At 56.9% G+C, this 114,351-nt stretch overlaps 5 protein-coding genes across 6 annotated transcripts; 4 read left to right on the top strand and 1 right to left on the bottom strand.

Moving 5' to 3' along the window:
• The first annotated feature begins 2,026 nt into the window (after positions 1-2,026).
• Positions 2,027-17,204, top strand: LOC118695520 (cAMP-dependent protein kinase inhibitor beta-like). 2 transcript variants are annotated; one of them, XM_054517200.1, is made up of 5 exons: positions 2,027-2,467; positions 13,966-14,059; positions 14,121-14,169; positions 16,031-16,182; positions 16,713-17,204. In XM_054517200.1, the coding sequence occupies exons 4-5, from the start codon at positions 16,038-16,040 to the stop codon at positions 16,793-16,795; spliced, it is 228 nt and encodes a 75-aa protein (XP_054373175.1). In that variant the 5' UTR covers positions 2,027-2,467; positions 13,966-14,059; positions 14,121-14,169; positions 16,031-16,037; the 3' UTR covers positions 16,796-17,204. The 2 variants fall into 2 exon arrangements, with proteins under 2 accessions (XP_054373175.1, XP_036253015.1); XM_036397122.1 differs by adding an exon at positions 15,671-15,775 and having other exon boundaries at positions 13,966-14,169.
• A 6,014-nt stretch (positions 17,205-23,218) lies between these two features.
• Positions 23,219-27,373, top strand: FABP3 (fatty acid binding protein 3). Its single transcript, XM_036397238.2, has 4 exons — positions 23,219-23,374; positions 24,159-24,331; positions 26,803-26,904; positions 27,080-27,373. The coding sequence occupies exons 1-4, from the start codon at positions 23,302-23,304 to the stop codon at positions 27,131-27,133; spliced, it is 402 nt and encodes a 133-aa protein (XP_036253131.1). The 5' UTR covers positions 23,219-23,301; the 3' UTR covers positions 27,134-27,373.
• A 778-nt stretch (positions 27,374-28,151) lies between these two features.
• Positions 28,152-47,822, bottom strand: ZCCHC17 (zinc finger CCHC-type containing 17). Its single transcript, XM_036397143.1, has 8 exons — positions 47,706-47,822; positions 47,454-47,562; positions 46,325-46,382; positions 42,316-42,416; positions 42,144-42,235; positions 39,613-39,713; positions 36,753-36,901; positions 28,152-28,834 (listed from the first exon to the last, which is right to left on the bottom strand). Exons 2-8 carry the CDS (start codon positions 47,493-47,495, stop codon positions 28,670-28,672), a joined length of 708 nt encoding a protein of 235 aa, XP_036253036.1. The 5' UTR covers positions 47,496-47,562; positions 47,706-47,822; the 3' UTR covers positions 28,152-28,669.
• A 277-nt stretch (positions 47,823-48,099) lies between these two features.
• SNRNP40 (small nuclear ribonucleoprotein U5 subunit 40) lies at positions 48,100-64,985 on the top strand. Its single transcript, XM_036397142.1, has 10 exons — positions 48,100-48,333; positions 49,408-49,537; positions 50,576-50,669; positions 52,524-52,689; positions 54,277-54,399; positions 56,379-56,499; positions 57,957-58,039; positions 58,433-58,494; positions 61,583-61,686; positions 64,589-64,985. The coding sequence occupies exons 1-10, from the start codon at positions 48,100-48,102 to the stop codon at positions 64,636-64,638; spliced, it is 1,167 nt and encodes a 388-aa protein (XP_036253035.1). The 3' UTR covers positions 64,639-64,985.
• An 8,404-nt stretch (positions 64,986-73,389) lies between these two features.
• NKAIN1 (sodium/potassium transporting ATPase interacting 1) lies at positions 73,390-113,131 on the top strand. The gene is made up of 7 exons (XM_036397221.2): positions 73,390-73,776; positions 100,199-100,336; positions 100,842-100,922; positions 103,082-103,279; positions 104,101-104,161; positions 107,784-107,865; positions 111,437-113,131. The coding sequence occupies exons 1-7, from the start codon at positions 73,723-73,725 to the stop codon at positions 111,444-111,446; spliced, it is 624 nt and encodes a 207-aa protein (XP_036253114.1). The 5' UTR covers positions 73,390-73,722; the 3' UTR covers positions 111,447-113,131.
• The last annotated feature ends 1,220 nt before the right edge of the window (positions 113,132-114,351 follow it).

The raw sequence follows: 114,351 nt of genomic DNA, 5'->3' as shown, positions 1-114,351 counted from the left end.
CCAGATGCTGTCCTGGATCCCTGGGGTTTGTACCCAATTCTGGGAGCTCCAGCTGGGGCTCTGGGCTGCTGCTGCTCTGCATGCCCTGGATGCAGGAGGGTTGGGAGAGGTTATTCCATGCCAGCACCGCCCTGGCAGGATATGGAGGCACTCACACACCTCTGGTGTGCCTCAGTTTCCCCAGGTCCCCCAGCCCAGCCGTCCCAAAGGATCACACTGGGGCGAATTGTTCAGCCTCGGAGGAATGGATGCTCTGCCCTTCAGCTGTCCCAGGGCGGAGCATCCGCCGGGCCCGCTCGGGAGCTGGGGAGAGGGAGAACTCTCCAAGGTGCTCCGAAGCACAGCGGGCTCTCCTCCCGTCCCTTCCCATTCCCATGCCCGCAGCATCCCCCGCTGCCTCCCAGCCGTCCCCTCGGCCCGCCACAGCGGTGTCACATCCGATCGGGTGCCAGGCAGGATAAACATCGCCGCTGCTCGGCCCGACGCTGCTCCAGCGAGGGGAGACAGTCAAGGAGAAAGCGGAGCGTGAGCAGCTAAAAATAGCGGCTGGCGAAGGCTCCGCTCCCCGCTGGCCGCGCTGGAGCTGCCGCCGCCCGTCCCCGCCGTGAGCGGCCACCGCCACCCGTGTGTCCCCCACGTCCCCGCCGTGAGCGGCCACCGCCACCCGTGTGTCCCTCCCCGGGCACGGCACCGCCACCCGTGTGTCCCTCCCCGGGCACGGCACCGCCACCCGTGTGTCCCCACGTCCCCGGGCACGGCACCGCCACCCGTGTGTCCCCACGTCCCCGGGCACGGCACCGCAGCCCCTGCCGAGGTTTTGGGGTTCGGGGGCACCAGAGGCGAGCCCCGGCCGTGTTCTGGTGGCTCCTGTCCGTGTCGCTGTCCCCTGGTCCGCTGGTGGCTGCGGGGCTCGGGGAAGCATCGCCCGTCCGGGGCGGCAGCCCCGCTCCAGGGGAAGGGACGGGATGGAAACCGCGCTCCGGGCGCTGAGCATCGCCCGTGGCCATCGGCGGCCAGCGGAGCTTGGCCAGAGCCGGGAATTTGGGATCACGGCCCAGCCGGGAATTTGGGATCACGGCCCAGCCCCGCTCCTGCAGGGATGGGGAGCAGGGACCTCATCACCCGCGGAGTCCCTCCCAAAGCACACCCCGCTGCCCCAGCCCTGGGGACAGCCACCTTCGGGGCCGGGAGGGACATCATTTTGGAGCCTCTCAGCCACCCCACGCGTTTCCCCGTGGCAGGGATGCCGATGGAAGCTTTGGGAGGTGGTCGCTGCTCCTGGCTGGAATTCCAGACCGTTTGAATTCCCGCTCTGCCTCCCGCACCTCCTGCCCTGACCCAGCTCGGGGTGGGGCTGAGAGCCCCCATCTCACACCCTCAGCGTTGGCCGTGTCCCCCCCTCAAGGTGACACCGGTGCCAGGCCAGGAGCAGCTGGCGGCATCAGCTCCGTGCCCGGGCTGTGCCCGGCGGGGCCGTGCCGTGATCCGCTGGATTTCCAGCCGCAGTTCAGGGTCTCCCAGCCCCCCGCTCCCTCCCCCACCCACCACACGGGTGCAGCCACGGATTTTTTAATTCTTTTTTTCCCCCAAAGATTGGGAGCCTGGCATTGATTTTGGCCGCACCAAACGGAGCTGTGTGGGTTGGGGTCAAATTGTCCTGGTGGGGGAGCAGAGCCCCCTCCACCCACCCCCCTGGGGGCTCTGCAGCCGGGGAGCCGAATCCAGAGGAAATCGGAGGGAAAATTTCCCATTTCCCCGAGCAGGGCTGGCGGCCACGCCGCGGGCTGGGGGTCCGGGGGGGGGCAGAGTCCCCCGGAGCTGGGGACCCGGGGGATGTCACAGCCCTCCCTCCCTCCCTCCCTCCCTCCCTGCCGTGTGCCAGCGCGGGGGGACGCGGGGACACGGCAGCCCGGGGGGGGCCGAGGGGCGGCCCCGGCGGCGGGGGGAGCGGGGGGGGCGGCGGGCGGGGCCGCGCTGGGTCCCCCCCGCGCCGAGCGGGGGCCGGGCCGGGCGGGAGCGGCGGCGCTGGGCGGGCGGCGGCGGCGGCGGCTCGGCCCCGGGTGCCCCAGGGCCGCCTGGAGCCGGAGGCTTCCCCGCGGCTCCTGCCGAGCGCGGAGCATCCTTCCCCCGGCGGCCGGGCTGGCACCGGCACCGGCACCGGCACCACCACCGGCACCGGCTCCGATATCACCACCGGCACCGGCACCGGCATCACCATCGGAACCGGCACCGGCACCACCATCGGAACCGGCTCCGGCATCACCACCGGCTCCGGCATCACCACCGGCATCACCACCGGCTCCGGCATCACCATCGGCACCGGCACCAGAATCAGCATCAACAGCGGCACCGGCATCGCCCCCGGCACCGACATCTCCATCGCCCCCGGCACCGGCGGCAGCATCACCTTCGGTGTCACCGTCACCACCGGCCTCGGCACCGGCCCCGGGATCGCCGCCGGCACCAGGTGAGCGGCTGGTGGCTGCTGGGTGCAGGTGACGCGGTGGCACCGGGGCCCTGGGCCATCGCGGAGGGTGTCCTGAGCTCACCAGAGCGAGGGACCAGGTGCCCACCCCGGGGACTGGTGCCCACCCCGGGCACCTCCCTGGAAGGTGCAGAGGCCGGAGGGTCAGGGGTGGTGGTGGTGGCCTCGGGGACCGATGGGTTTTGTGGTATCTCTCGAGGGCTTGGGGTGTCTGTGCCACCCTCCAGGGCCAGGGGGCTCGGGGGAGGATTTGGGGGAGCAGTGCTGAGGCACCAGGCAAGGCTCGTCTGTCCCAGGGTGGGCACTCAGATCAGCCCCCATGGTGGCACCTCTGTCGCAGCCTGGCACCCACCCCTGCATGTCCTGGGCCACCGCTGCCCCTCCACCTTCCCCCTGCCCTGCCCTCTCAGCCGCCGCTTCTACCCAACCCCCAGCTCCGGCCCTCGGCCTCCCGGCTTGGAGCTTCCCAGGGGATTTGGGCCCGGGGCAGAGCCCCCCGGGGCAGAGCCCCCGAGCAGGGACACGGGCCCGCTCCTGTGGTGCTTCCTGCCGGGAGCAAAGGGCTTCCCCAGGGACAGCCCCTCCTCCCCGCCTTGGGGCATCGCTTTGGCACATGGCCCCTGCAGATGCTTGGATCGGGTCCCTTGGGTCCCCGGAGCTGGCTGCTGTCCCCTGGCTGGGTGGCAGTGCCACCGAGGAGGTGGCAGAGGCAGGATGTCCCCTGCTCACCCCGAATGCTCCCAGCCCACGACCTTGGGGTGTCCACCCCAGTCCTCGCTGTCACAAAGGGACCCAGCCCTGCCGCTGTCCCCTGGCCTCACCCTCCAGCTCAGCACCAATTCCGCCCAGGCAGGAGATGGGGGAGGGTAAAGGTGGAGGCAGAGCTCGATGCTCACTTTGAATTGAGGGAATCCCAGCGGTTCTGCCCGGGCTGGGAGGCTGGAGGCAGACTGGGAGTGCTCTGGGGCTGCTCTGGGGCTGCTCTGGGGGTTTGGCTGTGGGGACACCTTGGGGTTCAGCTCCTGGGGCGGCTGCAGGAGCTCTGCTGGCTGCTCCAGACCTTGGGGGACCTGGCACCATGAACAGGATGGGGACCCCGGCCCTGCTCTGCCCTTGGCTCCTGGAACAGCAATTCCAGCTCCTGGAATGGGCAATTCCAGCTCCTTTGGCTCCTGGAATGGCAATTCCAGCTCCTGGAATGGGCAATTCCAGCTCCCTTGGCTCCTGGAATGGCAATTCCAGCTCCTGGAAAGGGCAATTCCAGCTCCTGGAATGGCAGTTCCAGATCCTGGAATGGACAAATCCAGCTCCCTTGGCTCCTAGAACAGCAATTCCAGCTCCTGGAATGCACAATTCCAGCTCCTAGAACAGCAATTCCAGCTCTCTTGGCTCCTGGAATGGACAATTCCAGCTCCTGGCTCAGCCCTGGCCCACTGGGACTGGCTCTGCTCCATCACAGATTTCCAGCCATGCCTCTGATCCCAGAGCACCTGCACGGATTTCTCCCCTCCTTGGCTGTTGGTCCCCTCCCTGCCAGCTCCCAGGGCTGGGTTTTTGTCACAGGGTGGCGGTGGCAGCTGGAGGCTCCTGGTGGCGCTCCCCCCTCGGTGCAGGGACACATCTCGATCACCTCCTTGCACGGCCTCACCACCGGCTGGGAGCTGCTGCCTCAGAGCTGGGGGTCCTGGAAGTTTCCCAGCTCCCCTGGGCTGGGCTGCAGTGCCAAGGATCCAAAGGCACCCAGGGGCTGGGGAAGCAATTCCCAGGGCTCCCTGGAGAGCCAGAGCTCCCAGGGAAGCTCCAGCTGCCTCTGCTCCCTGGAATTCTGGCTGTCTGCACTTATCCCGGTGCTCCAGCAGGGCTGGGAGCCTCCTCCAACCCCAGCTGGACCAGGGTCCTCCCCAGGGTCCTCCCCAGGTGCCACCAGGGGCAGATGGAGCAGAAGGAGCTCCTGCAGGGAGAGGAGGCTCCCGTGGTGCCCGAGCTCTGGTGCCACCCAGGCCGTGGCACTCCCGGCATGGCACAGCCTGGGACAGGCTTGGTGGCACCCAGCTGGCTCCCTGGGACAGCCCACAGCTCCCTGGGTTTCCCCTGGCACCCATCCCGGTGCCACCCACGGCTCCACAGCCACAGAACCGAGGGTGTCCCCATTCCAACCCTGGATGCTCCACCCGGGGCTGGGGCTGAAAACCCTCTGTGGGGAGGGAGCCTGAGCCTGGCCAGGAATGGAACTGCTGTGCATGTGGGTGACACCTTTATTATGCTAAATTACCTGGTTGGATTATGCAAAATTACAGTTTGTGGTGTGTCAGAGCAGGGAGCTGAGGGTTCTGCTGGGAGCTCCATTACCCAGGGCTCAATCACCTTAATTACCCTCATTAGATCCCTTCCTTCCCCACAGAGATGCAGGGCTGCTGTTGATTTCCCTGAGTCCCAGAGCAGGGCTGGGTTATCCAGGTTATCCAGGCTGGGTTAGCCAGGCTGAGTTATCCAGGTTATCCAGGCTGGGTTAGCCAGGCTGAGTTATCCAGGTTATCCAGGCTGGGTTAGCCAGGCTGGGTTAGCCAGATTAACCAGGCTGGGTTAGCCAGGCTGGGTTATCCAGGTTATCCAGATTAACTAGGCTGGGTTGTCCAGGCTGGGTTATCCAGGTTATCCAGGTTATCCAGGCTGGGTTGTCCAGGCTGGGTTATCCAGATTAACCAGGCTGGGTTGTCCAAGCTGGGTTATCTAGGTTAACCAGGCTGGGTTAGCCAGGCTGGGTTAGCCATGTTATACAGGCTGGGTTATCCAGGCTAGGTTAATCAGGTTATCCAGGCTGAGTTACCCAGGTTATCCAGGCTGGGTTATCCAGGTTAACCAGGCTGGGTTGTTCAGGCTGGGTTAGCCAGGCTGGGTTATCTAGGTTAACCAGGCTGGGTTACCCATGTTAACCAGGCTGGGTTTTCCAGGCTGGGTTACCCATGTTATACAGGCTGGGTTATCCAGGCTAGGTTAATCAGGTTATCCAGGCTGGGTTACCCATGTTAACCAGGCTGGGTTATCCATGTTAACCAGGCTGGGTTATCCAGGCTGGGTTACCCATGCTAACCAGGCTGGGTTATCCATGTTAACCAGGCTGGGTTGTCCAGGCTGGGTTATCCAGGCTGGGTTGTCCAGGCTCCAGGTCCATCTCATGGGGCTGGGGTGGCTCCCACCCCCCTGATGCCAAAGGGGCCGTGGTGTTTCCCCCTTGGACTCAAAAAGGAGCCGGATGCAGCCGATGGCACTGAGGAATGTGGGGAAGGGAAGCTCACCCAGAAGCTTTGTACGGTCTCTGATTGGCACCCAAGCTCCCCAGTAGGAATTCCTGTGCTCCTCCCACCACTCCAGCTGATTACCTTTAATCAGTTAATTAAAGGGAATTAACTGATGGGGGTGGAGGATGGAATAGGAATAGCTCTGGAACAGGTCATGGCCTACAGGCTGGAGAACACCTGGCTGGGCGTGGCTGGAGCAGCTTCCATTCCTTCCTTCCATTCCTTCCTTCCTTCCTTCCTTCCTTCCTTTCTTCCTTCCTTCCTTCCTTCCTTCCTTCCTTCCTTCCTTCCTTCCTTCCGCCACTTCCGCCACTTCCGCCACTTCCGCCACTTCCTTCCGCCACTTCCTTCCGCCACTTCCTTCCGCCACTTCCTTCCTTCCGCCACTTCCTCCCTCCCTCCCTCCCTCAGTGCCTCCTGGCAGAGGGACCTCACCCCTCACAGCCCCCCAGACCCTGCTCCATGTGCTGGGAGAAGCCAGAAATCCTCGTTCCTTGCACAAAGAGATGGAAACGTCCCCCAGGGGAGAGCAGCAGTGATGTGTGCTGGGCTGGGGGCCTCAGAGGATGGGGAACAGGAGCTGGGATTTGGCCATTCCCTCTCCGGGCAGCACAGCTGAGGTTCTCCAGGTTTTCCATGGAGGTTTGGGATGCAGGATGGAGCTGCAGTGTCAGCCATGGCCTCGTGCCTCTGAGCCTTTGGTGCTTTGCTCTCTAATCAGAGCAGCTCAGGGCTGGATCCAGGTGCTCCTGAGGGAATCACACATCCAGGTTTGCCAGGTGCTTTCAGCTTCTTTCCAGGATGCCCCTTGTGCTGCTCCCAGGGGAGAAACACCTCGGTTTTATCCCAGTGTGGGCTGGTGGGAGATGCTGAGCTCAGCAGGGCTGTGCCAGGATTAAACTGCTGAGTCCTCTGAGCGCTGCTCCCTGGCCCAGCCCAGGCCTGCAGGATCCAGAGGGGATTTTCTCGGGGGTCACTGCCCTGTGGGGGAGCCAAGCCCTGGTGGGGATGAGGTGTGAGCACCCCCAGGTCTGGAAGCACCTGGATTGTGCTGGTGTTCACCGGGGTTTTCTGACTAGGGAAGAGACGAGGATCTGACTCCATGTTTCAGAAGGCTGATTTATTATTTTATGATATATATTACATTAAAACTATACTAAAAGAATAGAAGAAAAGGTTTCATCAGAAGACTGGCTAAGAATAGAATACAAAGGAATGATAACAAAGTTTTGTGGCTCAGCTCTCTGTCCGAGCCAGCTCCCTGTGATTGGCCATTAATTAAAAACAACCACATGAGCCCAATCCCAGGTGCACCTGTTGCATTCCACAGCAGCAGATAACCATTGGGTACATTTTGTTCCTGAGGCCTCTCAGCTTTTCAGGAGGAAAAATCCTAAGGAAAGGATTTTCCATAAAATATGTCTGCGACACCTGGATTTGGGTTGGCAGAATTTGGGTTTGCTTAGGAAAATTTAGGGTTGGGATGTCCAGGAGCACAAGAGCTGGGTTTGCTCCCACACTGGAGCAGGGCTTGCTCTGGTTTGTGTTTCCAGCACTAAAATCCCAAGGGACAGTTTATACAAACAGCCTGAAATCCCTTCTGGACAGACTCAGCTTGGCTTTTGGGCACAGCTGAACTCTGCCATCATCCCCGTGGGTGACAGAGAAACAGCAGCGCCTCTGCTGCTGCCGGCGGCTCCATCCTGGCAGCAAACCCCTCCTCCCTGCACCCCGCCCTGCTGGGAGCCGGCAACCGCAGGGATGGAGATTACCGGTGTCCCATTTCAGAGCCCTTCCTTCTCCTTGCCTTCTACAGGAATTTAGGTCTCAGTATGCCACAAGCCCAGCTGAGCCCCTGAGGAGAAGGGTTTGTGCTCTGCCTAGGCTGTATTAGCTGGGACACAGCTCAGGTTTTGTGTGGAAATAAAAATTCCGAGTCCTACAGCTGGAAAAAAAAAAACCCTAAATAATAAGTCATAGAATCCCTGGTTGGAAAGGACCTTAAACCCCACCCAGTGCCACCCCTGCCATGGCAGGGCCACCTCCCACTGTGCCAGGGTCTGCCAGCCCCAGTGTCCAGCCTGGCCTTGGGCACTGCCAGAGCTCCAGGGGCAGCCACAGCTGCTCTGGGCACCCTGGCAGAGCCCAAACCTCTCCAACCAGGCCTTGCCAGGCTACAAACCCCTGTGGCAAATGGCACTGGGGGCACCTGGAACCATCCAGGAAATCATTCTTTCCTTTCCTTTCTCCATTTGCTGCAATGGTTTTTGGTGCTGCTTTCCATCCTGGATTGAGGAATGGGAATGCCAGAGTGGTTTGGGTGGGAAGGGATCTTCAATGCCAGCTCATTGCAGCCCAGGGCCACCTCCCACTGTGCCAGGTGCTGCCAGCCCCAATGTCCAGCCTGGCCTTGGGCACTGCCAGGGCTCCAGGGGCAGCCACAGCTGCTCTGGGCAGTGAAACCCTGAATTGTGCAAAAGGAAGTAGAGGATGAAGGCTGATCTTTAAAAGGATCCCTGGGATCTGGGAGATGTCTGGGTGGAATAATTCAGGATTTGGGCGTGAGCAGGGGTGGGACTGAGCCTAAAGCTGGTCCTGCCCATCTGCAGAGCAGCAATAGGGACCAGGCAGGAAGGAGGGATGGGATGTGAGGGTGATGGAGAGGACAAAGAGACCCTTCAGCATCTCCCAAATCCATGGGTGGGACAATCCAAGCACAAACAGGAGTGGTGGAGAAGAGGCAAAGCCAATCCAGCTGTGAGGATGAGTGTGCAAGAGCAGGAGGAAGGTCAGAGCTCAAGGCAGGACACAACAGGAGGGGGCTTAGAGGGTGATGGGGATTCCTCTGGAAGTGGAATTATCCCAATGAGGGGGATCTGCTGCTCCATGGAGAGGGAAGGAGTAGGAGCCACTTGTCCAAAGCCTTTGGAACGGGGGGGGTTTGCTGGGAAGGGAATCCTGGGGAAGAGCCAACCCTGAGGGTACCAGGATGTGCCAGAGCTTTGGGGAGCTGCCAGTGTCACCCCTGCCTAGGAATCCCACTGGAACAATTCCTCAGAGCTTTGGGAAAGAGCCAGGGAGGAGAAGAGCCAGAGGAAAACTGGGGGAAAACCAGTGGGAGACCTTGCTGGTGCTCCAACAGGATGCAGGTTCACTTGGATCCCTGACACTTCACTCCAGACCATCGCTCCCAAAGTGCCCAGCAAGATCCAAGCTGGCCCAAATTCCTGCCTGGCCCACCTGGAATCCTGGGGATTTAGGGCTGAAAATGCCAGGCCATGGTTGGAGAGGTTCTGCTGCCCAGGGCAGGCAGGGGGGTGCCAGCATCCCATGGGGATGGGTCTGGAAGCTGCAGCCCTGCCAGGAGGGACCATCATCCTCTCCAGACACTCCCTCATGTGGAGCAAAACCTGTTCCAAAAGTCATTCTGCACCTCCACGTTCAATATTCCTGCACCAGCCCTCATTCCTGCAGCTTTTCCCCCTTTCAGGAGTTCAGGCCAGTGTTTCTGTCCTTCCCCCTCCCTGGGACCCTGGAGCTGTCCCTGGCAGGTGACACAGCCCGTTCCCACCTGGCTCAGCATCCCCAGGGCTCCTGCAGCCACTTCCCTGGAGAGGAGCTGAACCTGCTGCCTCCCCGGGGAGCTCCAGGCTCTCCAGATTTTATCCTGTGTTTAATTATTGCCATCTGCTGCTCCCAGCTCCGGGGCTGCCTGCTGCCTCTCAGGCTCTGGTTAAGCCAAGCCCATTGGATTTCCCTCCTGTGTGGACTCCTGGCTCATTTTCCTGGTGATGCTCCCATTCCCTTCTGACCTGGGGCATCTCTTTCCTTCCCATTCCACTCAATTTTACAGTTTCATCTTGCTAAATCCTTCCCATTTTTCATCGTGTTCATCAGCACTGAGTGGATGAACTGGTTGGATTTTTGATGGTTTGTTGCTGGTTGATTTTTGATGGTTTGTTCCAGGCTGCAGCATTCCCAGCACAGATCCCATAAAACGTTGAATGAAATGAGCAGGAGGAACCCCCAGAGAGAGGAAACCAAGATCATTAAATGCCCCAAACCCCCTTCCAGAGGAGCTCATGGCCCACTAACAACTCAGAAGCTGAAGAAGAAGCAAATCCTTGTGGTTCAATGAATCCTCAAGATTCCTGTAACACCTCCCAGGCCCTAAATTCCTGGAGCATTCCTGGTTTGTTGTCTCTGGTGAGGGGAGAGTTCAGCTGCTACCCCAGCACACATCATAGGAGTGTCCCTGGTGGTCCCCATGCTCCAGGTGCAGTTTGGGGTCCCTGCCACCCCCAGCAACCCCAAGAAGTTGTGTCAGAGGGGATCATGGATGTGTGTGACCCTGACCTGGGTTCCTTGGACTGCTCCAGCCCCAGGTGGGTCCTGTGGTGCTGTTTGAGGGTCCCAGGACGAGGGAAGAGATGAGAATCTCGACTCCATGTTTCAGAAGGCTGATTTATTATTTTATGATATATATTATATGAACAGAAAATGATATATTCAAACTCTACTAAAAGAGTAGAAGAAAGGATTTCATCAGAAGGCAGGAAAGGAAAGGAAAGGAAAGGAAAGGAAAGGAAAGGAAAGGAAAGGAAAGGAAAGGAAAGGAAAGGAAAGGAAAGGAAAGGAAAGGAAAGGAAAGGAAAGGAAAGGAAAGGAAAGGAATGATAATAAAATCTTGTGACTGCTCACAGCCTCGACACAGGTGGCTGTCATTGGTCATCAAGTAAAACCAATTTCACATGCTGGGTAAACAATTCTCCAGATCACATTCCAAAGCAGCAAAACGTGGAGAAGCTGGAGCTTCTCAGCTTCTCAGGAGAAAAGATCCTGGCAAAGGGATTTTTCATAAAACATGTCTGTGACAGGTCTCACCTTCCTCTGCCCCTTCAGCACCCTCCTCCCCTCCTGCAGGGCTCTGCTGTTCCCAGGGAACCTGACCAAGGAGCTCATCCATGCCTGGCCATCTCCTCCCTCCACCTCTCCCAGCACCTTCCCTGCCCATCTCCAGTGGGATTAAGGTTTATTTCTGCCCTTCCCTCCTCGATCCCATTAGGGGCATTAAAGCAGGAGCCAGTGGCCCCGAGGAGCTTCCATGTGACTCCGGAAGCTTTTTTAGGCTGAGACCCCACTAAGCCACCAAAAGTGTCCCTGCTTAGAGGGGGAAATCCTCCCTCACCAGGTCTATCCAGTGGGATTTGCCCCATTTGGGTTGGAATTGCCTGTGGGACCTGTACAGCTGTGCTGTGAGGGCCCAATGAAGGAGGAATGATGAGGAGGACTCTATTGGTATCAGAAGGCTAATTAATTACTTCATTATACTATATTATTCTATACTATATTACACTGTGTTATTCTATACTATATTACACTATATTACCCATCTAAACTGAGTCTGCCAAGCACCCAACCCTGCTCACCCTGCACAGAATCCCGTGACTGTCCCCCAACAGTCCTGACACACACACACACACCTGGCCCTGACAGGCCAAGGGAACCAAACCCCATCACTGTGGGTGAACAATCTCCACATTGCATTCTGCTTTGGCACAAACACAGAACAGCAAATGAGATAAGAATACTCTTGGGGAGAATTGTGCCTTGCTTTTCTCTGTGAGGAGAAATGTGGGGCTGCAGACCTGGAGGTCGTGGCATGGGGCAGGTGTTGGTGGCCTGGCCAATGTCCCCGGGTGCAGGGACAGCTCCATGGGCTCCTGGGACAGCAGTGCTGTACCCCAGGGAGCTCAGGGTGGTGGTGACAACCCCGGGTTTGTGTCCCCAGCCAGCCCCAGGGTCCTGGTCCCCGGTGGGGCTTTTCAGAGCGGGGTCTGATCCCATCCCCATGGCCGGGACCCGCGGGAGGGGCACGGGCAGGACCCGGCCGGCCCGGGCTGGGCACTCCCGGGTTGGGCACTCCCGGGGCTGGGCACTCCCGGGGCTGGGCATTCCCAGGGCTGGGCACTCCCGGGCTGGGCACTCCGGGGCTGGGCATTCCCAGGGCTGGGCACTCCCGGGCTGGGCACTCCCGGCTCCCGGCGCTGCTGCGGCTGCCGGGGCAGCTCGGATCCGGCCGGGGGCCGGGCTGGGGCAGGGATTGTGTGTGTGAGTGTGAGCGTGAACGAGTGTGAGTGTGCATGTGAGAGTGTGTGTGTGTGTGTGTGTGAGTGTGTGTGTGAGTGTGAGTGTGTGTGTGAGTGTGAGTGTGTGTGTGAGTGTGAGAGTGTGTGTGTGTGTGTGTGTGCGTGAGTGTGAGAGTGTGTGTGTGTGTGTGAGTGTGTGAGTGTGAGAGTGTGTGTGTGTGTGTGTGTGCGTGAGTGTGAGAGTGTGTGTGTGTGTGTGAGTGTGTGAGTGTGAGAGTGTGTGTGTGTGACCATGTCTGAGTGTGTGTCTGCATGTGTGTGTGTGCGCACATGAGTGTGAGTGTGAACGAGTGTGTGAAAGTGTGTGAGTGAACATGTGTGTGTGTGTGCACATGTGTGTGAGCGTGTCTGTGAATGTGTATGTGTGTGTGTGAGTTTGCATGAGAGTGTGTGAATGTATGTGTGTGCACGTGTGTGTGTGTGTGTGTGTGTGTGAACACATGACTGTGTGTGTGCACATGTGTGTGCGTGTGAATGTGTGTGTAAATGTGTGTGAGCATACACGTGTGGGCGTGTGTGTGTGTGTGTGTGTGTGTGAGTGTGAACATGGCATCAGGGATCCGTAGGGATCCACAGGGAATCCCCTCATCCTCCAGCCTGGACGCCCGAGATCAGAGTCCGGCCATTCCCTCAGCCCCTCCCCTGTCCCCAGGTGCCACATCCCGCGGCTGCTCGGTCCCTCCCCTGTCCCCAAGTGCCACATCCCGCGGCTGCTCGGTCGCTCCTGGTGGCTCCTGCCCAGCCCTTTCCGTGCAGGATTTCTCCCTCAAACCCACGGAGCCCCTGCAATGCGTGTGCTCTGTGCTCACACACACGGTGTGTGAACCCAAACACCCGGGGACACGGCGGGACACCCCGGGGGTGGCACACGGGTCCCCGTGCCAGGCTCGGGCTGCCCCGGGTGCTGCTGTGGCATGGGCGGGGCCAGGGGAGGGCCGGGACCTTGAGCACGAGGGGGTGGGACAAACTCTGGGACAAGGAGGTGACACGGCTGTGGCACTGGGAGCCCGGAGGTGCCACAGGTGCGGGCACAGTGACAGGGAGTGCCACACAGTGCGTGTCACACTGCACAGACTGCCAGTGTCACACAGGTGTGACAGGGAATGTCACACATGCACACACCTGTATGGGCACATCGAACAGCCCAGCAGAGGTGACATACACAGACACACACATCTGTGACACTGCACACATACGTGACAATTCACACACACGTGACAATGCACACGTGGCAGTGTACACACATGCGAAAATGTGACAATTCACACCTGTGACAATGCACACACCTGTGACAATTCATACATGTGACCCTGCACACACGTGACAATTCACACACATGACAATTCACACACATGTGACAATGCACATGTGACAGTGTACACACATGTGAAAATGTGACAATTCACACCTGTGACAATGCACACACCTGTGACACTGCACACACCTGTGACAACTCACACCTGTGACAACTCACACCTGTGACAATGCACACATGTGACAATGCACACACCTGTGACACTGCACACACCTGTGACAACTCACACCTGTGACAATGCACACCTGTGGCACTGCTCACACCTGTGACAACTCACACCTGTGACAACTCACACCTGTGACAATGCACACATGTGACAATGCACACACCTGTGACACTGCACACACCTGTGACAACTCACACCTGTGACAATGCACACCTGTGGCACTGCTCACACCTGTGACAATGCACACATGTGACAATTCACACCTGTGACACTGCCCACACCTGTGACACTGCCCACACCTGTGGCACTGCCCACGCCTGTGCTGGAGCAGTGCAGGTGGCTCCAGGGGGCAATGGCCATGCAGGTGTACAGGGAACCTTTGTCCCCACCCCTGCCTTTGTCCCCACCAGCCCGGCCCCGTGCCTCAGTTTCCCCCTTGAGCAGCACCCAGGTCCTGCCCCTCATGGCACAGCCACCCCAGCACTGATCACTAATTAACAAATCACTAATCACCTCCCTGGTTAATCATTTCTTTCTCCCCCTCCCCGCAGCTGTGGCCACCCCTCCTGTGCACACAGCACCTGTGCCAAGGACCTTGGCTCGTCCTCCCTGCAGTGACTCCCAGCAGGGATTCCCAGTGACTCCAGTGACTCCCAGTGACTCCCAGCAGGGATTCCCAGTGACTACAGTGACTCCCAGTGACTCCCAGTGACTCCCAGCACTGATTCCCAGCAGGAATTCCCAGCAGGACACCGGTGAGTTCACACCCCCACCGCCACCAGCTTGGGGACACCAGTCCCAGCATTGCCACCAGCATCTGGCCTGGAGGGGATGGGTCTGCTGGGGGGGCGGTTCGGGGTCCCTGTGCTCTGTGTGGGGTGGAGGGGATCTGGGGGGTGGAGGGCCCCTTGTCCCTGCCAGGTCCTGTGCCCCCCTTGTGCCACCCCTGTGCCACCGCTGGGCCACCCCTGTGCCACCCCTGGGCCACCCCTGTGCCACCCCTGGGCCACCCCTGTGCCACCCCTGGGCCACTCCCACCTCCCATGGCAAAAGCCCAAAGTGTTTCCAGAGCTGAGCAAACACCTCGAGAAGGTCCCAGCAGTGCAGGCATCTGGATGGCTCCGTGCCAGTTGGATTTTCCTGATTCCAGGGGCATCCCAGGAGTGCCCCCACCCACCCAGGGCACCCCAGCCCCTTCTGCCAGCAGGAGCCGCTCTCCAAGGGACTCAGGGGTGCCCCAGGCTGGGGACTCCATGCAGTTCCCTGGCAGTGCTGGCTCAGCCTCCATTCCTGTCACCTCTGCAGCCCCATCCCTGCTCTCCATCCATCATCCATCCATCATCCATCCATCCATCCATCCATCCATCCATCATCCATCCATCCATCATCCATCCATCCATCCATCCATCCATCCATCCATCCATCCATCCATCCATCCATCCCTCCATCCATCATCCATCCATCCATCCATCATCCATCCATCATCCATCCATCCATCATCCATCCATCCATCCAAACATCATCCATCCATCCATCCATCATCCATCCATCCATCCATCCATCATCCATCCATCATCCATCCATCCATCATCCATCCATCCATCCATCCATCCATCCATCCATCCATCCATCCATCATCCATCCATCCATCCATCCATCCATCCATCCATCCATCCATCATCCATCCCTCCATCATCCATCCATCCATCCATCCATCCATCCATCCATCCATCCATCCATCCATCCATCATCCATCCATCCATCCATCCATCCATCCATCCATCCATCATCCATCCATCCATCCATCCATCCATCCATCCATCCATCCATCCATCCATCATCCATCCATCCATCATCCATCCATCCATCCATCCATCCATCCATCCATCCATCATCCATCCATCCATCCATCCATCCATCCATCCATCCATCCATCCATCCATCCATCCATCATCCATCCATCCATCCATCATCCATCCATCCATCCATCCATCCATCCATCCATCATCCATCCATCCATCCATCCATCCATCATCCATCCATCCATCCCTCTCCCATCCATCCATCCATCCATCCATCCATCCATCATCCATCCATCCATCCCTCTCCCATCCATCCCACCATGGATGATGCTCTGGGGGTGCTGTGGTTGCTCCCATGTGGTCACAGCCCATTGTCCCCCCCAGCTCTTTCTCTGCTCTGTTTTCACCCCCCTTGTCCCAGCCTCATTGGTGACCCCCTCTCTGCCTCCCCCAGGTCAGAGGCAGAGGGGACACAGCCAGGACAGATCCCTGTCCCCCGTGGTGTCCCTCACCTGGGCACGGGGCAGACGCGGTGCCAGGCCAGGCTGGAGGGTGCCCGGTAAGGCTGCCTGGGCTCGGGGGGGTGGTGGGAGCCCCTTCCCTCCCAGCAGTGCCCAGCAGAGATCAGAGCACTCAGAGGTGCCAGGGTGGGGGTGGCCAGTCCCAGGGGCTGCAGGGTGGCCCTGCCTTTGCTCCTGGAGGGCAGAGAGAGTGCAGGGGGAGCAGAGGGCACCAGAGCCACCAGCCCAGAGCAGAGCCAGGTCCTGTTAGCTTGCCGTGCTCCAGAGGTGACACAGGGGACATGTCTCCCCAGGGTTAGCATGACCGAGGTGGAACCCGTGCTGGACTTCGCATCCTCCGGCAGGACGGGCCGGCGCAATGCCCTGCCCGACATCCTGGGCTCGCCCGCCGGCGTCAGCCCCGCCGACCTGCCCCTCAAACTGGCCGAGATGTCCCTGAGCGCAGGTGGGTGACCAGGAGGATGTGGGGTGGGCAGGGACAGCGGCTCTCGTGTTCATCCTGTGCTGAGGGACAAGGACACCGAGGGGCTGGAGCGAGGCCAGGGCAGGGAACGGAGCTGGGAAGGGTCTGGAGCCCCAGGAGAGGCTGAGGGAGCTGGGCAGGGGCTCAGCCTGGAGCAAAGGAGGCTCAGGGGGCCCTTGTGGCTCTGCACAGCTCCTGCCAGGAGGGCACAGCCGGGGGGGCCGGGCTGTGCTCCAGGGAACAGGGACAGGAGCAGAGGGAACGGCCGGGGGAGGCCCAGGTTGGATACTGGGGATAATTTCCCCATGGAAAGGGTGTCCAGGCATTGGAACTGCCCAGGGGGGTTTGCAGTGCCCATGCCTGGAGGTGTCCAAGGTCACTGGGCTGGGGACAAGGCAGGCATCGGGCACAGGTCGGACTCGATGCTCTTGGAGCTCTTTCCCAGCCCCAATGACTCCGTGATTCCCTGCTCTGACCCCTTGCCATGACCGTGTCGCGCTCTCTCCCCGCAGGCAGTGCCCAGGACATGCAGTCGCCCTCAGCGGAGGCGCCCCCTCCGCAGCCGCCCAGCCCCGAGCTGAAGGACACGTCCTAACCCCGCCCGGGGGGACATTTGTGACCGGCGGAGGAAGGAGGGGGCTGCGGGCACCAGCCCAGCTCTCCTGGCTCGGCCGGAGCCCGCTGGGATTTCCTCGGTGCTGCCGCAGCGGGACCCCGGAGCGTCCCCCCGGCCGTGCGGGAGCCGCGCGTGGCGGGGACACGGAGGGGACAAGGAGGGGACACGGAGGGGACCTGCCGTGACCGAGGGGCGATTCCCACCCACGCCCTGGGCCAGGACTCGGGGGTGGGGGGGATGTTTTGGCCTCCCCGGGGGGAGGAATCTTTTTCTTCTGGGGCATTTGGCGGAGCCGAGCGCGGGGGGGTCCCGGGGGGCCCTCCTGGCCGCAGGAGCAGCCACGGGTGTTTCTTGCTGAGTGTGGTGTTCACTGTGATGTTTTTGGGTACCCCTCGTCTCCTGGCCTTTCTTCTGGGTGACTCACGAGCCACTCCCAAGTTTTTGGGGGGGTGAGGTTGGAAACACGACCCGAGAGCCCCCCAGCCCTTAAGCAAAGCTGCCAGCACGTCTGAGGGACCCCCAGCGTGCTCCCCGCTCCGGGGGATGGGGGATGCTGCTGAGTTTGGGGCCGGGGAGCAGGGCAATGCTGTTCGGAGCACCCCAGCCCCCGAGCCCCCACGGTCCCCACGCCGGATCCCCTCCCCAGCCCCGGGCGGGGCCCGCCGGGTCCTGCGGCCTTTGGGGACAGAGGGGACACGGAGTGGGGCTTTCCCAGGCTCTGCCCCTGCTTCCCAGAGGAGCTTCTGCCAGAGGGCGGGATGGGACCCTCCCGGCGGGCACTGAGGGACTCAGGGAGGGCTCCTCTGCCAGTCGCTGTCTCTGGCCGGAGCCGCAACTCCTGGGAGGCCCCTGGAATCAGGAAAATCCGACTGGCACGGAGCCATCCAGAGCCCGCGCTGCTGGGACCTTCTTGAGGTGTTTGCTCAGCTCTGGAAACACTTCGGCTTTTGCCACAAGAGGTGGGAGTGGCCCAGGACTGGCACAAGGGTGGCACAGAACCTGGCAAGGACTGGGTGTTTGGACTTGGAGCTGGACCCACCCCATCCCTCCATCCATCCATCCATCCATCCATCCATCATCCATTCATCCATCCATCATCCATCCATCCATCCATCCATCCATCCATCCATCCATCCATCCATCATCCATCCATCCATCCATCCATCCATCATCCATCCATCCATCCATCCATCCATCCATCCATCCATCCATCCATCCATCCATCCATCATCCATCATCCATCCATCATCCATCCATCCATCCATCCCCCATCCATCATCCATCCATCCATCCATCCATCCATCCATCCATCCATCCATCCATCCATCATCCATCCATCATCCATCCATCCATCCATCCATCCATCCATCCATCATCCATCCATCCATCCATCCATCCATCCATCCATCCATCCATCCATCCATCCATCCCATCCCATCCCATCCCATCCCATCCCATCCCATCCCATCCCTATAGCTGTCGCTGTGGGACCAGCAAAGGAGTCCCGCAGCCCAGGTCCCAGGAGAGCCGTGCGGGGCCACAGGTGGGGCCACAGGCGGGGCCACCGTCCCCAGCGCCCCACGGGGCCCGGCCACCATCGGGCTCCCAGGCACCTTGGCCTGGAGGGCAGTCCTGGGTGGGAGGGAGGGTTGGGTGTGAATGGACGCGTGCAGGGGCATCCCTGGCTGTGGGTATCCGTGTGTGGGGGCATCTGTGGGTGTGGGCACCCATTTACAGGGGCATTTGTGGGTGTGGGAACCCGTGTGCATGGGCATCCCTGTGTGTGTGCATCTGTGTGCGTGGGCACCCCTTTACATTGTCATGGGCTCTCGCGTGTGTGTGTGTGTGTGTATCCATGTGTAGGGTCATGGGCACCCACACACACTGGAATCACTGTGTGGGGCCATGTGTGTGCTCATGGGCACTGGTTTATGTGGGCATTCGTGGGCATGGAGTCCCATGTGTGCACATCTGTGTGTGTGGGCATCCATGGGCACCCATGTGCACAGGCATCTATTTGTGTGTGTACCCATGTGTGTGCATCCGTGAGTGCGCATCCATGAGTGTGTGCACATGTGCAGGGATATCTGTCTGTGTGTGTGTGCATGTGTGGGGCTATCCGTGTGTTTGTGTGCATCCGTGTGTGTGTGCATTGTTGTGTGTGTGTGCAACTGTGTGTGCATGCACATCCATGTGTTTGTGTGCATCCGTGTGTGTGTGCATTGTTGTGTGTGTGTGCAACTGTGTGTGCATGCACATCCGTGTGTGCGGGCATCCATGGGCACCATGTGCACGGGCATCTATTTGTATGTGTACCCGTCTGTGTGCATCTGTGAGTGTGTGCATGTGTGCAGGGACATCTGTGTGTGTGTGTGCATCTGTGTATGTGTGTGTGCATGTGCAGGGATATCTGTGTGTATGTGTGCATCTGTGTGTGTGCATCCTTCTGTGTGCATCCATGTGCATGTGAGCCCATGTGTGTGTGTGTGCAGGGACACATCCATGTGTGTGTGTATGCATCCATGTGTGCGTGTACATCTATGTATGTGCATCCATGTGTGTGTACACCCATGTGTGTGTGCATCTGTGAGTGTGTGCATGTGTGCAGGGATATCTCTGTGTTTGTGTGTGCATCCCTCTGTGTGCATCCCTCTGTGTGCATCCATGTGTGTGTGTACCCATGTGTGTGTGCATCTGTGTGTGTGCATGTGTGCAGGGATATCTGTGTCTGTGTGTGTGCATCTGTGTGTGTGCATCCCTCTGTGTGCATCCATGTGTGTGTGCATCTGTGTGTGTGTGTGCAGGGACACATCCTTGTGCGTGTGCATCCCTCTGTGTGCATCCATGTGTGTGCGCACCCATGTGTGTGTGTATCTGTGTATGTGTGTGTGCATCTGTGTGCGTGCATCCCTCTGTGTGCATGCATGTGCAGGTGCATCCATGTGTGTGTGTGTGCATCCATGTGTGTGTGCATCCATGTGTGTGTGTGCATCCATGTGTGTGTGTGCATCCATGTGTGTGTGTACATCTGTGTGCATGTGCATGTGCATCCATTTGTGTGCCCCCGTGTGTGTGTGTGCACGCATGTGTGCAGGGATATTTTGTGTGCATCCATGTGCGTGTGCATTGTTGTGTGTGTGCATCTGTGTGTGTGTGTGTGCATCATCCATGTGCATGTGCATCCATGTGTGTGTGCATCTCTCTGTGTGTGTGTGTGTGCATAATCCATGTGCGTGTGCATCCACGTGTGTGTGCATCTGTCTGTGTGCATCTGTGTGCATGTGCATCTGTGTGTGTGAGTGCATCCGTGAGTGTGTACCCATGTGTGTGCAGGGACATCCATGTGTGTGTGCATGTGCAGGGGCATGCGTGTGTGTGTGTGTGTGTGTGTGTGTGTGTGTGTGTGTGCATCCATGTGCATGGCTGTGTGTACACGCACATGTGCAGTGGCACATGTGGGTATCAGCGTGTGTGTGCACCCATGTGCGTGGGTATCTGTGCACATGTGCAGTGACATCTCTGTGGGTATCAGTGTGGGTGTGCATCTGCGGTCATGGACACTCATTTACACGGGTGTTTGTGGGCATGAGCTCCTGTGTGTGCATGTGTGTGTGTGTGTGCACGTGTGTGTGTGTGTGTGTGTGTGTGTGTGTGTGTGTGTGCATGTGTGTGTGAGTGTGTGATAACAGCTCTGTGTGTGTGTGTGTGTGTGTGTGTGTGTGTGTGTGTGCATCCATGGGCATGGGCATCTGTGTGTGGGCATCCACAGGCACGGGCACCCCTTTACACAGGCACTTGAGGGCATGGGCACACACGTGTGTGTGATAACAGCTCTGTGTGTGTGTGTGTGTGTGTGTGTGTGTGTGATAACAGCTGTGTGTGTGTGTGTCTGTGTGTGTGTGTGTCTGTGTGTGATAACAGCTCTGTGTGTGTGTGTGTGTGTGTGATAACAGCTCTGTGTGTGTGTGTCTGTGTGTGATAACAGCTGTGTGTGTGTGTGTGTGTGTGTGTGTGTGTGTGTGTGTGATAACAGCTCTGTGTGTGTGTGTGTCTGTGTGTGATAACAGCTGTGTGTGTGTGTGTGTGTGTGTGTGTGTGTGTGTGATAACAGCTCAGTGTGTGTGTGTCTGTGTGTGTGTCTGTGTGTGTGTCTGTGTGTGATAACAGCTGTGTGTGTGTGTGTGTGTGTGTGATAACAGCTGTGTGTGTGTGTGTGTGTGTGTGTGTGTGTGTGTGCATGTGTGTGTGCATCCTGCAGGTGGGTGGGTGGCCATGTTCACAGGTGCTCCTGTGGGTGGCTGTGTAGGGGCAGCCCTGTGGGTGTCCCTGTGTCCCAGTGTCCCTGTGCCCTGGTGTCCCTATGCTGGGGTATCCCTGTGCCCCAGTGTCCCTGTGCCCTGTGGGTGTCCCTATGCTGGGGTGTCCCTGTGCCCCAGTGTCCCTGTGCCCTGTGGATGTCCCTGTGCCCTGTGGATGTCCCTGTGCCCGGGTGTCATTCTGCAGGGGCGCTCCTGTGGATGGGTGACCCTGTGGATGGGTGTCACCATGCGTGGGTGACCCTGCCTGTAGGTGCTCTGTGTGGATTGGTGTCTCTGTCACTGGGTGTCCCTGTGCTGGGCTGTCCCTGTGCATTCCTGCCGGTGGGTGTCCCATGCCAGGGTGTCCCTGTGCCTGTGTGTCCCTGCCAATGCATGTGCCTGTGCCAGGGTGTCCCTGTGTTGGCGTGTCCCCATGCCTGGGTGTCTCTGTGCTGGGGTGTCCCTGTCAGTGGGTGTCCCTATGCCAGGATGTCCCTATATTGGGGTGTCCCTATATTGGAGTGTCCCCAACAGTGCCAGGGCAGCTGTTCCTGCCAATGCCCCCATCTCACGGTCCCGTTGTGTAAAGGGGACAGGGCTGTGCAGGTTTGGGACACTGACACCCAGGTGAGGGGACAGAGGACGCTCCTTGCCCTCTATGTCCCCCCCCCCAGGCCATGGGGGCTGTGTCTCCCTGGGCAATAAATTGTCCTTGTCACCCTGGCCAGCAGAGCCCTGCCCGGTGTCCCAGCTGGGACAGGGGACACCCATCCCACGGGGACAGGTCCTGTGCCCCCAGGGCACGAGGTGAGGGGTCCTGCTCGGTGGCAGTGTCAGCAGGAGGACGCTGAACACGAGCTCTGGCTATTTTTGGGTGTCTGTGGTGTCACACAGGGGCCAGGCACAGGGAGAAGGTGTCCCCGGTCCCTCACAGCCCTGCTGGCTTTGACCCCAAGTCCCCAAGACAAGGGGACAGCCACGGGGCTGGGACAGGGACACCTGAGCCCCCAGCTGGGTCCCTCCATGACCCGGGGACAGGGACAGGAGTGGGCACCGTCCCCTGGGCTGGAGGGGACAGCGAATGCCATGGCCAGGGGTGACCCCAGCCACGCTGGGAAGGGGCTGGGGATGCGCTGGGGCCCAAAGCACAGGGACATGGGGGGGACCTGCAGGACATGGGGGGGACCTGCTGGGGGTCCCACAGCCCCGTGCCTTGTCCCCAGTGTCCCCCCAGCACCCAAAGCACCACTGGTGGCACATGCGTGTGTCCCCAGGCATGCAGGGAGGGGACAGGGTCACACACGTGCCCACACACACAGGGAGGGGACAGGGTCACACACGTGCCCACACGCAGGCACACCAAGCAGGGAGCGGGTCACACGTCCCCACAGACACACGGAATTGAGGGGGTGTCACACCTGTCCCCACACTCTCCTGGAGTCCCCACATGTATTCCGGTGCTCCTGCTCCCCGTGCCTCAGTTTCCCCAGCTTAGCTGTCCTTTCCCTGTGCCTCAGTTTCCCCAGCTCAGCTTCCCTGTCCCCGCCACTCGTGTCCCTAAAGGGCATCCCCACTGCCGCTGTCCCCACACCCTGACCGTGCCCAGGGGCAGCACCTGCCCCTCCCCACGCACCCACGGGACCACCCGGGCTGGGCACGCACCCCTGTACCCACCTCAGTGCCCCTGTCCCCGTGCCTCAGTTTCCCCAGTTCATCTCTCTGTCCCCGTGCCTCACTTTCCCCACCTCAGCTCCCCTGCTCCCGGTGCCTCAGTTTCCCCAGTTCATCTCTCTGTCCCCGTGCCTCAGTTTCCCCAGTTCATCTCCCTGTCCCCATTCCTCAGTTTTCCCACCTCAGCTCCCGTGTCCCCGCCATTCGTGTCCCCAAAGGGCATCCCCACTGTGGCACATTGTCGCGGGGCTGAGGCGGGCACACACGCCCGTGCCCGGGCACATCTCACGGCCCGGCTGCTCCCGGGGCTGTGCCCGGGCGGGGGCTCGGCGCGGGGGCCGGGGGGCGGTGGCGGGGCCGTGCGGCCGCTGGCAGCGCTGCCGGGTGTATTTCTGGAGCGCGCTGTGCTCTTTCCAATCATGTGATGGGGACATTATTTAAGGCGGCCGCGGGGCCGCGGCAGCTGCAGGCGGTGCCTCGCTCGCAGCCGGCCGGACGCCCCCGAGCCCCCTCGCCATGGTGGACGCCTTCGTGGGCACCTGGAAGCTGGTGGACACCCAGAATTTCGATGAGTACATGAAGGCGCTGGGTGAGTGGGCGCGGCTGAGAGCGGCCTTGCGGTCACATCACCCCCTTTTATTTTCTTTTGTTTCCTACGTCCCCCCCCCCCCAGTTTGCCCGGCGAACCCTCGCCCCCACACGGGGGTCTGGGGTGGGGGGCTGCAGGCGGAGGGGGGGGGTCGCTGCTGCCTTCATGAGTGGATTAGGGGGGCTCTGGGGCTTTGTGCACGTGGGGCTGGGCTGGGTGAAGGGATCCCGGGCTGGGTGAGGGGGTCCCAGGTGGGTGAAGGGTCCCAGGTGGGTGAGGGGTCCCAGGTGGGTGAAGGGTCCCAGGTGGGTGAGGGGTCCCAGGTGGGTGAAGGGTCCCAGGTGGGTGAGGGGTCCCAGGTGGGTGAGGGGTCGCGCCCTTCCCGTGCCCCCCCCGGGCACAGCCTCTGGCAGAGGGTGGAGGGATGAGATGCCCCCCGTGGGTGCTGGGGGTCGCTCAGGAGCCCCCCAGCCTTGCCCAGCCCCCGAGCCCCCCATCAGGCAGTCCCGGCATGGTCAGGGGGAGTCCCCCAGCCCAGAGCAGGGTGGCGAAGGGGGGACAGACATCAGTCCCCCTCACCCAGCTCAGGTGGGTGGGTGCTGGTCCTGGATCCATCCCTCCTGGCCCCCCCTCTCTGCTCCGGCCTCGGGGGCGCACGGAGCCCCCCAGGACCATGAACGGGCAGCAGTTTTGGGGTTCACCCTCCGCCAGCACGGGGAGGAAGAGCTCGGGGGCGATGCCGAGGCTGAGTGGCTGCATCGTGCGCTCACCCCTCGCTCCCCAGGCGTGGGCTTCGCCACGCGGCAGGTGGCCGGCTTCACCAAGCCCACCACCATCATCGAGCTGGACGGCGACAAGGTCACCGTGAAGACCCAGAGCACCTTCAAGAACACCGAGATCACCTTCAAGTTGGGCGAGGAGTTCGACGAGACCACGGCGGACGACAGGCACGTCAAGGTGAGCCCCCAGCCCCCCCTGCCCCGCGGCACTCCCGAAAGGCTCTGTGGGCTCCGGGGGATCGCTCATCACCCCGGGGCTCTGGGAGATCGCTCCATCACCCCGGGGCTCAGGGAGATCCCTCCATCACCCCGGGGCTCTGGGGATCCCTCCATCACCCCGGGGCTCTGGGAGATCCCTCCATCACCCCGGGGCTCTGGGGATCGCTCCATCACCCCGGGGCTCAGGGAGATCCCTCCATCACCCCGGGGCTCCGGGAGATCCCTCCATCACCCCGGGGCTCTGGGGATCGTTCATCACCCCGGGGCTCCGGGGGATCGCTCCATCACCCCGGGGCTCCGGGGGATCGCTCCATCACCCCGGGGCTCCGGGGGATCGCTCCATCACCCCGGGGCTCCGGGGGATCGCTCCATCACCCCGGGGCTCTGGGGATCACTCCATCACCCCGGGGCTCCAGGGGGATCGCTCCATCACCCCGGGGCTCCAGGGGGATCGCTCATCACCCCGGGGCTCTGGGGGATCGCTCCATCACCCCGGGGCTCTGGGGGATCGTTCATCACCCCGGGGCTCTGGGAGATCCCTCCATCACCCCGGGGCTCTGGGGGATCGCTCCATCACCCCGGGGCTCCATCCCGGCTCCTGAGCGAGGGCAGCACCTCTGTGCCTGCCGGGGCTGCTGCTCGAGCCTGGTCCTGTCCTGGCAGCCCCCCCGAGTCCGTTCTGCAGCTGGGCTGTCCCGGGGCAGGACGGAGCTGCCGGGAAGGTTGAGCAAGAGCCGGGCTGGCGAGTGCCAGCTTGCTCAAGAGGAGGTCGGTGGGGCGGTGAGGAGTGTCCCTGCTCCGGGGGAAGAGGGGCACCACCCCTCGTTTTTGAGCCCAGTCCCCTCTGTGCCTGCCCTCCCGAGCAGGCAGCGCTGCAGGGATGGAGCTCCGGGACGATCCCAGCGTGTCCGTGCCGCTCCAAGGGCTCATCCCAGGGCTGCCCCTCCCTGGGGAGCTCAAACCTTCCCAGCCAGGCTGCTCCTCCCTGGAAGAGCAAGGAAAAAATCACCTGAGAGAGAGCAATGACTTTCCTGGCCTCTCCCACCCTGCAGGGACATTTTCCCTCGAAGGAGTGGCCCAGCTGCTGATTTTTCCTAGATTCCAGCTGCGGCTGGCAGCTCTGTGCCCCACACCCAGCCCGGGGGGTTTTCGGGAGGAACCTGGGGGCTCTTTGGCCACAAACCCCTTTCCTGGCCCCAGAGCAGGAAGCACAAAGGGCCGGGCTCGGCGTGGGGCTGGGGGAAGGGGCTGAGTGTGAGCTGCCTCCCTCCCGCCCCGGCTCCTGGCCGCTGTTCAAGCGGCAGAACAGAACGTGTGACCGGCCCGCGGCTCCTGCCCTGCCCGGGCCGTGCCCTTGGGGTGTCCCCCAGCACGTGATGGGTCAGGGGGCCAGGACGGCTGCCCGAGAACGGGGCTGGACAGGATGGGGTCAGCCTTGGGGTGCCAGGAGTTGTGGGGCACCCATGGAATGGTTTGGGTTGGAATGGATCTTAAACCTCGTCCAGTGCCAGCCCTGCCATGGCAGGGCCACCTCCCACTGTGCCAGGTGCTGCCAGCCCCAGTGTCCAGCCTGGCCTTGGGCACCGCCAGGGCTCCAGGGGCACCCCCAGCTGCTCTGGGCACCTGTGCCAGGGCCTCACCCCCTCCCGGGGAGGAATTTCTCCCCAGTATTCCATTCATCCCTGCCCTCTGCCTGTGGGGCACCCAAACCCTGCGGGTACCCGAACTTTTGGACAGCTGAGCAGTGGGGGGACCCAGCTATGGGGGAACTGGGGTCTGAGGGAGCACCCAGAGCCTTGTGGGGATCTGGGGCTGGGGCACACCTGGACAGACCCCAGCCATGGGGGCCCCGAGGGGCAGCCCCGGCTCTGGAGGGGTGGGTGGGGGGCACCGGGCAGGATGGGCACAGGCAGGCGGTGCCAGTGCTGGTGCCCGTGGCTGTCCCGGCACGGCCCTGCCCTGCGTGCCGCTGTCACAGCAACCTTGGCACGGGCCGGGCTCTGGGGGCTGAGTCAGCAGCGGCGCTGTGCAAACAGCAGCGCGGCGAGCAGGGGCGCGTTCGCTGCATCAGCCGCTCCAAAAAGCCTCGGCGGGCCCTGCAGGGCAGGGAGGGTTCGCTCCAAGCCCCGATCCCTGCCCCGCCTCTCCGGTCCCCGCGCTTGGGAGCGCGGCCGGGGCAGGTCCGGGTGGCCCCGGGGCACGGAGGGCAGGGTGACCGTGCCGGTGGCACCTGGGGACACAGGGGGACAGCTGAGGCCGTGCCCCAGTGCAGGATCCAGGCTGGGCTGAGCGCGGCTGACCCAGCCAGGCGGGGATGGTGCCAGATGGGCATCCCCAGGCTGATCCCGAGCCCTGCGGGGCTCCAGGGTCCCCTCTGAGGAATCAACCCCGGAGAGGAAAATAACTGCGCGTCTCAATCCCTCCCTGCAGTCCTTGGTCACACTGGATGGAGGCAAACTCGTCCACGTGCAGAAGTGGGAGGGGAAGGAGACATCGCTGGTCCGGGAGCTGAAGGATGGGAAATTAATTCTGGTAAGGAAATGGTTTTATTCTGAGGTTCCCACCTCGGAACTGGTTTCATTCTGAGGTTCCCAACACAGAACTGGTTTTATTCTGACGTTCCCACCTCGGGAATGGTTTGAAGTGGGAAGAGCTCAGCTCGGAGCCGAGCAGGGCAGCACTAACTCCCCCCCCCCTCTGCCCCCAGACTCTCACCATGGGCAACGTCGTCTCCACCCGCACCTACGAGAAGGCGACATAGACGCTGTCCCAGGTCCCCTGCCTGTCACCCGGTGCCACATCGTCCCCACCTCCTGGCCCCGTGCCAGGCACGGCTTCCCGTGGGCTCGGAGCCGCTGCCCCAGCGGGGCCGCCTCTGCCCCCGCCCGGCGCCTGCAGGGGCTCCAGGGGCTCGGGTGGTGGTTTCGTGGTTCGTTGTTGGGTTCTTTTTTAATTGATAGTGGGAAAAGTCACATGGAAAAATAATAAAGGTGTTGTTACAGCTCTGTGCTCGGTTTACTCGGGAAAAGGCGTTTTGGGCACGTGCGCACCCACAGGGACGGCAGGGATGGGGTTAATGGCCAGTGGTGCCAGCAGCCCTGCGGGGCTCACTCTGGGAGTGCTCTCCGGGAATGCCCCTCCCAGGGCAGGAGGGAGCCCCACAGCCCCAGCCTCCCCTGGAACAAAGGTCCTGAGCTCCTGTGTCCGATTTGGGAAGGGAAAGGCCCCAAAGGGGGAGGCAGCCATGGGGAGCTGGGGTGGGAAGCACAGGGAAGGAAAAGGGATAGGGGGAGGCTGCATCAGCACTCCCGACTCTCCCACCACACCAAGAGCTGCCAATCCAGCCCTGTGCAGAGCCAGAGGCTGCAGGGACAGCTCCTTCCCCTTCACATCTGTCCCTGGCACACGGGGACAGCTCCTTCCCCTTCACATCTGTCCCTGGCACACGGGGACAGCTCCTTCCCCTTCACATCTGTCCCTGGCACACGGGGACAGCTCCTTCCCCTTCACATCTGTCCCAGCAGCGCCGAGCTGCTCCTGGCACCCTCCTCCTGCCATCCCTCCCCTGACCTTCAGCTCCAGTCACAAGATTTATGCTCCCTCCAGAAGGCTTCTCCTATGGGCTACCTCACCACACACCCCCTTCCCGCCCCAGGGAACCTGGGGGAGCAGCCAGAACTTCCCAAAAAAACTCTCTCCCATCTTCTCCATGCAGCCAGCACTGGTCTCCCCTGCCCAAGATGAAGTGGAGGGTACAGAAGAAAGGAGCAGGTACAAAGTACAGCTGCAGAGAGCAGATTTATTTTCCATCCCTTTCCAAGGCAGCAAACACTCCACAGTCCATGTTTACTCCCAGTATCTCCACTCCCCCATTTGCTCCTTGCTCCTCCACTCCTGGTGTTTGCAGAGAGGCCGAGGGAGCCGGGGCAGGTTTGCAGCCCAGAGCTCTGTGCCAGGGGCTGTGCTCCCACCAAACCTGTCCCCAGCACGCTGGGGGCCTGGCTGTGCCACCCCAAGCTCTGCAGCTGTCCCAGGAGCTGGCAGCAGCTCCAGCAGGCTGTGGCACAGCAGGCGTGCCCTGCAGGCTGTCATGAGCCTGTGCTGGCAGCAGCTGTGGGACAAAGGGGCAGCCTGTGCCCAAGGTGACAGAGGACAGCTCATGCAAGGTCACCACCTGTAACACCACATGTTACTTTGAAATAAACTCCTTGTCCTTGAAGCAGGAGCTGCTGGTCCCTGCTGGCTGCACCAGGGAATGGCCGTGGCAGCAGCCCAGCCTGCCCTGCTCACCCCAGGGCTACTTCTTGTGCTTCTTCTTCTTCTTCTTGGGAGCCTTGCTGGCTTTCCTGGAGTGCCTGGGCCTCTTGCTGGAGGGTTGAGCTCCGTCACTGTCCGAGGCCGAGCTGTCCGAGTCCGACTCTGAGGACTGCCTGGCCTTGTGCTTCTTCTTCTTCTTCTTCTCCTGGGAAAACACAGGAAAAACCTGGCAATGTGGGAATGCCCTCCCTGGTGCTCAGCAGGGCAGTGTGAGCCCTTCTGGGCCTGTTCCTGCATGGAAAGGGCACAGTGCCTTGGGAGGCAGGAGTTAAACACCACTGCCAGCCCTCAGCTGCAGAGCAGGGCACAGAGCACGGCAGCAACGTGGAAATCCAAGGCTGGAAAACACTGGATAATTCATGGAAGGAGTTCTCACTCTCATTCCATTATTTCATTGTTCTTTATTAATAAAAGTTGAAAAGATGAAGCGGTTTTTGCCCAAAAATTGTGTTTCTAAACCAGCCAGGAGCAGCATCCCTGCAGCCCCACCAGGACAGGAGCACTGGAGCAGCCAAACTGTGCCAGCTCCAGGCAGGAGAGCCCAGTGGAGCAGCAGGACAAGGTCAGTGCCCTCCTGCAAGATGTGGCTCCTTGCACAACCAAGATTTCACCACCCCCTCCTCTTTCCCAACTTCCTCTGTGCCCCTTCCTGCTCATCAATTTCCTCTGCACCTCTTCCTGCTCCCCAACTTCTCCTGAACCCCATCCTGCTCATCTTCCTGTGCTCATCAATTTCCTCTGCACCTCTTCCTGCTCCCCAACTTCTCCTGAACCCCATCCTGCTCATCTTCCTGTGCTCATCAATTTCCTCTGCACCTTTTCCTGCTCCCCAACTTCTCCTGAACCCCATCCTGCTCATCTTCCCGTGCTCCCCAATTTCCTCTGCACCCCTTCCTGCTCCCCAACTTCTCCTGAACCCCATCCTGCTCATCTTCCTGTGCTCCCCAATTTCCTCTGCACCTCTTCCTGCTCCCCAATTTCTCCTGAACCCCATCCTGCTCATCTTCCCACTGCACCTTGTCCTGCTCCCCAATTTCCTCTGCACCCCATCCTGCTGATTTCCTCATACACTCTCCTGCTTCCCAGTTTTCCTTGCACACCCTCCTGTTCCCAAACTTCCCTTCCACCCTCCTGTGCTGCTCTCTCCCTCATGCTGTGCTTCTGCAAAGCCCTGAGCCAGCAGCTCCAGACTGACCCTCAGCTGCAGCACGAGAACAGCTGGAATTGGAATAAAGCCCATGAAAACTCTGAAATGGATCTAAACCCTCAATTTGTGGCAAAGCAGCAGGCAGAGATTACCCTGAGGCCAGGCCTGGGGGGCACTGGGATCACCCCAAGGCACACCAGCAGTGTTTAATGATGAAGGATGGCAATTTGGGGATATTTAATCAGGGCACAGGCCTGGGGAGGGGATCTGACTGATGCCAGGGTTCATCCCCTGCATCCCCTTCCAGCTGGGAGCAGGAATGGTGCCAGCAGCTCCCAAGGGCCTGGCAAAGCCCATCCTGCAAAAGCTCAGGTGTTCCCTCCCCTTGGCTCTGGGAAGTGAAGGAGCTGAAGGGGCCTCTAAAACATCTGCACCTTGCACATGGTGAATGCACAGCTGCAGCTTTGTGTCCCAGCTCAGCAGCACCAGGATCCAGCAAGGATCCAACTCCAGCCACGAGAGAATTCCCTGGCAAAAGGCTCTGAGGATCATGGAATGGTTTGGGTTGGAAGGGACCTCAAAGGCCACCCAGTGCCACCCCTGCCATGGCAGGGCCACCTCCCACTGTGCCAGGTGCTGCCAGCCCCAATGCCCAGCCTGGCCTTGGGCACTGCCAGGGCTCCAGGGGCAGCCACAGCTGCTCTGGGCACCCTGGCAGAGCCCAAACCTCTCCAACCACGCCTGGCCAGGCTACAAACCCCTGTGGCAAATGGCACTGGGGGCACCTGGAACCATGCAGGAAATCATTCTTTCCTTTCCTTTCTCCATTTGCTGCAATGGTTTTTGGTGCTGGTTTCCATCCTGGATTGAGGAATGGGAATGCCAGAGTGGTTTGGGTGGGAAGGGATCTTCAATGCCAGCTCATTGCAGCCCAGGGCCACCTCCCACTGTGCCAGGTGCTGCCAGCCCCAATGCCCAGCCTGGCCTTGGGCACTGCCAGGGCTCCAGGGGCAGCCACAGCTGCTCTGGCAATTCCAGCCCAGCCCCTGCCCACCCTGCCAGGGAACAATTCCCAATTGCCAAGATCCCACCCAGCCCTGCCCTCTGCCACTGGCAGCCATTCCCTGCCTCCTGTCCCTCCATCCTTGGCCCCAGTCCCTCTGCAGCTCTCCTGGAGCCCCTTCAGGCCCTGCAAGGGCTCTGAGCTCTCCCTGGAGCCTTCTCCTCTCCAGGGGAGCACCCCCAGCTCTCCCAGCCTGGCTCCAGAGGGGCTGAGCAGGAATTTTTGCCCTGTTTGAGGACTCAAGCAGAGAAGCCAAGGAGGGTTTCAGGGAGCAGAGATGGCCACTGAGGTAACCAAAGCCATGGGACAGGCTTGGACACCCAGTGAGGAATGTGGCACAGCAAGCTCAGCTCAGGGCTCTGACTCACCCAAATTTAAGCAGCTGTGCCCAAATTGGGCTGGGTGTCCAAGCTCCAGGCCCAGAGGGAAAAGAAAGGAGCTGGCAGCTGGTTTTTAATCCAACAGATCAACTCTTTTAGGGAGCTGGAAGAGCAAAGACAACACCCAGAGCTGAGCATCCAGGAGATCCCTCTGGAATTCCAGGGAAGGGAGCAGAGGATGGAGTGGCTCCACACCCACCAGAGCCTTGGCACATTTTAGCTCCATACCAGCAAATAATGTCACCCAAAATTGGGTTTTCTTTTCCTGTGGGGTAACAACAGACTCAGCACAAAGTCCCTGACCCACAGAGGAAAGGCAGAAGCAAATCTTCCCAGTCCTAAGAGCATGGGAAGGAGTTAAATCCCCCCGAGAAGGGGATGCAGCAAGGAGAATTTTCTCAAGCTTTTCCAGCCCATGCACATGGTGAGAAAGTTTGACAGGACCTTCACAACCAAGAGTTTCATTCCAGAGCTTGGGAAACTTTCTCAGGATGTGAGGGCTGCAGGCAGGACAGGATGTCACACACGCTCCTGGGGACGGAGCAGGGGACAAAAAGCACACATGGGCATTGTGCTGGCTGGGAAGAATCAACAAACCTCCAGTCTCCCCTTTATGGGGGCTTCTAACAGCCAAGATCACTCCAAGAGAGACAAATCCCTTTTCTGGCACACAGTGGGGGGCTTGGGGTGTCCTGTGATCCTTGTGTGTGTCTTTTCCAGCCCTGGATATTCCAGGATTCTCTGATTCCTCCAGTGCAGAAGTACAGGCAGAACAGCAAACACAGCCTGGGCTGGAAGTGCAGCAGGACACAAGGAGAGCTGAGCATTCCCAGAGGAAAAAATGTGGCAGCACCATGGCTGGAAGGGCTTTGGAGCACCCTGGGACAGTGGAAGGTACCAGGGGTGCCACTGGATGGGATTTAAGGCCCTTCCAATCCAACCCATCCCATGATTTTATGATTTTCAGTAGCAGGAGGCAGCACTGCTGCAAAATCCTCCTGCAGGAGCAGCATCCTGCCCCAGAGCTGCCCTTCAGTGCAGCATCCCAGCCCTGGAGATCTGCACTGAGGTCACACCAGGGACTCAGGGGATGGAGCACTGAGGTCACCATGGAACTCAGGGAGCAGGGGATGGAGCACTGAGGTCACCAGGGATGCAGGGAGCAGGGGATGGAGCACTGAGGTCACACCAGGAACCCAGGGAGCAGGGGATGGAGCACTGAGGTCACCAGGAACCCAGGGGATGGAGCACTGAGGTCACACCAGGGACTCAGGGGATGGAGCACTGAGGTCACACCAGGGACTCAGTTTGCAGCCCAGGGATTGCCCAAAGCCCAGGTTTGTGCCTGCAGGGACACCCTGAGCTGCCAAGTGCCCTCCAGCCAGGCTGGATGGGGCTCAGCTCAGCTCTGGCACACCCAGCTCAGCTCTGGGCACACCCAGCACCCCAAACAATGCATTTTGGGGCAATATTTGGGGAGGATTTGGCCCAAGCAGCTCTCAGTCAGCCTCACACAGAGCTGCACTTCACGGATCCTTGCACACCCCGCCCCACCTATGCAATTAGCACAGCAGAACCCAACCAAAAGTGCTCCAAAACCTCTCTCCAAGCCCCTGCTGGAGCTGCCAGCAGGGCAGCAGCAGGCTGGGCTGGAGCCTGAGTGCTGCTTTTCATGGAATTCCTTCCCTACTGCTCCAGAAACTCCTCCAAGAGGGGCCCCTTGGAGCACTCCAGGCTCCCTCCTGTCCTGTGGGAGGAAACTGCTCCAGGCTGTGCTCTCACAATGTTCCAACAGCTCATTCCTCCTAAAGCTATTTGGGGTTGAGATAAGAGGGGAGTGCCCAGAACTGTCTAAGAAGTTGAAATATTTTTCACCAGACCCTTCTGAGGAGTTAAAATCCCATTCCAAGACTTTGTGTCTTGTCCTTGTGCAAAACAGGAATGGATTCCTAATGTCTGCCTGCACCCCCAGGGCTGTGCCAGGAATCCTTCTAGGCTTCTTCATTTTATTCTTTATCCTCATTCCAGCAGCCCATTTCATTCCAAACAAGATTCATTACACCAATCCAAAGGTGTTTTTGCATCCTTTGTTGGAGGAGCAGTCAGAATGAAGCTGAGGAGGAGAACCCAGCCTAGAGCCAGTAAATAAAGAGAGCCAGATTCAGAAACATTTCAAAGAAAACAATGTGTGAAGGGCTGTGGCCTCTTCATGCCATGGAAGAACCAGTAAAACCAGTAACACTGAGGATGGACCAAGGTTGGATGAGCCACAGGTCACAGAACAAACACACTTAGGTGTGGTTTTAACAGGAAGATCTGCAAATCTTCCACCAGGTGGGGAAAAGAGCAGCAAAGCCATAAAAACGCCCCAATCCCAAAGGCCATCCAAAAGCACCCCAGGGATGAGCTGTTCCATGTGCAGTAAAGCTGATAAGGAACTTTGAAATGGATCCAACCCCCCAGATTTGAGGTTGTGTGAGCAGAAGATGGGATAAACGTGCAGAATTTCAATGCAAGGGTTATCCCTCAGTCAGCACTGCAGGTTTGTCCTTGGAAAACAAAGGCAGCAGGAGGAGAAGGGCTCAGCCATTCCCAGCCTCCTGCCTCCCACACAGCCCAGCAGGGACACTGCAGTTCCCACAGGAGCCACTTCACCCCTGACCCCAGGAGGAGAAGGGACACAGAGCCTGGGCCTGCCCAGCTGTCCCAGCCAGCTCCAGGGCCCACCCCTGGCACAGCACCATGGAATGCTGGAATTGTTTAGGGTGGAAAAGCACCCCCAGATCAGCCAGCCCAACCATGGCCCCAGCACATCCCCAGGTGCCACATCCACGGGGTTTAGGAGGGGTGGGGACCCCACCACTGCCAGGACACTTTCATCAACCCTTTCTGTGAAGGGTTTGTCCCAAGTATCTGCATGGGAGATGGGCTATAAAAAGGGCAAGGCAGACAAGGGAGTGAAATCTGCAAAGAGAAGTCAGGGGGAGGGAGGAGAACCCCTCCACAAACCTTCCAACACCCAGATTGCTGAGATGGCAGGGAAGGCAGGATGTGGGGTCAGAGTAGGTGCAACCCCCTGCCTCCTCCTGCTATAGGGGAGAGTAAACAGGGGCATCCTGCAGCACTGGCTCAGTGTTTGCTGGCTCTTCCTCTGCCCTTCAGTGCAGTCCTGCCCTGCTCTGGGAAGGGAAGGAGGGAGCAGCTGCACACTCCTGGGATGAAGGTGCAGGGATGGGGAGAACAGCCATGGTATTGCTCTGTCAGGCTGCACACACGTGGAAAACCTTTAAATGTCTCATTTTTCTAACTTGCCCTGGCTTCCCTAAAGCTCCCTCAGCACATTCCCTCCCTCCCTGCCCTCATTCCCTGGGAGCATCCCCCGGCTGTCCCCTCCTGTTAGGGGCAGGGAGCAGTGCAGGGCCAAAAGGGCCCCCTTGATCCCCCTTTTCTCAGGCTGAGCCCATTCCCAGCTCCATTCCCTTCCCTGGACACCCTCCAGCCTCTCCCCTTCTCCTTCATCACCCCTTTTGTCAGGGATTACAGGAGACAGGACAGGGCTCAGTGCTGCCACCCAGGATGTGTCACTGTCACACCAGTGCCACCCCCACACAGAGACCCGAACCCAGCTCCAGCCTGGGAATACTGGGGGGCTCAGGAAGGAGGGGAATCAGGAGCTGGGAAGCACTGGGAAGGCAAAGTGGGGAAAAAAGGGAGTGAGGATCATGGAGGAATCTCTGGGAAGAGGAGAAAAACCCCAGAAACTGCAAAGAAACATCAGATCCAGGAAGAGGAGAAAAACCCCTCAGGCAAGAGGGAAATCAGGAGCTGGGAAGGCAAAATGGGGAAAAAGGGGGTGAGGATCCTGGAGGAATCTCTGGGAAGAGGAGAAAAATCCCAGAAACTCCAAGGAAACATCAGATCCAGGAAAGCACAAAATGCTGATCCTGAACAATCACAAATATTGATTTCATGACTCTGACACTCAGTGGAGATGGAAACCCTTGGGAGCTGGCAGCTCCCTCCTCTCATTTGAAAACGCCAGGGCCACGCTGGTGTCACCCACATGGGAGGGGACAGGTCAGCAAGGAGACTGTCCCCGAATGCAGGGAGCTATTTCCACGTGCTGTAAATCCCTGGAGCTCCAGGCAAGCAGGGAAGCACATGGTGGCTCCCAGACAAGATCACAGCAGGCACTCCAGACTACAAGGGAACCATTCATCTGCAGGATCCCACATCCTGCCTCCAAAAAAGCTCCAAGTTTTATTATTCCAGCTCTGGAAAACATCTGACAACTTTTGATGTCACCCTTGAGAAGGGAGGGAGATCAAAGGAACAAGGGAGATTTCAAGGAAAGCTATTAATCCACCAACCCCCAAAAAAACCAGGAACAAATTTGGGACAGTGACCCACATTTCCTGTAGTGTCAGCAGGGCAAGGCTCCACTGGGAATCCCCATGCTGGTGGATGGGCAGGGCTAGGATAACAAGCTGTTTGTGCACTTCTTTGTGTCATTTTCCCCCAAAACTTTAAAATAACTTGAGCCTTTTCTGCCTGTTGCCACTCTCCAGGGATCCAGAGAGGCCACAGAGCTGGGAAGAGGGGAAAAATAGAGAAAGGGTTTTGGAAGAGTCATTCAAAGTGGGACTGGGAAGGGGCTGATGGAAGAATTAATTGATTAATTAATTGCATTGTATTGTGGCTGCCCCTGGATGTGTCCCAGGTCAGGCTGGAGCAACCTGGGAGCATGGCAGGGGTGGGGTGGGATGGGATTTAAGGTCCCTTCCACCCCAAACCCTCTGGGGTTCTGTGAATACTCATCCCTGAATAATCCTGAGCACCAAAAGCTCCTGGCCTGGGTTCAAGTCTCACCTGTGTTTTATTTTATCTCATCCTGCTCTGAGCCAGAGGTCAAACACAGCCTGGGAAATGTCTCTGATCTGGTGCCATTTTCACAGGGACAGAAATTGCTCTGGAGCCTGGGAATGCTCCCTGTGCAAACACAGCCAGGGATTTTCCCCCAGAGTGTGCAGATAAAGCCAATTCCCACAGCCCTGGCAGGGTCAGGATAGCCCTGGAGGCAGCAGGGCACTGAGTCCAGATCAAAGAAGGAAAAAGGAGGCAAACAGGAATCACAGGACTCAGGACACTGAAGCAATGCCTGCAGAGCCTCACAGAGATCAGGAAAAACAATAATCATCTTTTTCTCACTCTAAGAATATCCTCTGAGGGCTGTGTGGTGTAGCACAAAACGAGTTTGAAGGGAACCTGACAATGGCAGGAGAAAACCTAAGGATGAACAGGAAATCTGCAGAGGAGATTCCTGTTTAGCCACAGAGTCTGCCCAAACTGAGGCACCTCCTCAGCCCACACCTGGCCCCTCACACCCACCTTGCTGGAGTAACCCAGCTGGAACTACAGAGCCAATTCCCATCCCCCAGCTCCTTTTCCAGGCCAGCCAGGGGCCACCTTGTACCTTTTTCCTCTTTTTTGAAGACTCCTCAGCCTGGCTGATCTTTTTATCCCCTTCACGTCCTGCTGCTGCCCCCTCCTCTTCCTCCTCCTCTGGAATGAGGCTGTATTTGGTTCCTCCAGGCTGCATGAAACACTCCTTGGCAAAGTGACCTGCAGAAAAAAGGTGTTTGAAGGAACAACCCAGCCCCTTTTCCTTCTTTTGTTCTCTTTTTAACAAATGCATTTCATCCACCTGAAGTGCTGCCAAGGCTTTTTTTGATTATCAGTCACAAGGAGAAAATCTACACTCCAGGACATTTTTTATCCTGAAATTTCAGCTGGTTGAACGTGCCCTGATTAAACAGGACAGGGAACAAACATAACCCAGGTCATTCTGGAGGGATTAGTCAGGCAAAATAGAAAATATTCTTGTCTCAACAAGTAAAAATCTGTCTCTGCAGGGGCTTAATCAGCCCAGAAACGAATGGGAGAAAGGTAAATTGGTGTGATTGGCACCTGGAAAATGAGCTAAAGCCACAAAGAGAGAGAAATTCAGCTCTTCTGGTTCTACCCTTTCTACTCTGGAGACATCAAAGTTGACCTATTAAGCTGCAGGGGAAATTTGGAGAGCTGGCACCTGCTGTTAGGAGGAGACGCCATTATTAAAAAGCAGATTGAAAATAGGCATAATCCTGGTTTTTGGGGTTCTTTAAAATAGTGTTTTATACATAAGAGTTCTTTAAATAGTGATAATTCTTTAAAATAATATTTGAAGGATACTTCTCTACAGCTACAGAGGCCATACTCAGCATTAACCTCCTCCAGAATAGCACAAGCCCCATTAACCATTTCTGCAAATAACACAAGTAGGGCACAGCAAAAACTCCTGCACAAAAAAAACACCTTGTACCTCAGCAACTTGAATAAATCTACTGAAAGGCACCACAAAATCATCTTCACACTGCTGAAGCAGGCAGGACATCCTTTCAGCAGGGCACAAACTGGGTTTTAGCTCTAGGACACAGCCCCAGTGTCCCACCAGCTGAGCTGGAGCTTCCACAGATGGGAGCTGACAGTGGGATCACCTGCTGAAGGTTTGGTTGCTTCTTAAAAACCAAAATCAGTCATTACCTCAAATGGGACTGAGCACTGGGGATGGTCCATCCTGCACTGTGGTGAAGCCCCAGAGATCAGCTCCATGCACAGCACAGGCTGTTCCTGTGCCTTTCCTGTGCTCACCTGTCCCTTGGTGTCCCCAGGGCTCAGGGGACTGTGACAACTTTGCCACCCTGAAGGGACACAGCGGGGCTGTCATGGAGCTGCACTACAGCACGGATGGCAGGTGAGGGCAGGGGCTCTGTGCTGCTCAGGGAACAGGGCTGGAGCCCCAGGAGGGGCTGAGGGAGCTGGGCAGGGGCTCAGCCTGGAGCAAAGGAGGCTCAGGGGGCCCTTGTGGCTCTGCACAGCTCCTGCCAGGAGGGCACAGCCGGGAACAGGGACAGGAGCAGAGGGAACGGCCTCAGGCTGGGCCAGGGCAGGCTCAGGGTGGGCACTGCAGGAATTTCCCCATGGAAAGGGGGCTCAGGCCTTGGCAGGGGCTGCCCAGGGAGGTTTGCAGTGCCCAGCCCTGGGGCTGTCCCAGGAATGCCTGGAGGTGGCACTCAGAGCTCTGGGCTGGGGACAAGGTGGGGATCAGCTGGGACTCGATGTCCTTGCAGCTCTTTTCCCACCTCAGCTCTGGCATCCTGAACACCAGAATCCCAAAGGCTTTTCCCACAAGGGAATCTCCATCCAATGCAAGCCCCAGCAGCAGAGGTGGTCCCACCCCAGCCCCTTCTGGCAGGGAACATTTCCTGTTCCCCACAGCTCCAAACCCCTCACACCAACAACAGAAAAGGAGCCCTGAAAGTCCTTAAAATCCCATTTTTGCATATTGGGGGAAAATTTCTGCATGGAAGGAGTCATCAGGCCTTGGCAGGGGCTGCCCAGGGAGGTTTGCAGTGCCCATCCCTGGGGGTGCCCAAGGAATTCCTGGAGGTGGCACTGAGGGCTCTGGGCTGGGGACAAGGTGGGGATCAGGAACAGCCTGGACTCGATGATCTTGGAGCTCTTTTCCCACCTAAATGACTCTGCCTCCCAGCAGGAGGCACAGAATGGTTGGGGTTGAAGGGATCACCGGGAGCAGGTGGCACAGGGACACATCCAGGGGGTTGAGATGGCTCCAGAGAAGAAGACTCCACTCCCTGCCTGTTCTCTGCCACTCCTCATGGACAGAAGTTCCTCCTCGTTGTGTTTTCCTTTCTTGCCATCACTCCTGGTCCTGTCCCTGAGCAGAGTCTGCACCATGCTCTGACAGCCCTGGGGATATTTGTGTGGATTGATGGGATTTCTCTGTTTTCTTCTCCACAACAACCAGGCCCAGCTCCCTCAGTCTCTCCTCATCTCTCCAATCCTTCATCACCTTTGTGCCCTCCACTGGCCCCTCACCAGTAGTAGCCCAAAGGGGTGTGGTTTTAAGGAATAAATATTTAATTTTTTTTAAGGACTTGAATTAATTCTTTTGTTTTGTAGCAAGTGATAAAAACTCCCTCCTCTAAAGGACAAACATAGAACCAAAATTCAGTCCTTACAACCACATGTAACCATGTCAGCAGCTGTGGCTGCCCCTGCATCCCTGGCAGTGTCCAAGGCCAGGCTGGACAGGGCTTGGAGCAGCCTGGGATGGTGGGAGGTGTCCCTGGGGACTGGAATCAGGTGGGATTTCAGGTCCCTCCCAACCCAAACCATTTTGGGATTCCAACCACGAGACAGACACTGATCCAAGCCCAGCAAGGCTCAGTGCCTGGCTGGGACAGAGGCACAAAGCAGCAGCCCAGACCCACCTTTGCAGCCACACTTCTTGCACACCGTGTTCAGCACAGCCTCCAGGGTGATCTTCTGGCTCGTGTAGTCCCTGAAGGAGCGTTTCTTCCTCTCATCCTGGCTGGGAGGACAAGAACAGCTCCATTTTCAATCCATTCTCATCTTTAATCCCACATTTTTGTACAAACAAAAGGCTTTTACATTTTTGTACGACCACAAGGCTTTTAAAGGTTATTTGGTGTGGTGGTTTTGGTTTGCTAATTCAAGATTTCACTAATTTTCAGATCACTTGTGGCCATAGCTCTCTTCACAGAGAGCAGCAGGCACAAGATCCCAAGGATTTCTCCCCTAGGGAAAGGCAGTGAGAAGCTCAGAGAAGAAGAGAAAGCAATTCTTATCTCTATTCACTGCTCCTGTTGTTTGGCACATGTGGAATGTGTTATGGAGATTGTTTACCCAAAGTGATTTGTTAATTGGACACTGCTGAGGGTTGTTTTGATCCCTTGGCCAGTTGGGTCCAAGCTGTGTCCTGGCTGTCTCAGACACTCCCAGGTTTTTCTTTAGTATCCCTTTTAGTACAGCATGTCTATAATTTAGTACAGTCTTAGTGTAATAAAGCACAGCTTAATAAAGCATTTGTTCAGCCTTCTGAGGCATGGACTCAGAGCACATCATTCCCTACACTGGGGTCACCCTGCATTGATAATCACTTTCATAAATGTCTCCTGCTGCAATGGATTTGCAGGGTTAGGCCATAGTGGCACAGCCAGCCTGCTCCTGAGTTTGCTGTCAAAGCCTCAGGGACTCCTCAAGGCTGTTGGAACATAAATTGTGCAAATGAAGAAAGAAGGGGCTGAGAAACCAAATACCAAGATGGCAAGGACAGGATAACAGAGGGCTGTGAAACACCTGCACTGTAACCAATCCCACACTGTGAGAAATGCAGGCACTAAACAGAGAGCAAGACCAAGGCACCAATCAAGCAGTGTGTACTTAGCAGTTTGCAGAGTCTCTGAAACTGTGTGTAAATGTAACAAAGGCTTCTGCTGGATCACACTGGTCAGCAGTGCAGGAGTCCTGGATTTCCTGCAATAGTCTCCCATGCAAAACCAGGACACTCTCAAAGTAAAACTTTCTAAACCCAAAGAGCAGAGCTGACCTGGCCTTGGGCACTGCCAGGGATCCAGGGGCAGCCACAGCTGCTCTGGCAATTCCAGCCCAGGGAACAATTCCTTCCCAAAATCCCCTCCATCCCTGTCCCCTGGCAGGGTGATAATTAGCACTGATTCCATGATTCACAGAAGGCTGATCAATATCTATCTTTTTTAAGAAACCCATTGCTTTTATAGACAGTTACAATACAAATAGACTTAATTGGTCCTCTAATCAAAACACCATCACCACTGGCTAATTAAGACACCACCCTTTGGTAAACAAATCTCCATAGCACATTCCACACAGCACAGCAACAGGTGCAGCAAGTGAAGGTAAGAATTGTTTCTCATTCTCTTCTCTGATCTTCTCACAGCCTTCCTCAGGACAATGCCTGGGAAAGTTGTGCTGTTCCCTGTGGCCAGAGAGCTGCTGCCACACAGCCCTGCCCTTTGGCAGAGGAAGGCATGCCCTGTGCCCCCCTGGGCAGCCATGCCCTGTGTTCCATAGGGAGCCATGCCCTGTGCCCCCCTGGGCGGCCATGCCCTGTGTCCCATAGGAAGCCATGCCCTGTGTTCCATAGGAAGCCATGCCCTGTGTCCCATAGGGAGCCATGCCCTGTGTTCCATAGGGAGCCATGCCCTGTGTTCCATAGGAAGCCATGCCCTGTGTCCCATAGGGAGCCATGCCCTGTGTTCCATAGGAAGCCATGCCCTGTGTCCCATAGGGAGCCATGCCCTGTGTTCCATAGGAAGCCATGCCCTGTGTCCCATAGGGAGCCATGCCCTGTGTCCCCTGGGCAGCCATGCCCTGTGTCCTATAGGGAGCCATGCCCTGTGTTCCATAGACAGCCGTGCCCTGTGTCCCATAGGGAGCCATGCCCTGTGTCCCATAGGGAGCCATGCCCTGTGTCCTATAGGGAGCCATTCCCTGTGCCCCATGGGCAGCCATGCCCTGTGTCCCATAGGGAGCCATGCCCTGTGTCCCACGGCCAGCCCATGCCCTGTGTCCCATAGGGAGCCATGCCCTGTGTCCCACGGCCAGCCCATGCCCTGTGTTCCATAGGGAGCCATGCCCTGTGCCCCCCCTGGGCAGCCATGCCCTGTACCCCATGGGCAGCCATGCCCTGGGCAGCCATGCCCTGTGCCCCCACTGGGCAGCCATTCTTTGTGCCCTGTGCCCCCTGGGCAGCCATGCCCTGTGCCCCATGGGCAGCCATGCCCTGTGTCCCATAGGAAGCCATGCCCTGTGCCCCATGGGCAGCCATGCCCTGTGCCCCACAGGCAGCCATTCTTTGTGCCCTGTGCCCCATGGGCAGCCATGCCCTGTGCCCCCCTGGGCAGCCATGCCCTGTGCCCCCTGGGCAGCCATGCCCTCTGTTCTGCTCAGATTTACCCACTCAAGGGAAACGTTGTTGGGATCCAGGTCCTTCCCTGTGCCTTGGTGAACAACCTTCATGGAGAGGGAGAGCTTCAGCTTGTCATCCTTCATCTGCAAAGCCCACAATTAGCAGGATGAACGAGCCACCAGTGTTAATGAACCCCAGGGCATTGGATTGGAATCAGGGTTACCTCTCTCCCTATGAGCTTCACCCAGACCTTGTCCCCCACGTCGAGCATCTCTGCGGGTTTGTCCACGGGGCAGGAGGACATGTGGGTCCTGTGCACCAGGCCTGCAGGAGGATGGGACACAGGGGACACAATCAGCCCAGGGATGGGACAGAGGGGACACAATCAGCCCCAGGGATGGGACAGAGGGGACAGGAACAGCCCCAGGGATGGGACAGAGGGGACACAATCAGCCCCAGGGATGGACAGAGGGGACAGGAACAGCCCCAGGGATGGGACAGAGGGGACACAATCAGCCCAGGGATGGGACAGAGGGGACAGGAACAGCCCCAGGCATGGGACAGAGGGGACACAATCAGTCCCAGGGGATGGGACAGAGGGGACAGAACAGCCCCAGGGGATGGGACACAGGGGACACAATCAGCCCAGGGATGGGACACAGGGGACACAATCAGCCCAGGGATGGGACAGAGGGGACAGAATCAGCCCCAGGGATGGGACAGAGGGGACACAATCAGCCCCAGGGGATGGGACAGAGGGGACAGGAACAGCCCCAGTGGATGGGACAGAGGGGACACAATCAGCCTCAGGGGATGGGACAGAGGGGACAGAACAGCCCCTGGTGTGCCTGCCACAGAGCAGCTCCTGAGGGATGGGACAGAGGGGACACAATCAGCCCATGGATGGGACAGAGGGGACACAATCAGCCCATGGATGGACAGAAGGGACAGAATCAGCCCCAGGGATGGACAGAAGGGACAGAATCAGCCCATGGATGGACAGAAGGGACAGAATCAGCCCCAGGGATGGACAGAAGGGACAGAATCAGCCCCAGCTGTGCCTGGCACAGAGCAGCTCCTCAGGGGATGCAGGGAATGACACAGGTGTGGAATGAATGTGCTAGGGTTCATCAATTAATCAATAAAATTAATAAATTCACTATAAATCAATAAGAAAATTAATAAATTAATTATAAATTAATAAATAAAATTAATAAACTAACTATAAATAAAGTAATACATGAATTAAAATTAACAAATAAAACTAATTAATTATTGATTAATAAATTAATTAACTATTATTTAATAGATAAATTAGTAGTAAACTTAATAAAATATTAAAACAAGAGATAATAAAATTAATGATGGAGTTTAGAAAATAATAAAACTAATAAATGAAATAGACAATAAAATACAACAATTATTAGTGTTCATTTCATCCTTAGCTCATCCTTTCTTCAGTTTTATACAGAAGATTCTCCACTGAACCTTGGATTTGCAGTTTCCAAGTTTCCAAAGTGGCTGGGAGCAGAAAATCCTTTGGGGTGTGGGAGGAAGGTGTTGTTATACCACATTCTATTAATAAATACAATTTAAAAACTATTTCTTTGGGTACTGACAGTGGAGAGCAGGGCTCTGCAAGTAATAAATATATTTAGAAATAATAAACACATTTATTAATAAATATAATAAATACAATAAGAAATATATTTGTGAATAATATATTTATTAGTAATATATGTATTTTTAGCTCCAATATTTTGAGACAGGACACAACAGCCCAGCCTGGACTGGAATTTGGGTACTGACAGTGGAGAGCAGGGCTCTGATAGTAATAAATATATTTATAAAAAACAAATATATTTATGAATTATATATTTATTAGTAATATATATATATTTTTTTAGGTGCTCCAATATATATATATTTTTTTAGGTGCTCCAATTTTTTAACTGCTGAGACAGGTGCCATCACCCCAGTCTGGGTTGGAATTTGGATGAGTGACAGTGCAGACCAGGGTTCTGCAAGTAATAAATACATTTACATAAAACAAATATATTTATGAGTAAAAAAGAATAACAAATATATTTTTGAATACTATATTTAGTAGTAACAGATGTATTTTAGAGGGTGCTCCAATTTTTTAACTGCTGAGACAGATGACAACACCCCAAACTGGATTGGAATTTGGGTACTGACAGTGGAGAGCAGGGCTCTGCAAGTAATGTATTTATTTATAAATAATAAACACATTTATGAATAAATATAATAACAAAAATATTTGTGAATAATATATTTATTAGTAATATATATATATTTTTTAGAGGGTGCTCCAATTTTTTAACTGCTGAGACAGATGACAACACCCCAAACTGGATTGGGATTTGGGTACTGACAGAGGAGAGCAGGGCTCTGCAAGGAATAAATATATTTATAAATAATAAACAAATTTATTAATAAATATAATAAATATAATAACAAATATATTTGTGAATAATATATTTATTAGTAATAGATGTATTTTTAGCTCCAATATTTTGAGACAGGACACAACAGCCCAGCCTGGACTGGAATTTGGGTACTGACAGTGGAGAGCAGGGCTCTGCAAGTAATATATTTATTTATAAATAATAAATATGCTTATGAATTATTAATAATAACAAAAATATTTGTGAATAATATATTTATTAGTAATATATATATATTTTTAGAGGGTGCTCTGATTTTTTAACTGCTGAGACAGATGACAACACCCCAAACTGGATTGGGATTTGGGTACTGACAGTGGAGAGCAGGGCTCTGCAAGTAATAAATATATTTATGAATAATAAACAAAAACATTTGTGAATAATATATTTATTAGTAATATATATATATATTTTTTTAACTGCTGAGGCAGGTGAGAACCCCCCAGCCTGAACTGGAGTTTGGTTATTGCCAGTGCAGAGCAGAGTTCTGCAGTGTGAAAAATGCCTATTTTATGGTTGACTTTTCACCAAGATTAAAATTAATATTATGCATGTTATGTTAGAAAATTATACTCTATTAATTTTCTTAAGTGGTCTGTTAAAGACAGTTTTAGGTTATAACAAAATGTTAAAATAGAAACTGTGCTATGTAAAATACTTTTTAAAGAGAGGACTGAGGTACTGGCACCAGACAGCAGCCACAGGGCACCTGAAACTTTCAGAGAAAAAGAATTTCTTGCTCCCTTATGAGAAGAAATGAACTTCTTCCTGCCCTGAAGAAGCTGACCCTGCCCAGCCAGAATCCTGAGTTTGAATGGAATTTCTGCATCATGGATGAGGTGCATGAATATGCAACAGGCCGTTGCTCTTAAGGGTTAATCCTCTGTTAACTTTGCCACCCAAAATCCCCCTTCTCCTGCCCCATTTCCCCCTCAACCCCACCAAATCCCCCAAATCTCACCCCAAATCTGCTGTGTGTCCTTTTTCAGGCTTATTTTGCCCAGAAAGATGAACCCAGACTGTCCCTAACTCTATATTTTTATTGTCTCCTATCGTCCTAATCCTAGTTGTCCAAATTTTTATTACTCTATAAATTACATTACTATTTTTAGAACCATTTTATTACTATTAAACTTTTACAATGTTCAAAACAAGTGATGGCTGTTTTTCACATGCAGGAGGAGAAATCTGGGAGCACATGGCTGGTCCAGCCCCATTCCAGGGCACCCTGTGCCTCCCCAGCAGCCACAATTCTGCCCAAAAATCCTGCAGGGAGCAGGGCAGGGCTCCTGGGGGGCTGCAGCTGTCCCACAATCAGACACAGAATTAAATCAGGCACAAAATTAAATCTAATTTTCCCCTACTTTTGATTTAATTCATTTCTTTCACTTCATTTCTTTTAGTCTTTTTTCTCCACTCATTCACACTGACAATCAAAGGGAGGAAATTGGGCAAATTGCAGAATTTCTACAGTTCTGCCATTACTTTCAAATAAATCTCTGAAATACCCTGAAGTTCCCAAAAGCTCCACTAAAATCTGAAGGTAAAAAAAACCCAAAATCCCACCCCAAGCTATCCTGAAGTTACCAAAAACTCCTTTGTGTTTGGCAATCATGCAAAAGTCCATCCTCTTCTAAATGCTTTCCAAATTTCTTCCTAATTTAGGAAACACTCATTTGCTGATTTCTTTCTGAAAGCCTTTAATTCTGAGCTGGCTGCTTGCCTTGGCCACAGCAACAATGAAATAACTGCACAGGTACCAACCTTGTTTCCTACAGCCTGGGATTTTGATGAATGCACCATAATCTGTCACTGCAGCAACCTGGGGAGAAAACCCAGAGCAGAGATGGAGGAAATCCCTTCCCAAAGAGGGGAGAATCTGCACAACAAACCTGCCCAGCTCACTGGGCTGGAGATTGGCAGAGAATCAGGGAAGGGGTTGGGCTGGAGGGAATTAAATCCCATCTGGTACCACCCCAGGGACACCTCCCACTGTGCCAGCCTGGCCTTGGGCACTGCCAGGGCTCCAGGGGCAGCCACAGCTGCTCTGGGCACCCTGGTAGAGCCCAAACCTCTCCAACCAGGCCTTGCCAGGCTACAAACCCCTGTGGCAAATGGCACTGGGGGCACCTGGAACCATGCAGGAAATCATTCTTTCCTTTCCTTTCTCCATTTGCTGCAATGGTTTTTGCTGCTGGTTTCCATCCTGGATTGAGGAATGGGAATGCCAGAGTGGTTTGGGTGGGAAGGGATCTACAATGCCAGCTCATTGCAGCCCAGGGCCACCTCCCACTGTGCCAGGTGCTGCCAGCCCCAATGTCCAGCCTGGCCTTGGGCACTGCCAGGGCTCCAGGGGCAGCCACAGCTGCTCTGGCAATTCCAGCCCAGCCCCTGCCCACCCTGCCAGGGAACAATTCCCAATTGCCAAGATCCCATCCAGCCCTGCCCTCTGCCACTGGCAGCCATTCCCTGCCTCCTGTCCCTCCATCCTTGGCCCCAGTCCCTCTGCAGCTCTCCTGGAGCCCCTTCAGGCCCTGCAAGGGCTCTGAGCTCTCCCTGGAGCCTTCTCCTCTCCAGGGGAGCACCCCCAGCTCTCCCAGCCTGGCTCCAGAGGGGCTCCAGCCCTGCAGCAGCTCCGTGGGCTCCTCTGGGCTCTCTCCAGCAGCTCCAGGTGCTGCTGAGGTTGGAATTCCGAGCTCTGCAGGCGGGGAATCAGGTGACAGAAGAGGACATCGCCTCTCCCCTGCTGCCCCCACACCTGCACATTAACAACTCCACGGACACAGATGTGTGCACCCGTACAGAGCCGTCCGCCACCCAAACCTCCCCGCCTTAAACCCCGGCTGGACCAACAATGAATTCACCCAGAGCACGGCCCCGGTCGCTCCCGCACCTCGCCCTGGAAGATGGAGTAGAGCTCGGGGAGCGGCTCCATCGCCTCCCTGGGTGCCGTGACAGCCAGCAGGATCAACCCCACGCTACAGCATCTCCTCTGCAGGATGCTGAGGAAACAAACATTTCATTAACGCCCGAAAACCCTCACAGAGCCCCCAGAGAGGCCCCCCAGAGCCCTCGGGGCTCAGCGGCTTGAGCAGCGCGGGGATGGACCCGAGCGGCACCCGCAGTGCCCCGGTGCAGGACTGACCCGGACCAGCGCGGTTGGACAGAACGACTCTTCCCGGAGCCCACGGGGCGGTGGGGACTGGTCAGCGCCCAGAGCAGCAACACCAGGGCGCCGCCATCGCCTCAGCCACCCCCAGCATAACGCCCTCACGCTGAGAGGCCGCGCTCCCCGCCAATCACAGAGCGCAATGTTGCCGTGTGGCAGACCACAGCCAATCAGCCTTACCCATGCTGCCCAGCGCCCGCTTTTCTCCAATCAGAGCGAGGCGCGCCAGAAGGCGCCGCGCTCCCCGCTCTATGCCCGGCGTGCCGGCACCGTGTCTGGGGGCGGGATATCCACGGCGCTCCGCCAATCAGCGCGGCGGGTGCGGCGCCGGCAGCCAATGGGGCGTGGGGGGCGGGGCCCGGTGCCCGCCATGATCGAGCAGCAGAAGCGAAAGGTCCCGGGTCCCGGGCCTGGTCCCGGCCCGGCGCCCGGCGCCCCCCCGGGCCCCGTCGCCCCTGGAGCCGCTCCCGGAGCCGCCCCTGCGCCCGGCCCCGACCTCCCGCTCGTCCCTGTGCCCGCCAAGCGGCCCCGCCATGACCTACCGGGGGCGCCGGGCACGGGCGGCGCAGGGGGGCAGCCGGCGTCCGGGGCTCTGCTGCAGGCGGTAACGGGGGAACGTGAGGGGAGGGTGGGAGGAGAACCGGGTGGGATGGAGAGCTGGGGGGAGAGGGGCAGGGGTGTCTCCTGTAGGAAGGAAGGGCCACGAGCGGGTTGGGGTTCGGCACTGCTGAGGCACCTCTGGTGCTCAGTGCGGTTCTGGGCCCTCGGTTCGGGAGGGGCTGGAGCGGGTCCGGGGAATGGGGAACAGGCTGGAACCCCGGGAGAGGCTGAGGGAGCTGGGCAGGGGCTCAGCCTGGAGCAAAGGAGGCTCAGGGGGCCCTTGTGGCTCTGCACAGCTCCTGCCAGGAGGGCACAGCCGGGGGGGCCGGGCTGTGCTCCAGGGAACAGGGACAGGAGCAGAGGGAACGGCCCCAGGCTGGGCCAGGGCAGGCTCAGGGTGGGCACTGCAGGAATTTCCCCATGGAAAGGGGGCTCAGGCCTTGGCAGGGGCTGCCCAGGGAGGTTTGCAGTGCCCAGCCCTGGGGGTGTCCCAGGAATGCCTGGAGGTGGCACTCAGAGCTCTGGGCTGGGGACAAGGTGGGGATCAGCTGGGACTCGATGTCCTTGCAGCTCTTTTCCCACCTCAGCTCTGGCATCCTGAACACCAGAATCCCAAAGGCTTTTCCCACAAGGGAATCTCCATCCAATGCAAGCCCCAGCAGCAGAGGTGGCCCTACCCCAGCCCCTTCTGGCAGGGAACATTTCCTGTTCCCCACAGCTCCAAACCCCTCACACCAACAACAGAGAGTCCTTAAAGTCCCATTTTTGCATATTGGGGAAAATTTCTGCATGGAAGGAGTCATCAGGCCTTGGCAGGGGCTGCCCAGTGAGGTTTGCACCGCCCATCCCTGGAGGTGTCCCAGGAATTCCTGGATGTGGCACTCAGAGCTCTGGGCTGGGGACAAAGTGGGGATGGGGCACAGGCTGGACTCGATGATCTTGGAGCTCATTTCAAGCCTCAGTAGTGCTAGGATTCTGGAATTCTGGTGGGAAGGTGAAGATGCTCACCAGGGGTGGCAGGCTGGCCATCTCCTGGCCTTGTCCCTTGTCCCCTCACGGTGTCCCCTGTGTCCTGCAGGGCCCTCCCCGCTGCTCCTCGCTGCAGGCCCCCATCATGCTGCTGTCAGGACACGAGGGAGAGGTTTACTGCTGCAAGTTCCACCCCAACGGCAACACCCTGGCCTCAGCTGGCTTCGACAGGCTCATCTGTGAGTGCCACTGCTGTCCCCTGCTGTCCCCCGGGCTCAGGCCCCGCTGCTGAGGGGTTTTAGCTCAGCCTTCCCCTGCTCCTGGGTGTGAATTGCTTCCCCAGGAAGCTTTTCCCAGCTCCTGTGGCAGGTGCCATCCTGCTGGTGCTGGAAATTTGCCTTGCTGGTGTTATTGTTGTTGCATTAATTGAAGGGATGGGACCACAATCAGGTCCCATTTATTGTTTAAATAAACATCACTCCCAGAGGTTGGGAGATTTTGAGACAGTAAGCAGTGGTCATAGCTCAAGATAGTTACAAATTCTTTGTTGCAGGACCGTACATAACTTTCTAACCTTATGGACAGTCACCACAGAGAATGTTTTGCTTTTCTAACCTGTCACCTTTACTTACTTTTACTGCAATGCAAATACTTGAACCAATAGGTTGTTATTACATGTACTTCTATTATACACACACATATATATGTATACTTCTGTTATAGCATCTAAACTCCTAACTTATTCTATACAATTTCACCCTTACATTAGAAACCTTTCACCATCTTATCAGTACAGTTTCTCACTTACTTAAGGCATATTCTTAACTATAGAAACATAAGTTTATGATTTTTCTACTTAATGTCTGCATGCTTTATTTTCACATCAAGCCAAGCTCCTTCAAGGCTGCAAATCGAACCCTCCAGTGTCTGTGGCAGTTTCTATCTTTCCATTTCCCACAGCTGGAGCAGGCTGTGACAACCCTGTGTCCCTGTCACATGGGTTCCAGAGGTCTGCAGAAATGCAGGTTTTGATGCTTAGGCTTGCTGAAGCAAAGATTTTATTTTTTTTAATAAATTCACCTTAACCAAGATCCCTGAAGCTCCTTTGCCCTGGGGCTCAGCTGATGCTTTGTCACTGCTGTGAATGTCCCAGCTGGGACTCAGCACTGGGGATGGTCCATCCTGCCCTTTTCTGAAACCCCAAAGATCAGCTCCATGCACAGCACAGGCTGTTCCTGTGCCTTTCCTGTGCTCACCTGTCCCTTGGTGTCCCCCAGTGCTCTGGAACGTCTACGGGGACTGTGACAACTTTGCCACCCTGAAGGGACACAGCGGGGCTGTCATGGAGCTGCACTACAACACGGATGGCAGGTGAGGGCAGGGGCTCTGTGCTGCTCAGGGAACAGGGCTGGAGCCCCAGGAGGGGCTGAGGGAGCTGGGCAGGGGCTGAGCCTGGAGCAAAGGAGGCTCAGGGGGCCCTTGTGGCTCTGCACAGCTCCTGCCAGGAGGGCACAGCCGGGAACAGGGACAGGAGCAGAGGGAACGGCCTCAGGCTGGGCCAGGGCAGGCTCAGGGTGGGCACTGCAGGAATTTCCCCATGGAAAGGGGGCTCAGGCCTTGGCAGGGGCTGCCCAGGGAGGTTTGCAGTGCCCAGCCCTGGGGGTGTCCCAGGAATGCCTGGAGGTGGCACTCAGAGCTCTGGGCTGGGGACAAGGTGGGGATCAGCTGGGACTCGATGTCCTTGCAGCTCTTTTCCCACCTCAGCTCTGGCATCCTGAACACCAGAATCCCAAAGGCTTTTCCCACAAGGGAATCTCCATCCAATGCAAGCCCCAGCAGCAGAGGTGGCCCTACCCCAGCCCCTTCTGGCAGGGAATATTTCCTGTTCCCCACAGCTCCAAACCCCTCACACCAACAACAGAATGAAAGTCCTTAAAGTCCCATTTTTGCATATTGGGGTAAAATTTCTGTATGGAAAGGGGGCTTAGGCCTTGGCAGGGGCTGCCCAGGGAGGTTTGCAGTGCCCAGCCCTGGGGGTGTCCCAGGAATTCCTGGATGTGGCACTCAGAGCTCTGAGCTGGGAATTTGGCACAGCTTGGACTTGATGATCTTGGAAGTCTTTTCCAACCTAAATGATTCTGGCATTGTTACCTGTGCTCAGTCCATAGTCACCAAATCGTTGTAGTGTGGGCAAAGGATCTGGGGGCTCCTGTGACCCCCCCAGTGTCATTGATGCAGTTTTGGGGCACAGAGGGAAGTTTGTGTTGCATGCCTGGGAGTCATTGTGGAGGAGAAGAGAGAACAAGTGTGATACTGGTTAATTTAAAAGGCTGTTCCACCAGTGCTGCTGAGCTGTGCTGAGCTGTGCTCATCCCAGATGCTGCTTGAGGAGGAAGAAAACCAATTTCCAGCAGGGATTGAGGGGAGTTTGTCTGTGCAGCTGTTCCAGTGTCAGTCAGTGTTTCAGGCTCCTCCAAAACACCAAAGGGGGAGGTTCTTCTCCCTCTGGTTCCTGGTTGTCTTGGTTTGGACAGACAGGTGTCTGCTGAGGAAGGCAGGAGCCTCCCCTGAAATGGAGAATATGCAAACCCCCTCCCTCCAAATTGCTATAAATTATAAATTAAGGGGCTCTCAGGCAAAAAAAAATAATATGGGAACAGGAAATAACAGTTCTTTACTAGGGAAAGGAAGAAGACAAAAGGATAAAATAAACAATGCAGTGAACTAAAGCAACAGTGCCAGAGCCAGAACCCAGCCTGACACCCTGTGGGTCAGGCTGGTGGCAGCAGAACCATTGGAATTGTGGCTCAGCCCTCCTGCAGTGCCAGGGCTGGTTCTGCTGGAGCAGGGATCCTGGAGAAAGGTGCAGTCTCTGCCTCTGCAGATCCAGGGCAAGAGGCAGCTGCTGTTCCTCTGGGCAATGCAGTGCAGAAGCCGTGCTGGTGTTCCAGAATCTCCAGATTCTATCCGGGTAGGAATGCTTGGCTCCTCCCTCTGGGCTCCCATCTGCCAATGGGATGCTGTAGTTCTTATCAGCCATGCAGGGACATTCCATAGCTGTTATCAGCAGGAGGAGTGGGCGTGGAAGAGATAAGGAAAACTGCCCATGAACAGGAGACAGCTGCCATGCAGATGGCAAACAGATACAATTTGCTTGGCAATGCAGGACACAGGTGAAGGGAGGTGGGAAGGGAGCTGAGCCCTCACTGTGCTTGTTGCCTGCAGCATGCTCTTCTCAGCATCCACCGACAAAACTGTGGCTGTGTGGGACAGCGAGACAGGGGAGAGGGTCAAGAGGCTCAAGGGCCACACGTCCTTTGTCAACTCCTGCTACCCTGCCCGGAGGGGACCCCAGCTCGTCTGCACCGGCAGCGACGATGGCACTGTCAAGGTCAGTGTGTGCTGGGTTTGTGGGGTGCCCCATGGCAGGCAGGAATGATGAGTCTGACTCCATGTTCTCAGAAGGCTCATTTATTATTTTATAATACTATATTATATTAAAGAATACTAAACTATACTAAAGAATACAGAAAGGATACTTACAGAATGCTAAAAAGATAACAATGAAAAACTCGTGACTCTCTCCAGAGTCCTGGCACAGCTTGGCCCTGATTGGCCAAAGAGTGAAAACAACTCCCAGCAGAATCCAATGGAACAATCACCTGTGGGTAACCAATCTCCAAACACATTCCACTGAGCACAGCACAGGAGAAGCAAATGAGAGAAGAATTGTTTTCCTTTTCTCTGAGCTTCTCAGCTTCCCAGGAGAAAAATCCTCGGCAAGGGGATTGTTTCAGAAAATGTGAATGCCACAGGTGTGTGCCCTGGGCAAAACCTGGAAAAAATGGTGGAAAAGTTTTAGGATCTTCCCATTTATCTGAGCTGAATTCAGCTTTTTGTTACTCGTTGCATTATCGCTCTGAGTTCAGAGTCAGAAATGTGACAGCAAATCACTGCTCTCTTTTTTTCTGTACTTCTCAGGGGGTGGGGAAGGTTGAGCTGCTCAGCTGGGATTTTTCTGCTGCTCTGGATCCACACAAGTCCCTGACAGGAGGGGACTGTGACCGTGCTCACAGGGGTCTGAGGATGAGGGAAGAGATGAGGATCTGACTCCATGGTTCAGAAGGCTGATTTATTATTTTATGATATATATTACATTAAAACTATACTAAAAGAATAGAAGAAAAGGTTTCATCTCAGAAGGCTGGCTAAGCTAAGAGTAGAAAGGAATGAATAACAAAGGCAGCTGTCCCAGACTCTCTGTCTGAGCCAGCTGGGCTGTGATTGGCCATTAATTACAAACAATCACATGAGCCCAATCCCAGATGCCCCTGTTGCATTCCACAGCAGCAGATAACCATTGGTTACATTTTATCTCTGAGGCCTCTCAGCTTCTCAGGAGAAAAATCCTAAAGAAGGGATTTTCATAAAAGATGTGTGTGACAAGGGACCCCATGGGGGCCGGGCTGTGCTCCAGGGAACAGGGACAGGAGCAGAGGGAACGGCCTCAGGCTGGGCCAGGGCAGGCTCAGGGTGGGCACTGCAGGAATTTCCCCATGGAAAGGGGGCTCAAACCTTGGAACTGCCCAGGGAGGTTTGCAGTGCCCAGCCCTGGGGGTGTCCCTGGAATTCTTTCTGGACAGAAAATCAGAAATCAGAGTTTCTTTCTGGGTTAGCAAAGCATGAGAAGAGTCTTCCTGCAATCTGGGCTGGCCTCTTCTTTCTCCTGTAATCTCCTGTACTGGCTCCTTTCTCCCTCTCCTGAAATCTCTGCTGGTCTCTTCTTCCCTCCCTTCATTCCTGTGCTCCAGACACAGCAGATTCCATGTTTTTTGTAAAGATCTGCAGATCTGATGTTTTTTATGAGACCTACAAAGGCATTTCAGAAGAACAGGCTGAGTCTCTCCCAATATCTCTGCTTTGATTTTGTTGTTAAATATCTGTGCCCACCTCTTACAAGTGCCACATTTCTCTCCAGCTGTGGGATATCAGGAAAAAAGCTGCTGTCCAGACATTCCAGAACACCTACCAGGTCCTGGCTGTCACCTTCAATGACACCAGTGACCAGATCATCTCTGGAGGCATCGACAATGACATCAAGGTAGGACCCTGTGTCCCTTTTCCTCCTGTCACACCCTGTGTTGGTCCAGGACAGCTGTGGGTGCCTCCTGCTGAATTTTCCATCCCCAACCCCCCTGGGCCTGCTGTGTCCATCCCTGCTGGTGGTACAGGGCCAGTAAAGTGGCAGGGAGCTGGGACAGCCTGGCAGGGACAGCGTGGCATTCGGGTGTCCCAGCACTGCTGTCACCTGCAGAGCCAGGCTGGAATGCTGGCAGCCTGGGACAGAGCCATGTGTGAGGTAAGCTGAGGAGAGCGTGGTGACGTCCCCTCTGTGCCCTCTGGCCCACTTTGCAGCTCCCCTGGCACCTGATGGTGTGGAAAGTTCTTATTTACCAGTGAGCTCAGCGTTCATTCAGCTGATTGCCCTGGGGCTGCAGGGCTCAGCCTGTCCCCATGGCCTCAGCCTGTCCCCAGCCTGTCACAGCCAGTGCTTAGAGTGGCACTGCCACCAAAGCTGTTATCAGCCTGCCAGAGCTGTCCCCAGCCTGTCACAGCCAGTGCTCTGTGTGGCACTGCCACCAGAGCTGTCATCAGCCCCTCTCCAGCCTGTCCCCAGCCTGTCACAGCCAGTGCTCGGTGTGACACTCCCAGCAGAATTGCCCTCAGCCTGCCAGAGCTGTCCCCAGCCTGTCACAGCCAGAGCTTGGTGTGACACTGCCATCAGAGCTGTCCCCAGCCTGCCAGAGCTGTTCCCATCTTGTCACATGCAGAGCTTGGTGTGGCACTGCCACCAGAGCTGTCCCCAGCCTGTCACAGCCAGTGCTTAGAGTGGCACTGCCACCAGAGCTGCTCCCACTGCCCCTCTTTGGGAAGAACAGCCTGGAACTGGGGAGCTCCTGCTCTGTGCCAGGGGATTTGGGGGATTTTGGGGCCAGTTGAGGAGGAATTCTGCAGGCCTGGGGCTGCTGACATTGAACTCCTTGGAGGTTGAATGTATTCACTTGGAAATGTTCTAAAAGGCAAATTCTGCCTTTCTAGAAACCCATAAACTTCCATCCTCATGTTTTCATGGGATCATGGAGTAGTTTGGATGGAAAGGATGAAACCCCACCCAGTGCCACCCCTGCCACGGCAGGGCCACTTCCCACTGTGCCAGGTGCTGCCAGCCCCAATGTCCAGCCTGGCCTTGGGCACTGCCAGGGCTCCAGGGGCAGCCACAGCTGCTCTGGCAATTCCAGCCCAGCCCCTGCCCACCCTGCCAGGGAACAATTCCCAATTGCCAAGATCCCACCCAGCCCTGCCCTCTGCCACTGGCAGCCATTCCCTGGCTCCTGTGTGTGTGGGGTTGCTGCTGTGTAACTCCTTGGGGTTTGAACACATCCAGTTACAAATCTAAGGCACAAATCCCATTATTCTACAACTCCCATCTGTGTTGGTGTTCACAGGGGTCCCAGGACAAGGGAAGAGATGAGAATCTTGACTCCATGTTTCAGAAGGCTGATTTACTATTTTATGATATATATTATATTAAAAGAAAATGATATATTAAACTATAAAAATGATATATTATAAAATGATATAAACTATATAAAATGATATATATATAAAATGATATAAACTATATAAAATGATATATTAAACTCTACTAAAAGAATAGAAGAAAGGATTTCATCAGAAGGCTAACAAAGAAAGGAATGGAATGATAATAAAATCTTGTGACTGACCAGAGAGCCTGAGCCAGCTGGGCTGTGACTGGCCATGAATTAGAAACAATCACATGAGCCCAATCCCAGATGCCCCTGTTGCATCCCACAGCAGCAGATAACCATTGGTTACATTTCGTTTCTGAGGCCTCTCAGCTTCTCAGGAGGAAAAATCCCATCAAAAGGATTTTCCATAAAAGATGCCTGTGACACCCATCAATCTCCAGCAGCTGGCACCCACAGCTGCTGCTGAGGGCCTGTGTGGGTGCTGTGGAGCTGCAGCAGTGCTGGCTGTGTTTGTGTGTTTGTGTCCCAGGTGTGGGACCTGCGGCAGAACAAGCTCACCTACACCATGCGGGGCCACGCCGACTCGGTGACGGGCCTGAGCCTCAGCTCTGAGGGCTCCTACCTGCTCTCCAACGCCATGGACAACACAGGTACACCCTGCTGACCTCCAGGGACACCTCTGGCTGCTCATCCTGGCACAGCTGAGCTGGGGTGGGCTGCAGGGAGCTTGGCTCCAGAGCTGAACCCTCAATTGGGGTCCTTGATGGGAGAGCAGCTGCCTCAGGGGGTTTGTCCCAGCTCCTGCAGGACACTGGGGACAGGAGCCATGGCACAGGTTATCCTACAGGATATTGGGGGGACAGGAGCCATGGCACAGGTTATCCTGTAGGGAACCATGGCACAGGTTATCCTACAGGATATTGGGGACAGGAGCCATGGCACAGGTTATCCTGTAGGGAGCCATGGCACAGGTTATCCTGCAGGACACTGGGGACAGGAGCCATGGCACAGGTTATCCTGCAGGACACTGGGGGACAGGAGCCGTGGCACTGGTTATCCTGCAGGATATTGGGGACAGGAGCCATGGCACAGGTTATCCTGCAGGATACTGGGGACAGGAGCCATGGCACAGGTTATCCTGCAGGACACTGGGGACAGGAGCCATGGCACAGGTTATCCTGCAGGACTCTGGGGGACAGGAGCCGTGGCACTGGTTATCCTGCAGGATATTGGGGACAGGAGCCATGGCACAGGTTATCCTGCAGGACACTGGGGACAAGGGCCATGGCACAGGTTATCCTGCAGGATATTGGGGACGGGAGCCATGGCACAGGTTATCCTGCAGGACAGTGGGGACAGGGGCCATGGCACAGGTTATCCTGCAGGATATTGGGGACAAGAGCCATGGCACAGGTTTGTCCCCTCAGCAGGAGTGACAGCCCAGCTCCTGGAGGACATTGGGGACAAGAGCCGTGGCACAGGTGATCTGTGCACTCTGGCTGGTGTCAAGGTGGCTTGGCTGTGTCCCCTCAGCAGGAATGACAGCCCAGCTGCTGCAGGACACTGGGGACAAGAGCCATGGCACAGGTTATCCTGCAGGACAGTGGGGACAGGGGCCATGGCACAGGTTATCCTGCAGGATATTGGGGACAAGAGCCATGGCACAGGTTTGTCCCCTCAGCAGGAGTGACAGCCCAGCTCCTGGAGGACATTGGGGACAAGAGCCGTGGCACAGGTGATCTGTGCACTCTGGCTGGTGTCAAGGTGGCTTGGCTGTGTCCCCTCAGCAGGAGTGACAGCCCAGCTGCCACCCTGCCTGTCCCCTTGTCCCTCAGTGAGGCTGAGCCCATCAGGGCCGTGCCCATGGCATGTGTCAGGATGAGGAAAAGCCTCCTGTGAGGAGCTGGGGCTCCATTTTGGGGTGGCAGGTTGGGAGGTTTTTGTAATTCCACATTGCTGCTGTTCTGCCAGGGCAAAGCCTCCTGCAGGGGAAGCTGCTGGTTCCCTGTGGGGAGTGAGGGGTCAGGGAGCCTGTCCTGGGCACGGGGGCTTTGCCAGGGGTCCCTGTCCCTGTCCCCCTCAGCCTCTGTCCCTCCCTCTGTTGCAGTTCGGATCTGGGACGTGAGGCCCTTTGCCCCCAAGGAGAGATGTGTGAAGATTTTCCAGGGAAATGTCCATAATTTTGAGAAGGTGAGTGTGCTCCACTCCTTGTTCAATTCCCTCTGCTATTAACTTGCTTCTAAATTGTTTTTTTTCAATTCAAGCTTAGGCCAGAAAGACTTTAATAAGAACTCTTAAGAAAGATGAATCCACAAAGTGGGTTCCAATTAAAGCCTCAGTAACAAGATTTCTTTGCTCAGTTCATTTGTAATTAGTTGTAAATTAAGTGTTTTCTACACTTACCATCTACTTTGTGTAAAATAACAAGGCACTGGCTGTTTCCAGCAATAAAATAAAATCTGTAATTACCATCTCATCTTCCAAGGGAGATCATTAAAGTGGTGCTGGTTAAAGTCTCATGGTGATTTGAGTTCAAGGAAAAGGGGGAAACTAAATAGGTCTGTGCATGTTCTTTTGTTTTAGAACCTTCTGAGGTGCTCCTGGTCCCCAGATGGCAGCAAAATTGCAGGGGGCTCTGCTGACAGGTGAGTTTGCACTGCATTCCTCTGTCCCCAGCAGCCCCTGATGGATTTGCAGCGTTCCTAGATCAGAATCTCCAGGCTCAGGGCTGTGTGTAGAGGTGGGAAATCCCAAAGAGCCCTCAGGGAGTTTTCCTGTTTTCCACAGGGATGTGTTTCTGCTGCTTTGGGGTCTGTGGAGGAGCATCTGACTGTTGTAAAATCTGGTTGTTATTATTGTCAGAAGCTGGCTGAGGTTCTGCCGTGTCCCACCACAGGATCCCCCAGCAGGTGACAGGGACATCTTTGCCACTGGCTTGGAGCCCTGGGTGTCCTGGCAGAAGCTTGGGGGGGTCTTTGAGAGCAGGGTCTGTGTGTGGGGTTGGAGGATGAGGAGCACAAATCCCAGTTAAATCCCTGCATGGTGGGATTCCACAGATCATTAATGACTCCTCCTTTAATTAAGGAGAAAAAAAATCAATTGGCACATCTCAGACTTGTAAATGAACGATTCTGTAAAGGGAGCTGAGGAGTGGAAAGGGCAGAGGGAGGATGCAGAGCAGGGTCTGAAGGTCCCTGTGAAGGACACCAATGTCCCCTGGAGCAAATCCAGGCCCAAATCCAGTGCCAGGGAGACAGGAATTCCTGCAGGCCAGGGGCCAGGCCGTGGAGCAGCAGTAATCACCAGATTAATGAGCTTCTTGATAGCACACAGGCAGAACTTGAGCTCTCCCTGTCCAGATTTAGTGGGGCAGCTGTCCCAGCATGAGCTGGGGCTGTGACTGCCCCCAGCCCTGCTGGGCTCTGAGTGGGGAGGGAGAATTCCTGCCTGGGGAGAGCAGAATTCCTGCCTGAGGATGGAGAATTCCTGCCTGGGGAGAGCAGAATTCCTGCCTGAGGAGGGAGAATTCCTGCCTGAGGGGAGAGCAGCAATCCCTGCCCTGGGGAGAGCAGCAATCCCTGCCCTGGGGAGAGAGCAGCAATCCCTGCCTGGGGAGAGCAGAATTCCTGCCTGGGGAGAGCAGAATTCCTGCCTGGGGAGAGCAGAATTCCTGCCTGAGGAGGGAGAATTCCTGCCTGAGGGGAGAGCAGCAATCCCTGCCCTAAGGGGAGAGCAGCAATCCCTGCCCTGAGAGGGGAGAGCAGCAATCCCTGCCTTGGAGAGCAGCAATTCCTGCCCTGGGGAGAGAGCAGCAATTCCTGCCATGGGGGGAGAGCAGCAATCCCTGTCCTGAGAGGGGAGAGCAGCAATCCCTGTCCTGAGAGGGGAGAGCAGCAATCCCTGCCCTGGGAGAGCAGCAATCCCTGCCCTGAGAGGGGAGAGCAGCAATTCCTGCCCTGCCCTGCCCTGGGAGAGCAGCAATCCCTGCCCTGGGAGAGCAGCAATCCCTGCCCTGAGGGGAGAGCAGCAATCCCTGCCCTGGGGGGAGAGCAGCAATCCCTGCCCTGAGAGGGGAGAGCAGCAATCCCTGCCCTGAGAGGGGAGAGCAGCAATCCCTGCCCTGGGGAGAGCAGCAATCCCTGCCCTGGGGGAAGAGCAGCAATCCCTGCCCTGGGGGAAGAGCAGCAATCCCTGCCCTGGGGAAGCAGAGATTCCTGCCCTGGGGAGAGCAGCTCCTGCCTGGATCCCTGTGGCCAGGCTGAGCCCTGTTCTGGGCAGGTGTTCCTGGAGTTTTGGGTCACTTGGTTCTTTCTGCAGGTGCTGCTGGAGCTCAGGGCTCTGACAGCTCCTGGGGCAGGTCCCAGCAGAGCTCCCCACAGCAGACACTGGGATTTGGGGATTTTGGGCTCAGTTTCCCTGACTCTGAGACTGTTTTTTAGAGAAGTGTGAAAGTTCAGCTGTGCCTGGTGCTGCCAGGGGAGGATGCTGGGGGGGTTCTCAACCCAGGCAGGAGCCAGCAGTGGGTGAGGCCTGGCAGAGAGTGATCAAAGGGCTCAGCATGATCCCATCACTCCCTAATAAAGGCTGGCAAGTGGCTGATGTGGCACAGCAGGAAGGAATCCCATCTTTAGAGCTGCTGGCTGGGAGGGGCTGCAGTGCAGCAGGGGCTGGGGGGCTCTGGGCTCCTCACTGCCAGCCCCAGGGATGCCTGGATGTGCACAGAGTGTGTGGGGCTCTTTGGGAGGCTGAGACCCCTCCTCCCCATTCCCAGTGCTGATTTCCTCCCTGTCCCTGCACTATCAAGGATTTCTTTGGCCTCACAGCTTTCAAATCCATCTCTGTGCCCTGAGGGGTGAGGTGCACTGCTGGCAGGGAGGTTTTTGCCAACTCTTGACTCCTCCCTGCTCAGCCTCTGCTCTCCTGGGCCTGTCAGAGCAGCATTTTTCCATTTTTCTCCTGGGAAGTTCCTGTTTATCCTCACAAAGATCATTCCAGCTGCAGAACTGTCACTATAGGACACTAAACAGCACAAGCACACAGTGCTGCTCTCAAGGTGAAGAAAAGGGAATTTTATTTTCTGACTCTGACATTTATAGATTTCCAAAAGTGACAGTGCTGTGACCATGTTCGCAGGGGTCTCAGGTTGAGGGAGGAGATGGGGATCTGACTCCATGTTTCAGAAGGCTGATTTATTATTTTATGATATATATTACATTAAAACTATGCTAAAAGAATAGAAGAAAAGGTTTCATCAGAAAGCTGGCTAAGAATAGAATAAGAATCATAACAAAGGTTTGTGTCTCAGACTCTCTGTCTGAGCCAGCTGGGCTGTGATTGGCCATTAATTAGAAACAACCACATGAGCCCAATCCCAGATGCACCTGTTGCATTCCACAGCAGCAGATAACCATTGGTTACATTTTGTTCCTGAGGCCTCTCAGCTTCTCAGGAAGAAAAATCCTAAGGAAAGGATTTTCCATAAAAGATGTCTGTGACAACAGTGCCGCCTCTCCAATGACACTGGACAAACCAACAGCCCATCAAATTTCTCCTCCTCCACAAAAGAATGCAAAACAATGAGTTATTTACACAAGGTGTGTGAGAAAGTTTGTTACAAGAATGTGAATATCAGAAGGCTTAGAAAATCTTAAAAAATCAGGGTGACCCAGAAGCAGCTGGGGGCACAGGCGTTTTCCTTGGCCCATGGCTGCCCTCAGCAGGACTCTGTTGCAGGTTTGTGTACGTGTGGGACACCACCTCCAGGAGGATCCTGTACAAGCTGCCTGGCCATGCTGGCTCTGTCAATGAGCTGGCCTTCCACCCCGAGGAACCCATCAGTAAGTGCTCCCCCCTGCAGGCTCACTGAGCTGCTGATCCTCTGGGAAGTGACCTCAGAATTGCCAATTCTCAGATTTAGGGGGGGCAGAGCTTGGTTTGCTCATCTCCAGTTGAGTAGGGGCAGCCTGGGCTGAGCACAGGGACTCTGGGACTGGGCTGGGGACACCCAGAGGGCAGCAGGGTGGCTCTTTCTGTGGGCTGGGGGTGGCTGCCACTGCCCAGGGCTTGTCCGGCCTTCCCAGGGAATATGAGGAACAGGTTTGGAATGGCTGGGATGCCAGGGGTATAACCATGTGTGGTGATGGCCTCAGGACATGGATCACCAGGGAGCCTGGGGGGTCCTAAGTGTCCCAAAAGCTGTAGGAAGCAAATCAAAGAATCACAAAATCATAATCCCAGAATGGTTTGGGTTGGAAGGGTCTTTAAATCCCACCCAGTGCCACCCCTGCCATGGCAGGGCCACCTCCCACTGTGCCAGGTGCTGCCAGCCCCAATGTCCAGCCTGGCCTTGGGCACTGCCAGGGCTCCAGGGGCAGCCACAGCTGCTCTGGGCACCCTGGCAGAGCCCAAACCTCTCGAACCAGGCCTTGCCAGGCTACAAACCCCCTGTGGCAAATGGCACTGGGGGCACCTGGAACCATGCAGGAAATCATTCTTTCCTTTCCTTTCTCCATTTGCTGCAATGGTTTTTGCTGCTGGTTTCCATCCTGGATTGAGGAATGGGAATGCCAGAGTGGTTTGGGTGGGAAGGGATCTTCAATGCCAGCTCATTGCAGCCCAGGGCCACCTCCCACTGTGCCAGGTGCTGCCAGCCCCAATGCCCAGCCTGGCCTTGGGCACTGCCAGGGCTCCAGGGGCAGCCCCAGCTGCTCTGGCAATTCCAGCCCAGCCCCTGCCCACCCTGCCAGGGAACAATTCCCAATTGCCAAGATCCCACCCAAAGGAAGCTGTGGGTGCAGTGGGTTTGGGTCCTGTTCTGGAGGTGGCACCACACTCAGAGCTGGCTGATGCAAAGCTCAGGTGGCTTTTCAGAGGCATTTGAAGGTGGGAACAGGCTCCATTCCCATCTCCTGGTCCAGCATGGGCTGGGCTGGACTGCAGGGTGCTGGGTTTCCATGGAAATGTTCACCTTGGCCTGGTCAGCAGCCAAAAATTCCCAGCAGTCACCCCCAAAGGCAAGGCAAGGGGCAGGGAGCTCTGGGTACCCTCAGCTCTGCTGGGCTGGGGCTGTGCTGCAGGAGCAGAGCCAGCTCCTCTCTGGGTGTGGGATCCTGTGCTCAGCTCCTCTTGGCCCATCAATCACAGATAACAATTAAAAAACTCTTACTAAAAACCCATTGAGTCGTGCAGCTGTTGGCTGGGAGCTCCTGGGGATGTTAATCCATAAATCCCTGCAGGATTCTCACCTGCACAGGCAGCCAGGCTGTGACAGGGTGACAAACACTGGGCTGGGAATGGTGCAGAAACCCCCAGAGCTCTCCTGGACAGGGATGAAACCACTGCTGGTGTCTTCTGGGTCATTCTTGGGAATTCCCTGAAGAGAGGAAGGGGCTGGAGCCCCAGGAGAGGCTGAGGGAGCTGGGCAGGGGCTCAGCCTGGAGCAAAGGAGGCTCAGGGGGCCCTTGTGGCTCTGCACAGCTCCTGCCAGGAGGGCACAGCCGGGAACAGGGACAGGAGCAGAGGGAACGGCCTCAGGCTGGGCCAGGGCAGGCTCAGGGTGGATTTTTGGGAAGAATTCCCCATGGAAAGGGTGCCCAGCCTGGCACAGCTGCCCAGGGCAGTGCTGGATCCCCATCCCTGGAGGGATTTAGAAGCCCTGTGGATGTGGCACTTGGGGACATGGGCAGGGCTGGGTTAAAGGTTGGACTCGATGATCTCAGAGGGATTTTCCAGCCCTGATGATTTTATAATTCCACAAAGACATCAGAATCTGGCCCTTCTGACCCGTGCCCAGTGTCCAGCCCTGGTGGTGGAGTTCCCATCCCTGGAGGTGTTCACAGCACCTGGGGATGTGGCACTGGTGGGCAGGGGTGACCCTGCGGTGGTGCCAGGCTGGCAGTGATGGTCTCGAGGTGTTCCCCCAGCTCAAGGATCCCGTGGCTGTGGCTCAGGGCCAGGGGAGCTGGGAGCCATTGGGTTTTCCCTGTTCCCAGGCCATGCTGTCCTGGGGACACTTTCCTGGCCAGATGTGCCCTCTAGTGGCACCCGGAGCTGGCAGAGCCCAGGCTGGAGCTCAGCACTGCCCGGGCTGGAAACCCCAGTGGGGAGCCCTGCAGGGGGGTTCATCCATGGGAACACCCAAGGGAGCCCTGCAGGGGGGTTCATCCATGGAACCCCAGTGGGGAGCCCTGCATGGGGGTTCATCCATAGGACCTCCCCTCAGGGAGGTCACAAACCACTGGGGTCGTTTTTGTATTCTATTTCAGTTTTTGTATTATAATTTTTGGATTCTATTTCAGTTTTTATATTCCATTTTAATTTTCTTATTCTATCTCAGTTTTTATGTTCCATTTTAATTTTCTTATTCTATCTCAGGTTTTATATTCCATTTTAATTTTTGTATTCTATTTTAGTTTTTGTATTTTAATTTTTGGATTCTCTTTCAGTTTTCATATTCTAATTTTTGCATTGTATTTCAGTTTTTGTATTTTAATTTTTGCATTCTATTTCAGTTTTCATATTCTATTTTAATTTTTGTATTCAGTTTTTATATTTTATATTGTTTTAATTTTTGTATTCCATTTTAGCTTTTTATTTAATTTTGTATTCTATTTTCATTTTTGTATTATAATTCAGTTTTCATGTTCGATTTTAATTCTTGTATTCTATTTCAGTTTTTAATATTGTTTTAATTTGTATATTGTTTTAATTTCTTTATTCCTTTCTTTCCTTGCCCTTCAGTTCTCTCTGCATCCAGTGACAAAAGGCTCTACATGGGGGAGATCCAGTGATGGCCCAGGAGCTGCTGGATCTGTGCCTCGGTGCTGCCCTGGCTGGGTGATTCCCCTCCCAGTGCAGCAGGTGACAGCTCGGTGTGACAGCCCCTAGTGCAGGCTGTCCCCTCCCCACATCTCACTGAGCAGCTTTTGCCACCTCCCCTTTCTTTGGGGGGCAGGAAAACTTGGAATTGAAAGGAATTTCGTTTTGGCTGTGCCACTGACAGTGAAACCCTTCTCCAGATCCCTTGAAATTGAGAACTTTTGGTTCAGTTCCACACGTGGCCTGTATATCCCTGTCCTGTTTCCTTTGGAGTTTTTTTGATACAGTTAAAACTGCAATAAATGGCTTTTTTTACACAGCTCAGTGCCTGGGGTTCATTGCTCTGTGTCTTGGTTTGGACAGCCAGGTGTCTGCTGAGGAGGGCAGGAGCCTCCCTTGAAATGGAAAATGCAAACCCCCTCCCTCTGAATTATTGTAATTTTGAAATTAAGGAGCTCTTAGGCAAAGATGTGGGAGCAGGAATAACAGTTCTTTATTAGGAAAGAAAATAAAAATAAAATGCAAATGCAGTAATACAAACCACCCCTGGCAGAGTGAGAGCAGGCCCTGGCACGCTGTGGGTCAGGGGGTGGCACAGCCCCATCCCATGGGGGCTCAGCCCTCCTGCAGTGCCAGCTGTGGCTCTGCTGGAGCAGGGATCCTGCACAAGGGGGGAGTTTTCCTCTGCAGCTCCAGGGCTGCTGGAGATGGGCCTGGGCTCCCTCTGGCCATGCAGGGCAGCAGAAGCTGCTCCTCTGGCAATGCCCTGGGCAAAGGCTGCTGTGCTGTGCCAGGCTCACATTGGATCCAGGTAGGAATGCTTGGCTCCTGCCCTGGGCGCAGCATCTCCCCATGGGATGCTGGAATTGGATCAGCCCTGCAGGGACACTCAGTGGCCATGGACAGCAGAGATCTCCTGCAGGGAGGATTGGCTGGGGCAGAGATCAAGAAAACTGCCCCAAGAACAGCAGAGAACTGCCACATCAGAATAGGGCATATTCCCCATAGGAATAGAACACACACTCCCCATTTCCAACCTCAGACACTCTGGTTACTTTTCTGTTCTCCAGTTTTAAATCCAGGTCCTCTCCTGTAGCTAACCAGGGAAATCATTGAGCTGGGATGATGGAATCCTTGGTGGAATCACTGAACTCATGGAATGGTTTGGTTGGGAAGGGACCTGAAACCCCACCCAGTGCCACCCCTGCCATGGCAGGGCCACCTCCCACTGTGCCAGGTGCTGCCAGCCCCAATGCCCAGCCTGGCCTTGGGCACTGCCAGGGCTCCAGGGGCAGCCACAGCTGCTCTGGCAATTCCAGCCCAGCCCCTGCCCACCCTGCCAGGGAACAATTCCCAATTCCCAAGATCCCATCCAGCCCTGCCCTCTGCCACTGGCAGCCATTCCCTGCCTCCTGTCCCTCCGTCCTTGGCCCCAGTCCCTCTCCCAAATCCAGGGAGGGTTCTCCAGCTCCTGGCAGCTCCCCACACCCCCCTCCCATCGTTCCCCTAGCCCCAGGGGGAATGGCTGCTGCAGCCTGGGGCTGTCCCTGGAGTTGTCCCTGGTCCCCTGGGGTGTCCCATGGTCCCTGCCCTCAGTGGATGAGTGACAGGAGCCCTTGGGGAGGTGCTGCTCAGGCAGATCCATCTCCAGATCCCAATGGGTGAGCAGCTCCAGGCAGACAAAGCCCTCCCTGGAGAGGGGCAGGCTGGAGGCATGGGAGGGTTATTTTATTTACTTTTTAAAATTTTTGGTTATTTTTATTACTGTGTTTTATTTACTTTTACTTTTATATTTTTCATTATTTTATTTTAAATTTTTGTTTCTTTATTTATTTATTATATTATTATTTCTTTATTACTATTTTTTATTTATTTTATTATTTTAGGGTTTCTTTTACTGCCAGGAAGGACCCTGGGCACACCACAGTGAGAGCCTCATGCCCAGGGCTGAGCCCCTTCCTCTGCCCCTGGCTAGGGAGGGGTTGCCCCACAGATTTAGGGTTTAATTAGAGCCTATTTAATTATAATCCCAAAGGTTTATGGGTTTATTTGGAGCTATACCCAAGTGCCAGAGGGCAGAGAGACCCTTGGGGCTGATCTGTGCCTGAGCCTTACCGGCTCCTGCTTCTTTAAAGGAACCAAAAAAGGGTTTTGTTCCTAATTCCCACCCCAGGAACCAGCAGGGAATGGAGGGAAGGGCATCCTTCCTCCCCTGCCTGGGTCCTGGGCAGTCCTGAGGCTCCTGGTGCCAGGCAGGGGGGGTGGATGGATCCACAGCCCGGCCTGGGCTCCCTGGGTGTCACCCTGGGTGTCACCCCCTGTGCCTGGACACCCCCCATGGCCTGGGCACAAGGGACACGGAGCCGTGACCCAGATCGGAAAATGATCCGGATTAAGGGCAAATCCCTGAGCAGAGGGATGGGAGAGAGACCTGGATGGACAGAGCAGGGCTGGACAGACAGAGCAGGGCTGGACAGACAGAGCCTGACCTGGACAGACAGAGCCAGACCTGGATGGACAGAGCCAGACCTGGATGGACAGAGCAGGGCTGGACAGACAGAGCCTGACCGGGACAGACAGAGCCTGACCGGGACAGACAGAGCAGGGCTGGACAGACAGAGCAGGGCTGGACGGACAGAGCAGGGCTGGACAGACAGAGCCTGACCTGGATGGACAGAGCCTGACCTGGACAGACAGAGCCAGAACCGGACAGACAGAACCACACCCTGGATGGACAGAGCAGGGCTGGACAGACAGAACCACACCCTGGATGGACAGAGCAGGGCTGGACAGACAGAGCCTGACCGGGACAGACAGAGCCAGACCTGGACGGACAGTGCCAGACCTGGATGGACAGAGCAGGGCTGGACAGACAGAGCAGGGCTGGACAGACAGAGTAGGGCTGGACAGACAGAGCAGGGCTGGACAGACAGAGCCTGACCGGGACAGACAGAGCAGGGCTGGACAGACAGAGCAGGGCTGGACAGACAGAGCCTGACCTGGACAGACAGAGCCAGAATCGGACAGACAGAGCCTGACCTGGATGGACAGAGCAGGGCTGGACAGACAGAACCACACCCTGGATGGACAGAGCAGGGCTGGGCAGCTCTGTGGGCACTCCCTGCCCATGCCCAGCTGCCCCTGGCATGCTGCCCCCAGCACTGAGCACCCAGCCCAGGTCCCTGTGCCCATCCCAGCTCTGTGACCATTCCCAGTGCCGAGGAATTAAACAATAATTTATAATGAGGAATTAACCCTTTGTTCCCTGTGGGCAGTGAGGAGGGACACAGGGGTGGGACAGCTCAAGGTTTCAGTGCTCATTGCAGCCAGGGCTGGACAATGCCCACCCCTTGGACCATGGGTCCCTGTCCCAGCCCCTGGGAGGGAGGAAAGTTGGTCTGGGAGAAATTGGAATCCACCATGGAGAGCTGGAACCCACCATGGAGAGATGGAACCCACCATGGAGAGCTGGAACACTCCTTGGAGAGATGGAACCCACCATGGAGAGATGGAACCCACCATGGAGAGATGGAACACTCCTTGGAGAGATGGAACCCACCATGGAGAGATGGAACCCACCATGGAGAGCTGGAACACTCGTTGGAGAGATGGAACCCACCATGGAGAGATGGAACCCACCATGGAGAGCTGGAACACTCCCTGGAGAGATGGAGCCCACCATGGAGAGATGGAACCCACCATGGAGAGATGGAACCCACCATGGAGGGCTGGAACCCACCATGGAGAGATGGAACACCCCTTGGAGGGCTGGAACACTCCTTGGAGAGCTGGAACACTCCTTGGAGAGATGGAACCCACCATGGAGAGATGGAACCCACCATGGAGAGATGGAACACCCCTTGGAGGGCTGGAACCCACCTTGGAGGGCTGGAACACACCTTGGAGAGCTGGAACCCACCATGGAGGGCTGGCACCAACCACCCCAGAGGTGCCAGGGCCAGCACTGCCACCACCCTTTGGGGACAGGACAATGCCCTGTGCTGGGCAGCAGAGAATCCAGAGGGATTTGGGGCCAGATTCCCCCATTTCCACTGGTTCTCAACAGCATTAAGGGGGATTTGGGGCCAGTCCCCCCTGTCCCTACTAGTCCCACCAGCATCCAGGGGGATTTGGGGTCATCCTCCTCTGTTCCCACTGGTTTCCAGCAGCATCCAGGGGGATTTGGGGTCATCCTCCTCTGTTCCCACTGGTTTCCAGCAGCATCCAGGAGGATTTGGGGCCAGTCCCCGTGTTCCCCCTGGTCCCAGATGCAGCCAGGGCAGCCCAGGGCTCTCCTGGCTCCCATCCCACAGCGGATCCAAGCCAGCCCTGGGCCATGCCAGCAGCAAAGCATTCGAGCTTCATCTGAGTGCAGAGCAAATTGTTTCCTTAACCAGGTTTATTCCTCCGAGGGAGGTATTTGCTTGAGAGATTTCCACTGGAAATTAAATCTTTCCTGGGATCCGGATAAACAGCCCCAGTTCCACGGAGCTGGGCTGGCAGGGGGGGCTGATCCCCGGCCTCAGGGGGCTGGAGGTGACCCCGAGGTGGCCCTGGGGAGTGTCCCCATCCCTGTCCCTGTCCCCATCCCGGTCCTTGACCCTTTGGCAATGCCAGCACCCCCAGGAGCTCCCGGGGGGAGGCGGAGGCAGCACCCAGAGCCCCGGGGGTGCAGCGGGATGGATCCAGCACCCCCCTGTGGGGTCAGTGGGGACATCCCGGGACATCCCAAAGGCAGCTCCGGCCCTGCCCCACCCCCTCTCGTTCCGTCCTGTCCTTCCTGCAGCTTTTCCCTCCCTTTCCCCACCTTTTCCCACTGCTGCTCCCTAATGAATTCAGAGAGTTCCAGCGATGGTTTCTGAGAGAATGGAAAACAATTATTTGCTCTGGTGGGGAATAGATGCTGTTTAGTCTGCGTTTAATGGGGAGCTAATTAAATTACATGAGCAAGTGAAGAGAAATTTTTTGTTAATTATGAATTTTGCGAGCTACAAAAGAGAAATGATGACGATGGATCCTGTGATGTGCTGCCCTTCTCCCCAGCACAGAGATAAGATAACAACAGAGAAGGAATGGTGGGAACTCATTTTAACTCATCCATCAATTCTCCAACAGCCGCCTGAGCCCGATCCATTACCTGGGATCCACAGAGCTGATGGTGACTGGCAGCTGGGGGCTAATTATCCTCAAACTGGGGACAGGTTGCCTAAATAAATGTGTGTTTCTTCCTGGAGGTGGCTCGGGAAGTCACAGCCTCATGAAATCCCTGAGTGGTTTGGCTGTGGGGATGTAAAGCTCATCCCATTTCACCCCTGCCCACCATCCCAGGGTGCTCCAAGCCGTGTCCAGCCTGGAGCTGGGCTGGACCCAGGGATGGGGCAGCTCCGATCCTGGGCCTGGGACATCCCTGGAGTCAGGGCTGGAGCAGCCTTGAGCCCAGGGATGGAATATCCTTGAGCCCAGGGCCAGGATGTTCCTGACCCCAGGGCTGGAGCATCCTTGACCCCACAGCCATGGCCTCTACCACGCCAGGGATGGAGCATCCCTTACCCAGGGCCTCTACCACGCCAGGGATGGAGCATCCCTTACCCAGGGCCTCTACCACCCCAGGGATGGAGCATTCCTGATCCTGAGTCTGGGACATCCCTAACTCAGGGCTGGAGCATCTTTGACCCCAGGACTGGGACATCCCTGCTACCCATGGCTGGAGTGCCACTGACCCCAGGGATGGGGGGTCCTTGACCCCACAGCCATGGCATCTGTGACCCCAGGGATGGGGAATTCCTGATCCTGGCTCTGGGTCATCCCTGGATCCAGGTCTGGAGCATCCCTGACCCCAGGACTGGGGCATTCATGACCCTGGGGATGGAACATTCCCTGGAACATCCCAGGAGTCAGGGCTGGAGCAATGTGACCCCAGGACTGGGACATCCCTGATCCCAAACCTGGGACGTCCCAGGTATCCATGGCTGGAGTGTCACTGTCCCCAGGGATGGAGCATCCCTCACCCCGGGGCTGGGGCACTCCTGACCCCAAACTGGGCCATCCTTTACCCCAGGGCTGACCCTGACCCCAAACTGGGCCATCCTTTACCCCAGGGCTGACCCTGACCCCAAACTGGGCCATCCTTTACCCCAGGGCTGACCCTGACCCCAAACTGGGCCGTCCTTTACCCCAGGGCTGACCCTGACCCCAAACTGGGCCATCCTGTACCCCAGGGCTGGGCCATCCCCAGACCCAAAGCCAGAGCATCCCTGGCCCTGGGACTGAGATGTTCCTGTCCCCAGGCTGCTCCAGCCCTGCCCATACAGACAGAAACCTGACTTTGATGTAAAAATATCCATTTAGTGAAAAAACCTGATGTCTCTGTGTTCTGTTTATACCCCTGGCAGGGAGAGCTCTCTCTGGCATAAAGATACAGATGGTTTTTGACTTCAAACACTCGGGTTTAGTGGAAAGAGAGGATTTTGTGTACCTGGGGAAGAGATCCCATCTGGCTGCTCCTGCCCTGGGGGTGCAGAGCTCAGCTGGGTCAGATCCAGCCCCTGCCAGAGCCAGGTGGCCATGGGGGACAGGGGACAGCCCTGTCACCCCATCACAGCATGTGGGGTGGCAGAGAAATGGAGTCTCAGCCTTGATGGGGTTGTTCCTCTCCCTTCTCCATCCCACTGGAGATTTGGGAGGAGGCTCTGACCCCCCCAGCGGTGTTGGGGAAACTGAGGCACAACAAGGCTTGTGAGCTGGGGATCAAAGCACAGAGCCTGGTGGCTCCCTCCCATTTCCCACCCCCCACAATTAATTACAGGACCCTTTTTGGATTTCCTCTGATATTTTCTCTGTAATTTTGGCCACTGGGGCTTTGTCTTGCACACAAACCCCAGGGTGGGGTGTGGGGTGGCAGGTTCTGAGCAGAGCAAAGCACAAAGCCCTGGGCTCATTCCCCACCCTCTCCTGGATGAAGTTGTCTCCTCTCCTCCCAGGGAAGCTCCATGACAGGGTTTATTGACCTTTTTTTAATCTAAAATTGATTCTTTGCAAAACTCCACCTGCTTGGGAGCCAGGCGGGATCTCGGTGCCATTGGATGGGAATTTATGATTTCCCATCAAAGCATTTTGCCTTTCCCTGGTGGTTTGGGGGGCTGCAGGAGGGCTGAGCTGGGCAGATTTGCCTGCCCGTGGCCAAGGAGATGCTGTGGGATGCATTTTTGACCTGTGACGTGATCCCAACCCCTCTGATCCAAATTTCTGCTGTGTTTAAATCCCAGAGGAGCCCAAAAGCTGAATCCTGGAGCTGTGGCTGTACCAGGATAACCCTCAGGAGCCTGAGACAGAACGGGATGAAGGCGATGGGACCTGTCCCAGGTGAAACCTGGGGATCCCAGAGCCAGGAGAGCTGGGAGGGATGGCCCAGCCCACGGTGGGGGTGTCCCAGCTCCACAGCTTGGCCTGCATGGAGCTGTGGGAACACTCGGGGCTGGTGGAGGTCACCCAGCCAGGCCAGGGGGGAACAAACCACGTCTGAGGCTGCTCCTGCTCCCAGGAGCCCGGTTCAGAGCGTCCCTCGAGGAACCCGCTGCATCTTTGCCCTGTGTGTGTCTGAATGCACAAAGCCAAGCGTTTCCTGCAAAGCCCCCTCCTTCAGCCTCAGCCTCCCCAAACGCCCCCGGGAGCACGGAACAGCCCCGGGGGAGAGAAATCCCCATCGTGGAGGATGAAGGAGAAGCTCCAGGTGTGGGAGGTGGGATGAGCACAGGGATGAGCCCTGGCAAGCTTGGGTGGGTTTGGACCACACACACAAATGCAGCTTCATCCCCCGGATGCCGTGTGGATGCTCTGACACCTAAGGCTGTGTGGGGTGGGTTTAGAAGATGCTTCCTTCTGAACATCGGCGCTGAGGATTAAGAAATCATGGAAATTAAAAGCAACAAACTGTTTCCAAGTGCTTCTGCCAGGCGGCATTTCAGCCAGAGGTTTCTAAAGCGCTGGGAAAGCAGCATGCCGGTGATTCCTCGCGCTCTGCGATGTCCCCGAAGGTGTGCTGTGAAAACAGAACAAAGGCGAGCGGGTGGGTGGCGGTGAGGGGCCGTGTCAGCCCTGTCTGCACCCACGCCCTGCCCAGGCACTCTGCCCCCGGCCGGCACTCGCCGCTGGCCCCAGCCGCGTGTGCCGAGCGGGGCTCTGCGGAGCGGGGGCTCTGCGGGGGGATGCGGGGCGCTCCCGCCGGGCTCGGCCATCTGTCCTCCCCGCAAGCCCAGCTGCTGCGCGGGCATGGCCAGCCCAGGGGAGGCGGCGGGGTCCCTGTGCTGCGGGTCCAGGCGCCGCCCAAGGGCCGCAGGGCCGGGGGATGCAGGGGGGATGCGAGGGGATACGGGGGGGGATACGGGGGGAGCATCTCGCAGCCCTCCCCCAGGGTCTCACCCAGCCGCACCTGGTTCCGGAGGAGGCGAAAAAAGAATTATAACAAAAATCTGCGGTTCAAAAGACAAACGCTGATGATTAAGGATAAGGATAAGGCCAGGCGGGAGCCGCGGTGCGGCGGAGGGGCCGCGCTGCCCGCGCCCCCGGAGGCCGCCAAGGGCTCGGCGCGGCTCGGCGTGCCCGCCCGCCCCCCGCCCCGCCCGGCCGCGCCGCCCGCCGCGCCCCGCCGGCTGCCGCGTCCCGCCTTGTTCCGGCCGCGCCGCCCGGCCCCGCCCGCGCCCCCCGCCCGCCCGCCCGGGGCGCGGAGCGCGGCTGTGCGGGAGACAATAGCGGAGCGCACGGCTCCGCGCCGGGCCGGGCATGGGCGGCCAGGGCTGCGCGGCCCCGCGGCCCCCGCGCCGCCCGAGCGGGCTCTAGCGGGGCGGGGGGCGGAGGGAGAAGGGGGCGATGCCCCGCGCCGAGCCCAGCCCGCCGCTGTGCTGAGCCGGCGGGGCTGGCCCGAGGCTGGAGAGCGGGACATGGTGCTGGAGCCCCCCGTGACGCTGCCCGGGTGGCCAAGGGGCGGCTGCTGAGGAGCTGGAGCACGGCGGCGGAGCGAGGCCACGGTGAGGGAGCCCCGAGGATCCGGCTGGGGAGCCATGGGGAGATGCAACGGGCGATGCACGCTGGTGGGATTCTGCTGCCTGCAGCTGGTAAGGCTCATCGGCATGCCGGGGGTGCTTTGTGCGAGATGCTGCCTGTCACCGCTCCCCACGCCGCCTCGGCGGTGACCTTGTGTTGGGACCAGCTCGGGGATGCTTCACCATCACCCAAAAAGAAAAAACCCAGAGGAAAGAAAATATGCTGATCTAAAAGACAGGCAGTGCCACCCTCATCTCCTGCCTCAAGCCGGCGCTGGCCGGGGAGGTGGATGGGGACCCCTTCCCTGCGCTGTCAGTGCCCGAGGTTGCGTCTACAGCAGGTGTGAGCTTTGTTCCCAACTGCAATCTCTTCCCTCCGAGTTCACTCCCGCCCGCGGTTTCCCATTCTGGTGACTCCGCGGATGCGTCTCGGGGTGCTGGTCCCCTGAGTCGGGGCGGGAGGGAAACTTGGAGCCGCCGGCAGCACTTTGGAAACTCTGCTGCTCCTGAGCGGGACCCACCTGCCCGCGGTGGGGGGCACCGGGCTGTGGCAGCAAGGAGAAAGGAGAGGGTTGATTTTCACGGGATTGTGGGGTTTCATTTGTAGGGTTCCGTGACAATCCGTGCCGCGCTTGCCGCCTCCCGCGAATCAATCTTCATCAGGCTCTGCCCGAGGAGCCGGCGAAGGGAGCGCGGGGGGGATCCGGGGGGGTTCTGCTCAAACCAGCGCCGGCGAGGTTGCGATTAATTATCCCGGCAGGGTGGTGCGTTAATGGAGACTCAGCCGCCTCCTACCCGCACCCGCGGCCGTGCCGGGCGAGGAGGGCAGGGAGGGACTGCTGAAATCTGTGGGGTCAGCTCGTGGTGTCCTCGGCACGGGGGTGATGGATGGATGGATGGACGCGGCGATGGGAACGGGCTCAGAGCCCTCTGGAGATGATGGTGGCATCCTGCTGACAGGCACTTTCTTCCCGGCTCTTGCTCATCCTTCATCCTCCAGAAGGCAGCGGGTGGGGAGGGGTCCCCGCTTTTGGATGGGGGTACACGAGGGGAGGATGGGGGATGGGGAAGCTTTGAAGCCGGTGCTCAGCCCTGGGATCATCCCCAGGCTGGAGTCCCCCATTCCCAGCAGGAATGGCCTCGGTGTCCCCAGCTGTCCCCTCGCTTTGGGCTGTGCAGTCTCGCTTGGCGTTTCGCTCACCTGATCCAGGATAAATCCAGCGGGGCTTTTCCAGGTGTGCAGGAGTTTCCTGGCTCTTGGTCACATTCCTTTTCACCACTCGGCTCCCAGGCAGGTTTGGTGGTGATTACTCCCCGAGATATCCCAAATCAGAGAGGTTTTAATCTGCTCATTTCGGGGAAGGCTGAATAGGTGTGAGCTCCTGGGCTGCGAGAGCAGCTCCTGCTCACCCCCACAGGAACTTTGTGCTGCTAATTGGGGTCAGGCTGTCCCCTCCACCTTCCCCCCGTGTGTCCTGGTGCTGTTGGCACCACCAAAGGCTCCAATCCCTTACCAGGGACCTTCCCCTTCCCTCTCCAGGCTCATCCTGAACCAGTTCATCCTTTGGGATGCTCTCCAGAGCTCCTTCCTGGGTTTGGAGGCAGCAGCTTCCACCCCCTATGGGGAGATCCCCCCAGCCCTCAGCTCCTCACCCCAAGCTGAGGGGTCTGGGTCCCCACCCATGGCCCTGTGCTGAGCCAGCCCCAGGAGACTGGAGGTGGCAGTGCCACCCAGGCATCCCCTGTGGTGACCAAGGCCACCCTGAGGTGACACAGCACCTGGACCAGGCAGAGCTGAGGTTTGGGATGGAGCCTCAGGGAGGGGGGATGATCCCCAACCCCATCCCTGCTCCCCTCCTCTGCTCCACCCCTGACATGGGGATGGCATGGCAGGCTCACATCCCCCCACCTGTCCTGGGCCCTCTGTCCTGTGGGTGGGGACAGCTGTGTCCCCACTGTGCCCAGTCGGGGGGCTGGGGTCACCCTGGTGAGTGTGGGGCTGCCCCATGGCTGCAGGAGCAGCTCGTGCCACCAGCGAGGCTGCCCAGGGAGGGCACGGCTCAGCTGAGCCCCCCTGGCCAGCCTGGGCCCCGCTGTCCCTTCAACAGCAGCGTGGTGACATCCTGAGGTGATGCCACCTGCTCCTTCCTGCCCAGCCCAGGCACCTTCCCATGGCTTCCTGTGTGCCACTGTCACCCCTTGGGCACCTTCCCATGGCTCCCTGTGTGCCACTGTCACCTCACAGCCACCTTTCCATGGCTTCCTGTGTGCCACTGTCACCCCTTGGGCACCTTCCCTTGGCTCCCTGTGTGCCACTGTCACCCCTTGGGCACCTTCCCATGGCTCCCTTTGTGCCACTGTCACTCCTTGGGCACCTTCCCATGGCTCCCTGTGTGCCACTGTCACCTCACAGCCACCTTCCCATGGCTCCCTGTGTGCCACTGTCACCCCTTGGGCACCCTCCCATGGCTCCCTGTGTGCCACTGTCACCTCACAGGCACCCTCCCATGGCTCCCTGTGTGCCACTGTCACCCCTTGGGCACCTTCCCTTGGCTCCCTGTGTGCCACTGTCACCCCTTGGGCACCTTCCCATGGCTCCCTGTGTGCCACTGTCACCTCACAGCCACCTTCCCTTGGCTCCCTGTGTGCCACTGTCACCCCTTGGGCACCTTCCCATGGCTTCCTGTGTGCCACTGTCACCCCTTGGGCACCTTCCCATGGCTCCCTGTGTGCCACTGTCACCTCACAGCCACCTTCCCATGGCTCCCTGTGTGCCACTGTCACCCCTTGGGCACCTTCCCATGGCTCCCTGTGTGCCACTGTCACCTCACAGCCACCTTCCCATGGCTCCCTTTGTGCCACTATCACCTCTTGGGCACCTTCCCATGGCTCCCAGTGTGCCACTGTCACCCCTTGGGCACCTTCCCATGGCTCCCTGTGTGCCACTGTCACCTCACAGGCACCCTCCCATGGCTCCCTGTGTGCCACTGTCACTCCTTGGGCACCTTCCCTTGGCTCCCTGTGTGCCACTGTCACCCCTTGGGCACCTTCCCATGGCTCCCAGTGTGCCACTGTCACTCCTTGGACACCCTCCCATGGCTTCCTGTGTGCCACTGTCACCCCTTGGGCACCTTTCACACCCAGCTGGTTTCCCAATATCCATGACCTGCTCCCTCACCCCCTGGCCCCAGGGATGCTCTGGATGTCCCCAGGTGCAGCTGGCACCCACTGGGCACAAGGTCCCTGATCCAGAGGGGCCCTGCCGAGCCCTGCCCGCTCCAGCCCACCCCTGAACCAGGTTGGGAAGCTCCTTTTTGGGCCGTGACACCACAGGAGCTGCTTTGGAGCACTCAAACACCCCCCCAAGCTCCTTCCCCCCTGGCAAGGCCGTGCTGCAAGTGCTGGCTGACCCCAGTCCTGGGGATGGGCAGCACGTGCCACATTTTGCCTCCTTTTATGGTTTTTCCCTGAAAAAATCCTCTTGGCAAACCCCCACTGGCTGTGCCCTGCCTCGGGAGGGGCCACCTGCAGATGTTTGTGATAATGAGGTGGGATAAAACCCAAAGCCCGGGGTTTTGCTGGTTTTCCCTGCAGCTGGGAGACACCAACCCCTCTCTGTGCCCCGTGCTTGTGGGATTCACCCTCTCTGTGGGAAATGGGAATGCCGAGGGGTGGGATGGGGCAGGACCCGGGGTGGCGCTGCCCTGCTCGGGCAGGGGTGTGGGAGCCACAGCATTTGTTCCTCTGCAGCCTGCAGGGGGGGAACAGCTGTGCTCTGGGGCTGGGCCAGCCCTGGTGACATGGTACGGGATATCGGGATATTGGGATACTGAAATATTGGGATATTGGGATATCAGGGTATTGGGATATCGGGATATTGGGACATCGGGGTATTGGGATATTGGGACATCGGGACATTGGGATATTGGGACATTGGGATATTGGGACATCGGGGTATTGGGACATTGGGATATTAGGACATCAGGATATTGGGATATCAGGACATTGGGACATCGGGATATCGGAACACTGGAATATTGGGGTATTGGGACATCAGGACATCAGGACACCAGGGTATCAGGATATTGGGACATCAGGATGGCAGGATATGGGGATATCAGGATACTGGGACATGCACTGCTGGCAGCTGTCAGGCCGGCTCTGTCCAGCTGCTGTCCCATGTCCCTTGGCCACCCCGCTCCGTGCCCCGTGGCCGTGCTCAGGCTCTGGTGCGGGATGGTTTTCCTGGAGCCGGCTCCTTCTCCATCCCAGACCGGCTCCTTCTCCATCCCAGACCGGCTCCTTCTCCATCCCACCCCACCGTCCCCTCCTCGCGGCCGCTCCGTGCCCCCCCCCGCCTGCCAGAGCCGGCAGCCGCTTCCAGCCGGGCTCCCGTTTCCTTCTTTGTTTCTCTCCTTCTCCTTTAATTGGCTGGAAAAGCAGAGCTGGGTTGGCACCTCCCGCCTGCCGGAGCCTGCCAGGCTGGCGGGGTGCGGTGCGGAGCCGTGCGGTGACACGCGGTGCCATGCAGTGCCATGCCATGCAGTGCAGTGCCGTGCCGTGCCATGCCGTGCCGTGCCATGCAGTGCCGTGCCATGCAGTGCAGTGCCGTGCCGTGCCATGCAGTGCAGTGCCGTGCCGTGCCATGCCGTGCCGTGCCATGCAGTGCCATGCAGTGCCATGACGTGCCGTGCCATGCCATGCAGTGCCGTGCCATGCCGTGCCATGCCATGCAGTGCCATGCCGTGCAATGCCATGCCATGCCGTGCCATGCAGTGCCATGCCGTGCCATGCAGTGCCATGCCGTGCCATGCCGTGCCGTGCAGTGCCGTGCCGTGCAGTGCCATGCAGTGCCATGCCGTGCCGTGCCATGCCGTGCCATGCCGTGCCACGCCAGAGCGGCGCTGCCGTGCCCGGTCCCTGCGGGGTCCGCGGGTCCACCCCAGCTTCTCCCCGAGCCGCGGGGTTCGGCGGCACCGGGAGCCGCTGGGAGGTGACCCAAGGCTGGGGAAGGATCAGGAGTTTGGCTTAACGAGGGATGGGTGGAGGGAGAGGATGATCCTTCACCCCTGGGTGTCATCCCTGTGCGACAGCGGGACCCTCTGCACCCCTGGGGGCTCCGTGGCCCTCCTGTCCCATTCCATCCTCCCTTCCTGCTCTGATTTCCCTGGTTTGGCCACGGCCGCTGGGAACCACCCTCCTCCCACCTCTGCCGCCGTCTTTTGTCCTCGCCCGGCTCCGGGGCTCGGCCGGGGATGGCCCGAGCACCGCGGGGCTGGGGCGGCCCCGGCCGCATCCCCTCCCTCGGAAAGGGGGAAAGGAGCCCGGGCTGAACTCGGGCTGGAGGTTTTCAATTACACAATTAAATGCACAATTAGGTGTAATTACCAGCGCTCAGAAGGTGCGACTGTTCATAATGGGCTTGTAATCTACTGCCGCCGCTGTTTGTACTGCTGCTCTCCGCTCCCTAATGATTATGGAAAGCTTTCCCATTTGCATGGTTGCCATGGCAATGGGGGCTGGCAGGAGCGCGGGGATGGCGAGGGGAGTCCCTCAGTCCCCCTCGCCCCCTCGCTGCCCCACATCCCCTCTCCGTGGGGTGAGGGGGGTGCTGATACCCGCGGCTCTGTGGGGTCACGGATGCTGCCATGGAGGGATGAGGATCCTCCAGGGATCCAGAGGATCCAGAGCCGGCCCCAAGGTGGGAAATGTGTTTTAAAAGCCTGAAAAGCCCAGCCCAGCCCGTCACCTCCCCGGGTGAGCGCGGTGTGTGTGGCCCTGCAGAGGCATCAGCCAGCCCAGAGCTCCGTGTGGGTGAGCATCCTCCGGCACATCCCCATTCCAGGCAGGGCTGTAAAGGTTTATTGACGTGTGTTTGGGAAGGCAGAGCCTCACAGCTCGCAATTAAAACCGCGATTAAAGTGCCGTACGTCTAAATTTGCAGGACCAGCTAATGTGCACCCAAGAGGATTAACGAGGCCGCCTGAAGAACTCCCTAAATCATTCATGGCGGTTCTTAACAGAGCTGGGAGTGAGAGGGGCTGGAAAATAAATGTCTCAGGGGGCTGGGTTGTAGAGAAAATAAAGAGGATGAGGCTGAAACCAGCCTGGCCTGACAGTGGAACTGTCAGAGCCCGGGAAGGAAAGGCTGATGTGAGCAGAAAAGCCTAAAGCAGATGTGCTCATGGAGAGCTGGGAAATGTGTCTGGCCCAGCCAAACCTGGCTCTTGTTTCTCCTTGAGCTCCCAGGTTTGGCTGCTGGAAGGGGCTGAGCTGCCCCAGCAATGGTCTGGATGCTGATAAGGAATTTGATTTAATCCCAGGTGGCTTCTGTTAGGAAAAAAATTAGTGCTATGAAAAATCAATGCTGCTCATTTCAGCACTGGGCAGAAAAAAGAGAAGGAATGAAATCATCACTGGAGAAAAGGTGTGGGATGAGGGGATGGTGGTGAGCAGAGCCTGGCACGGGAGAGTCCCCCTGGAGGTGCATCCTGGGCAGCCCATGGGGCAGGGACGTTCCCATCCCAAAATCCATTGCCAAGCCATGGGGAGGGGCTGGGGAGAGCAACTCCAGGATGGGAGATGTGGCCAAACAGCCTCTGGAGAGGCTCAGGGTCTGTGGCTGCTCTGAGGGAAGATCACAGAACCTGGGAATGGTTTGGTACCTTAAATTCCACCCCTGCCACAGCAGGGCCACCTCCCACTGTGCCAGGTGCTGCCAGCCCCAATGTCCAGCCTGGCCTTGGGCACTGCCAGGGCTCCAGGGGCAGCCACAGCTGCTCTGGCAATTCCAGCCCAGCCCCTGCCCACCCTGCCAGGGAACAATTCCCAATTCCCAAGATCCCACCTGAATCCATCCTCATTTAGTTTAAAACCATCCCCCCTTGAAGATTCCCAGAATTCACAGAATCACTGGGTTGGGAGAGACCTTCAAGCTCATCCAGTCCAACCCAGCCCCAACCCCTCAACTCAACCCTGGCACCCAGTGCCACATCCAGGCTTTGTTAAACACCCCCAGGGATGGTGACTCCACCACCTCCCCAGGCAGAACATTCCAGAACTTTTTTCACTCTTTCCATTAAATACTTTTTCCTAATATCCAACCAAGATGGGGAGGTGGAAGAGATTCCCAGACCCAAAAGCCCTTAATGCAGGAGAAATGAGGCAAACTGAGTGGGTTTTGGGGAGAAATGGGGTTTTTCAGCCCTGAAGGTGATCAACCACTGCCTTTGGCCAGCGCTTGCCCCAGGCTTGGGCCATGTTTGGTGGGACAACAGGGACATCCCGACACAGTGGCAGCATTGGGGGTGCTGAGCACCCTGGGTTGTTATTCCAGCACAGGTTGGGTTTGTTTGGGAATTCACTGCTGGAGGATCCAGGAGCACCTCATGAACTCCTCATGGTGTTTGTTGTTTATTCATGGAATGCTCTCCCTGCCCAAGGCTTTGATGGATCCGATGCCTTGGGAAGTCTGCTCTAGGACAGAGACTAGATGAAGTTAAAGAATAAAGCAGGGATTTATGGAAAGGATCTCCTCCATGGATCCACCTTGGGCAGCACCAGAGCCCAGCCAGGGCTGCACCCAAGATGAACCAAAATGGCCCCAAAATGCACGGCCGGGCACGGGGTCTCTCCCTTGGATCAGTTCTGCTCCATTTGCACCTTGCAGTTCATTGTCCCATTCCAGCTTTAGCCCCTGCAGTCCCACCCTGCTTGTTTTTCTCTCTCCAGCCCACGGGGTTTGTGCTCTTGGGCTGAGATTTGGATCATTTGTCCTTGGTGCCCAGCTGGAGCAGGAATTGTTTTGTCTCCCTGCTCTGTGCACAGAGCTCAGCATCCCATAATGTGAAGGCCAGACCCACACACCAAAGCAGAGTCTGAAAAATAAAAAAGCTGAACCTGAGGCATCAGCTCCCACAACTTTTTCCTTCTGCAGAGGTGCTCTTGGCTCCTCTCTGCTCAGTTCCTCCAGAGAGAAAACCCAGGGAAGCCCTGGAAGAGGGTTTGGGGCTCAACCAGACCAAAACTCACTGTGCAGGAATTCAGTTCCCAAAGGGAAACCCACAGCCCCCTCTGGGACACAGACCTGGCTCTGAGCTCCCAGCCCTGGCCCCACAAAATTGGCACAGGGGTGGATTGGGCAGTTGGGAGGATGCTGGGGTGGGAACATATTGGATTTGCAGGGTGCCCTGATGAAGGCAGGAATGATGAATCTGACTCCATGTTCTCAGAAGGCTGATTTGTTATTTTATTATACTGTATTATATTAAAGAATACTATACTATACTATACTATACTATACTATACTATACTATACTATACTATACTATACTATACTATACTATACTATACTAACTATACTAAAGAATCCAGAAAGGATACTTACAGAATGTTAAAAAGATAATAATGAAACTCCTGACTCTCTCCAGAGCCCTGACACAGCTTGGCCCTGATTGGCCAAAGAGTGAAAACAACTCCCAGCAGAATGCAATGGAACAATCACCTGTGGGTGAACAATCTCCAAACACATTCCACATGAGCACAGCACAGGAGAAGCAAATGAGAGAAGAATTGTTTTCCTTTTCTCTGAGGCTTCTCAGCTTCCCAGGAGAAGACTCCTGGGCAAGGGGATTGTTTCAGAGAATGTGAATGGCACAGGGACCAGGACACCCTCCTGGCCTTGTGCCCATTCCCAGGGCTGGGAAGGGCTCTGTGTCCCACTGCACACCACAGCAGGAACAGGATCCTGCTGGCATCACCTCCCCCCTGGGCCGGGAGCCCTTGGGGTGCTGCCGCCGTTCCCTGGGGATCTCCCATCCTTTGGGATAGGGGCAGGGATGGAAACCCCACAAATCCCTCACTCCTGCCTGCTTTAACAGCCTGCTCTGGGGTGCAGGGGGTTCTGTATCCATCTCTGCCAGCCTGGGTGAGCAGTACCAGGGCTGGGAACCTTCCCAGCCCCATCCCAGTGCTCCAGGCTGTGTCCCCACCCCTTCTGCTCCTGGAATGCCCCGGGATGTCCCTGTCCCCACCACAGCCAACGTGGCTGGAATTGATGAACACTGGGGGCTGAGTAGGGAGAGAATATTCATCCCAAATCCTGGGGGATGCTTGGAGCAGCTCAGAATGGCTCCCTTGGCACTGGTTTTTCCCTTCCCCCCATTTGAAAGCAGCTATTTATTTCAATTTCCAAAATTTGGATGTAACAGGCTGGAAAAGTGGAAATGCAAAGCGGGCAGAGAGCAGCCCAGGCTGTGTTTAACCAGGACATTAAAGTCCAAGAGGTTTTTAATAAGATTAATAACAGCTCCCGTGTGCTTGGGGGAAATTCCCCCTCCTTTGGGTCTCATCAGCAGTAGAAGGAGATTTCAGGGAGGAAAAAACAATGGCCCAAGTGGTGCAGTGGGACAGGATGTGACTCCTCTGTCCCCATGGGGTCACATTATTTAATAGAGGTTACATTATTTAATTATTTAATGGGTGTGGAGGATGAGAGGTGCTGTAGTGTAGGAACGTCGGGGGGTAGGACGGTCAGGATGGACGGAGAGCAGAGATCTCTGCAGCCAGGGCTGGAACTTGGGGTTTATTGCAAAGGGCCTGGGTGCAGGGCCCTGCTGGGAGCTGCCAGCCACAGCTCAGAGCAGGCCCGAGAGAAGAGAGGGGGAGAGAGGGTGAGAGGGGAAGAGAGTAAAAGGGTAAGAGAGCGAGGTTCCCATTACAACACCATAAATCTTCTGTGCTGAATATTCTGATTCTCACTCACCAATCTAGTCCAAGATACAAATCCTACAGCATTTCCATACAGCCTATAGGAATCATTACATTACCACACTGGGTTACATTTTAAACCCTCAAAACTCCTCTTTGGGCCCCTTCTGCCAAGCTGGCAGGGTCTGCTCTGAGCCTTGGGCCTGTCTGCAAGCAGAGGGGATTGTTTGATCAAAAGGGGATCACCTTCAGCTGGCCATGCCATTGTTTTCCAGTTGTTCAGGAACTGAGGGATCTCAAAGCTTGCTTTCATTTCAATCTCACTTAGAGTTTCCATATTCTCAAAATCTCTTGCCAGACAATCATATTTATAAGGCTTTCCTGTTTCACCTTCCCCAGCATCACAGGACCTGCTTTGGGGTGCTGGTTCCCCCTCACCCTCAGGGATCAGCCCCTGGCACCTGCAGGGAGCAGGGGCTCAGCACATCCCAGCAGCTCCAGGGTTTGGAAGCAGGAGCAGCAGGGAGGGAGGGAGGGATGCAGGAGGGCACGGGGGAGTTTGGGGTGCCCAGGTGTGAACAGTGGGACCCCTGAGCTGAGCTGGGCTGGGAACCCCCCAGAGGGGATTTCTCTCACCCTGGTGCCACCTCCTGGCTCTGTGCTGGCAGGGGCACCGGTGCCCTGGGGGTGCTGGGGGAGGTCCTGGGGTACCCAGGGGCTGGCGGTGACAATGACACTGCAAAGCCACGGGTGCTGGCTGCGTCCTGTCACCCTCGTCACCCTCCCTGCCCACACCGGGTCACAGCTGTGCTGTCACACGCAGGGGACACAGCCAGGCTCGCTGGGGGCTGCCCCACTGCTCGGCTCGCAGGCTAATTACCTTGATTGGGGCTAATTAGTACCCTGGGGCACTGTGGTCTCTTCCCACGGCCGGATCGATGGCGAGGCCCTTTCCCAGCAGGGGGGTGTGTCCGGGAACCCCGGGAATGTGGCACCGGGTGGATTTGCCTCCCCTGGCCTCGTGCTGGGGCAGGAAAACGTGGAACCTTTGGTGGATGGGATTTGGGAAAGCAAAGGGCCAGGGGTGGCCTCAGTGACTGTCCCAGTTTGGGAACTGGGGCTGCAGGGAGCTGTCACTGGAATGGTGCCACACTGGTGCCACCCCACAGGGACTCCCGGGTACAAACCCTGAGTGGGAAATGTCCCAGGGCAGGGCAGGGCAGGGGAGGAAGCTCAGGGTGGGAGTGTGGGAGTGGAGGGTGCTGGGTCATGGGGAGGATGCTCAGGTGGGAATCAGGGGTGCTCAGGGTGCTTGAGGTGCTTGGGGTGGCAATGGAGAACGCTTGGGGAGTGGAGGATGCTTGAGGTGGTTGGGGTGAGCATGGAGGGTGCTTGGAGCGGGAGCAGATGGAACTTGGGATGAGTGAAGGGTGCTCTGGGTGATGCTCAGAGTGGGACTGGAGGGTTCTTGGAACGCTGGAGCTCCTGGGAGCCCCAGGGAAGCCCTGGCCGTGCTCTAACTCCGTGCAGGCACAGCTCGGGTTAATGGTGGTGCTCAGGCACTGCCTGCAAGTGTCACCCTGAGAGTCCTTGTCCCACCCTCCTGGGCTCTGGCCCCCTCCTCTCCACCCCAGTGGATCTCAGGAGTGGTGACAGCCGTGGCTGTGGGCTCCAGCTGGGTCCCCCCGCCCTGATTTGTGTCCCCACCCTCAGGAAAGGTCCCAGGTCCCCCCGTGGGTGCAGCAGCCGGGCCCGGGGTCGGCAGCTTTGCACAAACCTTTGCAGGCTCAGATTCGTGTTGTCTCTTCTTTTCCCTGCCCTGCTTTGGCTCAGGAACCAGCCCTGTCCCTCTCACCCACCCTGGGGACACCTGGCATCTCCATCTGTGCCTGTGGGACCCCCTCAGCTCGTGTCCCCTGCTGTCCCCTCCTCTGCTGCCACTTCCAGCCCGTCACCTGCCATGGCCAATTCCTCTGGGGCGGGTCCGTCCCTCCCTGGCCTTGTCTGCAGCCCCTGGCACCGGGGCTGGGGGCACAGCCAGGGCCGTGGGACGGGCATGGGTGGCACAGGGCTGGCACTGAGTCCCCATGGCCACAGCCAGGGCCGTGGGACGGGCATGGGTGGCACAGGGCTGGCACTGAGTCCCCATGGCCACAGCCAGGGCCGTGGGACGGGCATGGGTGGCACAGGGCTGGCACTGAGTCCCCGTGGCCATGAGGGGACCGCTGGGGTGGTCACAGAGCAGCTGGGGGGGGTCTGAGGGAGCCCAGGGCTGGAGGTGACACTGGAGGTGGCACCTGTGGGTGGGAGGTGGCATCCTGTGACCATGGGTGATGGGATGGGTGATGGGCAGCGCTGGGGCCGTGGGTGCCACTGCCAGGCTTGGGTGGGGACATCCAGGGGACGATGCTGTGGGGGTGGGCATGGGAGGCCCCGGGGCTGGGGGTGCCTGTGCCCACCCTGCTGTGCCTCAATTCCCTCCAGCTCCCAGCCCTGCCACTGCCTGTGGTCACCCTGTGCTCCTGGGATGTCCCCCCATCCCCCTGGGAGGGACACAGGGCACAGTCTGGAGCGATGGGAATTTCAGGGCTGTGTTTTATTCCCTGTTTTGTTCCCTCCTGGGAATTTGCCTCATGTCTTGGATTTGCTGGCCCCCCCAGGGATTCCATTTAGCAGCACAGCCTGGTGCTGCTGTGACCAGGAAACACCCACGGGGAGTGGGTTATTAAAAGTTTTTTTTCTATTTTTTAGATCTTTTTCCCACCAAAGCTCAGCAGTTGTGGGGTGGTGGCCTGTGGAGAGGTGCAGGTCCCCCAGTCCCTCTGGGGGTGAGGATATCCCTGTCCCCTTCCCACCCTCCCAGGGCTGCATCATACCTGGATTTCAGGCTGCTGGTCCTGGGGCTGGTCCTGGGGCTGATCCCGGTCCAGCACCACTGGGAGCTGAGGGTATCTGGGGAATTTGGGGTGATTTTAGGGGGTCTCCCTGGGGCTCTGGTGGTGTCAGGAGTTGTATTTAGGGATGTCCTCACCCATTTGGGGCTGGTTTATGCCCCATTGGTGCAGTTCCTCTCCATCACCCATCCAGGACGTGGGTGCTGTCCCCAGTTTTGGCACCCACAGGCCCCAACCCCAAACTTTTGAGTGCACCCACAGCAAGAATGAGGATTTTCACCTCAAAAAAGTGGGGGCAAGTCCCAGCCCAGCAGCACCCACGGCCTGGACACTGGACCAGCTCCCACCACGTTTTGTTGTCCCTCTATGGCTCCTTCCATGGTGCTCCAGGCTGTCCCCATGTCCCCCTGCCCCATCCCCTCCTCCATCAGGGGGATGCTGACCCCACTAAAGACCCCAACTCCCTAACGACCCCATCCCCACCTCCCAGCAGCCCCAGGCCCCAATTATTTTGAATCCAGCCCCTCCCCCCAGGAGGAGCTGTGTGGCTCAGGGTCCCGTGGGTGGGTGGCACTTCCCAGACAAAGCAAACCCGGCCCTAACAAAGGCCCCTGAATTATACATGGGGTGAGGGCTCGCAATTAACACACCCTCATTAGTGGGGTCCAGGCCTTGGGGTTTCCCTAAATATTTTCATATGGAAAAACTCATCCCTGCCATGAGGGGGATAAGGGGGTGGGACAGACCCATCACCCAGCTGGCAAAGCCGTGCCGGTGGAAAAACAGTTCTGGGGGAAAATCCCCATTATGGGGCCGCCCTGAAGCCAGGGGGATGGACTCACATCCCTGCAGGGCTCGGGATGTCACCTGTCACGACATCCCGGTGTCACATCTCATCCTTAAGGGATGGAGCAGAGTGGGAGGCCCGGGATGGATCCAGCCCCGGAGCTGCTCATCCACGACCCCCACCCAAGAAAGGGGCTGGGAAATCCCATCCCAAACCCCTCCCGCAGGGTGGCGATGGAAGGGGGGTGAAGCAATTAATAAAAGCGATTTTTACGGCTGTTTGAGGAGTCTCTAATGAGCTCCCGAGCTGCCGATGGCCGCGGTTAATGAGGAGCCGGGGGCCGCGGCACCGCCCGGCGCATCCTGCCCGGATAAACGGGAGCGGGAGAGGGGGAGCCACGGCACAGGGACCCTGGGACCCACAGTGAAAGGATCCTGGGACACACAGTGAAGGGATTGTGGGATCCACAGTGAAGGGATTGTGGGATCCACAGCACAGGGACCCTGGGATCCACGGCACAGGGACCCTGGGGTCCACAGTGAAGGGATCATTGGGATCCACAGTGAAGGGATCCTGGGATCCACAGTGAAGGGACCCTGGGACCCACAGTGAAGGGATTGTGGGATGCACAGTGAAGGGATCATTGGGATCCACAGCAGAGGGACCCTGGGATCCACAGTGAAGGGACCCTGGGACCCACAGTGAAGGGACCCTGGGACCCACAGTGAAGGGATTGTGGGATGCACAGTGAAGGGATCATTGGGATCCACAGCACAGGGACCCTGCGATCCACAGTGAAGGGATTGTGGGATCCACAGTGAAGGGATCATTGGGATCCACAGCACAGGGACCCTGGGATCCATGGCACAGGGACCCTGGGACCCACAGTGAAGGGATCATTGGGATCCATGGCACAGGGACCCTGGGATCCACAGCACAGGGACCCTGGGATCCACAGTGAAGGGATCCTGGGATGCACAGTGAAGGGATCATTGGGATCCATGGCACAGGGACCCTGGGATCCACGGCACAGGGACCCTGGGGTCCACAGTGAAGGGATCATTGGGATCCACAGTGAAGGGATCCTGGGATCCACAGCAGAGGGAGTATGGGATCAAAAGTGAAGGCATCATTGGGATCTACAGCAGAAGGGTCATTGGGATCATCAGCAGAGGTGTCAGTAGGATCGACAGCAAAGGGATCATCAGGATCAGCACCAGTGGGTCCTTCACTGAAGGAGTTACCCCGAACATTCCGGGTTTGTTAGGACAGTGCTTCCCTTTGGGTGCTTCTCCAGCTCCTGTAGTTTGGAAAGCCCTGGGATGCAGGTGCAGGGGTGGTGGGAATGGGGGGATGCCCTGGTCCTGTGGGATCCTGTCTGGAGCACAGTTCCACTGCCAGGGCAGGGGGGCTCCACCCTCACCCCGGGGAGCAGTGGCAGGGATGGGGATGGGGGATTTCAGGAAGAATGTTGATGGGATTGTTATTGAATTCCTCAGTGGATACTGAGATGTCCTGGGCAGACTTTTGCACCCCAAAAAGCTCCTTGAGGGCTCAGGAAACATCCCAGCCCCTTCTCTGCTATCCACCTTTCCCACCCCCCATCATTTCCTTACAGCCCATGGGAATTTCTATCCCAGCACCTTCCCCTTACAGGGTGCTCATCCGGCCAGGAGGAGACCCCAAACCCTCCAGGTCCCAGTATTCAATGGAGAAATAAGAATAAATCTCCAATTCTCCAAGAAATTCTCACCCATGGTGGGGGGTTGCTCCCCTATTTAAGCACAAGATCCCCCATTTTTAAAATACAAATCCCCCAAATTTAAACCAAATGTTTCCCATATTTAAGCCCAAACTTGCCCAAATTTAAGCCCCAATTTCCCCACATTTAAAATATTAATCCTACAAATTTAAGATTTCCCATATTTAAGCCCAAACTTGCCCAAATTTAAGCCCCAATTTCCCCATATTTAAAATACAAATCTCCCAAATTTAAACCCAATGTTCACCATATTTAAGCCCAAACTGTCCCATATTTACACCCCAAATTTCCCATATTTAAAATATAAATCCTCCAAATTTAAACTAAAGGTTTCCCATATTTAAGGCCAAACTCTCCTATGTTTAAGCCCCAAATGTAAGCCAAAACTCTCCCAAATTTAAGCACAAAAATCCACCAGATCAAGAGCAAGATCCCCAAATCCCAGCCCCCAAGCCCCCCAGGATTTCAGCCCAGGATGGGAGCGGGCAGTGGGGGTGGTGCTCCCCACCCAGAGCCGCGGGTGCCCGTGGGTTGTGGAACTCCCGAGGAGAGGGAAACCCCATAAATCCATTTGGGTTTCCCATCAATCCATTTGGGGCCATCCCATAAATCCCATTTACGCCGGCAGCTCCCACCTCGCCGGGCAGGCGAATCCCTCAGACCTGCGTGCTTTGATCCGGGGTTTTAAAGCTAAAAAATTGGATAAACGCTGGAAGAAACACGCACACCCGCCGGGCTGGGTGGGCGCACACGGGAACCACCTCCAGATGTCCGCTCATCCCTCCAGGATGTGGGGGCGTCCCCTCCTCCTCCAAAACAATCCCAGAAAAAAAAACCAAAATCAATATTTTGGGAGCCGTTTCGCCTCCCCACCGGCTGCCGCCGGCTGCTCCTTTGGCGGCGCCAGCGCTCGCAGGGATTATTTTTGCTCCCCGGCTCATTAACGGGGTTGTTACCAGGCAGATTTCCTCAGCCCAGCTTCTCCTTCGCAGCCCGCGGGCCGTGGGAGGAGGGAATGCCGGTTTCCATAGCGATGCGCTTGGCTTTAATCAGGGCTCTTCCCTGGGAGAATTGATTACGGAAAGTGGCGCTAAATAAGTCAGTAAATTGGATTTTTTGGGGTATATATATATATGTATATTATATATTCATTTTTTCCCTCTCCTCTATCGGATTGTATTAATGGTGTCTTTGAGGCATCGGTTGAGATTCGGGGAAAATACCTCTGGCTTCTCCCAGATGTCAGGATAAAGAACAGAACCGGAGAATTAGCATGGAAATTGCCTGCGGCTTAATCCGTGTGCACCGCGGGCTGCTGGGGCATCTCCTCCGGCATCCATCCTGCCCCATCCTGCCCCATCCTGCCCCATCCTGCCCCATCCTGCCCCATCCTGCCCCATCCTGCCCCATCCTGCCCCATCCTGCCGGCTGTGGCAAATTTTTGGAGCACATTGTCCCATTCCTTTGCTTTTCCCTGCCCGTTCCCCTCCCTCATCCAGTCCCAGCCTTTGTCTGTGTCTCATTCCAGGAATTTGTGATTTAGGGACTCAGGCTCCCCACATCTCTCCTGGTTTCCCAATTTCCCAATTTCACTCTGGCTGTGCAGTGCCCCAAAGTTAAACCCAAGATTCCCAAATGTGAGCCCAAGATCCCCTATATTTAAGCCTCAAATCCTCCAAATTTAAGGAAAAAATACCCCAAAGTTAAACCCAATATTCCCAAATTTGAGCCCAAGATTCCCATATTTAAGCCCCAAATCCTCCAAATTTAAGCCCCAAATTCCCCAAATATATGGACAAAATCCCCCAAAGTTAAACCTAAGATTCCCAAATTTGAGCCCAAGATCCTTCATATTTAAGCCCCAAATCCCCCAAATTTAAGCCCCAAAACCCTCAAATATAAGGAAAAAATCCCTGAAAGTTAAACCCAAGATCTCCCAAATTAAAGCACAAGATCCCCCAAAATTTAAACCCCAAATCCATCAGATCTAAGAGCAAGATCCCCAAATCCAAACCTAAACCCAGACTAAAGCACAAGCTGTCCTAAATCTTAGATCCCAAAATTAACCCCCAGCTCCCCCAGATCTCACCCAATGATTCCCCAAATTTAAGCCCAAAACCTCCCAGATTTAAGCCCTAGTTTGCTCAGACCCAGGCCCAAGATCAGCCAGGTTTAAACCCACATTTCCCTACATTTATTCCCTGATCCCACAGGTTAAAACCCAACACCCCCCAGATTTCGGCCCTGAGTTATTCCCCATTTGCTTATGGGGTTTTTAGGGATTTTTCCTCCATTTTAATTAAATCTCCACCTCTCAGTGGCTTCTGCTGGGACTCTCCAAGGGGATGCTTGGTTGAGTCCTGGATTAATCCCCATTTTCTTTAGGGGCTTTGGGTTTGGGGGCTGATGTCCCTGGGGATGGCAAATTCCTGCAGGGCTGAGCTGGGGCTCAGGAATCTGCCTTGGATGGGACAGGGATTTATTTATTTATTTGGGATAGGATGGGATGGGATGCATAGAATGGATGGAATGGGATGGGATTGGCATGAATGGGATTGGGAATGGATGGGTGGTGTGGGATACAGTGGGATACAGGGGGATACAATGGGATGGGATGGGATGGGGTACGTGTGATGCATAGAATCGATGGAATGGGGTGGGATGGGATTGGCATGAATGGGATTGGGAATGGGTGGGTGGTGTGGGATAAAATGGGATACAGTGGGATACAGTGGGATACAATGGGATACAATGGGATGGGATATGTGGGGTGCATAGAATGGATGGAATGGGATGGGATTGGCATGAATGGGATTGGGAATGGACGAGTGGTGTGGGATACAGTGGGATACAGGGGGATACAATGGGATGGGATGGGATGGGATGGGATGGGATGGGATGGGATGGGATGGGATGGGATGGGGTACGTGCAATGCATAGAATTGATGGAATGGGATGGGATTGGCATGAATGGGATTGGGAATGGGTGGGTGGTGTGGGATAAAATGGGATACAGTGGGATACAGTGGGATACAATGGGATGGGATGGGATGGGATATGTGGGATGCATAGAATGGATGGAATGGGATTGGGAATGGACGAGTGGTGTGGGATACAATGGGATACAATATGATACGATGGGATACAGTGGGATATGATGGAATACAATGGGATAGGATGGGATGGGATATGTGGGATGCATAGAATGGATGGAATTCATTGGGATGGGATTGGGAATGGATGGGATACAATGGGATACCAAGGAATACAGTGGGATAAAATGGGAAGGGTGGGATAGGATGGGATGGGAAGGGATGGGATATGTGGGATGCATAGAATGGATGGAATGGGATGGGATTGGCATGAATGGGATTGGGAATGGATGGGTGGTGTGGGATACAGTGGGATACAGTGGGATGGGATGGGATATGTGGGATGCATAGAATGGATGGAATGGGGTGGGACGGGATGGGACAGGATGGGATGGGATGGCTGAGAGGACAGCAGGCTCTCTGGCCTCCCCAGAAGTCCCAGCCCTGCTCCCAGCTTGGTGTTCCCAAGGCACAGCCTTTCTCCAGGGCTGGAGCCCCGGGCCCTTCCGTGCCTCAGTTTCCCTGAGGCCCTGCTCCATGGAGCTGCTCCCCCTGGCCAGGAGAGCAGATGCTGAGCAGGAATCAGGCTGTTTTCCAGGGAAACTGAGGCACAGCAGGACAGGCTCAGCCTCACTGGAACACTGGGTCCAGCTGCAATCACAGCCCTGTGCCTCAGTTTCCCCCCATGGCTGTTCCCACTGCATTCCCCTCTCCGGGGACACTCCTGGCACCCTGGCACCCCTTCCCACGAGTGCCACCACCCCGTGTGTCCCCACCAGGGCACCCTGGGCTTGCCAAGGTCGCTGCAAGGTGACACTGAGGGATTGCTGAGCCCCAGCCCGGGATGAACGGGACCACCCCGGCTCCCTCCTGCGGGAGCAGCAGCAGCAGCTCCCGAGGGGATGGATGGAGCAATTCCCCCCTGGAATATCCAACCATCCCGGCTCCCTCCTGTGGGAGCAGCAGCAGCAGCTCCCGAGGGGATGGATGGAGCAATTCCTGCGGGAACATCCAGCCACCCCGGCTCTCTCCTGCGGGAGCAGCAGCAGCAGCTCCCGAGGGGATGGATGGAGCAATTCCCCCCTGGAACATCCAACCATCCCGGCTCCCTCCTGCGGGAGCAGCAGCAGCAGCTCCCGAGGGGATGGATGGAGCAATTCCCCCCTGGAACATCCAGCCATCCCGGCTCCCTCCTGTGGGAGCAGCAGCAGCTCCCGAGGGGATGGATGGAGCAATTCCCCCCTGGAATATCCAGCCACCCCGGCTCTCTCCTGTGGGAGCAGCAGCAGCAGCTCCCGAGGGGATGGATGGAGCAATTCCCCCCTGGAATATCCAGCCCGCTGTGCAGGAGGGCAGCGCTGCGAGGGGCGGGCAGGAAATTGAGCTGCTTCGATCGCCTCGGCTTTCCCTCGGCCTGGAAAAGTTTCCTGGCTGGGAGGCAGGAGGGGAAAGGGATCTCACGGCAGCGTTTGTGGGCTGGTGCCAAGGGGAGCTGGGGCGTTGTGCTAAAGCTCAGTGAAATATAAATGTGATATCGTGTCAGAGTTAAGGAGATATTTTATCAGTGGTAAATCGGTTAGAGCAGCCTGCTCCTGGGGAAATCGGGAATTTGTGGTGTTTTCAGGGAAAAAAAAACCCAAACTATCAAAATTCCCGGGGTTCTTATGGGGATATTGGAGCCGAATGCACCCAGACCCCACAGTTTGGGAGCTGATGGGGCTCAGGGCTTTGTTTTAGAGGTGGAAATGAGGAGGAGCTTCCTCCTGGGTGAGAATCTTTGGGAGGTGATCATGGAGCATCCCCTCTCCATGGGGGAACACCAAATTCCCTGGATTTCAGCGCTCCCAGCACCTCAGAAGGTTTGGGTGGGGGGTTGGGTTTCTCTCTATGCCGTGCCTCAGTTTCCCTTTCCTTTGGTGGAGCCAGAACTGGATGGGCCGGTTTTGATCAGCTACATTTAGGGGAAATTAATAATAATAATAATAATAATAATAATAATAATAATAATAATAATAATAATAATAATTTATGGCCATTAGCCCCCCCAAGGCTGCATTTCCCAGCCCTCCCCGATGGAACCCTCAGGGACGGCCGGAGCCAGGAGCATGGATGTGGGAGCAGGGCTTGGGGGGCACCCAAGGGGTGGCACCCGGGGGGTCCCAGGGGTGGGGACGCCTCCAGGGCTCATCCCATGGGGCAGATTCCATCGGGATCCCGGGATGCAGCGTCCAGACCGGCGCATCCAGCTGGGGCTGCATTCCCATGGCAACGCCGCCGGATGCGAGGGAATGAAATAAATAACTGGGAAAGGGGGGGGGGATCCAATGGGAGAGAGCAGGGGAAGCCGTGGGGGGGGGCGGTGGGTGCTGGGGGACCCTGGGCACCCCAAGTGTCCCCAGTGCCACATCCCGGGCACCAGGGGTGCTCCAGCCACACGTTGGGAGCTCCTACCTGGGCCATTCAAAGGGGCCCCAAAACCTGCAGCACCCACCAGGGACCATCCCAGCAGGGGAAGGACCCCATTTATGCCTCTGTCACCCCAATTTCTGCTCCTGCCGTGGTTTTGCTCCTGCATCGGGGCCTCTTTCCAGCTGGGGCTGGATCCTGCTCCTCCCCACCCGATGCTGGAGAGGGATTGGCGCCTTTCATTTCTTTCCATCTGTGATTTTATGAAGGCTTTTGCAGATGGAAGTAGGTCAGGAACTTGTTTCCAAGCCATTAAATGAAGTCCCTGGGTTCACAGCGGTATTTGCACCTCCCTAATAACCAACCGTGCTCTCCTCATTTAAATCGCGGCCGATTCCCCTTCCCGGGCCGGGCTGCGGGGTGGAGCCGCTTCCCACGGCTCCTGCGGCTCCTCGCGGGCAAGGGAGGGGGTTGGCACAGCCAAAATGCCCTAAACTGCCCCAAAAAGAGGGGCTGGGGGAGGGGTGAGCCTGTTAGGGGGTCGGGATGGGGATGCGGGGTCCTGGAGCACCTTGGGGGTGTCCCTGGGGCTGGGGGGAGCTCCAGGGATGCTCCATCAGCCCCGGGGCTGTGGACAACATTCCTTATGGACCGGGCATCCCGCTGTCCTGCCAAACGCTGCCCTGGGGGGTTCCTCTCCCAGCCCCGATGGGTTTTGGGGCCCAGAACCCCCAGAGATGGCGGCGGCTCAGGGATGGGGCGAGCGAGGCTCTCGCAGCATCTTCGGCCGCGGCACACGAGGAGTCAGAACGGGCAAATCTCCTCCAAACGCGGCCAAATGAAAAGTTAAATCCTCGGGCATATGGTGTGCGGGAGGAAATGACCCGGCTGGGATAATGAACCATCGGGGGCCAGGAGCCCTGCCCGGCCCGGAGGGGAGCTCAGAGCTCAGCCCGAGGGGCAGATGCTGCTGTGGGGCTGAAGAGCAGCAGGAGCCAGGAGCAGCTCCAGGATCCTGCCCAGCGCCAGCTCCAGGTCCTGACTGCTCCAGGATCAGAGAGAGAAGAATCCAGGGAGAGCTCAGAGCCCTTGCAGGGCCTGAAGGGGCTCCAGGAGAGCTGCAGAGGGACTGGGGCCAAGGATGGAGGGACAGGAGGCAGGGAATGGCTGCCAGTGGCAGAGGGCAGGGCTGGATGGGATCTTGGCAATTGGGAATTGTTCCCTGGCAGGGTGGAGAGGGGCTGGGCTGGAATTGCCAGAGCAGCTGTGGCTGCCCCTGGAGCCCTGGCAGTGCCCAAGGCCAGGCTGGACATTGGGGCTGGCAGCACCTGGCACAGTGGGAGGTGGCCCTGCCATGGGAATGGGATGGGATTTAAGGGTATTTAAGGTCCTTTCCAACCCAGACTATTCTGGGATTCTCTGGTTCCAGGAGGAGCTGCTGGGCAGGAAGGTTTCTCCTTTCCCAGGGTGCTGGGTCTGGGGTGTTCACCCAGCACTCCCCCCCTTGCAGTCGGATCTCCAAGCTTGGCTTCTCAGGAAAAGAGACCTGGGAAGGGGTGGGGAAGGGGCTCCTGGTGTCCCTGCAATGCTCCCAGCACAGCCAGAGCCAGATCCAGCTCTCCCACCCTCCTCGTGGGGATTGAGGACTGGGAAACTTTGGAGTGATGGGGTGGGTCTGAAGAAGGTGAGGGCGCCAAAACCAACGGGTGATTCTGGGACAGAGGAACTCCTTCCCTCTTAAATTTGGTGCCAGCACGCTGGAAAAATCCCATTTTCCTCCAGCTCTGCCTCCCTGGTGCCACCTCCCTGAGCCCCAGCTGAGCTGGTGTCCCCACGGGTGTCCCCTCCCCACGGGTCTCCCCACGGGTGTCCCCAGGGGTGTCCCCTCCCCACGGGTGTCCCCACGGGTGTCCCCTCCCGGCACTGCCCGCCCCTCACCCACTGATGAAGTTCGGTCCCTCCCGCTCCCATTCCCGGTGCACACAAATCCCTTCCAGGCTGGGATGAGCGGGACCAGCCCCCGCCCCCAGCCAATCGCTCTGATTTGCTGCCGAGAGAAGTTTTGGGGCCGATCGATGAACTCGTGAGTGTTTAATTAAGAGGGAGCCCTAAAACTCATTGCATGGATCAGCCGCAGGTTTATCTTAATTAGCTGCGGGACGGCGTTTGCATCCCGGCTCCGGCGGCGCTGGGGCTGGGAGGGGAGGGAGTGTGAATGGGGCTGGGAGCAGCGGGAATTCCCATTCCAGGGGCAGGGAGGATGCTCTGAGCCCACGGAACAATTTTGGCTCTGTTGGATGCTGCCGGGAAGTTTCTTGGGATGATGCTGAGCCCCGGAGCCAGGGCTGCTGTCGCCGAAGGGCTGGGGGTCCTGAGGGTCCCTCCCAGGGGCATTTTACCCTCCCAGGATCAGGGATGGTGCTCCAGGAGCTGGAGCAGCCCGAGGAGCAGCTCTGAGCTGAGGGTGCTCGCTCAACCCTACAATTCCCTGGGCAGGGGCACCAAACCTGGACTCTCCCGCTGGAGGCTGTGCCTCAGTTTCCCCACTCGTGAAACACGTGGGGCTGCCCTTGGTATGCCCTTGGGATGCCCTCAGCAGGCACTGAGAGCCGGGGAGCTGCAGCCACGCTGCCTTTGTGAGTCTCTGTCCCTTAACCTTAAGCTGCATCCCACAAGGATGGAAAATCCCAGATCTGCTCTTCCCATGGAGGGAAAAGCTGGGATAACACAGCCAGGGAGCAGGGCTTTGTGGTGTAATTAGCAGCCCCTAATTAGCTGATCCATGGGGAAACCAGGGTGTTTATCCCGAGTTCTGCCTCCTTGGGATGGAGAAGGGTTTGCTTCAAGCAGGGTCCTCCCAGTTCCTCCTTTTCCAGGCTGGAATTAAGGAGCCACACGGGTGTGATCCCTTCACTCCAGATCCATGGGATGCCCTCAGAGGCTCCCCCCTATTGGATATGTGGGGTGCCCCAATGAAGGAAGGAATTGAGAATCTGACTCCATGTTCTCAGAAGGCTAATTTATTATTTTATGATACTATATTATATTAAAGAATGCTATACTAAACTATACTAAAGAATACAGAAAGGATACTTAGAGAAGGCTCAAAAGATAATAATGAAACTCATGACTCTCTCCAGAGCCCTGACACAGCTGGGCCCTGATTGGCCAAAGAGTGAAAACAACTCCCAGCAGAATCCAATGGAACAATCACCTGTGGGTGAACAATCTCCAAACACATTCCACTGAGCACAGCACAGGAGAAGCAAATGAGAGAAGAATTGTTTTCCTTTTCTCTGAGGCTTCTCAGCTTCCCAGGTGAAGAATCCTGGGCAAGGGGATTTTTCAGAGGCTGTGAATGCCGCACTCCCCAGCCCCATCCCTCAGCTGGGAGCATCCCTGGTACCCAAAGCTCCACCCAGCTCCACTGACAGCCCCCAGATGGATGGGTGCCCATAAACCCCCAGCACTGCACTCCCTGGATCATTCATTATTTCCATTCCTCAGATGAGGAGATTTACAGCCTGGCTGTGAGTATTTCCAGAGGCTGCTTCCTCTGAGAGCTGAACCAGCAGGGAAGTGAATTCAGTTTCAGTGCAAACAGCCTTGTCCTGGCCCCACAGCCCCAGGGGCTGCTGCTCCAAGGGTTTGCATCACTTTTAACAGAAATCAAGGTCCTGCTGGCTCTGATCCAGCAGATCCTACCCCAGGGGTTGGGTAGGGGATGGGATATCACAGCCCTAGGTTAGAGCTGGGCTGAAATCAGTGGGAATTAGAGCCCTCACAAAGGAAAACCAATGAGAATTTGGAGTGTTATGGGTGGGGAAACTGAGGCACGGCTGGTGGATGCACATCCTGGGGAAAAGCTCAGGCAAGCACCTTCCCCAGCTCATTAATTCTCCCCTGTAATTAGGGCTCACTAACTCAGCCGGGGATGATGCCTGGGACCCCCATGGGCTGTCCCCTCATTCTAGATCCCTTTGGGAGCTGCTGGGGAATGCAGGGGAGAGGCAAACCCCCTCTTCCCTGTGGTTTTCAGGATAAACTCCCCCTTTCTCTGGCAGAAAATTGGGGAATGGTGCTGTAGGGAGTACAGGGGGCCCTGAAGCTCCCAGGGTGAATCTGGGGCACCTCAAAGAGTGACAGGACAGGGCTGAGTAAAACAATTGGAAAAAAATTTGGGTTTACCAGGCAGCTGCTGTCCCTGCACCTTGTGGTGTGCCAGCATCCTCAAGTTCCCTAAAACTCCCTTAAAAGTTCTCTAAAAAACCATGGCCTCCTCCAAACCCCCATTTTTTGAATTAAACCCATCACTGAACATTCTAGCACTCCCACCTCGCCTTTGCTCACCCCTTCCTTGGAGCTAATCCCGTGATTAGGAGCAATGGAGCCATAAATAAGTGCTGGGATCAGGGCTGGATCCCCTCAGCTGCTGGGGGATTTACCCGCTGCAGCACAGCCCCGTTTGTGGATTGCTGATGGTAACGGTGATCAGAGCCCCATGGACACACAGAGGATGGGCAGGAAATCAAAACACGGGAGCTGGAAATCAAAACACAGGAGCTGGAGGCTTTTCCCACCATAAATCATCCTTGGGATGGGTTTTCAGCAGTGCCTGAGCTCTGAGTGATGGGAAAGTGAGGCACAGAGTGGGGTCACATCTCCTTGGGTTCCCCTTTGGAACTCAAGGAGATGTGATATAATATAATATAATATAATATAATATAATATAATATAATATAATATAATATAATATAATATAATATAATATAATATAATATAATATAATATAATATAATATAATATAATATAATATAATATATGCATTATATATTATACATCATATATTTATATTTAATGTTATGTATTATAATTTATTTTATTATGTATTGTATAGAAACATATTAAAATATTATTTTTATATATTATATTGATATAATATAATATGTGTAAAATAATTTTCCCAATTATTGATATTACCAATACTGGGGACAGGACGTGCCTTGGCTTGTCTGGCTCTTGCTGCTGAACCAAACAGCAGCACTGTGGTGTTTCACCCACAGACACTTTTGCCTGGCTGGGTGTGTGGTGTTTCACCCCACAGACACTTTTGCCTGCCTGGGTGTGTGGTGTTTCACCCCACAGACACTTTTGCCTGCCTGGGTGCTGCAGTTGGCACATGGGGACAAGTCCAGGCCTGCAGGAGCTCTGGTGGTGCTGGGATGGAGCTTCCCCCCATAACAGGGGCTGCTCCTGGGGTTTCCCTCTGGCAGAGAAGCTTTAAGGGGATGGTGAAGGAAAGGAGTCGGTTCTGATGGAGGCTTTGGATCCAGAGCTTTATTCTGGCCCTCAGGCCTCTGAATGCAGCACCAGCTCCAACAGAACTCCCTGAGCCCGTGGCTGCTGCTCCTTTAACCCCGGGGAGAGGGGCAGGGAAGGGGCAGGGAGGCACCAAGCAGGGACAGGAGGGGAGGGACAAAGGGACAAAGGACACCTGGATGGCCCAATGCCCCTCAGGGGTAGAGGGCATCCTTTGGATCTGCCAATCACTCGAGGCCCTTCTGGAATGCCAGGAGTGCCAGACAGTGCTGGGAGGGGAGAGGAGAGGGGACTGACACAGCTGGGAGGGAATCCTCAGGGGAGGGACCCGGGGTTCTGAGCTAAACCCTGGAATCACACTGCAACACCCAATAACCCCAGTCCTGCTGGCCAGTGCACCACACAGACATTCCAGCCTACCCCAACCCTTATCCACAGAATTCCCAGCCATTCCCAGCTGTTCCTTGCCCTCAGCACCCCGGGGGTGCCCGGCCCTGATCCCTGCCCCCTCCCTGCTCTGTTGCAGGTCGCTGCTCTGGAGAGGCAGATCTTTGATTTCCTGGGATACCAGTGGGCCCCCATCCTGGCCAACTTCCTGCACATCATGGCCGTGATTTTGGGTATTTTTGGGACCATCCAGTACAGATCCAGATACCTCATGATGGTAGGTACCACCCTGGGGGTGCAGCAGCGTCAGCCCCAGGTCCCTCCTGTATCCCTCGGAACACCAAAGCTGTGGCTGCTCCATCCCTGCCAGTCCCCAAGGCCGGGCTGGACAGGGCTTGGAGTGGGACAGAGGGATTTGGGAGATGTCCCTGCCATGGCAGGGGTGGGAATTAGAGCCCTCACAATGGAAATCCAATGAGTATTTGGAGTTTTATGGGTGGGGAAACTGAGGCACAGCTGCTGGGAACATCCTCGGGAACAACTCAGGCAAGCACCTTCCCAACCTCATTAATTCTGCCCTTTAATTAGGGCTCACTAACTCAGCCTGGGGTGATGCCTGGGGCCCCCAGGAGTTCTCCCCTAACTGATGAACGTTAAGGTCCCCCCCAGCCCAAACTGTGCTGTGATTTTGGGATTCCACGATCCCAGCCCGGATCCCTGGATGGGCGGGGCGGGGCGGGGCCGGAGGGGATGCCCGTGCCCTGACCCCTCTCGTCCCGCAGTACGCGGTGTGGTTGGTGCTGTGGGTCGGCTGGAACGCCTTCATCATCTGCTTCTACCTGGAGGTCGGGCGCTTGTCACAGGTAACGTCCTCACCTTCCTCCTCTTCCTCCCTGCATCCTCCTGCCCTCCGTCCTGCCTGCTGGCCCGCCCTTGCCCTCCTCCTCCTCATCCTCCTCATCCTCATCCTCCTCCTCCTCCCGTCCCTCCTCCCCCAGAAGTGCCCCCCCAGGGCCCAGGGGTAAAAGCGGATGCGGGGGGCGCCTCCCCGGAGCAGGAATGGGATGGGATGGGATGGGATGGGATGGGATGGGATGGGATGGGATGGGATGGGATGGGATGGGATGGGATGGGATGGGATGGACAAACCAACAGCTCAGAGGGGCAGAGAGCGGCAGTTTCCGAACCCGAACCAAATTTCCTTTATCTCCACTGAGGGGAAAAAGGAGAAGCAGAACCCCGGGAACGGGATGAGCTGGGGCAGGAAAGCTCGGGGCAGGGTCTCTGGCAGGGATGGGGAGGGCAGACGGTGAGAGGAGAACCCCCTGCTGTAAATTCTCTATTTTCCTGGGATTTCTTGGGCTCACCGGGATCAGCATTCCCAGCCTTGGGACGTCACCCATGGGCCATGGGGTGAGGATGTGACGGGGCTGTGCCTCCACCACACCCTGCGCTGTTGAATTTTGCTTTTACACCAAAAAGAGCAAAACCTCCCGGGGGATGGGGCAGCACCGGGTGCTCCGAGGGAACCTTTGAACCCAGGGTCGGGGTTCCTGCGCGTCCCTCCCCGGCTCTGGGGACATCGCGGGGGGCTGGGGACAGCCAGCTCCGCTCTCTCCGTGCTGCCCCAAGCAGGGAGAAGCCTCTGGGGGTGTTCCATGGCTGGAACGTTCCCCGAGCAGCCCCAGGTCATTTGAGGCTCTCCCGGAGCGCTGAGTATGCAGCACGACGGGGAGAGGGGGAGGATTCTCTCCCACCGCGGGTTTTTGTGGAAATCCCGGGGCCCGTCACAGCTCCCCCCCTTCCCTGTGCCTCAGCCGCATCCTCCAGCTCCACAAACCCAAACCCACTCGCTCCCTTTCGGGGTTTTTGCCGCCCCCAGCAGCAAAAATCTTTTAATCCCAGATCGGTGATTTCCTGCAGGGGATGCTCGGCCCCAGCACAGCCGGGGGGGCACAGAGGGGCTGGGGGGGCTCCCCAAGGGTACCAGGGGGACCCTCATGGGCTGGGGGCTCCCCAGGGGTACCAGGGGGATTCTCACAGGGTGGAAAGGGGCAGCCAGGGGCTGGGGATTCTCCCCCTTGCAGGAAGCTGCTGCCTGCCCAAGGCCACCCCACAGCTGCTGGAGAGGACCCAGGCAGAGCCCCAAAGCTTGTGAGGGGCTGACAAGGAGGGGATGTGCTCCAGGGGGACCCTGCAAGGCTCCCTGGGAGTAGGATGAGGGCATGGCAGCCCCAAAGCCCAGGGGAAGCAGCAGGGGCTGCCCTGCATCCCTGGAACACGCAGATGGGGTGCTGCCAATCACAAACACCCTCCCTGCCACTCTGGTCCCGCTCTGTGACACCCACTCTGTCACTGGGCACCCCCCGGGTGCTGCCTGAGCAGATGCCCACAGTGCCAGCATGGGAGGGAGCCCCAAGCCCCGGGCTGGGCTCGGCGAGATGCCCTGCTCTGACCTCAGGGAGCATCCTTGCCTTGGGAACACCCATTTACTGTCCAGCCCTCCTGCAAAGAGCCTTGGATCCACCATCCTTCTTCTTCCTTTTCTTCTTTCTTTCTTCTTCCTTTTCTCCTTCTTCCTTTTCTTCTTCCTTTTCTTCTTCCTTTTCTTCCTTCTTCCTTTTCTTCTTCGTTATTCTTTATTGTTCTTTCTTCTTTCTTCTTTCTTCTTTCTTCTTTCCTTTCTTCTACTTCTTTCTTTTCTTCTTTCCTTTCTTCTTGTTTCTTTTCTTCTATCATTTCTTCTTTTTTCTTCTTTCTTTTCTTCTTCTTTCTTTTCTTCTTCCTTTTCTTCTTTTTCTTCTTCTTTCTTCTTCTTCTTTCTTTTCTTTTCTTCTTCTTTCTTTGTCTTTCTTCTTTCTTTTTTCTTCTTTTTTTTCTTTCTTCCTTCTTCCTTTTCTTCTTCCTCCTTCTTCCTTCTCCTTCTCCTTCTCCTTCTCCTTCTCCTTCTCCTTCTCCTTCTCCTTCTCCTTCTACTTCTTCTTCTTCCTTCTCCTTCTTCCTTCTCCTCCTCCTCTTGCAGGACCGAGATTTCATCATGACCTTCAACACGTCCCTGCACCGCTCGTGGTGGATGGAGAACGGCCCTGGCTGCCTGGTGACGCCGGTGCTCAACTCTGCGCTGGCTCCCGAGGATCACCACGTCATCACGGTCAGCGGCTGCCTGCTGGACTACCAGTACATCGAGGTGGTGAGCAGCGCCACGCAGATCTTCCTGGCGGTAAGGGCGCCCCTGCTCCCCCTCCGTCCCACACCGGGAATGGGACCGGCGGGGTGGAGGGGCTGGGCTGAGCAGAGGAGCCGCGGTGTCCCCGTCACCATTTCTGTCACCCAGAGAGGAGCAGGCAGAGCCCTGCCAGCACCCAGGGGGGTGTCTCACCCCAAAACTTGTCGGGTCGAGGGCTGAATGCTGCAGGGATGGAGGAATCACTCCTTGGGAATGAGCTGCTGGAATGTGCTGCCTGCCGGGAGGGAGGGGCTCCCCTTGCTGGTGACTGTCACCCCTGTGACAGGGAGGTGGCAATGGGACACGCCTGGAGACAGAGCTCCCTAAAATGGAGCTTTGAGGGGAATCGGGGTTCCCAAAGGGACTCCCAGCCCTGTGTGGGGCTCAGCACCCTCTGTGAGGTGCCAGCTCCAGCAGCCTTGGAGCCCCTCCTTGTGCAGCTGGATCCACCCAACCCTGCTGCACCCCAAATGGCACCGGGATGGGGCTCCCAAGGCTCCCAGTTCACTGCCAGGGCCCCCAAGTCACTCCCAGTACCCCCAGGTCACTCCCAGGACCCTCAGTTCACCCCCATGGTCACCCCCAGTACCCCCAGGTCACTTCCAGGGCCCCAATGGTCACTTTAGTGCTCCCCAAATCACTCCCAAGGCCCCCAGGTCACTCCCAGGGCCCCCCTGGTCACTCCCAGTCTCCCCAGTTCATTTCCAGTGCCCCCAGGTCACTCCCAGGCCCCCAGCCATGCCCCCACTGGCACTGTGCCCGTTGTGCTGCCCATGCCCCCATAACCAGCCTCTCCCTGCCCTGTTTCTCCCCAGCTCTTCGGCTTCGTCTACGCCTGCTACGTCAGCAAAGTGTTCCTGGAGGAGGAGGACAGCTGTGAGTGCCTTGGCTGGGGGACAGGGACACAGGTCCTCAGCTGGTGCCACCCTGAGGGGATGGCAGCTCCCAGAGGGGTCTGGGGAGGCAATGCCCAGGTCCCTGACAGCTGAGGAAATCCCTTTAGTTGGGTTTTTTCCCTGTTTTCCCATCCCTGGTGAGGCAGAGCTGCTGGGCTGTGATGGGGCTGCTGTCACCTCCCTTCTCCCTTGGCAGCCACTGCGACTTGGGGACACTGTGTCCCCTGGGCTGTGTCCCCACTGCCAGGATTTCACCCCAAATCAGGGGAAAAACAGCATTTTAGGCAAAGTGAAGGCTGACTTTATCCAATCTGTGCTGCTCCTCCTGCTCCCACCCCAATCCCTGCAAACTCCCCTCGGGAAGCGCCCCGGCCCCGTGAACCAGGTGGTCGAGGCTGAGGCTGTCCAAGTGCATTAAAAGCTCATCTGCCATTAATTAATTCCCACCAGCTGGCAGATCGCTGCAGGGCTGGGCCACAGCCACCCGGATGTGCCCCTTCCCTGGGCTCAGCACTGGGCTTAGACTGGGCTCAGCACCGGGCTTAGACTGGGCTCAGCACCGGGCTTAGACTGGGCTCAGCACTGGGGTCAGGACTGGGATCAGACTGGGCTCAGCACCGGGATCAGACCAGGCATGGACTGGGCTCAGCACTGGGGTCAGACTGGGATCAGACCAAGCTCAGCACCAGGATCAGACCAGGCATGGACTGAGCTCAGCACTGGGGTCAGACTGGGATCAGACCAAGCTCAGCACCAGGATCAGACCAGGCATGGACTGAGCTCAGCACTGGGGTCAGACTGGGATCAGACCAAGCTCAGACCAGGCTCAGCACCGGGATCAGGACTGGGATCAGACCAGGCATAGACTGGGCTCAGCAGCAAGCTCAGACTGGGATCAGACTGGGATCAGACCGGGCTCAGCACTGGGATCAGACCGGGCTCAGCACCGGGCTTAGACTGGGCTCAGACCGGGTTTAGACTGGGATCAGAACTGGGCTCAGCACCGGGATCAGACCAGGCTCAGATTGGGCTCAGCACCAGGCTCAGACCGGGATCAGACTGGACTCAGCACTGGGCTCAGACCAGGTTTAGACTGGGATCAGACTGGGCTTAGACCAGGCTCAGACCAGGCTCAGCACCAGGCTCAGCACTGGGATCAGACTGGGCTTAGACCAGGCTCAGCACCAGCCTCAGCACCGGGCTCAGCACCGGGCTCAGCACCAGGCTCAGCACTGGGCTCAGACCAGGCTCAGCACTGGGATCAGACTGGGATCAGAACTGGGCTTAGACCAGGTTCAGCACCAGGCTCAGCACCAGGTTCAGCACCAGGCTCAGCACTGGGATCAGCACTGGGCTCAGCACTGGGATCAGACTGGGCTCAGCACTGGGATTAGACTGGGCTCAGCACTGGGCTCAGCACTGGGATCAGACTGGGCTCAGCACTGGGATCAGACTGGGCTCAGCACTGGGATTAGACTGGGCTCAGCACTGGGATCAGACTGGGCTCAGCACTGGGATCAGACTGGGATCAGACTGGGCTCAGCACTGGGATTAGACTGGGCTCAGCACTGGGATCAGACTGGGCTTAGACCAGGCTCAGCACCAGCCTCAGACCGGGCTCAGCACCAGGCTCAGCACTGGGATCAGACTGGGATCAGAACTGGGCTTAGACCAGGCTCAGCACCAGGCTCAGCACCAGGTTCAGCACCAGGCTCAGCACTGGGATCAGACTGGGCTCAGCACTGGGATCAGACTGGGATCAGACCGGGCTCAGCACTGGGATCAGACTGGGCTCAGCACCAGGCTCAGCACTGGGCTCAGCACCAGGCTCAGCACCAGGTTCAGCACCAGGCTCAGCACTGGGATCAGACTGGGCTCAGCACTGGGATCAGACTGGGCTCAGCACTGGGATCAGACTGGGCTCAGCACCAGGCTCAGCACCCCCCCCATGCCCACAGGTGGTCCCAGCCCAGCCCGGGGCTGCAGCACCCCCAGGTTTCCCCTCCTTTCCCATGGAAATAAAACATTCCCGTGGGGAATTGGCCTCTGCCTGGGGGAACAGCTCCTTTCCAAAGGGTTTACCCAGCGCTGGCGGCTCTGGAGCACGTTTGCACTCCCACAAACTCTGCATCCAACACAATTTTAATATTAATGCTGCCTCAGCCCAGGATGCAAATGCATCTTTTTAATGGAATATCTTATTAGATTTGAAATGGATGGATGGTGTCAAAATTGAGAGCTGGGGGAATATTGAGTCAGGAAGGGAAATATTCCAGGAGAGGGGGGCTCTGCCCTGGAGCTCTCAGCTCTCGGACACCCATGGATAACCCACCCCAGTGTGGGATTTGGGGATCCTGGAAAGGTTGGAATTCCCAGCCTGGCTGCACCTGGAGTCCATTCCTGTGCTGGCTGTGCCAGGGAGAGGGGTCAGGTCTGGGGAAACACGGGGTGATCTGCGAGAAGTTGGGGCATGCCCACCCACCCAGGGCACCCCCAGAACCCCCAGGGCACCTCCAGCCCCCCAGAGCTGCCCCGGCACCGCTCGAGACGAGGGGCCGGGCTCTGATCCCCCGGACGGGGCTCGGAGCCGCCAGGCTGGAAACCCCAGCGGTGAAAGCTGCTCTATGGAGCCTGCAATCCCCCGAGGCGACAGCCCCAAAGGAGCGCTGATTCCCCCGTAACTGTCCCGCAATGCCGAAATGCCAGCCCCGCGGGCAGCGGGGGGAATCGCGCCCTCTCTGTGCGGCGGGGCTGTGCTGGGGAGAACGGACGGGAACGGAGCCGCTGCGCCCGCGGGAGCTGCTCCGGCTCCTTCCCCCCATTTCCCCCCGCTGTTTTCCCGGGATGCTGCCGCGATCCCGGCTGCTGTTCCCTGCGGTGAAGCCCTGGCCGGGGGTGCCCCTGTGCCTCCCTGCGTGCTCCATTCCAGGCTGCCCAGAGCCCGTGGGGTCTCCAAAGCTGCCTGGACAGAATTCCAAGTGCCCCGGGGGACCCTGCCTGAGCGGGGGGTTGGGCTGGGTGACCCCCAGGGGTCCCTTCTGATCTGATCCAGTTTGTGGCTCTGATTTATTCCCTTGGGAATGCAGCACTGGGATCCCCGGGATGCTGGGGTGGCTCAGGGTCACTGAATCACGGGATGGTTTGGGTGGGAAGGGACCTGAAATCCCCTCCAGTGCCATGGCAGAGACCCCTCCCACTGTGCCAGGTGCTGCCAGCCCCAATGCCCAGCCTGGCCTTGGGCACTGCCAGGGCTCCAGGGGCAGCCCCAGCTGCTCTGGCAATTCCAGCCCAGCCCCTGCCCACCCTGCCAGGGAACAATTCCCAATTGCCAAGATCCCATCCAGCCCTGCCCTCTGCCACTGGCAGCCATTCCCTGCCTCCTGTCCCTCCATCCTTGGCCCCAGTCCCTCTGCAGCTCTCCTGGAGCCCCTTCAGGCCCTACAAGGGCTCTGAGAGTTTCCCAATTTCACACTGAGCACTCGCATTTCCCTGGGGTGTCACATTTTGATGGGATGCAGCTGCAGCCCGGGATGTTCCCATCCCATGGGGATCTCCCTGCTGCCCTTCCCGGCTCACCCCGCTGCTCTCCCGGCTCTCCCCAGTTGATTTCATCGGCGGCTTTGACTCCTACGGGTACCAGGCACCCCAGAAGACGTCGCACCTGCAGCTACAGCCGCTCTACACGTGAGTGCCGGGGTGCTCAGGGGTGCAGGACCCTCAGTGTGCCCACACTTGGGGCTGCGCATCCTCCCCGCAGATCCCCAGGCTCCACCCGGGCAGGGTCGGGCGCTCTGGGGAGGATCCCGCTCGCGGTTTGAGTTCGCTGGTTTTGTGTTCCCTGGGTTTTGTTCGCTGAGTTTTGTTCGCTGGTTTTGTGTTCGCTGGGTTTGTGTTCGGTGGGTTTGTGTTCGCTGGGTTTGTGTTCGCTGGGTTTGGGTTTGTTCGCTGGGTTTGGGTTTGTTCACTGGGTTTTGCTCGCTGGGTTTGTGTTCACTGGGTTTGTGTTCACTGGGTTTTGCTCGCTGGGTTTTGCTCGCTGGGTTTTGCTCGCTGGGTTTTATTCTCTGGGTTTTGTTTGCTGAGCTCCCCCGCCGTGCCCAGGGCAGAATCCCTCTCCTGATAAGCGCAGCCGACTCCTCCTCGCTCTCCCTCCCCGTTAAGCCGAGCTCGGTAAACACTCCAGCGAGATAAGGCTCGCAAATCTAAAGGGATTAACCTCGAGCAGGCTCTGCCCGCTGCCAAAAATTAATTATATTTTAAGCCTTGGATGCAAATTGAAGGGCAGGCAATGCCATTGGGGAGGCAGAGAGGGGCTGGGAGGGGACAAATCCATCTGTGACACTGCTGGGCCCTCCCTGGGGACACTGATGGGGTGGGGGGGAGCACCCATGGGTGCTGCGCCCCCTGCACGGGGCTGCTCCTTCCCTGGGAGCCCCCTGGGTGTGGGTGGGACACAGATGGGGACATGGATGGTGGCATTGGCACCTCCTGGCACATCCTGGGAGTTACTGGGGTGTCCTCCCTCACCTTGGGGGTCCCAGGAGTTTTGTCCCATGGATGGGACACGTCCCCTGTGTCCCTTCAGCCCTGCCTGGGTGGGACTGGGCAAAGCCACCATGGGCAGAGGGACAGGGGAGCCACCCTGACCCCCCCAGGGCACAGGGGAGCCTGTCCTGTCCCCCATGTCACCCCTCAGAGCACAGGGGAGCCTGTCCTGTCCCCCATGTCACCCCCAGGGCACAGGGGAGCCTGTCCTGTCCCCCATGTCACCCCCAGGGCACAGGGGAGCCTGTCCTGTCCCCATGTCACCCCTCAGAGCACAGGGGAGCCTGTCCTGTCCCCATGTCACCCCCAGGGCACAGGGGAGCCTGTCCTGTCCCCCATGTCACCCCCAGGGCACAGGGGAGCCTGTCCTGTCCCCCAGGTCACCCCCAGAGCACAGAGGAGCCTGTCCTGTCCCCCATGTCACCCCTCAGAGCACAGAGGAGCCTGTCCTGTCCCCCATGTCACCCCCAGAGCACAGGGGAGCCTGTCCTGTCCCCAGATCACCCCTCAGAGCACAGGGGAGCCTGTCCTGTCCCCCATGTCACCCCCAGGGCACAGAGGAGCCTGTCCTGTCCCCCATGTCACCCCCAGAGCACAGGGGAGCCTGTCCTGTCCCCATGTCACCCCCAGGGCACAGGGGAGCCTGTCCTGTCCCCATGTCACCCCCAGGGGCACAGCAGACCCTGATGGCACAGGTGTCAGGGCTGAAAGCTGCAGGATTTGGGGAAATCAGCTCAAAATTGGATTTGAAGTGCTGGGGACAGCAGCTTTGGACACACAGGGGACACAAAAGCTGCTGGCACAGAAGGCTGGGGCTGTGTCACCAGGTGGGGACACCTCGGCTCCTGGGGGTGCCTGTCCCTATCCTGGGGGGTTGTTCCCTCCCTGTGCCCTCTGCCCCTCCCAGTGTCCCCCTGGCACTGCCCCAGCTGCCAGGAACCCGGGCTGGGGTGTTGGGTGACACCAGGACACTGTCACCGCCCTGCCAGCTCCTCCCTGTCCCCAGCAGCTCATTAATGAGCCACTGATTAATTAATTAATGCAGTTGTCATTTCCATGTCCGCTCCATCCCCCTGGCAGCAGGGGCAGCTCAGGGACTCAGGGGTGCCCCTGTCCCCAAAGGAGGGGACACGGAGAGGACAAGGAGGGGACACAGGGAGGGCTCCTCCCACCAGCCAGGGGACAAACAAGGGCTGGCCTGGCTCTGTGGGGCAGGTCACTCCTGTCCCCAGGTCACTCCTGTCCCCAGGTCACTCCTGTCCCCAGGGTCAGCCGGGCTGCAGCAATTACAGCTCATTCTGCAGTTTCTAATTAGCTGTGATTGAATTAACGGACACGTGAAGAGATCCGGGAATAATAACAATAACAAAAACAATATAATTATTATTAATTATAATAATTTTACTATATCGTTAATTATTTTAATTATTATTAATTAATAATATTATGTCATTCATTATTCATTATCATTATTTTATATTATACATTATTATTATTATTATTATTATTATTATTATTATTATTATTATTATTATTATTATTATTATTATTATTATTATTATTATTGTATTGTTGTTAACAATAACAACAATAAGGAAAACCTGTGATATAACAACGGTTTAATAATTGAAATGAAGCAAAATATAATAACCAGAATAATAGCAGTAGTAATAGTGGTAATAGTTGTAGTAGCAAGTGTATTATTATTATTATTAATAATAAAAATAAAAAGCAACGACAATAATAGGGAGAACTTGTGGGGTAACAACAGTTTAATGACTGAAGTTAAGAAAAATATAATAACAAGAATAAAGTAGTAGGAGGAGCTGTATTATTATTAATAAGAAGAAAAATGTCAACAATAACAGGGAAAACCTGTGTGGTAACAACAGTTTAATAACTGAAATAAATGAATATATAGTAACAGGAATAATAGTAATAGTAGTAGTTATAATAGTTGTAGGAGGAGCTGTATTATTATCAATAAAAATAAAAATAGCAACAACAATAACAGGGAGAACTTGTGGGGTAACAACAGTTTAATAACTGAAATTAAGCAAAAGATAACAAGAAGAATAATAACACTAGTATAATAGCATCAACAATAGAATAATAGCACTAGTAGCAGTAGCAACTGTATTATTATTAGTATTAATAATAACAACAATAAAATTATTAATGATAACAACGATAGCAATGCTGATTATAACAACAATAATAAAAATTAAAAAAAAATCCAAAATAAAAATAAAAATAATAAAAATAAAAAAGACAAAAAAGATAAAATAAAAAAGATAAAATAAAAATAAAATTATAATAGACACACCAAGAAGAGAGAAGGATGAACCCCAGGAACACGCTGTCCCCATGTGAGGGGACACCAGCCCCGCTCCCCAGCCGCTCTCTGACATTTTTGGGGGTGGAAGAGAGCAGTGACCCCATGAGCAGGGCGTCACTGTCCCCTTCTGGCCGCGGCTCTTTGTCCCCATGTGGGGACACTCCATGGGCTCTCTCCCATCCCTTCCTGTCCCCTCTTTGTCCCCTCCTGGGGACACCCCATGGGCTCTCTCCCATCCCTTCCTGTCCCCTCTTTGTCCCCTCTTGGGGACACTCCATGGGCTGTCTCCCATCCCTTCCTGTCCCCTCTTTGTCCCCTCCTGGGGACACTCCGCGGGTTCTCTCCCAGCCCCTGCTGTCCCCTCTTTTCCAGCTCGGGATAACCGGAGCCAGCGGCGCCAGGACCCCGCGGTGCCACCACCCCCTGATGCCACCACCCCCGGCGCGACGGGGCCACCACCCTGCTGCAGCCCGGGACAGGGCGGGGGCCGTGCCACCCCCTGGGCACCCCCTGCCCGCCGTGGGGACACGGGGACAGCGCGGAGGTGGCAGCGCTCACGGGACACCGCTGGATGTGTTTGTCCCAGCCTGGCTTTTCCTTGGAGCAGCGGAGCGGGCTCGGGACAGGGACAGGGACAGGGACAGCACCGCCCTGGGGACAGGCGGGCTCGGGACAATGTCCTGACACTCCGGATCTGGCTCAGACTGGCTCCGAGCACGGGATTGGTGCTCCCGGCAAGAATTCTCCCACCGGGATGAAGCAGCAGTGCCGGGACGCTCTGGGACGCTCCGAGGAGTCGGATCCATCCATCAGCATCGCCTCGACCCCAGATTTGCGGACACGGGGGACACACAGGACCCTGAACCCCCTTGCACCCCCTCCCTGCCACGTTTTGGGGGCCTTGCTCTGAGCTGGGAGCCCCGAGGCTGCCGCAGCCCAGCCCCTCCCCGGCCCTTGGAACGATCTGATGAATGTTTTGGGTTTTGCTTTGGGATTATTTTTTCCAATCATTTCTTTGGGTTTTTATTTAATTTAAAGTGCCTGAGTAGACTCTGGCTGAGCTGGGCCCCCCCCCCAAGGCTGACACCGTGCCTTCAGCAGGGCTGGGACCCCCAGAGCCCCCCCAAACCTCACCCAGGGCTAGGGGTCCCACCCTGGTCCCTTCATCCGTGGGGGGCTCAGTGCCAAATTCATCCATCAGCTCCAGTGGCACAGGGACACCGGCACTGGGGGAGGATTTTGGGGGGTGTGAGATGGGCTGGGCAGGGATTGCTTTGCAGGAGGAAGATCAGCTGGGAAGGAAAAGCCTTGGAAGAAAGTGGAAGGAAAAAAAGGAGTTTCCTGGAGTGTCCCAGCTGCCCAGAACCTTCTCGCTCTCCTTTCTGTGGCATGTGGCTCCTCCAGGATCCTGGATCTGCTCCCAGGCCCACCCTGCCCCCCTGGGAGGGAGCTGGGGAATTTGGGTGGATTTCACCTCCCAGCTGTTTCTCCTCCAGTGCCAGGGGAGTTTTTTACACCCTGGAATGGTTTTTGGCCCTTCCCAACAGGGAGCCCTGGAAGTGCCAGGGCGCGGAGCTGGGATGGGCTGAGCCACCTCCAGCCAAGCTGTGAACTCTACAGGCAATAATTTTCCACCCTTTGCCCCTATTTTTCCATGGAAAATCGTGTTTTTTTCAGGCAGTGATCCCCCTCATCCCCCAGTACACATCCCCATCACCAAGCCCTGGAGCCAGCAGCATCTTTGGGGTTTATTTTCCTCTCCAGGACCAAGGGTGCTGCACTGACCTGCTCTGGGATGGGATGGGATGGGATGGACAGGCAGACACTCCCCTGCTCCCAACCCTTCCCAAACCCAGCAGGAAGCAGCAGGAAGAGCTCACTGCATTAAAGCTCTGGGGAAGAGCCTCCCTCCCTCCCTCCCCTGGGCTCAAAAGGGGCCGAGCATGGCGCTCCAGGACCTTGGGTGTTTCTGTTCCGTTGGCTTGGTTTTCTATGAGCCCGTCTTTGTAACGTGAATTGAGGATTTCTTTTCTATTCTGTAATTATAAAAGTCAAAGGAAAGTTTCAGCTGGTGCTGTTCTGCTTCGGGGCATTTCCCTTCCCCAGGCAGTTCAGGTGATTAAGGTGGGGGTGGTTTTTAATTTTTTTTTTTTATTCCTTTTCTCTTTTTCCCTTCCTTAACACTGTCACCTCCCTCCTCAGGGCTCTGAATGCCTGAGATTTCCCCATCTTATATCATGGAATGGTTTGGATTGGGAAAAGAGCTTAAACCCCATCCAGTGCCACCCCTGCCATGGCAGGGCCACCTCCCACTGTGCCAGGTGCTGCCAGCCCCAATGTCCAGCCTGGCCTTGGGCACTGCCAGGGCTCCAGGGGCAGCCACAGCTGCTCTGGCAATTCCAGCCCAGCCCCTCCCCACCCTGCCAGGGAACAATTCCCAATTACCAAGATCCCATCCAGCCCTGCCCTCTGCCACTGGCAGCCATTCCCTGCCTCCTGTCCCTCCATCCTTGGCCCCAGTCCCTCTGCAGCTCTCCTGGAGCCCCTGCAGGCCCTGCAAGGGCTCTGAGCTCTCCCTGGAGCCTTCTCCTCTCCAGGGCAGCACCCCCAGCTCTCCCAGCCTGGCTCCAGAGGGGCTCCAGCCCTGCAGCAGCTCCGTGGGCTCCTCTGGGCTCTCTCCAGCAGCTCCAGGTCCTTGATTTCGGAGGCTCCAGGGCTGGGACAGCTCTGCAGGTCGGTTCATTCCATGGCTACAGCGCTCCAGCATCCCACGGACCCCATCCGGGGAGTCCATCCCACCGCGCTCCTCCCCAGCTGGGTGGGAGGGGCGAACCCTTCCCCTGCCCCCACCACGGATCTGCCTCTTCCCCAGCAACCTCCCAGCCCAGCCCAGCCCAGCCCAGCCCGGCCCGGCCCAACCCAACCAGGCTCCGCAGCCGGGCCGGGCACACCGGGACATCCTCCAGAGGTGGCGGAGCTGCAGCTTCGCCCTCCTGGGAAGGGCGGGAGAGCATCAAACTGGAGGGTGGAATGGACTCCTTAAAGTGGTTTTGCATTAAAACCTTTAATTTTGGGACACAAGTCCGAGTTTATAACCGCAGGTTTGGTTTTAGAGCCGGAATCGTGTTTTGAGAGCAGCAGGGGGAATTCTTGTGACGGGGCCAAAGCTGTCCCAAATGTCACCTGTGCCGTGTGATGTCCCCACCCCGTCCCCAGCCGAGCCTGAAGCCGGGACACGGGTGCAGCACCCCAAAAAACCATCGGGGCACCCCAGATTTAAAATCCAG

The sequence above is a fragment of the Molothrus ater genome, chromosome 24, assembly GCF_012460135.2.
Source record: "Molothrus ater isolate BHLD 08-10-18 breed brown headed cowbird chromosome 24, BPBGC_Mater_1.1, whole genome shotgun sequence".
Lineage (NCBI taxonomy): Eukaryota > Metazoa > Chordata > Aves > Passeriformes > Icteridae > Molothrus > Molothrus ater.
The sequence above is the reverse complement of the archived record's forward strand: the minus strand, read 5'-3'. Positions and strand labels throughout refer to the sequence as shown.

Coding starts and splice junctions, on each gene's coding strand:
- ZCCHC17 (XM_036397143.1), bottom strand. CDS start 47,495: ATGGAGCCGCTCCCCGAGCTCTACTCCATCTTCCAGGGCGAG. Junction 39,714..42,143: donor CCCAACAACGTTTCCCTTGA/GTGGGTAAATCT, acceptor TTGTCCTCCCAG/CCAGGATGAGAGGAAGAAAC. Junction 28,835..36,752: donor CTTCAAAAAAGAGGAAAAAG/GTACAAGGTGGC, acceptor GTGTTTTCCCAG/GAGAAGAAGAAGAAGAAGAA.
- SNRNP40 (XM_036397142.1), top strand. CDS start 48,100: ATGATCGAGCAGCAGAAGCGAAAGGTCCCGGGTCCCGGGCCTGGTCCC. Junction 56,500..57,956: donor CAACGCCATGGACAACACAG/GTACACCCTGCT, acceptor CCTCTGTTGCAG/TTCGGATCTGGGACGTGAGG. Junction 61,687..64,588: donor CCACCCCGAGGAACCCATCA/GTAAGTGCTCCC, acceptor CTTGCCCTTCAG/TTCTCTCTGCATCCAGTGAC.
- LOC118695520 (XM_054517200.1), top strand. CDS start 16,038: ATGACCGAGGTGGAACCCGTGCTGGACTTCGCATCCTCCGGCAGGACG. Junction 16,183..16,712: donor CGAGATGTCCCTGAGCGCAG/GTGGGTGACCAG, acceptor CTCTCCCCGCAG/GCAGTGCCCAGGACATGCAG.
- FABP3 (XM_036397238.2), top strand. CDS start 23,302: ATGGTGGACGCCTTCGTGGGCACCTGGAAGCTGGTGGACACCCAGAAT. Junction 24,332..26,802: donor CGGACGACAGGCACGTCAAG/GTGAGCCCCCAG, acceptor CCCTCCCTGCAG/TCCTTGGTCACACTGGATGG. Junction 26,905..27,079: donor AGGATGGGAAATTAATTCTG/GTAAGGAAATGG, acceptor CTCTGCCCCCAG/ACTCTCACCATGGGCAACGT.
- NKAIN1 (XM_036397221.2), top strand. CDS start 73,723: ATGGGGAGATGCAACGGGCGATGCACGCTGGTGGGATTCTGCTGCCTG. Junction 73,777..100,198: donor GATTCTGCTGCCTGCAGCTG/GTAAGGCTCATC, acceptor GCTCTGTTGCAG/GTCGCTGCTCTGGAGAGGCA. Junction 103,280..104,100: donor CCACGCAGATCTTCCTGGCG/GTAAGGGCGCCC, acceptor GTTTCTCCCCAG/CTCTTCGGCTTCGTCTACGC.